At 39.7% G+C, this 144179-nt stretch overlaps 7 protein-coding genes and 1 pseudogene across 8 annotated transcripts; 3 read left to right on the plus strand and 5 right to left on the minus strand.

Moving 5' to 3' along the window:
• Positions 1-38503: 38503 nt before the first annotated feature.
• LOC133804704 (protein FAR1-RELATED SEQUENCE 5-like) lies at positions 38504-39961 on the plus strand. Its single transcript, XM_062242848.1, has one exon. The coding sequence runs from the start codon at positions 38504-38506 to the stop codon at positions 39959-39961; it is 1458 nt and encodes a 485-aa protein (XP_062098832.1).
• An 8514-nt stretch (positions 39962-48475) lies between these two features.
• On the plus strand, positions 48476-50767 carry LOC133804710 (uncharacterized). Its single transcript, XM_062242853.1, has one exon. The coding sequence runs from the start codon at positions 48476-48478 to the stop codon at positions 50765-50767; it is 2292 nt and encodes a 763-aa protein (XP_062098837.1).
• A 192-nt stretch (positions 50768-50959) lies between these two features.
• Positions 50960-54180, plus strand: LOC133804711 (uncharacterized). The gene is made up of 2 exons (XM_062242854.1): positions 50960-53878; positions 54151-54180. The coding sequence occupies exons 1-2, from the start codon at positions 50960-50962 to the stop codon at positions 54178-54180; spliced, it is 2949 nt and encodes a 982-aa protein (XP_062098838.1).
• Positions 54181-54571: 391 nt separating this feature from the next.
• On the minus strand, positions 54572-58060 carry LOC133804421 (uncharacterized). Of its 2 annotated transcripts, XR_009878462.1 has the most exons (4): positions 57078-58060; positions 56469-56990; positions 55611-56344; positions 54572-55538 (listed from the first exon to the last, which is right to left on the minus strand). XR_009878462.1 is itself a non-coding variant. In XM_062242588.1 (3 exons), exons 1-3 carry the CDS (start codon positions 58053-58055, stop codon positions 55916-55918), a joined length of 1929 nt encoding a protein of 642 aa, XP_062098572.1. In that variant the 5' UTR covers positions 58056-58060; the 3' UTR covers positions 54572-55915. The 2 variants fall into 2 exon arrangements, 1 of the variants encoding a protein (XP_062098572.1); XM_062242588.1 differs by having other exon boundaries at positions 54572-56344.
• A 19331-nt stretch (positions 58061-77391) lies between these two features.
• On the minus strand, positions 77392-79667 carry LOC133804719 (glutamate receptor 2.9-like). The gene is made up of 5 exons (XM_062242859.1): positions 79260-79667; positions 78580-78892; positions 78067-78473; positions 77881-77975; positions 77392-77785 (listed from the first exon to the last, which is right to left on the minus strand). Exons 1-5 carry the CDS (start codon positions 79665-79667, stop codon positions 77392-77394), a joined length of 1617 nt encoding a protein of 538 aa, XP_062098843.1.
• A 13258-nt stretch (positions 79668-92925) lies between these two features.
• LOC133804721 (glutamate receptor 2.1-like) lies at positions 92926-97297 on the minus strand. The gene is made up of 2 exons (XM_062242861.1): positions 97006-97297; positions 92926-93881 (listed from the first exon to the last, which is right to left on the minus strand). The coding sequence occupies exons 1-2, from the start codon at positions 97295-97297 to the stop codon at positions 92926-92928; spliced, it is 1248 nt and encodes a 415-aa protein (XP_062098845.1).
• A 5337-nt stretch (positions 97298-102634) lies between these two features.
• On the minus strand, positions 102635-106811 carry LOC133804722 (glutamate receptor 2.8-like; annotated as a pseudogene).
• A 9027-nt stretch (positions 106812-115838) lies between these two features.
• On the minus strand, positions 115839-130739 carry LOC133804352 (glutamate receptor 2.8-like). The gene is made up of 5 exons (XM_062242517.1): positions 130391-130739; positions 118830-120178; positions 118414-118726; positions 117452-117861; positions 115839-116546 (listed from the first exon to the last, which is right to left on the minus strand). Exons 1-5 carry the CDS (start codon positions 130659-130661, stop codon positions 116049-116051), a joined length of 2841 nt encoding a protein of 946 aa, XP_062098501.1. The 5' UTR covers positions 130662-130739; the 3' UTR covers positions 115839-116048.
• Between the last annotated feature and the right edge of the window lie 13440 nt (positions 130740-144179).

Below are 144179 nucleotides of genomic sequence, written 5' to 3' on the forward strand. Positions count from 1 at the left end.
AAGACCACTACAAAACTCCCTACGCTTAAGAAGGTCTACCACTCAACAATAATGACAACGCCGCAGGAGTACAACACTTTTATCACTATAACTTAAATTGGCAGATGCTAAGCATGGGCACACATATTTGCTCAATTTCTTTCTCAATAAACAAAAATGAATATTTGTACTATGCACGATCAGAAGGCAACGTATACTAAAAAATGGCAATAAATCAGAAGTTGTTATTTATAAATTATGTTACATTAACGACAATATTAATTCCTAATTTCATAGTTGATCTATTCTCAATGAACAACTATTTTCTTGCCCATAATTAATCCCATTCAATACGACGCATGTACTCTGCCATCGCACTCTCTAGCTTCGGATGGCCTAACCCATAGTGTTATCCCAAAAATTTGAAAAGAATGACGTGGCGGTGAAATGGACACGTGGCATGAGTTAGTAGGGTGATCTGGCTTAGTAATGGCCTAATACATCAGTTAAGGAATGGGACAGAGGGTCAAGCCAAATACGCCCAATCGAATAGAGTATTTAGACTGGGGGTTGCTTGGCTCAGACCTCAGTTTAAAGACCCATATAATTAAATTGGTGCCAAGACCAAGAAAGTGAAGGGGAGGTATGAATTTTGGTTCAAGATATAGAAACAGTAGGTCCGATCGGACCTAAGCTTAGGAGACCTCTTGTTAAGCTTGGCTCGAATAAGTTCAAAAAGAATAAGGCTCAAGTTTTACTCAAAGGGAAAGCCACATAGTGGCCGATCGGGTATGATGTGGAAGAGGTGAACTTGGGCTTGAATGAAGTGAGGAGTAGAAATGGTGGTGTCCGATCGGACATGATGCGTGTGGATACTTTGGACCATTTTGGTCCAAAGAGATGACTATGACCGATCGAGCATACACATAGGAGGTACCTTGGACCATTCAGGTCCAAGGAGAAGTAGATGGTGGCTCGGACCACCTTGGTCCGAGGAGAAAAGCCTAATGCCCGATCGAGCATTTGGTTGAGCGAAGAGGTTCGAACCTTGTTGGCCCAAGGAGAAGGATGTGTGCCCGATCGGAGGTGGTACTTGTGGGTACCTTGGACCATTTTGACCCAAGGAGAGGTGGTGGCTCAGATCACCTAGGTCCGAAGAGAGAGGACCAAGGTCCGATCGGACCTTGGTTAAACAAAGGAAGCTTGGACCATTTAGGTCCAAGTAAAGGGGCATTATGCCCGATCGCACAAGACCTCCCCCGATCGCGCAAGACGCCTGCAGGAGCGCTTGGACCATGTTGGTCCGAGGAGCAAAGTGTAAGGTCATATTGGACCTTGATTGAAGGAGTCAAATAAGGTGGTTTGAACCACCTTAAGCCAAAGAAGACAACCATTGTGTCCGATCGGACACAATGGAGGAGTATACCTCGAGTGTAGTTGACCTTTGGTCCAAGGAGAGCCATGCGTATGCCACCTTTGACCTACATAAAGCTTGAAGAATAGTCAACATGCATGAGAAGCTACGTCAAACTGCCCGAAACTACTTCAGTGAGAATTGGTCCAAGCATCCGGGAATCACTCAATCCTCACTCGAAATTAGGGATCAGTTATGTTTTGAATGTTTATTTTGTAATATAAATATTAGGTAAATAAGAGAATATCCCTATCAAAAGGGGATATCAGTTGAGAACCCAGGTCTATAAATAGGGACTTGGGAGGATCGTGAAAGGACTTTTGAAAAAATCGAGAGCGAATCGGTATTCTAGAGAGAGAAAGTGTGTTGTTCTTGAGAAAAACCCATTTTTGTATTCTGGAATATCTCACACTGAAGAAACTCAGTTGACACGGTTCATCTGATCTTGAGTGCGAATACAGTAATAAAATCTCTAAGTGGATTAGGCTATTACCGATCATCGGGGCTGAACCACTATAAAAACCTCGTGTTATTTACTTTCGTTCATAAAAAACTGTCTGTTGTCGTTTATAATTCTCTTGAAGGTTGTCGTAGTTGACGTTCTCACGTCGTTGGCTAAATTCACAGTCAACATTTTGGTGCTTTCATTGAGAGCCTGAAGAGAAAACAGATAGTCCCTAAAGCGATATGGCACCTAAGAACACCACCGCGGCCTCCAAGAGGGCAAGCACCTCCAGGGAGCATGCTAGATCGGAGAATCCCAACGTTCAAGATCGTGAGAATGAGCCTAGGGTCGTGCTTGAGGATGTAGCTCCTGAAGTTGAGGAGCTCCAGGAGACCATGAGCGCGTTCCAGGATGAGTTGGCCCAGTTCAATGCTAGGCAGGAGGCCTTTCCTGAGGAAATGGCCAAGCAGAGACAAGAGATGGACGCTAGGAGCGAGGAGATCCGTCGACAGCAGGAGGAGGCCGACAGGCAACACCGCGAAGCTGCACTTGCTCTGGAGGCAGCTGCGCAGTTTACCCGAGCCAATGCTCAAGCTGCGCCTGGGGTGATACCCACTCAAGAAGCAAGGACCACAGAGGCTGGTCATAAGAAAGCTGATAGACCAGCAAGAGGTGGTGGTAACCCGCCTGGTCATGAGGAGGAGGGAGTACGATCACGCACTGCCTCTACCCAAAGGGGGAATTCTAAGACCCCCTCAAGGAGCCACAGATTAGAGACTTCCAGGTCAGGAAGTCATAAGTCTGGCAGTAAGAAAACACCTTCTGAGCAGGGGCACAACAAAGCCCCTCGTGGCAAGGAAACTTCACACTTCAAAGATGGACATGGGCGTGATGAAGGTGACAGTTACCACACCAACCAGTCGAAGGAGAAGAATAATAACCGACGAGGAGGAGATGATCAACCAGCTCAAACGGGGAAGCCACCACGGCATCCCAACCAGCGTAATGGCAAGGAGCACGCTCCACCTAGTAGGGCCTCCGAAAAGACTCGGAGTACGGTGTTCGACCGGTTGGGAAAGAACACTGCTCAGAAGGACCTAAGGGACGTCATTGATGACAGAAGGAGGACCGCTCCGGTCGAAGGGCAGGAGCCAATCCGTCCTACTAGTCGAGTAGAAATACTTGACGTGGATACGCCAGATAGGAGTGCCCGACCAAGCGGTCCCGAAGGTGCATCCCCAGCAGTGGCCCCAGCCATCCAAGCCCAGCTTGATGCTTTGACGGCGGCAGTACAAAGTTTATCTAAACAACCAGTTATTGATCCAGTAGACCACAGAAGTGGTAGCCCTTTTTGTGCTAGAATAAGAGCAGCCCAACCACCAAGGAAATACAAAGCGCCGGTATTGCCAGTTTATACAGAAAAGGTAGACCCAGTGAGACACGTTGGAAAGTTTGAAGATTAGATGGAGCTGCTTGGGGTGAGTGACGATTACCGCTGTAGAGTCTTCCCCACCACCTTGTCAGACACTGCCCAAGAGTGGTACTGGAAGTTCAAACCCGACTCCATCACCTCTTGGGAGAGCTTTAGGAAGGAGTTCTGCAGGCAGTTCAGCACTGCCCGAACCCCTCCAGTTTATGCCAACCACTTGGTGGATATTAGGCAAGGCAAAGATGAATCTCTCAAGAACTACATACAGAGTTTTATGAGAGAAGCCAATCGGGCTACCGCTGTTGGAGATGAAGGGAAGATGGTTGCAATCTCCTCGGGTATTATTTATCGAAGTCCTTTGTGGGACAGCATTCACCGCCATCCAATCTCAACTTTACAACAGTTCTTGGACCGTGCAGATAAGTACATGAAGTTGGACGATGCCATTGAGAAAGGAGAGAACGGGTTGAACAACCCAAGTGGATCGGGGGATACTCCAAAGGATAGCGGAAATGATCAAGGCGGTAGTAAGAAACATGGGAATAACGGGTCTGACCGCCGCAGTGAGAAAAAAGCTAAGTCTGGGTCGAATGACAAACCTACGAAGTATGAACCTCGGTTCACCAACTACACTACTCTTTCGGCAACCCGAGCGGAGATCTATCTGGCCAGCCATCAGGAGGTCCCTTACCGAAGACCCCCTCCAATCAAGAAGGAAATGAATAAGAGGGATAAGAACAAGTTCTGTCGTTTCCATGGAGACTATGGTCATGACACGAACGAGTGTAATCACCTTAAGGATGAGATAGAGTTTCTCCTCCGTTCGGGGAAACTAAAGAAATATAAGGCAGAGAAGACCCAAGGGGAGGGAAGCAACAATAATCCTGGGTTCAAGCGACAACGGTCCCCACCTTTGCAACCTGAACCTGTGGACTTCACACTAGATACAATATGTGGAGGACCACATCTTGCGGGTGATAGCAGCAAGGCGAGGGAAAGATATGCTCGCACCCTTCGTCATGAGTTGGAGGCAGCGTCCACATCCGAGGTTATGACGGTGGAGGAGAGACCATCAAAGAACCCAAGGTATGAAAGTGAGTCCCTCACTTTCACTGAGGAGGATGCTAAACACGTGAGGTATCCTCACAATGACCCTCTTGTAGTGACAGTTCAAATAGCTAACATGAAGGTGAAAAGATGTCTGGTTGATACGGGAAGCTCCGTAAACATTATTTATAAGTCCTCTTTTGAAAAAATGAAGCTATCCATCAATGACTTGAAGCCATGCTCTCACGTCATTTACGGGTTTACTGGAGAGGGACTATCACCAGCTGGAACAATAAAGTTACCAGTCACCACGGGGGAAGCCCCCAAGCATGAAACCGTGATGACTGAATTTTTGATTGTTGACTGCCCGTCTGCCTACAATGTGGTTATTGGTCGACCACTACTCACCAACTTGCATGCGGTAGTTTCAATTTGGCACCTCTCTATGAAGTTCCCGACCAGCGCTGGCGTAGGCTGCATCCAAGGAGACCAAAGGGAAGCTAGAGAGTGTTATAATGCCTCCATAGCTAAGGCAAAGAAAGGTGCCAAGGAAAACAACATGATTGTGTGTGTTGAAGGAGGGGAAGTGGATGAGATGGACGTAGACCAGAGTCTTGTCGTAGTAAACGATGAAGAGGTGTTGGAGGAGTGTGTCCAGGAGAGCACTCCCAGTTTGAAAGAGCAGAAGACCCCATCAGGTGATGAAGTCACCAAATAGGGCGTTGCCCAAAGCGAGGGAAAAGATATTGATCCTCGCTTTGGGGATTATGAGAGTGATGTGGGACCGTCCGAGGAGTTAGAGGAGGTCCCTATAGATGAGAATGACCCGGCAGGAGGGGTCAAGATTGGGAAAAAGTTGAAAGCTGAGGTGAGAGCACAGCTGATAGAGTTCTTGCGAAGGAATCAGGATGTCTTCGCCTGGTCTCACAAGGATATGGTGGGTATCTCACCAACTGTGATCAGCCACGTGCTCAACGTGGATGAAAGGTCTCCAGCGGTACAGCAGAAGAGGAGGTTACTTGACAAGGATCGAGCAAAGGCTCTTAAGGAGGAAGTAGAGCGGTTGAAGGAGAACGGGTTTATTAGAGAGGCATACTACCCAGCTTGGGTTTCAAACCCAGTCTTGGTGCCTAAACCCAATGGAAAGTGGAGGACTTGTGTAGATTTTACTGATCTAAATAAAGCATGCCCGAAGGATTGTTTCCCTTTACCGAGAATAGACCAGTTGGTGGATGCAACCTCTGGTCACGAGACCTTGTCCTTCATGGACGCATATTCGGGATACAACCAAATCAGCATGCATCCTCCTGATGAAGAACATACCAGCTTCCGAACGGATATAGGGCTCTATTGCTATAGAGTGATGCCCTTCGGGTTAAAGAATGCAGGAGCTACCTACCAGCGCTTGGTGAATGGCATGTTTCGTGACTTAATCGGCAAAAGCATGGAGGTATACGTAGATGATATGCTGGTGAAGTCGAAGGAAGCTGCGGGGCACGTGGGAGACTTAGAGGAGTGCTTTGCAATCTTGAGGAAGTATAACATGAAATTAAACCCCCTCAAGTGTTCGTTTGGAGTGGGTTCTGGGAAATTCCTTGGGTTTATTGTCAACTCCCGAGGAATAGAAGCAAACCCTGAAAAGATCAAGGCTCTCATGGAAATGAAGTCTCCCACAAGAATAAAGGATGTGCAAAGCTTGACTGGGCGGATTGCGGCTTTAAGCAGGTTCGTCTCAAAATCAACGGACAAGTGCGTCCCGTTTTTTAACCTGCTTAAAGGAGGCAAGAAGTTCGAGTGGACCGCAGAGTGTGAACAAGCTTTCCAGGTGATAAAGGAACATTTGGCTCAACCTCCTGTTCTTTCTAAGCCAGTTGATGGAGAGGACCTACTTATATATCTAGCAGTCACGGAACACGCTGTTAGTGCTGCTTTAGTACGTGAGGAGGATAAGGTGCAGCACCCAGTGTATTACGTTAGCAAGCATTTGATAGGAGCAGAGTCCCGATACCCCATGATTGAGAAGTTGGCTTACTGCTTGGTACTTGCATCACGAAAATTGAGGCCGTATTTCCAAGCACACCCCATCAAGGTCCTCACTGACCAGCCTCTTCGCCAAGTTTTGCAAAAACCGGAGTCGTCTGGTCGGCTACTTAAATGGGCGGTCGAGCTAGGCCAGTTTGAAATCAAGTACCAACCAAGGACTGCTATTAAGGGTCAAGCCTTGGCGGATTTCATCGCTGAGTGTACCGGAATCATTGAGGTCCTTAACCAACAGGAGAGTGTTACTGGGTTAAAAGAAGAAGTTCCTGCTTGGCAACTTTTCGTTGATGGATCGTCGAACGAGCACCATTCAGGAGCTGGGATTATACTAGTCACACCAGAGAAGCACTGAATTCATTGTGCACTGAGGTTCGGATTCAATGCTTCTAATAACGAAGCGGAGTATGAGGCCCTCTTAGCAGGCTTGCGACTGGCTAGAGATGTACGTGCCCGGTCGGTGGAGATAAACAGTGATTCCCAATTGGTGGTTTATCAAGTATTAGGGGAGTACCAGGCGAGAGGCCTACGCATGGTGGCATACTTAAACAAAACTAAAGATTTACTAGCCCAGTTCGAGGAGTATACCATCAAGCTAGTACCAAGGGAGCAGAATTCCAATGCTGATGCTCTAGCAAAGCTTGCAAGTGCGAAAGATGCCGAAACACTGAATATAGTTCCAGTAGAGTACTTGGCAGAGCCAAGCATTGATAGAGAAGAGGCCATGCCGATTACGATAGTCGACACCTGGATGACTCCCATCATTGCTTACCTTGAACATGGGACACTCCCAGATGGTCGTAATGAAGCAAGGAAAGTTATGAGGCAATCTGCTAGGTACACCATGGTGGATGGAGTGTTATATAGGAGAGGATACTCCTTACCTCTCCTCAGGTGCATAACCCCCGACCAGTCAAAGAGCTTATTAGCTGAAGTGCATGAGGGGTTTTGTGGAGATCATGCTGGGGGGCAGAGTTTATCTAAAAAGATCTTGAGGCAAGGATTTTTCTGGCCTACTATGAACGAAGACTCTATGGAATATGTGAAAAGGTGTGACAAATGCCAAAGATTTTCTAAGGTACCCAGAGCACCCCCAAATCTTTTGAAGCAAATGCAAAGTCCGTGGCCTTTTGCAGTATGGGGCATTGATTTGATCGGGAAGTTACCCAAAGGAAAGGGAGGAGTGCAATTCGATGTGGTCGCGGTAGATTATTTTACTAAATGGACTGAGGCCAAACCATTAGCCACGATTACATCGAAGAAAGTGTTGGACTTTGTTGTTAAAAATATAATATGTCGCTATGGTCTACCTAAAAAGATAGTGTCTGACAATGGCACCCAGTTTGACAGCGACATATTTACCGATTTTTGCACTCGGCATGGCATCACCAAAAGTTTCTCCTCGGTGGCCCATCCTCAGGCCAATGGGCAGGTTGAAGCAGTGAACAAAACATTGAAGGACACTTTAAAGAAGCGCCTGGAACAAGCTAAGGGTGCTTGGGCAGATGAGTTACCAGAGGTCCTTTGGTTGTATAGGACTACCGCTCGGACGGCAACTGGCCATACCCCATTCTCTTTAGCATATGGGTATGAAGCCATGTTACCTGTGGAGATAGATCCAACCTCTCATAGAAGGACCGTTTACAACCAAGAGGAGAACCATCAGTTGTTGGCAGAATCATTGGACTTCCTCGAAGAGAGAAGAGAGGAGGCAAGCCTCAGAGTAGCAACTCATCAGCAAAAAGTGGCACGCTACTTCAATTCCAGAGTGCGAGATTGAAAGTTCCAGGTCGGAGATTTAGTCCTAAGGAAGGTGTTTGTTAGAGACCCAGCAGCTGGTGTGCTAGGACCGAACTGGGAAGGACCATATCAAATTGAACAAGTCTTACCGCCCGGCACTTACAAACTTGCTCGATTGAATGGGGAGCTGATCAGAAACTACTGGAATGGCGAGCACTTGAGAAAATATTATCAATAAATACTACTTGCAGAGTAGTAGCTTTGTATCAAGTGCTTAACTTGTTATTTAAGTTTTTTGTTTGTGAACTGGTTATTTGCTACCCAGTCGCATTATTTTGAACAATGTTATTTTGTTTGGAACTCGTTGTTAGACACGTTTTGTCATTTATTATTACGAGTAATAAAAGAGACCACACGCATTGTGGTCGTACCTTGCTACAAACTTTGCATATGTGTTGATTATTTTTGCTGGGCAGTGTTCAACTGTCATAATGATTTAAACAAAATAGGTCTTTTAAAAACTAAGTGTAAATATATACTGGACAGTGTTCAACTGGTCGGTATCATATATGGAGGACCAACGTTTAGATAATATTTATGTAGTGGTCAACTACTGATATATGTTCGTATATTTCATGTGTTTCACGAGTAGTAACTACTCGAAAAAATTCGATCAAGTAGTAAGTGATCAAGGATTTATCCACCCTCAATCACTTGGGGGGCACATAGGGTATACTGGTATGTATTTCAACACAGGCAATAAGAGCACGAGCAAATATGTTTGTTTTTGGGCTGACTTGTAAGTTTAGAAGTCTAAAATAGTCGTTAAGCTAACTGGTTTTACAAAGCTTAAGTAACTTAGAATTTTTCAAATTCTAAGTTAAAAACTGATATTCGTGTAATAAGACATTTGCGCTCATAAAAAGTTAGAGCAATAAGAGCATGAGGAAGTATATTTGGTGTGAACTTATGGAATGGTAAAAATTTCTAAGTTAAAAAACTAAATTCTCATGTGAAACTAAAGGCATCTAAAAACTTTGCTATGCACAATAAAAACTTAAAAGTTTGAAAATGTCAGCAAGGAAAGAGTAAAGTGCTAAATGTCAAAATAGCTCACTAGTTCGAGCAACAAAATACAAAGTAAAGTAGACTGTGATGAACTATGAGAGGGAGTCACAGGCGAGCTCCTCTAGAGGGTTGATCGACTCCCTCCTCTGCATCAGCTGCTCCTCTCGCTCGAAATGATATAGCAGAGCAGGTTGGGGCGAGTGCAGGAGGGTTGGCAGCTTCTTCAGCGGCTCTTGCTTCACATCTGGCAAGATCCTCTGCCTGGGCCTCCTTGGGGAAATAATCAAGATTAAGAGGCTTGTTCAGCTTCCAGACCTTATAGAAGCAGTTAAAACTGGCCTCCTCAAAGCGAATCAAGTCAAGCTCTTTTTCTTGCTTCAGCTCTTCGTTCTCGCTAATCAACCTCTCATTGTCTCGAACTAACTCTTTAATATCAAGGGATTGCTTCTCCAATTGAGTTGTCAAGGAAGCATTGTTTTGAGCCTGCTTTTTGAGAGACTCGTCCTGTTCAGCTATAGTTCTCTCTGCTTGCTCCAGCTTGGACCTGGCCTCCACCAGTTGATCGTCCTACACCTTGATCAACTCCTTGTAGTCTATGGCTCGAAGCTGAGCATGACCAATGGTGACAAGTGACTGCATGGAAGACAAAAGGTTAATACAAGTAAAAATACTAATAACAAAGTATCTCAAGGAAAAATGCTTACCTTCATCAATTGAGCGAGTCCTCTCTTCAAGACAACTTCGACACTAAGTCGAGGGTAGGAGTCTAGGCTCTGAAGCGTCGATGCATCACGGCCAATATCCTCAAGAAGCCCCTTGCCCAGGTCGCTAACAGCACGAAAAAGCTCACTCGAACTACCCTGGTGAGTAGGAGTTAGGCTCGCAGAAGGAGGAAGGGAAGAGGGGGTCAATGGCGGAAGTGTAGTCGGTCCCCCAGGTTGCCTCCCTTGACTTGGTGGTACTACCTTCTGAATCTTCTGTGGAGGCATAGAGCCACTTCCATCACCAGTTTTCCTCTTTGAAGCAACGCAATTTCTGAACATGTCTGAATCTGCCAAGGATAAAAAAAACAAGATTGTTAGAGAAATAAACATAATGAAACATGTACAAGTGTATGCTACAATTGTGATACTCTCTAATTACCAATTATCAAAAATATTCCTATTTTCACTAGGCATGTGTTACCTGCGTTGAAGATCTGATCAAGGAACTCATCCTCATCGTCCGAGGATGAGCTAAGTTCCCCTTCAACCTGGATAGCTTTTCCTTTCCCAGGTTGAGCGGGAATAGTAGATCTACGCTGGGGATCAGGCTCTCTAATGACTAGGTCGCCAGATCTGTGAGAAAACAGAGAAGGCCCAGGAGAGGGCCGACCAGTCACTGGCTCCAGGCCCCCAGTAGACTGATCAGGAGTGTCGTTCTCCCCGGTAGTACTGTCCACCGCCAGATCCTGGTCACATGGCACCAGACCTACCATCTGGAGAAGGTCCAGCGTGACCAACCTTTTTACATCCTTCTCCTTAAGACTCATGTTAGCCAACTTTTTGGCCCGCCTAAACATCTCTTCAGTAGGCAATGGTCGCTCAAATGGACCCGAGTGCGAAAAAGCCAAGTTGTTGGCCTCAATATCCAATGTGAGGAAGTATTCCTTATGATACTTCCCGGCGTTTGATTTGTGGGAGATGCTGTTGAGATATGTAATCCCCCTATGCCTGTGATAGAAGTGGAAGAAGCCTGAGTTGTTGTGGGAAGGATTGGTCCGAAGATCAAACAGGTAATGCACCTCATGAGGGGTAGGCTCGTCCCAGCCATTCAGAAAGTAAAGGATGTACAGCGCAGAGAGTGCCTGGATCCTGTTCGGTGTGATCTGAAATGGGGAGACGTTGAAGTAGTCTGCTACAGACCGGAAATAGATGTGCAGCGGGAGTGTTGCTCCAGCATGCACATGGTGCCTGGACCAAGCACAGTACCTTCCACCGGGCCTATTGGCTCTTTGGTGCGAGCCTGGACACGTCACGTTTGCCCCGCTCAATCCTAAAGCTTCAATGTGTTTTTGGAATAGCGCGGGAGTAAGTTTTGAGGTTTCGGCAACGAACCAGGAGGGTTCTTCTTCTCCCTCATCACGTGGCTTCTGGACAGCCAAGTCCTGAATCGCGGTAGCAAATTTCAGAGAAGGCTTTCTTGAGGCTGTGGTAGTGCGGGTTTGATTGCGCTGTACCACCTTCTGTACTGCTCTGCGGGCAACCTGCGGGTCGTGTTCCTGAGGGAGCCTGTTAGATTGCTTCACCCTCATCGTCGACTCAGAGACTTGTCGAAGAAACTGTTCCTCGTGGAGAAGATATAAGGCTGAGCGAGGGAGGATCTGTTTGAAGCGGTGAAGACGATCCTCTGGAGTGTAACTGATAGACGAGCCTGGTGAGGAATCGCTATTCAAGGGAGTCTCAATTGTTTGCGGGGCGGATGATTCGGAGTCGGTATGGTTGTCACCTCCCCTATAGTCAGAGCGATTCATCTACAAAAATGAATAAAAAATGGGGAGGTGAGTAACCATACATAAAAAATTCGTCAAAAATAAGAGTTATTGTTATACTTGGAAAATTTTGTCTAAGTTATAAAAATATAACGCATATGAAAAAATAATTTTAATGCTCAAAGGTGCCTAAAAAGTACTTAAAGTATTGAACTTGTTAAAGCTTATAGAATGAGGCATTTTTGGGGTTTTCCTATAAGACTAAGTTCCTTATGTGTGTAGTTAACATACAAAGGTTGGTTATACATTTGAAAGGAAAAGAAGCCAAGGTCTAAGAAATGTGGTCCGATAGGACCGTATGATTATTCTAAGGGACAACTTAGCATTCGATCGAATGCCAAGATAGGATGGGTACTCATGACCAAAAGAGGCGTTCAGAGCCCATGGGTCAAGGAACCGTGCATCCACGCGAGCCCAGAGAAAAATGCACTTGGTCCGATCGGACAAATTCTAGCCAGGAGACGTCCTGCCTCGCCACCGCTCGAGCCTCACGCGAAGTCCCCAAGACGTCCGATCGGACATAGCACGCCCGAGGAGAAGATGTTGAGGTCCGATCGGACGTGTGCCTCGTGCCTCCGAAAACTCCTGGCCAGCAGCTGCAACAATTCAGGACCGATCGGGCATGGGTGTCTAGGGAGGTTCGAAATTTGCTGTCAAGAGTTCGGGCACTTAAAAGCCAAGGGAAGTGTGGTCCGATCGGACCACACATTTGTCTGAAATTTTTCGAATCTCCGATCGGGTATGAAGAGAAAGGCAACCACTTCTAGCCTTGGACAAGAGCTCCGATCGAACCTAATGACTTAACCACAACTTAAGGAGGCGTCGTTGGCTAAGGTGTTTTGGCGTGGGCTCCGGTCGGACATAAGGTCCGATCGAACCAGATGGAACTTGCACGCCTCAAGAGACGCTTATGCCCAGAATTTCCGGGCAAAAAACTATGTAAAAAATGGCCCCTAATGGCATACTTTGCCTACCTTGAATCCGAACCAAATAGACAAAGCCCTAAAAATCCCTAGTCTCAAACACATTCCATCATTTACATAAACAAAAAACAAGATCAAAACATATAAATGAAAGGTTTTCTTCATGTTCTTAAAAACCCATTACACTATCAAAACCCTCAAAACCCATATTCATGTTTATGTCAAAATACCAAAAATGTCTTGAAATTCCTAAAAGCTTAAGGGAAAATTCGGGTTACCCATGCCACAAACCTCATCAAGACAACAAGCAAACACATTGAACAAGACATATTCAAGAACTTCAAGAACATCCAAGGCACAAGCATATTCGGCCATGGCATTTTTTTTTTTAGAAAAGAAAATGTAGCAATCTAAGAGGCATGGAGAAGAAGACTTACCCAAGGTTGGAGAGCTTTGATTTTGCTTGGAGGATGCTTGAAGATGAAGAGCTCCCCTTGAAGATTGTGAAGTCGGCAAGAGGAGGGAGTCCTTGAGAGGGTTTCGGCCAAGGGAGAAGATGAAGGATTTTTAGAATATTTTTTTTTGTATGTGTGAAGAAGAGAATGTAAAGTGGGGATATTTGAAGGGAAAAAAGTGGGTTTTTCATTTACTTTTGGACCTTTGATATTCTGGGACTATTTTTCTCTCCACGATCATGGGTGGATTTTTGCAGTGATCGTGGGTCTGCTGCATGAAGATGAACAGTTATTATTTTTCATAATGGCGTCAGCTGGAGAAAAAGTTTATTACGTGAATAAATCATATAATAAACTTGGGGGGCAAATGTTATCCCAAAAATTTGAAAAGAATGACGTGGCGGTGAAATGGACACGTGGCATGAGTTAGTAGGGTGATCTGGCTTAGTAATGGCCTAATACATCAGTTAAGGAATGGGACAGAGGGTCAAGCCAAATACGCCCAATCGAAGAGAGTATTTAGACTGGGGGTTGCTTGGCTCAGACCTCAGTTTAAAGACCCATATAATTAAATTGGTGCCAAGACCAAGAAAGTGAAGGGGAGGTATGAATTTTGGTTCAAGATATAGAAACAGTAGGTCCGATCGGACCTAAGCTTAGGAGACCTCTTGTTAAGCTTGGCTCGAATAAGTTCAAAAAGAATAAGGCTCAAGTTTTACTCAAAGGGAAAGCCACATAGTGGCCGATCGGGTATGATGTGGAAGAGGTGAACTTGGGCTTGAATGAAGTGAGGAGTAGAAATGGTGGTGTCCGATCGGACATGATGCGTGTGGATACTTTGGACCATTTTGGTCCAAAGAGATGACTATGACCGATCGAGCATACACATAGGAGGTACCTTGGACCATTCAGGTCCAAGGAGAAGTAGATGGTGGCTCGGACCACCTTGGTCCGAGGAGAAAAGCCTAATGCCAGATCGAGCATTTGGTTGAGCGAAGAGGTTCGAACCTTGTTGGCCCAAGGAGAAGGATGTGTGCCCGATCGGAGGTGGTACTTGTGGGTACCTTGGACCATTTTGACCCAAGGAGAGGTGGTGGCTCAGACCACCTAGGTCCGAAGAGAGAGGACCAAGGTCCGATCGGACCTTGGTTAAACAAAGGAAGCTTGGACCATTTAGGTCCAAGTAAAGGGGCATTATGCCCGATCGCACAAGACCTCCCCCGATCGCACATGACCTCCCCCGATCGCGCAAGACGCCTGCAGGAGCGCTTGGACCATGTTGGTCCGAGGAGAAAAGTGTAAGGTCATATTGGACCTTGATTGAAGGAGTCAAATAAGGTGGTTTGAACCACCTTAAGCCAAAGAAGACAACCATTGTGTCCGATCGGACACAATGGAGGAGTATACCTCGAGTGTAGTTGACCTTTGGTCCAAGGAGAGCCATGCGTATGCCACCTTTGACCTACATAAAGCTTGAAGAATAGTCAACATGCATGAGAAGCTACGTCAAACTGCCCGAAACTACTTCAGTGAGAATTGGTCCAAGCATCCGGGAATCACTCAATCCTCACTCGGAATTAGGGATCAGTTATGTTTTGAATGTTTATTTTGTAATATAAATATTAGGTAAATAAGAGAATATCCCTATCAAAAGGGGATATCAGTTGAGAACCCAGGTCTATAAATAGGGACTTGGGAGGATCGTGAAAGGACTTTTGAAAAAATCGAGAGTGAATCGGTATTCTAGAGAGAGAAAGTGTGTTGTTCTTGAGAAAAACCCATTTTTGTATTATGGAATATCTCACACTGAAGAAACTCAGTTGACACGGTTCATCTGATCTTGAGTGCGAATACAGTAATAAAATCTCTAAGTGGATTAGGCTATTACCGATCATCGGGGCTGAACCACTATAAAAACCTCGTGTTATTTACTTTCGTTCATAAAAAACTGTCTGTTGTCGTTTATAATTCTCTTGAAGGTTGTCGTAGTTGACGTTCTCACGTCGTTGGCTAAATTCACAGTCAACACATAGCGTTCACACGATATGTAGTACGGGATGCCACTTCTGATAAGCTCTTCCGTAGCCCACGTTGAGTAAAGCCACTGTGGGTTGTCAAAGATTCTCCTCAAAAAGGGAACCTTCGTCCACTCACGGTGCTCACCTGCAACAACAATGTTGTCAGCTCCAACCCATCACCAAAACACCAAGACGGATCATTCACACAACACTTAACTGGGCATTCTCTCCCACCATCTGTATAATCTTTCGCTGTATTTCGCACGCAATGGCCTGAAGGGTCTACGAAGCTTCTGATCCGAATAAACCATATGACTCTCACCTGTCATCACGCCTTCGATTAAGTCCTAAACGACAACGAACACATCCAATACACACACCAAGACAACCAACAGGAAACAAAGCTCTATTTGTATTGATAATTTGCTCTATTACAATCATCTACATACTAGTGGCCAAAAGAGCCCAAAGAATGCATATACAGAAATTAATTCAAAGCAAAACATGACAGAATTTAACAAAATGATAGTGTGTCGTTCATTCTACGGCACCTCTTTCACCATCTGGCTTGGCCTCTGCATCAGACACGGATTCTGCTGCCTTCTGATCAGATGCCACATTGACAACACTATCTTCAACAGCTTCCCCCTTGGCATTATACATCGACCCCAGCGCGTCGCCCCTCAACTTCAACTTCTCCAGATGACACGGCGGATAGAAAATCTGTAGATCCCCAAGTTCATTCAAATACTTGTCAACATCATACTCTCCTATTTTTACATCGACGCTTTTACAATACATCTCCAGTTTTGCCCATTTCTCCTCTGGGGTCTGCTTCTTATTGCGTAATGCCAGATCCAGATACTTCGCAGTATCTACCTCAGCCACCCTCACAAGTTTGCGTTCGGTGATCTCGCGATCTCGAATGCGCTGCCTTGTGGCTTCAATCGCCGCCTCTGCTGCCCTTTGCAAAACCAAAAACATTATGAAGTCAACACACGTGTTTTATGGGCCCATTAATTTTCTAATACATTAATAACAAAAGAAGAGTCGCATACCTCTGCCATCTCCTCCAACTGCTTCTTGGTTTCGGTCACCGCCTCTTCTGCTTCCTTCAACTCCTTCCCTAAATGAAGTTCAGCCTCCAACTTCTGCTTCCTGGCGTCCGCTGCGCTGGCCTTAAGATCATTTGACCTTAGCTCCATCTCTTTGTTCTCTTTTTCTAAGATCTCCTTATCAGTCTGCAACGACACTATATCCTCTTCAAGGTCGTTCATCATACTGCTAAGCTTCTCCATGCGGGCTTCATGCTGAACACAGACTTGATTTTTCTCCATCCACTTATTGGTCATATCCACCAAGTCAGCTTTCAGTTTGTCTTGCTCTATTTCGAGTCTGACAGTGCCTACCAGCTTCTCCTCTGTGGCAGTCACCCTCTTTTTTTCCTTTGCCAACTCTGCCTCTAATTTCTTGATGGCTTCCACAAGCACGTCCCGATTTGCCTCAGCCATCATTTTCCCCGCCCGCTCCTCTTCTAATTTCGCCATCTGCTTTGCCAGTTTAGAGCCATAATGGTATAGCCGCCGCATATTCTCGCCTTGCAGCAGAAGCGCATACATAGCTCTATGACAAATCAATTACGCCCATTAAAAATAACATTACACACATATCACGAAATATAAAAAGGACCTAATTTTTTAACCAACTTACCATCCAGATGTGGTCTGATACTTGTTGCAGCAAGTCACCTTGCCCGCTCAAGGATCCAATTGCTTCTATAGGTAGATGGGGTCTACTTATGCGTAGCATTTCCTCCATAACTTTAGTAGACGCAGAGGGGCCATATTTCAACATTACTCCTGTTCTATCACTTGCTTCTCCCCCTGCAGATGCAGCCGCAGAAGCAACGGGGGCAGCTGGCTTCTCACCTTCTGCTAACGTCGATACCATAATGCTATCAGACGCCAGCGCAATTGTCCTCACACCAAAAGAATACGTCTTCGAAGGGCGTGTAAACAAGCTATCATCTTCACCCAAATCACTTGGGAGGTACACCGGTGTCTGCACGGCAGAAGACGTTAGCTGCTCCAAGAAAGCGCTAGGAGATTCAAAAGTGCTAGTACCCTTCGGAGACACAACAATGACATTTCCCGGATGAGACTCAGAAGCAGTAGGAGATAATAAGGAAATGTCAACACTGAGAGGGTCAACACCTGTTACTTCGACAGCCCCTGATTCTTGACACCCAGGGGTAGTTTCAAATACAACGGTCTTACTTGGCTCAACTGGCAGAGGAGGGGTATCCGCAAAATCCTCTCTGAAGGCGTCCTCTAGAAGCTTGTTCTTACGAGAGGCAGAAGAAGGACGTCTCCCCTCTGAGCCACACTTATGACCTATGTCAGACCCTTCAGCCAAAGCAGAAGCAGAGGGTAATGCCTCTGACGGCTTCATACAGACAACAGGAGACTTCACCTCAACTGGTAAGCCACCCTGCACTCCATCTCCAGTCACCACGCCTGATAATTTGGACGGAGAAGAGGAAACACCCTCTGCGTGAGCCACCCCTTCTGAGCCTGCCGCCAAGGAAGACCCAATTGCGTGTGAAGTAGGAGACGCCCCAGGTAAATGTCCAACGGGGGCAGATCCTCGTGGCTTCTTGCACAATGAGAGAGCCTGGCCCGTTGGTAATTTACCTGGGGTAAGTTTGGGGATTACAAAGGGAGACCCTTAAGCAGTGGAGACAGAACCTTTCGGGATCTGAAGCTTGGACGAAATGCACTTCCCGTCATCCGAATCTTCGCCAGAGGATTCCTCACGCTCCTTTCTTTTTCCTAAAGCCTTTCCAGGCAAAGGCACTTGTTGGAGAGGCTGAATTGGGAGAGCACCAGAAGGCGTGGACGATCGCCCTTGAATGCGAGATGATCTGTGCGATAAGCTGGACTTATCAGAGGATGACTCTGTAGCAGAAGCTAGACCAAAACCCTCTTTCTTTTTGCCTTCTGGGACCCCTTGACGTTTGGTGCATGCGGCGTAAGTCTCAGAACACGCCCTTTCACACTCGGTCTTCGACAGAGACAGAGTTGAGGGAGTAGGAGGAGATTTCTTCATAAAATCCCCCAGCTGCTTCGCACATGTTGCTGTGATTTTGCTAAGGGTCATATCCCCCTTTTGCGATCTAACTCGCACAGCGCCAGGATCAACTCGATCCACGAAGCAAAGCCGAGTCATAATTTGCATGTAGTAGGGGTTCAGCACACCCCTGATACTAATGGCGTTCTCCTTAGATTCATGCCGAAGCCCCTTCTCTGTCAGTATGCTCTGCCGTTCAGGACTCATACTAACCTGAGGCCAAGAAAAATCTGATGCAAAGAACCAAAACAGCAATACACAGAGTTAAACTACCAGATAATCATCCAGATATGATTAGTTCACATTAAAGTCAATAAGGAACAGAATTAAAAATGTGACTCACCTTTTATAAACACCCTGGCCAAAGGAAAAATTTCTTGAGGCAGGAATTCAGGATACCACGCTCCTCCAACAGCAAAGAAGTATTTATCCCAATTTCGATGGGAGCTATCAAAATCGGTGAAGATTGTCCGATCCTTTTTGGGAGAGAGGTAGAAGGTTTTCCAAGGCTTTCCCTCTATCGCCTTGTTCGTAGACTTGGTGAAGCACGCGTAAATGTCATCCGATTGAATGTTGACATTCATGAGGCTCCCTATCATCTGAGCCCCGACTATAGACTGAATAGCATTTGGGAGAAATTGCGAAATGTGAGCCCCGGAGTTTGAAATTATCTGAACAAACAGAGCCGGGAGAGGGAAGCGGAGCCATTCGATATGTCTCAGACTCATGACGATCTCGGAAGGCTTTACTACGTCCTTAAATTTCCATTCTCGAAGCTCAGCATCCGAGAGCATCCTCACCGTGACATTGTCAGGAATGTCGAACGATTTGCGCATGCGTTCGAACACATTCTTGTATCCATCACGATCCAGAGGCTCGGGAGATGAACGAGAAGACATTATTACACAGAATGAGACGATTGTCGAAGGATTGAACTGAAGGAAATCTCTAGGGTTTCTTCAGAGCTTCTCTCTGGAAATTGGAATAAAGTTTGGAGATTTGAATGAAAATTATTTTAAAATAAAACTATTTAAATGAAAGGTAAAATTATGAACCAAATGCTTCACTCGATAACTGTGTTTGCATTAAGTGTAACTTGTCAGGTAATCAAATGATCATGCACCTACGGATTACCTCGGTTTACAGAGAATGACGGCTCTAGGCGAACTTTTTGGTGTTGAAGAGTCGGCCCAAGATTCTAACAGATTAGCACGCCTTGCCTGTCCGAAGCTTGGGCCAGGGGGCATCTGTTGGGCCCAAAATGTTCGGCCCAAAAACCCTTTCCTCATTTATCAAAAATTCAAAACGGAACGTTTTGGCATATAGAAGTTCCGAAGGCAGAAGCTGTGGGTCAGAGGCGATCTGCGCCTCTGACCCCTGAGCGAGACATTCAAAGTCGGTATTTTTGGAGGGAAATTCAGTTATTTCTTCCCCCCCCCCCCCCCATTCCAGGGTTCGCTTGAACGGACTAACTGCTTTGCATATTTTGTCCTATAAATATTAGATTCATAGAAGGGAAATGGGATCGAACTTTGAACTGACTAAGTATCGGAGTGTCTTTCTTGCAGGTGATCCCGACAAGTCAAAGGAAAATTTCATCACCAGAATAGTGACTGTGCATCGTCCATTATCGGGAGAAGCCTCCAGATATAGAAAGACAAATTGTGCTCCAACACTATGGCTCGCCCAAAAAGAATGAGATAGGTGGATGTCTATGTTATTTGCTAGGATACTCAATAACACTTTTAAATCTCAACATATGAGAGATTCTCATAATTTAGAGCGAACAAAGTTCTCTATTTTTCTCCGTTAGCAAAATAAAGTGAAATGCATTTGATGTCTTATGTCTTCTCACTTGATGTTATGTTCTATTAATATAACAATAGAAAGATGATCAATCTCTAATCTCATTGGGCCTATGCGTGGGCCACAATTCATTTGGACTGTGGTTGACATCAATTATAGGGCTATGGGCCATTGTCGTATTTTATCTCTATAAAATGCTATTTGTTGGGCTTTTCTCAAATTATTTTATGTGGTATACAATTATACCACAAAATGAAAACTGATTAAATTAATTTTCAATAAAATATTAATTTCACAAAATTATCAATATAATTTTATTTGCTTCATAAATAATATTTTAAATTTTATTTCACAAGTAATATTAATTTGTGAGATTAAAAATAATACTTTATTATTTTTAATTATTTCCTTTTAATACCAAAATTCTACCTCTGTGTTATCAAGCTAGTACGAGGACATTATGGACCTGTAGTTCTAAGCTCCAATAATTTAATTAATTTCACTAACTCTTAGTTCCATTAATTAATTCATTAAGTATGATTTATTCCACTAGAAATTCATATTTGAACTCTCAAAACTACAGTCTTGTATTATTAGAATGTAACGCCCTAAACTCCAGTGACCGTTACAGTGTGCCTTATAAAACAGTGCTAAACTCGCTAATCGAGTCATTTCGCCAAAATCGTGTATCTAAGTATGATTACCAGTTTAGGGATTAAATTTTTTGGTTAAGATGTAACGTTTCATTAGAACGTTTATTATATACATTGGGATCCTAAAAGTATAATTTAAAATTCTATTACATGAAAATATTTACAACAGGCCGATGTAAGGGGCAAAACAGGGTTTAACCCTAGTTCCTCTTTCAACCCTCGGCCGTGGCGGTCGAGCAGCCGCATATGTACACATCGTCACCTAAGCCCTCCAGCTCCAGGATGCTCCATCTTTCTTTTGCCTTTACCTGCACCACATAGCATCCGTGAGCCGAAGCCCAGCAAGAAAACTCAATATGCTCATGAACAGTAATAACATATCATTAAATCATAAGGCACACGCCTAGCAGATATAGCCCTAATCATGCAGGCAAACGAGTTCACGTAATGTTGAGTATAACACATCAACCGATGATCAGAATAATCATCCAGGGCTTTTAGCCCAAAATAGAAGAGTGACAGTTGTACAAGTCACTAAGGTGGGTTCCGTTCCTAATAACCATGTGACGATAGGGTCACCGGGGCTTTATAGATAAGTAATCATTTCACTAGCTTAAACAGGATAGGTGCATGATGACTAGTCACCAACATAACCTACATCATGACCATAGAGTCATAACCATGGGATTTCGCTCCCTAGCCATGTGACAAGAAGTCACCTAGGCCTTAGGCCCTGACTCTGAGTAACTAGCTTAGACTAGTCAAGCGCTTATAAGTTTCATCGACCTTAGGGTCGGTCCAGTATTAATGCCCTAGAGTCATTCAATGCTGATATCGATTAGATCTAATCTTTTATCGGCCATGCGTTCATGACGCTATGCTGTTCTCGGCTCGTACGTCCGTAATACGGGACCAATGCCGACCCTGACTAGTCAGTGCCATACATTATTATATAAATTTAATTATAGAATTTACTTTTTGTTCTCTAACAAAAATTGAGCGCTTTATGTTAAAGCCTGGCATGGAAAAAATGAAATGGTTGAAAATAACACAAACTTTAAACTATTTGTATTAAAGGTCTTTAAACTATACATGTGTTTGGCAAGTTGGTTCCCAAACTTTTTTTTCTTTTTTTTTGGTAAATTGGTTCTCAAACTTTTATTTTCTTCTCGTTTGTAACCCAATACTGTTAAATGTTACATTATGTTGTTAGGTTTTATTTTTTCTATTTTTTTTAACTTTTTATAACAAAGGGCATGATTATAATTTTTTTTAAATGGGGCATTATGTAATGCTCCAAAACTTTATTAAGATACCTCAATTTTTGTAGTGAATTATATATTTTTTAAATTATGCTCAATTTTTTTTCTATATATTTCTTTTTTTTTTCATATTTTAGAAAATATAAATAAGTAATATACATTTTAAATATTTACACACAAAAAGCAAAAAAAAAAAAAAAACTTGTCAAAGATTTAAAAAAAAAAAAGAAAAAATAATGAACTTAAATAAGATAAAATGAAATCGTTGAAAATAACACAAAAAGGAAATTAAAAAGTATAAAAAAAATTGAAAAAGAGTGTTAAAAATTTATTTTAAAAAAGCTAAATTAATTTAATTTTAATAAGTGGGGTGTATATATATTATTTCCATGTAAATATCATCCTAAAAAATAATGAATTAAGAACATGTCTGAATTATGTAGAGATTGGAATTATAAAAATATATGCTAAAATATCACCTAATGACAAAATTAACTTGTCATTTCTTAATAATATGATAAAAGATTATATTATGAATTTGAGCTAAAAAAAGTAAACTTCTATAACTCAACACCAAAAAAATATATTAATTGTATGTAATAAAACTCAACATAACTATTTTACATAATTTACACATTATATTAAAAATATATAATAAACTTTTAGCATCAACATATATTTTTCCAAAATAAAGCAACCAAAATAAAAAATTCTAATTTTATATGTGCTATAAATAATTGGGAAATGTATTACTTTTGTTTTTGTAAAAGAAAAATTAAATATTAAAAAAAATTTGCACAACCCACACACGGTTCCAGAATTTAAAAAAAACAAAGATTATATATATATATATATATAAAAGTTGTCATGGCAACTTTATTTAAAAAAAAAAAAGTCGTAGCTCCGTACACCCGCATAGTAGAAGTCACCTAAACACATATATTATTATGCAAAATTATATTTATTAGTAATAAACATAAGTATTAATGGTATTTTTTGTATTATTCGGTTACTGTTATATGAATAGCGTTGCTTTTATTCACTACAAGAAATATGGGCTACGACTTCGGTTTTTAAGGTGGAACTACTTCGGTTTCGCATAAATTCGCAACTGAAGTAGTTCGAGGCGAAGTAAAAGGTGGTGAAAAACTGAAGTGGAAAATGGACTTTCTACACTTTTTATGTATAAACCGAAGTAGAAAGTAAGGTTTTTACTTCAATTTTTATGTATAAACTGAAGTAGAAAGTAGGGTTTATACTGCGTGTTCGAGAATTTAGGGATAGAATAGACACGTGATGTCTGAGATATGCACGTTTATATTGCGTGGTTGACTTTACAAATAGTCGGGGGTGTCAGGCCTCTGATGCACTATGAGCTAAAAGTGGTGCTAGCTCGTGGCTCTCACCAAGTCGATACAATGGCTCCAAGGAACAGCTAAATGATTTAACCAGCTCGGGCTGGTTAAACTAGGGGATGGTAATAAACAGCTCCTGACGGATGGCTGATACGCGACAGATCGAGTTAGGCCCTTATCCAGCCCGCCAGAGTTAGGCCCTTGTCAACATCGATACACCATCGATATTACATCGAAAATAACATCTAAATTAGATGTTCACCTCAGCATCGGCATTCCATCGATGTACCATAGAAATGGCATCGATGTACCATTGAAATGCCATCGATGTACCATCGATTCTGGCATGGCTCCCACATAATCGCAGATCTGATGAACAGTTCAAAAATTGCAGAAAAAATCCAATCTCAACTGTGGGACAATAAGAGAAAGAGAAAGAGATAGAGAGAAAAATGTGTGAAGTGTTAAATTTAAGTGAGGAGGGTATTTTTGTCCAAAATAGGAGAGGGGGAACATTATGGGGAGAATTTTTATGATGGCATGTTAAAAAATTTTAATATGTTATGATGCATATAGTGTAAAATTTCCCTTTAAAAAAACATACTCAATGGTCTATATCATTCAAGTAAATGGAAGTGGACTTTAAATGTAGTTTGTTTACCTCTGTTATGTTAGGAAGATCACGTTAAATGAATTGTAAGCTTATATGATTCAAGATATGTTGTGTAGGTTATGCTTACCTTTCAGTTGAGTTGGGATGAAAACAGTGATCATATTTTTATAGAATGAATGATTTATCAAAATTACTCTTTATTTTAATTTATTATTATTTCTTCCATTTGGGTATAAGAAATGTTACACCTACAATATGGACACATTTTTGGGAACGGATTAATTAAATAAGAACATCATGTTTATCCCTATAATATGTATGAACTAGTAATAAAGGGCATGGAGCAGAGGTGACTTCGTTGAATTTAATAGTAGGGCATTGATATTGATGTAGTTTGTCCAAGTGGTATCTTCTTTCCATAGAATACATTCACATAGAACACATAATTTTGTTTTTGTAAGAAAGGGACATTTGAAACTAGATTATTGATGATTGGGATTGACAAAATATTAAAATAATATATAAATGCATTTCATCAGGGGCATTTGACAACCAAGTGATGGGACAATAAGGTCAATACTTGTTGTAGGAGGTAGATAAATTTAGTAAAAGTGTTATGATGAAACAACTCATCCATCTCAAGATGAAAAAACGTGGGTCAATAAACTGCACTGAAACCAATGTTGTTTTGCCATATCTTTAAGAAGATCATCTATATCTCTATCAAATTTTGGGAAAGGTGAGATAGGATTGAGTGACGTTTGTCATTGTGTCAGGAAGGCAGCATTACAAAGAATGGTAATTAATTGCTGGAGAGGAAGATTGATGAAATATTTTGATGGGCTCAATGGGATAATTATATTTAATGTCGAATCTAAATATTATTAAAAATGGTCCATTAATTGATCTTTAACTATTGAATAACATAACAAAACGTCGTTGGTTAAAACTGGATTGGAGGAGGCGGAGTGAGAGTTTTGTTTGTTGCTCATTCGGAAACTATTTTGTATGCACTACAAGATCGCCTATAGGAGGAGTACATTTCAATTATAGGTCACAGTTGAGGATGCACAATGGACTACCGGTAAATGAAAAAGACTATATGTTATGTTATTATACATGAATTAGTTGTTAAAGTTACTTAGGGTTTGATGAGTAATGTCAAATACGTGATGGCTTTATATTTAGGGTGGGTTCGACAGTAACTAATTTTATATCTGGTGAAATGTTGAGTGGGTGTAAAAATGCATCAGATTCATAGGACCTGTAAAGTTTTGGATTGGCCCTGTCTGAAAGCCTCATGGAGGCCTTCAGTTTGTCACGGATCAAGACTTGACCCTGTCCTGAACCTTATTAGAAGAAAAACGATAGTGAATGTAATATTGGGCCGACTAGTATTAAGTGTCAGTCCATTATTTGGCCCAGTACGACGATAGGCCTATACAAATGAAGTAGCACATAAGGTGTATAACGTGTTTGTTATCCAAAAATCTGACGTAGATGATGTGGCAAGTGATTCCGGGACACGTGGCTGACACTTGGAGGAACTCTGCTAGGATATCGACCATAAGACAAATTATAAGCAGCAGGCAGCCGAAACTCACCTGCGACCAGCGTGGTCGCGGGTTCCGCATGCAACATGATGTTTCTATAAAGATCTTTGTAAATCCCAAAATTGACTCCCAAAATCTCCTGAGTATCCGATTATTTAGGAGAGAATATCTGTAACAAATTCATGTAACCCCCCTTGAGCCTATAAATAGAGAAAGATAGCTCAAGGAAGGGACTTTTGGCTTTCGAATTATTTGAGACTAGAGAGATTCTATTTGAGATATTGTCTTGTTCTTCAGGGGTTGGTGAAACTCGTTGAACCCTAGTTCTTTGATCATACCTTTGATTTTATATCAATAACAATCTAAGTGGACGTAGATTATTACCAGATCCTGGGGCCGAACCACTATAAAATATCGTGTTCTTATTATTTTCGTCATCACATTCTTTTCAACGCATTCATCCACGTCAAGCGTATTTTGACTCCGCGTCAGTTGCCCAAAATCAGGGTCAACATTCTGGTGCTTTCATTGAGAGCTTGATATATCACCGTTGAGAAAACCAATGGCGAAAACTGCAAGGAAAACTGGACAGGCGACCGCTGCTGCACCATCAAACCCGCCTCCTCCTCCTCCTGCAAGCGTGGCTGAGGATGAGCCAAATTTGGACTTTGAGAAGGAAGAAATGGATGACACGACGTTAAAAAGCACTCTGGGGGCGTTGCATGAAGAATTGGCCAATCTGAGAGCCAGCCAAGAAAGTGCTGCCGAAATCATGGCGCGACAGCAACAAGAAATTGAAAGGCAGCGCGTGGAGTTAAGCGAGAGGCAGGCGGAGATGGACCGTCACCAGAGCAAAGCCATGGCAGCCCTCGAGGCAGCCTTGCAATTGGCTAGGAATCAGGCTGCACCTGCCTCGCAGCCTGATCAGCCTACGAATGGGCCAACGCAAAGGGCTCCTAATCCTAGCCCACCTATCCAACCCTTGAGTCCGCAAAGGCCTGAGCAGCCTCAGGTGCCCCATGACGATGTCCCACTGGACCCTGAAGCACAGCCTCCATCCCAAGCTGGTCGCGGCAATCCCCCGCAACAGAGGCAGAATAGGACCGAGCATCAGCCTCGCAGTCCTAGACGCCATAGGCGCAACGAGCCGAACCTTCCGAACAGAGGTCAGTATCCTCCTGGTAACAAGAGGAACTCGGAGTTAGGCTCTACGGTCCAAGGTCCCCCAAGGCATGAAAATGCACGGGGACATAACGACCAACGCAAGCCACCCTCTAACGCTCGGGACGCTTCAGCCCGGGATGGAAATCGAGGGAACAGTCGATCCCACCATAGCCAATCAAGATTCAGAGATGGCCATGGTTATAATGAGGCCGACTCAGGAAAAGGAAATGCCGGTCGAAGGAATGAAGAAAGAGGTGGAGGCAGGAGCCAGATACCTCAAGATGACCAGCCCAACAGACGAGAAGCTGGGGGCCAGCCCAAACAGAATAACGTCTTCAACCGACTTAAAGCTAGCGAGCAGCGGAGAAGAGACGAGGACTTGAGAGATGTGCTCAACGATTGCCGCGAGCGGCATGGCGAGAACATCCCCCCAGCAACAGAGGCTACAACGATTCCTGTCGCTGTGCAGGCCCAGATAGATGCCCTCAACCAGGCGGTGCAACAGCTGGTCGAGGGAAGAATATCTTACATCGACCACGACAGGAGAAAGGGCACTCCTTTCGTCCAGAGGATAGCTATGGCAGAGACTCCTGGCAAGTTTAAAATGCCTACGCTTTCGAACTTTGATGGGTACGGTGACCCGGTATCTCATGTCAATAAGTTTGAGATACAAATGGACATTCAGAAAGTGTCTGAAGATGCTCGGTGCAGGATCTTCCCTGCAACACTTTCTGATGCCGCGCATGAGTGGATTTTTAAGTTCCCTCCTGCAAGCATAGTTTCCTGGGAGATGTTCGTAAAGGAGTTTTACGGACAATTCTACGCAGGTCATGTGCATCCGACCGAGGCAAACCAGCTGGTTGAAATTCGCCAGCAGGATGGAGAATCGCTGAAGGACTACATCCAGCACTTTATGCGAGCAGCAGCTGGAGCAAAAATAGTGGGGGACGAGGGCAAAATGATGGCCATAACCGCAGGGGTTAGTGTTGCGATATTTTTTTACACGCAAGTGCATGTATCATACAAGTAGTAACTTACACAGGTGAGGTCGAACCCAAGGGAATTGTAGCTAAGTACTAACCAAATTGGATTTATATTTTTATTTGGCGACAATAAAATTTGGTTTTACAATAATAATGCAGAAAACAATACAAGCAAAACTACAATTAAAAAGGGGTTTAACAATGGATGTGAAATTAGGAATATGATTTCAATTGCTTTGATTACCCAATTGTTAATACTAGTCAACTATTCTTCTTCCTCCTATGTGATGACAGATTAAAAAATCACCTAAACGCTTTTCAGATCATAAAGGTACTAAATTCCATGTCAACTACTACATCTCTGAGATAGTAAAACAAACAATTCGTATTAAGCAATAATCTGAAAGTCACACAAGCTATGCAAATACTTTCGTTTCACATCAAAACCTATGTTTATTCATTTAGAACATTCCTAATATTCGCTTTTCAGATTTCATATTAGGATCATGAATCATGCTTAAGGTGATCAATCTCAAACATGTATTGAGCACAAAAATGAACAAATCACATAAACAAGGAAGAAGGAACAATCAAATAGCATTAATCCATGGAATAATCTCAGTCAATATCCATCAAATCCCTAAATAGGAGTTTAGCTCATATTCTCAATATTCATCTCCATAATCAAACTAAACATAAACAATAACATAGAAAATTAAAGAAAAAGAGAATGAAACTAGATTGGGAATTGTCACAGATCGCCCACGCTTGCTCCAAGCTTCTTCTTCTTCCTTTTTCCACTTGTTTTCTGTCTCCCCCTTCTAATTCATCTTTTTCTCCTCTTCCAATCGCATCAGAATTCGTAACCCTAAATTATCCCCCTTTGAATTAACCGAAATTCCCTTCATTTAAAAATCTGCCAAATTTCAATTTCTAGTAACCTAGCGTGGTCGCGCTCTACAGTAGCGAGGTCGTTCTACTATCTCAGAAAAGGCATTTTTGACAGCTTTACGAATTTTTGTGCTTTTTGGCATCTTTTTCATTCTAAATCATCCCAATCCTTCAAAACCTGAAAATAAACAAAAACAACACAAAACAAGCGTAAAATAGAACAAAACAACCCTAAACTTCTAAAATACTTCATAAGTAGACATACTAAAACAAGTCTAAAACTCGCTAATCAGTTAGGCGTCGCACCCCTCTCTGGAAAAGCCTCCGAAAAGATGGGGTCAGAACTACCCATGAGTTCTTGGACCGAGCTGATCGTTACATCAAGCTCGAAGATTCCATTGCCGACGACGGAAAGCCTTCAGGCAAGGATAAGAAGGCTGCCGAGCCCGCCAAAGCTGCCAATGGGTCTAAACCTAACGGCAACGGCCACACAATGAGCCTTCCACCGACAATAAACGAGCCAAGGGTAACCGTTATGAACCTCGATTCACTAACTACACTGCCCTAGTTGAGTCTCGGGGAGAGGTTTATCAGGCCACGAGTTCCAGTGTGCCTTATAAGAAGCCTGCCCTCATTCGAAAGGATATTTCGAAAAGAGACACTTCCAAGTTCTGTCGTTATCATAACGACTATGGACATGACACAAATGAATGCAACCAGTTGAAAGACGAGATCAAGTTCCTTATCAGACAAGGACACTTGAGAAGATATGTATGGGCCTCAGGAAATTCCCAACGAGAAGCTCCAGGTGGCAACGAGCAAGCGCCCACATGCCAACGCTCGCCACCTTTGCAGCCTGCCCCCATGACTGGCACACTGTTAACCATTTGTGGAGGCCCGCACCTCGCGGGAAACAGTGGAAAGGCCAGGGAACGATACGCTCGGACTCTGCGCCACGACCAGGACATCGAGATGATGACCGTGGAGGACCGCGCGCCAAAAAAGGCTCGATCAGAGGAGGGCAAGATAACCTTCTCTGATAGCGATGCCCAACATGTCCGGTTCCCACATTCCGATCCGCTGGTCGTGGATATCCAAATGGCCAACATGATGGTGAAGAGAGTGCTGGTCGATACAGGAAGTTCGGTGAATATCCTGTATAAGTCTTCGCTAGAACACATGAAATTGTCCGTTAAGGACCTAGAGCCTTGCAACCAAACAATATGGCTTCTCTAGAAAGGGACTCGCCCCCGCTGGATCAATCAGACTGCCAGTGACGATAGGTACAGAGCCTGCTACTAGGACATTACTCGCTACTTTTATAGTAGTCGATTGTCCTTCGGCGTACAATGCCGTCATTGGGAGGCCTATACTGGTTGATCTACGGGCCGTCACCTCTATGTGGCACTTAGCCATGAAGTTCCCGACAGACGCAGGGGTAGGACGCGTGTTGGGAAACCAGAGGGAAGCAAGAGAGTGCTATAACGCCTCAGTCACAAAGGCGAAAAAGGGAACGTCAAAGAGCACTACCTCAGATAAGTTGCAGATGGCGATCGATACACAATCCCAATTTGGTGATGAGGTCACCAAATAAGGTGTTGCCCAAAGTGAGGATAGAGATTTAGATCCTCGCTTTGGGGATTTTGAAGAGAACGTTGGATCCGTCGAGGACCTGGATGAGGTCCAACTCGACGAAAAAGACCCGACCAGAGTCGTAAAGGTCGGGAAGAATCTGGAACAAACCACAAAGCATACACTGGTGGAATTTTTGCGGAAAAACCAGGAAGTCTTTGCTTGGTCGCACAAAGACATGGCTGGAATAGATCCTGCAGTTATCAGCCATGTCCTGAACATAGATAAGACTTTTCCGCTCGTGCAACAAAAAAGAAGGCTGCTCGATAAAGATCGATTGAGAGCCTTAAAAGAAGAAGTGGAAAGGTTAAAGGAGAATGGGTTCATCAGGGTAGCGTTTTATCCGTCGTGGGTCTCCAATCCATTGCTGGTTCCCAAGCCTAACGGCAAGTGGCGAACCTGTGTGGATTTTACAGACCTCAATAAAGCCTGCCCAAAGGACTGCTTCCCACTCCCAAGAATCGACCAGTTGGTTGATGCTACTGCAGGACACGAGATCCTCTCCTTCATGGATGCATATTCAGGCTCCAACTAGATTAGCATGCATCCCCCTGACGAGGATAACACCAGCTTTCGGACCGATACGGGCTTATAGTGTTATAAAGTAATGACCTTCGTACTGAAAAACGCAGGTGCGACTTACCAGCGGTTAGTTAACCACATGTTTAAAGAATTGATCGGGATAAACATGGAGGTATACGTGGACGACATGCTGGAAAAGTCTAAAAAGGCAGAAGGACATGTGAAGGATTTACAAGAATGTTTTGATGTATTGAACGAATACCAGATGAAGTTAAATCCCCTCAAATGTTCCTTCGGAATTGGATCAGGGAAGTTTTTGGGGTTCATTGTAAATTCAAGAGGAATCGAGGCCAACCCCGACAAGATAAAAGCCCTGATCGACATGAAATCGCCAGAAAAGATCAAAGATGTACAAAGTTTAACCGGGAGAATCGCAGCCCTAAGTAGATTTATTTCGAAGTCAATAGACAAATGCGTCCCTTTTTTCAATCTACTTAGGGGCAATAAGAAGTTTGAATGGGCAGGAGACTGTGAGCAAGATTTCCAGGCCTTGAAAGCCCATATGGCACAGCCTCCCATTTTATCAAAGCCAATCGAAGGAGAAACTTTGTTCATTTACCTGGCGATCACGGAAGTTGCTACGAGTGCGGTACTGGTGCGAGAGGAGGAAGGCGTACAGAAAGCGGTGTACTATGTAAGCAAGAGACTGATCGGAGCAGAATTGAGATATCCTCCCATCGAAAGGTTAGCATATTGTTTAATCCTGGCCTCAAGGAAGCTACATCCTTACTTCCAAGCCCACCCTATCACAGTTTTAACTAACCAGCCCCTTCGGCAAGTCCTCCAAAAACCATAGGCGGCTGGGCGCTTATTAAAATGGGCAGTCGAACTAGGGCAGTTCGATATAACATATTCACCACGAGCAGCAACAAAGGGAAAAGTCTTGGCTGATCTTATTGCAGAGTTCACAGAACTCCCAGACAGCGAGCAATGCGAACAGCCTAATATGCCTAAGCCTCAAGATGAAGCTCTTTCGTGGAAGTTATTCACGGATGGATCGTCTAACGAATCTCACGCAGAAGCAGGAGTGATATTGATAACGCCAGAAGGGCATCGATTTCACTGCGCCATTAGGTTCGACTTCACCGCGTCAAATAATGAAGCAGAATACGAAGCACTCCTCGCTGGGTTGAGAATGGCGAAGGACATGAGCATAAAGACGCTTGATATCTACAGTGATTCACAGCTGGTAGTGAATCAAGTTCTGAGGGAATATCAGGCACGAGGTCTGAAAATGGTGGCCTACTTAAACAAAACCAAAGACCTGCTAGCCCAGTTCACAAAGTATACCCTCCAGCAAATACCGCGGGATCAGAATTCGAATGCAGACGCCTTAGCCAAACTCGCAAGCGCGAAAGATGCTGACACTTTGAACATTGTGCCAGTAGAAAGATTGAGTGAGCCAAGCATACAAGCAATTGAAGCCAGTATGGAAATTCGAATGGAGGATACATGGATGGCACCTTACTTGGAGTATCTGACAAATGGTGTGCTACCAACAGATAGAAACAAAGCCAGAACTCTACAAAGGCAGGCTGCTCAATACATACTGGTCGATGGTGTTATGTATAGGAAAGGATATTCAATGCCACTACTCAGATGCGTTACACCAGAAAAGGATAAGGAACTAATGAAAGAGGTGCATGAAGGCTTCTGTGGGGATCACGCTGGGGGGCAGAGTTTGTCAAAAAAGATTCTAAGGCAAGGATACTTCTGGCCGACTATGAACGAAGATTCAATGGAGTTTATACGAAAATGCGATAAATGTCAAAGGTTCTCCAAAATTCCACGAGCAGCTCCAAACGAGTTGAAACAGATGCAGAGTCCGTGGCCTTTTGCAGTATGGGGTATCGACTTAATTGGATCACTGCCCACGGGAAAAGACGAAGTAAAGTACGCAGTTGTGGCAGTTGACTACTTCACCAAATGGGCCGAAGCTGAACCAGTCGCTACCACAACGACCAAGAAAGTTCTTGACTTCGTCATCAAGAACATTGTTTGCCGGTATGGTTTACCCCAAAAGATTGTTTCAGACAACGGAACCCAATTTGACAGCGACTTATTCACCGACTTCTGTGAAAGGAACGGGATCATTAAAAGCTTTTCTTCAGTTGCGCATCCCCAAGCAAACGGACAGGTCGAGGCCGTTAATAAAACTCTTAAGGACACCCTAAAGAAGAGGCTTGAAGACGCTAAAGGAGCATGGCCAGAATAGCTGCATGAAGTCCTCTGGTCGTATAGAACTTCTCACTGAACAGCGACAGGGCATACCCCATTTTCCTTAGCCTACGGATATGAGGCTATGTTACCTGTCGAGTTAGATCCCCCCTCACATCGACGCAAAACATACGACCAGGACTAGAATAGCCAACTAATGATGGAGTCCCTAGACTCAATTGACGAAATACGGGAAAAAGCCCAACTCCGAGTTGCTACGTACCAGCAAAAAGTCGCCCGGTACTTAAACTCTAAGGTAAAGGAAAGAAAATTCAACGTCGGTGACCTAGTTCTACGATGAGTTTTCTTAAATACCCGCGACCCCACTGCTGGAGTACTCGGACCAAACTGGGAGGGACCTTACCAGATTGAAGAAGTCCTTCACCCAGGCACCTACAAACTTGCACGCCTAAACGGAGATCTCGTTCCACGCTATTGGAATGGAGAATACCTGCGCAAGTATTATCAGTGAACAGTCCTTTTTAAAGGACTGGCTTGTATTAAATTTTACTTTTTACAAGTTTTGAAAAAGGGATTAGCCACGTTGTATGGCTAATCGCTTATAAGTGTAAGATCTTTTTTAAGATCACTCGTAAAGACATGTTTAATCCATTTTAATACGAGATTATAAGGGACTGTGCGCAGCCAGTCTTTCTTGCCAACCTTTGTGAATTTATTTTTGCAAGTATTTGTTCATTACGTGTGTTGTTTTGCTGTATTATAAGTATTACATTTTCTACCGAGCAGAAATGTTCGAACAGGTCGTGGTCAAGGCAAGTAACCCAGGACCTAAAGCTCCTCGATCACTTGGGGGGCATATAAGGTACATCGATAGCAAAGCATACCAAAAGGTATGTAAACACATGAACAAAATAAGTGAAAGCATGCTACGGTACTTAGAGTATTTTTCAAATTTTATATTTTGTTAAATCAAACAAAAGTACTATGCTAAGTTCGGTCATACGGACAGATGTTATAGTAAATGAAAATATTATAACATTATAATGCAGTCTTTTACACCGCAAGCATCACTGCTTGGATGTAATTGTTCAAATAAAAGGAAAGTTTGCTGCCCATGCAGCAAATTTAAAAAATATAGTCTTTACATCACGACCCATAAGTCATGTAATTAAAGAAAGAAAAAAATAAAAGTTCAAGAAGCATTAGGAGTAGGAGGGTCTTTATCAACATTTTGATTGGTCGCATCCTCAACAACTCCTTCTTCCTCTGCGCCAGCGATGCTTGGGGAAGCAGGGATCCTTGCTCTTGAATCTTCTTCGGCCAATCGAGCAGTGCAGCGGGCCAGCTCAGCATTCCTGGCATCTTCTGGAAGGTAGTCAAAGTTGGCGCCCTGGTTGTGTTTCCAGAAGTCATAAAATCATCGCAGCATCGCATTTTTGTATCTTTCCAGATCTTTGGCATTGGTAAGCTTCAGCTGCTCTATTTGACTCTCAAGAACAACCATGGCCTTGTCCTTTGCGACGTGCTCCTCTTTGAGTCTCTTGCATTCGCGATATTGGACTCGGCTGGACTCCTGGTACTCCTCCCTCTGCTTCCTCAAATCTTCCTTGGAAGCTTCGGCCTCCGCCACCTTTGCCACCGCAGCATCCTTCTGCTGGGTGACCGCCTCCAACTCCCCCACATGCCTGGCTTCTGTAGCCTAAAGCTCCTCAGGAGCTTTCGCCTGGTACCTCTCGATGGCCTTTGCCTGAGCCTGGTAGATGGTAGCTTGGGCACAGGTACGAGCAGCAGTTTCAGTCAGCAAAGCCTGTGGACAAAGGATAAATTTAGAGTCTATTGCAATGAATAAAAGACGAAAGCCAAAGAGATAAGAAATGCTTACGCTGGCCATTTCGTTTAAGGCCCTATTCAGAATTTGGTCGACCCCCATATTCTCTGCCTCAGCCATCGCATCCTTGCAGCGGTCATACCTCACGATGGTGCAAGGCGGTCCTTGGCTGCTTGCAAGGCGCGATTCGATAGTTTGGCCTCAAGAGCTTCATCCCGCTGGATTTGTTCTTTAGCGGCTGCAGGTGGAGGGTTCGTCGTAGCAGGCGGGGTTTCCTTCTCAACAGGAACCGAAGGCTGGGCAGAAGTTTGCCTAGTTGGCACGTCCTTGGAAGGATCTTCTGTTCGACCCTTCTTGGCAGGAAGTCCTTGGCTCGATTCGCCGTTATGCCTCCTAGACGTCTTTCGCCAGACCAAAGGAACTTCTGCCTCCTCCTCAGTCTGATACAAGTCGAAGACGTTGGGAGCAGCCATATCTTCGTACAAATAAACATATGCAAATGATAAGATAAAGGCATATAAAAACTCTTGATAAAACAGGAAAGAGGTCACAAAGTTTAATACCCGAGCTACAACTACTGGTCACTATACTATTGACTCTATTAGTCATACACTCACTATCTAGCACGAAGAAGTCTGGCCCTAGATTTGGAGTATACGTAAAGTTGCCCTCCTCGTCAAACAAGTGACAGGGAATTGGCAAGCTATTTAAAAGCGAAATAACAGTACCATTTTCATCGGAGGATTCACCCAAGTCCACAACAGATTCTGTTGCCTTCTGTTTCCCCTTGCCTTGGGGTGCAGAAGGCCTTTCTGCGGAAGGATTGCCCGTGGGTTCCCTGATTGTAACCGCCGTCGGCCTCCTTCGGGGAGGGGACGCTGGGGGTTGCTGCTCGGGATCCCCCTCGGCCGTGGCATCTGCTACCACAGGTCCTCTTGTTTCATGGCGAGGAGCCAGGAGGACAGATAGCCTCAGATTTTCATCAGTGACCAGGGACTTGACGCTTTTTTCTGCGTCTGTCATCCTGGCCAGTGCGATGGACCTCAACACCATGTCTGGTGTTGGGGTCGGACGTAACCATGGGCCTGAAAGACAAAGTGTACTTTAAGAAAAATGAAGGGAAGTTCGCTGATGAAAAGTATCGACCAGTAAAAACAGCACTTGCCTCCTCGAGCGAAGGCCAGGTTGTTGGTGGTCATTTCCGGAGTGAGGAAGTACTCCTTGCTGTACTGCCCCACATTGGATATGTGCGTAGTGTCACTCAGGAACATCCGGCTTGTCTCCTGGTGACAAAGATGGAAGAAGCCCATCCCATACTGTTGAGGGTTGAACTTGAGGTTGAAGAGATAATTGACCTCATGGGGAGTAGGTTCTGGCCATTTTTTAAGTTTGTACAGGATATAGAGTGCAGTCAGCATTCTATATCCATTCGGAGTAATTTGGAAAGGGGCGACACCAAAATAGTTGGCCACCCCCTGATAAAAAGGATGTAGAGGGAGGATAGCCCCCGCCTCTATATGATACCTAGACCAAGCACTGTATACACCTCCGAGAAGGTTAGCCCTTTAGTCTGCAGCAGGAATTTTGAGATTAACCCCTGTAAGGGGATACTTCCTACGGTAGTTGGCAAGCATCCGAGGAGTCACTTGGCTGGTTGGGGAGAGATACCACTCGACATCAGGAAGGTTTTGATGACGAGGGCGGGCTCTGACTTGGATATTAGGGTCAGGGGCGGCATTTTCTCGACCACTGGTCGAAGGAACCCTAGCCTGTGAATCAGGCTGGGCAGGAGAGTTTGGGCTATCTTCGGAGTCAGGTCTTTTCTTGCCTAAAGATTTAGAACGGGCCATTTGAGGAGGTGATGGACGAGGTCTAGAAGAAGATCGTGAAAATGGGATTTCGGGAACTCGGTCGGACGGTTGTTCCTCGCCTTCGAGCACCTGGGCAAGAAGATCGTCGTCGATGGGCCGTTCACCTCCCCACAAATCTGGCATTAAAGTCTGCAAACAGAAGAATGGGGAGGTGAGGATAGAGAATTTTTAAGACTTTTTAGAATAACGCTGGTCGAGTATAAAAGTTAAGCTTTTATACAGCAGCATTCTAACAAAAGCTAAAATTTTCCACGCGAACAGTTTGAGAAACAGATCAAAGGGTGAAAGCAAAAAGTTTTTCATAAAATCTTTTTCAACTCTTCTTAGGGCGGGAAAAACCTATTTTTTCGGTTGGCCTAAAAATTGAATTTTTACTTCGGTTTTACGTCCTAAAAAGTATGATCTCGACTATCAAACTAACTCGTAACTTTTTTCACCCACAAGACATTCTACTGACAAGCATCTCAACCCAGAAATAGATGAACTCAACAGTCAACATACAGAAACATGCATTACAAAAATATGAAACATAAAGATTCAAAGACTTTCCAGAAAGAAGGTCGTGGAGGTCGGTAAGAGTTTTCAAAGGTCAGGGAACCCTCGGGCTGAGTCTTGAAAACGCAGAAGGATGGTCTCCAGAAGAAAATGGAAGCTTTGGTTTTAGGGTTTCTTGAAAGAGTAATGGCGTGCGTAAAAAGAAAAGAGAACTTCGGAGATGTTATATATAAATTTTGTCTGTGGCATTAAAAGGGATTAATCATCAGCTTCCCCTTTTTTGAAGTATGGGGAAGCGGGATAGTCGTCGAATTATTACTGGGGAGGCGAAAAGTCATGATTAGACAAGAGTAGGTTGTTTTTTCCAAGAACACACGAAGGGTTCTGACAGGTATGGCGGGGTCACCGAAGGGTCGTTTCCTCAAAAGTTTATTTATTGCTCGAATAAATAAACTTGGGGGGAAAATGTTATCCAAAAAACTAGCGTAGATGACGTGGCAAGTGATTCCTGGACACGTGGCTGACACTTGGAGGAACTCTGCTAGGATATCGACCAGAAGACAAATTATAAGCAGCAGGCAACCGAAACTTACATGCGACCAGCGTGGTCGCGGGTTCCGCATGCAACATGATGTTTCTATAAAGATCTTTGTAAATCCCAAAATTGACTCCCACAATCTCCTGAGTATTCGATTATTTAGGAGATAATATCTGTAACAAATTCATGTAACCCCCCTTGAGCCTATAAATAGAGAAAGATAGCTCAAGGAAGGGACTTTTGGCTTTTGAATTATTTGAGACTAGAGAGATTCTATTTGAGATATTGTCTTGTTCTTCAGGGGTTGGTGAAACTCATTGAACCCTAGTTCTTTGATCACTCCCTTTGATTTTCAATAACAATCTAAGTGGACGTAGGTTATTACCAGATCCTGGGGCCGAACCACTATAAAATATCGTGTTCTTATTATTTTCGTCATCACGTTCTTTTCAACGCATTCATCCACGTCAAGCGTATTTTGACTCCGCGTCAGTTGCCCAAAATCAGGGTCAACGGTGTTTCTATTTTCTTTTATGGGAGACCTTACACTTCTACAGTAATAGGGTCACTTGATTGAAACATTGTTACTGAAACAATATTATAACCGAATCTAAAGAACACATATTATATATTAAATATTTTAAATCCCTAAATCACTCACATATTATTTGCTCAATTAATATGTGAGTTATTTTATGAATTCGTTTTCAACTTGTCGAGTCATAATGAGACTGAAATTATGATTATGGGGAATGGAAAATATCATAGGAATTAACAGTTAATGAAGAGAAATGTGAAGAGTGGGATAGTTTGATTTTAATGTAGATTTGCATATGAAAATTTGGCTAAAAAATTCAATTTAATTTCTAACTGTCGAAGAATTTTATGTTTCACAGGTCCGAAACAGACATTATCGAAGAGAATGATTGGGATTGGTTTGGCTTACGTTTTTGTGAAGAATATAAGGAAGAAGAAGGTGGGGGAGATGACATGGGGGATACAGTTGATGAAGGTGGTGGAGATGCCATGGGGAATACAGTTGATGAAGGTGGGACATCAAGTCCGGAAAAGACGGAAATGGCAACTCACGAAATAAAGGATACCAACCAATTTTGTAAGTATGATTTATACGAAAACCCATTGTTGTTGAGTAGAGATGGCATGGTTGGCCATGTTTTTCAATCACTGGACATGGTTGAAGAATTCATTCATGAATATGCAAGATTCATTGGGTTCAGCCTGCGTAAAAGTATCATGCGAAAAAATACTACAGGTGATGTACGTCAACGTCAGTGGGTATGCTCCCGCGAGGGCTGGCAGTCTGAAATGCATGTGGGAAGGCTTGATAGAACTAGGGAGCCTAAGCCAATTAGTCGAGTGGGATGCAAGGTTTGCTTTCGATTGAACTTGGTGAAGGGTAGTAGGAATTGGATATGCAAAGAATTCATCCCAATTCTTTCTCACAACGTTGTAGCAGACAACCATAAACAATTCCTTCGGTCCAATCGGGTAATCTCAGAAGGAACCTTGACGACTGCACAAATAATGAAGGAGTCGGGCATAAGAACTTGCCACATCATGTCGTACATGGCAAAGCAAATGGGTGGTTATGAGAATATTCAATTCACATCAAAAGAACTTTACAATCGAATATCCCATGCTTCAAAAGTTGAGTTTATCGGTTCCAATGCAAGGCGGGCAATCGGATATTTGGAGCATAAAGCTGATGAGGACCCTGGTTTTTTTGGACAGTTTTCGTACAATGAGGATAATTGTCTTCTTAATTTATTTTGGGCAGATGGGAGATGTAGATCAGACTATGAAACATATGGCCATGCAGTAGCTTTTGATTCGACGTACAAGACTAATAGTTATGGGAAGTCGCTGCTGATATGGATAGGAATTAATAACCACTGTAGAATGTGCATTTTGGGCTTTACCGTTATTGACAATGAGTCTAGCAGCAGCTACAAGTGGGCGACAAGGGCTTTCCTGGAATGCATGGGAGGTGTTCTACCCAAAATAGTAGTGACAGATGGAGACGAAGCTATTGCTATCACGCTAGAGGAGTTGATGCCTGATGTACCCCACCGATTATGTTATTGGCATTTACACAACAAAGCTGTTTTAAAAGTGAAAGATCCATCTTTTGCGAGCAGGTTTACCAAATTGGTATTCCGGTACTACACAAAGGACGAGTTTGAAGATAAATGGTGCCACTTAGTGAAAGATTTTGGGATACAAGGCACTGAATATGCTGCAAAACTTTATGCAGACAAGGAGAAGTGGGCTAAAACATTTTTGAGAGGGAATTTCTTCTGTGGAATGACAACTACTCAATGAAGTGAAGGTATTAATGCAGTGTTGAAGAAAAAAGTGAATCAAAAGTTGAAGTTGTACGAGTTTGTGAGGGCGGTCAACATGGCCTTATCTTTAATTAGACAGCGTGAAGCAAAGGATGAGTACATTACACTTCACACTAGTCCCCAGCTCGGGAAGACAAATTTGCCACAGATAAAGGATGAATTAGAAAATCTTTACACACAGAACATGTTCTACAAGGTACGACACCAGATGTTGAAAGAAGGTAGGTACATGATGAAAACCCTAGTGGAAGAAGAGGATGCAGTAATTTTGAAGCTTCACAAGTATGCTGCTGAACAAGTGAAGAGGCATGTATATGTAACACCGGAGCGTGATCTCTTTGTTTGTGAATGCCAATATTTTTTTTCATATGGGATACCATGTCAGCATATATTTGCTTCAATAAAATGCCTACACATTACTTCAATGCCTCAAGCACTAATACTATCTCGGTGGATGGTTGAGACTAAACAGACTCACAATTTTCTAGTTGGAAATATGGACGCTACCTTAGACAAACGAGAGGTGGAGAGGGCAAGATTTGGTGCAATTAGTAGCCAGTTGGGTGAACTTGCCTATCTTGGATCGAGGAATCAGTCGACATACCATATTGCAAAATGTGAGATTGAAAGATTATGCGGTAAGCTTAAAGCAATTGTGGAGATTGGAGACAAGGAGATTTGCTATAACCTACCTCTACACAGGGAGTTTCAATTCCCAGTGTTGGATCCATACTTCACAAAAAGTAAGGGTACAGCAAAGGTACCTGGCTCGAAAAAAGGTACTCGCCGCAAGTGTAGTATCTGCCAGAAAAGTGGACACAACAAGTTGACTTGCCCGATAAAATGGAAGAAGGATCACCCGATTGGAGAGTCAGATGAATATGAAGATGCAGAAGAAGATGACCAATGCTATGGAATGGGATTGAATGATGAATGGGGCAGGCCAAAGCTCAATGGACTACACACAACATGAGAATGGGACAGAACATGATGTTGTTAAGGATTTAGGCAATGAACTACAGAATGATAAAGTGAATAAAGTGGGAACACAAGTTGAGGAGGGAAATAATTGGTGGCAAAGTCCTTTCTGATTTCGTTGGTGGTGATCAACCCAAGTAGTTGTGCCCGAAATTTGTTTTTTAAAATTGAATTGGATATACGATATTTTGTCTGGAGCTTTATTAAGTACTCTTCTATCTCATTTGGTTGCCAATTAAGTTATGAAACCCAGCAAAGTTTAATGACCCAACTAGTTCATTTTTCTAATGTTGTCTTGGATTGTTATCATGTACGAGGGAATGCTTGTAATTGCACTTACTAAATCAGGAGTAATGCCATTAATTTATAAATTTAAATTTACGAAAAAATGGTCATTAGTGTATAAAAGCTTTGGTTGAATATCATTACATCAGATTCATTAATTGGGCGTGCCTGTGACCTATGGAGTGGCATGAGTCTTTGTTTGTGGTCATTGTTAATGGGTTCCATCCATACTTGTTATATATACATGGTTGTTTGAATGTTCTATATGATGTAAGATACAAGTTTCAGATGAATAAATCGTTATGGTACTTTCTACATCGGTTTGTCAGGTCACAACACATGTTATATCTGAAAATGAGTTATATATATATATATCTTGTACAATGAAAACAATATTCTCTGTTAGTTATGGAAAGGCTCAATAATTATAATTTTCATATGCTATGTCTTAGCACAATCTATAAAATTGGTTTGCTCCTATTTGGTACCTTTAATGGTAGGTAGTACAAGTATAGTTTCCACCAACATAATAAAAAATATACATTATTTTGAAGACGTTACCTTCATATAGTTGCAGGTGTTATAAGGCAACTACAACTAGTAATTAAAGTGGGACATCATATACCATGATTTTCATAACAACTAACAACCACCACTGCTATGCTATACCATGATTCTTGTCTTCAGCTTATTTTGAAATAAGAGAGGGTGGTGTTTATAAATGTTTATTCTTAATTAAAGTGGGACAAATATATGAAGCTCTATAATAGAACATGCTTAATATACCATGTTAGTTTTTTTAATATATTTTATTTGTCTTCAATATATGAATGTAGGGGCTGATTCATCATTGTTCATTTTAATAATATATCACACTTATCTACACAGAATTCATCACCCCACACAATAAACACCCTGTCATTCACATATAGAGAGGGGCAACAAGATCAAATTTAAAGTATATGACAATACAAAAATTAGCTCAAAAGGATATGCGGAGCTCCTATGACAATAGACCCACAACCCATTAAACATATTTTTCATGACACACCTCACTCACAATTACTAATCATCAAACATATTTCCCTACACATCGAGCAGAATTTGTCTTTGTCCTCACTGAAGCCATTACATGATCCCTAACTTTGTTGTGTATAGATGTCACTAAACCAACAGCGACACGAGCCCTCTCATCATCCGAGTTATACTTTAACAAAAATTGTGATTTGTGAAAGAAATAAAAAAAAAAATTCAATTACTTAATATAAACATTATTCAACTACTAAGAAATCCGATAGTTTTAAAAATTAATACAGTACAACATAAAAACTTACACCCTTCGGTTTGAAGTCAGAAGGGTTGCATTGTGCCATCCAATTTATCACATGAATACCATAGTCATATCCATTTGATTGTTGGGCAACTTCATTATTAGTGAAAGCCTTGAAACATGTGAATGAATTCACAGGTCCCTTCCACCGTGATAACTCATCTCGGAGAACTAAATCAAGCTGCTGCAACTACAGTGTGGACAAAACAAGATAACATCAACTGTAATGATAGTCAAATACTACACCTTTAGTTTCGAAATAGAAAACCTTATCTAGTTAATTAACAACCCACCTCAGTTTTACTCCCAACAATAAAAAAGGTTAAAACAACCCCAAAAAATTTAAAAATTCACCACCACTGGAACAAGAGATTGTGATAATGATTCTTTGCGCCCTAGCAGCAACGAATCACATATTTCGACAACCCCATTACCTACATGAACTATAAAGAGAACCCAGTGTTGCATTTCCTCGTTGTGAACTGGAATCTTAATCTGCAAAATAATAAAATATTCAACTAATAAAAAAAACCCAAAAATACAAAAAAGACCACACATAAATAAAAATATACCTTCCCACATAAATTTAAATCTCCAATAAATAGTTACGAGCTGAATCAGATCGACCACTTTGAGGAAACAAGTTCTGAATACTAATTCCAGTACACTGTCACTCAAAAATATTCACAATTAATTCGATATCTCTTATATTGAGTTGAACTTTGCTACAGGAACAGTACTCACCGTCATTCTAGTATTCAAATACCATGAAGAACGACTCTCTGTTGAAACTTGATGCTCCCTACGTGTGTTCATCTCACATACTACATTCAACACCTACGATCAAAACAAGAAAAAAACATTGGAAACCTACCCTTACTGTCCATGAATATTAGTTTAGATGGGGAAATATAAATAAAGTGAATAATTCTAACTAAACAGTCCAACATTATCAATCTATACCTCTCCATTAATAAAAACACCAGGACACAATGTTTGAACCAAACCACGCGTGAGATGATTAAACCCCGTGTCTACCAGTGTCTCACTGTGCCACAATTATAAAACAAATTTATAATAATATTGGGAATGCAAAGAAAATTTTTATTGTTAATTAATGGAAAAAATATACTTACTCCAGATTCAAACTATCATCAAATATGTATTCTATTAATTTTCCTATATCATCGTCCATTATGGGCGTGCGGATTTTAAAGGGCTCTATTCTTTGGCTCTGCCCAATTGTAACATTAGAAACATAAACTCTACGTGGAGTTGTCTGTGATTTAGTCTTCACCTGATTAAATAAACTAGTAAATTATAAAACAAGGTACAATAACAAATAAATGTAAAACGTACTCAATTACACATTTACCGTTTTTTTCCTCCAATCAACAGGCCCACCAATGCTACTAGACACCGACTGGCTTCCTACTTTTACATCCGACAACTTTGAACATTTTTTATTAATCAGACAAACTCTAGGCTTCTACAATCTCAAAATTAACAACCAATTAGGTTCAACAAGTAAATTAAAAAAGACAAAAATACCAAAAAAAAATAATAATCAACTTTTAACCTACCAAAAGATACCATTACTTACTTTCATCGACATCTCACGCTGCAATAATGTTTCTCCAAATTGGGATGAAATCCTGAAAACAGTATCATCAAAGTTCTCGAAGTTTCCCCCCAAACATTTATCCTCTCCATTACCAACACCTGTCTTCCTTTTGCATTCTATATTAGTTGAGCTATCATCTAACCCCTGAATATCTCCTACAGACTTCTTTAACTCACCGTTACTTAAATCTTCCACTTTGCTACCAATCCCGCTACATTTAACGACACCATCTTTGTGTCTATCAAAATCATTTGCTTTGTCTTTACCTAAAGGATTTACAAAAGCAACATCTTCCTTCCTCCCAATTAATTTTTCAACCATTTTACGCTCAAAAATTTTTGCCTCACTATGTTTATGTTTCCCATGTTCAGTTATTGCACGTAATTCATCTTTAATTACTCTCAAATCATCTTTCAACCCATAATAATCATTACGCAGCCTTTGTATTGATTCCATTATAGAATTCAGAAATAAAACTTCCATCCTAAATCACCAAATCAACAGTAACATAAAATGGGGAAATATATTAACAATCATACAATAATCATTTTAATACAAATTTCATTCCTTCAATACTATAATTTGGGTTTGTATATTGCACATTCCAAGCATAAAAGTGTCGTCTATGTTACTAAAAAACCCATAGCAAAAAAAAGGGTTAGCGATATAGTAAAATTAAAGTCTCGTACAATAATATACCCAAATCAATAGGTTAAAATAGTAAGAGTTCATCCTTTTCACCAGCGTGTTACAACTCACATACAATTTATACTCATGCGGATTCAGAGACTTTGAAGAAAGTAAAAGATAAGTTAAAGGCAAGAAAATAATAATAGATTTTAACTTACCCATGTGTCGATGAGAGCTTCAGAACAACCAGAGAAATGGGAGAGAGACGGAGAGAAAAAGATACGGCTGTTTCGGAGAGAAAGTTATCTCATAGCCCTTGGGAAGAAAATGAGGCTTTCAAAAGGGCTTTTATCTCATAGCCATTGATAAGAAGATATCAAAAGCTTGGAGAGAATCAATGGGGAGAAATAGAGAGATAAAGCTTGTAGTGACCCATGGAGAAAGAGAAAGAGAATAGTTCTCTGAGCTGTAAGTTTTTAATGTGTCCAGACTTGTGAGGGAAAGAGAGAGAGAGAGAATAGTTCTGAGAGAAAGAGAAAGAGTTTTGAAAGATCACAGCCCTCCATCTGATCAAATGGTGCAAAAAAAAGGTCTCCACAGGTGCATACGTTTTAAGAGCTGCACAGGAGAAATTGCCTATATATATATGCCCACCATGCAGATTTAGGCCGCAGTCAAACAATTTATTATTTTAATCTAGTTTTTAATATATAAAATCATAGGTTACATATTAGTCAATTATTTTTATTTGTTAATGTAATATGAATTATGTGTATAAGAGTTACAGATGTATGTAGATGTGTCAAAATGGGGACAAACATGGTACATTTATACTAACAAAACAAATATACTATATATAATGTCTTATTAATAAATATATATATTTAGGACAATTCTCCTATAGGGGCTTCACTTTAAGCCCTATCGGTAGGGCTTTCACTGTTTCTCGACCCCTGAACAGTTTTCGGCGCGGTTTTTTTTTATGACCATGTATATTATTATAGCTATTTAGAGCATCCTGCAAATTTTCAGAAAATTCCGAATAGTTTACAGTACCGAAAACTAGGTTCAAACATGTTGCTTTCCACGTGTATAAAAAAAAATTAGTCACGCGTGCAACAATATGTTTGAACCTAGTTTTCGGTACTGTAAACTATTCGGAATTTTCTGAAAATTTACAGAATGCCCTAAATAGCTACAATATACACGGTCATAAAAAAAATTCGCGCTGAAAACTTCTCACGAGTCGAGAACACTGAGAGCCCCACCGGTAAAGCTTAAAGTGAAGACCCTATAGGAGAATTCCTCTATATATTTAAACAAAAAAAAAACAATTTAATTATTATTATATAAGTAAAAAAAATACCTTTATTAGAGTCGAGGCTATTATAGTAAAAATACAATAAGTCTCTCTTATGTTCAACTTTCAACTATTTCAGCACGTGTTAGTTAAGTAGCTAATCATTACACACGTTTGAATAATAATGCAAATAATTAACAAGTTAAAAGAAGTAGACAACACAAAACAAATATTTAAATATCAACTTATTAGTTGAGACCAAAACGAAAATCCAAAATTAAAACCGTTAGATTTAAAATAATAATAATAATAAGGTTGAGAATGGATCCAATTGATCCAATTGTACACTACTTGGTCTTTCTTCATTTTTTTCTTTGTTGATTTCCCAAAATTAAACCATCTATTATCTCCTATTATTTGGTCTTTCTTCTTTGCAGATTCCCCAAAATTCAACAATTTATTTTCTATTATTAGTATAATATTATAATTTTTTTTTACAGGGAGAGCAAAATATTTGTGAACTATTCTCCATCTTATCAATAAGCAATAATTTTAATGAGTTGTACTCAATACAAAAAAAAAAAAAAAAACCATAAGAATTCCATTCATGGTATTGGTTCACTAATAACTTAAAATTAAGAAAACAAATGATAATAAAGCCCCTTAATAAATTAAAACTAATAATATTTGCCCTCCAAATAATATTTTCTGGCTATGTCGCTGAGAATTAGTTATTCTATTATAATGCACAAATCAATAAAATTCTTGCACAAAGAAGTTATATTTTCCAAAATTATACCTAACGATGAGTGTTACAACTTTCTTGTTTATAATATTACAAACTCGAAGACGCCCATCTTCATAATAAGCGAGTGATATATGCTTGCATATCAGCAAACCCTAACACACCGCCAAAGTTTCTGCTACATGAGATTCAAGAGTCAAGCTGAGAATGATAATAAATTTCTGCGCGCATGGTGTCATTTTAACCAAATGCAAATAAGACAACACAATTTTTTTTGTCAATGTTTGGTCACAATAAACATATATATTTTAGTAACTATAACTCAATTTGTAAAGAGTTGATCCGAAGTTTATATCCCCTACTTAAAATGACTATGTCCACTTTTTTTTAGCAATTTGGGACAACATTAATGAATTTTACAGAAATTGTTTATAGTATTATTTCGAATCCCTTTGACTTATTAAGAAAATCTACACAATATATAATAAGCGATTATAAAATATTGAGGAAAACTACTTAATTTATTACTTATGAGAGAGATAAATATATATATATATTATTTATAGTTCAATCACTTTTAGTTAGACAAGAAAATCTCTGTAGTACATCATATATATATATATATATATTGATAGAATAAAAGATTACTATTTGGAAGTAGTCAATGAACGAACAACTTCACGTAATAATCAGCTAATTTGGATTTATTTACAAATTCTAAATTAATTAATTTGATGAATTTTCGTGGAAAGATTTTTAAGGTAACAGGTCAGCTATAATTCAAGAGATCTACAGTGTAATCCTGACTTCATGTTGTTATGTCTTCGATTTTATTTTTATTTTTTTCACTATTTTTTAAGGAATAAGGAATGATGCACATACATCATTGACGATCCAAAAATAAACAAAACTAATAATTGAAATAATATATAATTAGCAATTACTCAAAAGAAGTAACAAATAATTAATTCTTGGGGGAACAAGCCAACTTAAATAACGATTAATAGACGTAAAGGTGATTTTGAAATGTTATCAAAAAAAAAATTGGCTTATATTCTTTTCATCATGTTTTAGTAATTAAGACTGTTGGGCCCAAAATGTTCGGCCCGGAAATACTTGCCTCATTTATCAGATATTCAAAGCGGAGCGTTTAGACAAAGGGATATTCCGAAGGCAGAAGCTGTAGGTCAGAGGCTGTCCGCGCCTCTGACCTTTGAGCGAGACATTTTAAAAGTTGGTATTTTTGGAGGGAAATTCAGTTATTCTCCTCCCTCCTTTTCAGGACCTAACTGAACCAACTAACTGTTGGGTATACTATATCCTATAAATATGAGATTTTAAGAAGAAAAAAGGGATCGAATTGGTAACTGACTTAGGCATCGGAGTGTCTTTCTTGCAGGAAATCCCGACGAGTCCGAGACAGGTTTCATCACCGGAAAAGAAGCAAGACGTCAAAACATTGTCGGATCTTTACTTCCGTTTACAGAAAGACAAATTGTTGCCCCAACAATTGGCGCCGTCTGTGGGAATCGATAAACGTTTCGGCCTTAGCCACGTCGTCGAACCAAGAAATCAAGATCCACTGCAAATTCAGAAGTCATGCCACCCAAAGGCAACGGAGTTTCGGGCCCGGTTGTACAGAACGTCCCTCCGGCAGACATGAGCGACCAGATCGAGAGAATGTGTCGTCTACTGGAAGCAAGCCAGCAGCGGTCCGACGAGGCAATCAAGACATTAACCGAAGCCCAAGCCAAGCTCGAAGCAGAGATTGCTAAGCTCCGCAGGTCCACTGACACAACTCGCAACACCCAAGCCCGTGAGAATCTTGATTCCGACAGATCTGACGTTCTAGTCGACCGTGTCAATTCCCCACCTCACAACATGAACCCAGGTAACGGGCAGTCCCAAGCCATCCCCCCATCCTCTGGGACCGACGGGCAACAAGCCCCAACCTCTGGCGCCCATGGGCGGGCCGAGGCAGAACACACTGGACCCGCTCAGCCAACAACAGACGTCCGGCCTCAACGCACCATACCTCATGTCGCACACGATTCTCCCTCAGAAGGTTGTGTTCCCTCGATCTGTTTCTTGGACAGTTGGAAACAGGACATGATGAGGGAAATGATGCAGAAGTTCACAGATGGACGATCCGCCTACGCCACCGAACATCTGGATCTTGTATCAAGAACCACTGAAAAATCGCCTTTTTCGGAATGGATTCTGAATGAGCCAAAACCTCGGGACTTCGCCATCCCTTCCCTGCCTGCGTTCAACGGAAAGGGAGACCCATTAAACCACCTATTTCAATTTCAACAGAAGATGGCGTTAGAAGCTAATAACGAAGCCATACAATGCAAAGTCTTTTCCACGACTTTCTCCGGGCCGGCTCTACTATGGTTCCGACAATTAAAAGCCGGATCACTCAACAGCTTTAGTGATCTCCGACGATCCTTCTTACAGCAATACAGCGCGAACCGAGAGGCTCCCAGAACAATGGCCGATCTCTATCGAATCGAACAAGGGGAGAATGAACACCCAAAGGCATACTTACAGCGTTTCATTGACCTCGTGCATCAAATCCACGACGTCGACCCACTCACCGCAGCAAATCTCTTCGTCAAGAGCTTGCAAGTGGGGTCACTCTTGCATGAGAATCTCACTATGACACCACCATATGATATGGCAGACGTGCAGACCCGAGCCGAGGGCGTCTTCAGAGTATTAGAATTTCGAGAGCGCGCGCAGAAGAAGACTGCACTTATCTCTGCTCCCCCAGCGAATAACCCTCCACCACCTGTCAGGGATGACAAGAGGAAGCGGAACCAAACGGATCATACGAAGGAAGGCAAAAGGCCTAGGCAAGATCGTCAGCCATCGCGGTACCCATCCTTCGAATACACCGTCCCGCAAGAAGTCATTTATGAAGAGAATAAAGATAGGCCTATCTGGCGAGAGCCCTACAAAATTAACACTCCATCTGACAGAAGGGATAAAAGCAAATACTGTCTCTTCCACAAAGATCACGGTCATACGATCGCTGAATGCCACAATCTGAACAATCAGATCCAAGCCCTCATGAGGAGTGGGCGGCTTACCCAATACATCAAGGAGACAGACAGACCAGGCGCCTCGCGGCAGAACACAGCTTCTGCCCCCACTCCGCAGGCGTCAGACCCCGTACACACAGCCTCTGACAGCACCCTGGAGCCTCTTAAACAAGTCCCTATGATCCACGGAATTGTAGAATCCACCGATAATCAAGACCATGCAATTAAAATCCATAAAAGGATGGAAGAACGAGTGAAGCGGTACAAATCATTAGGCCACGTGGTCAATCTCGTCACTTCAGAAGAAAGAAGCTACACAGCCTCTGCTATTACCTTCACTAACGAAGACCTGAAGGGCGTCCACCTGCCTCATGACGATCCACTCGTCATTTCCTTACAAGTTGACCACTGCCAGCTGGGCAGAGTTCTGATCGATGGGGGCAGTGGGGTCGACATCCTCTTCTGGGAAGCCTACCAGAAAATGGGACTAGAGGAGAATCAGATCCGACCCTCCACCATGCCCGTTTTGGGTTTCAACAGCCAGAGAGTCTATCCAAAGGGCGTCGTTCGGTTAACTGTGGTAGCTGCAGAACGCACCTTGCCAGTAGACTTCCTTATTATAGACTCCGCCACGAGCTACAACGCCATCATGGGGAGGGGTTGGATCCACCGAATGCGGGGGGTAGTCTCCACGCTACATCAGGTGATGCGATGCCAATCGCTCAATGGCCGATACACCGTCGATATCAAAGGCTGCCAGAAGCAAGCCAAAAAGTGCTTCCTTACCTTAAAAGAAATAAGTAGCTCTGCCTCTGCCTCCCATGAGGACTCTCCTGACAAATAGCAATTACAGCAGTACCTACCCGCGTGCCTAAAAGGAATCAATCTAGCAGAAGACCAAGAAAAGCCCCAAGTTACGCTAGATACCTTAGAACAAGTGGTTCTGGATGACGCCGACCCTTCAAAAGCAGTCCTGGTCAGTGCCAAGCTCTCACAAGATGAGAGGCAGACCCTCGTACGGTTTCTCCAAACCAGAATGAGAACTTTTGCCTGGACGCCACACGACATACCCGGAATAGACCCTTCTGTTATGAGCCACAGCTTGAATATCTCCACCTACTTCCCACCCGTCAAGCAGAAGCAGAGGAGATTCGCTCCAGAGGTCAATCGAGTCATACAAGAGGAAGTCCAACGGCTCCTGAGCACGGGGGCAATCGAAGAATGTTTATACCCCAGTTGGCTTGCCAACCCCGTCGTGGTCCCAAAGAAGAATGGGAAAAAGAGAGTATGTATAGACTACACAAATCTAAACAAAGCCTGTCCCAAAGATAGCTACCCTCTACCAAAAATCGATCAGATGATAGACGCCACGGCAGGATATGAAAGAATGAGCTTCCTCGACGCCTACTCTGGCTACAACCAGATCCCCATGAAATCAGAGGATAGGATTCATACAGCATTCGTAACGGAAGATGGTTTATACTGCTACAAAGTTATGCCATTCGGTCTAAAGAATGCAGGCGCGACATATCAGAGGTTGATGCACAAGATATTTTCCTCATTGCTCGGGAGAAATATGGAGGTTTATATTGACGATATGGTCGTCAAGTCCAAACAAAGCTCTCCACATATAGACGACTTGACGGAATGTTTCGACATCCTTGATGCTTATAAAATGAAGTTAAACCCCACAAAATGTGTCTTCGGGGTATCCTCCGGACAGTTCTTGGGATACATCGTCAGTCAGAGGGGCATCGAGGCGAACCCAACTCAGATTGCGTCCCTCTCAGGAATTAAGGAACCCCGAACCATCAGAGACATACAGGCTCTAGCCGGCAAGATAGTAGCATTAAGTCGATTCATATCACGAATGTCAGACCGCTGCCAGCCCTTCTTGCAGTGCATAAAGAAGTCCACCAACACCTCCTGGGGACCAGAACAGCAAAAAGCATTGGGTGAATTGAAGACTTACTTGAGCTCTCCTCCTATATTGAGTTCACCTATTGCTGATGAAGATTTATTCTTATATTTGTCTGTCTCAAAATTCGCTGTAAGTTCCGTTCTTTTTCGAGAAGAAGCCAATCATCAGAGGCCAGTGTTCTACTGCAGCAAGATGTTGTTAGATGCTGAAACCCGATACAGCATGATGGAAAAATTGGCACTCGCACTCCTCACGGCCAAAAAGAAGCTACGACAATACTTTGAAAGCCACACAATCATCGTATATACGGACTATCCATTAAAGCAGGTGCTGAGCAAGCCCGACCTTTCCGGAAGGTTATCTAAATGGGCTATAGAGCTTGGGACATACGATATTCAGTTTTTACCGCGAAAAGCTAAAAAGGGGCAGGTACTCGCTGACTTCCTGGTTGAAATTCAGTCGTTCACTCCTGATGCCCTGCCAGAATTACTAGAATCAGAAGATCAATGGTTGTGGACAATGCACACTGACGGAGCATCCAATTCCCAAGGGGCTGGTATTGGCGTCGTATTAGAAGCTCCCTCGGGCCTAAAAATCGAAGAAGCCATTCGTTTAGAGCAACCCACGACGAACAATGAAGCAGAATATGAGGCACTGATCTATGGTTTGGAACTCGCACGCGAAATGGGAATCCAGCGTCTAAACGTCAGAGGCGACTCGCAGCTTATGATAGAGCAAGTGGCTGGGAATTTCGATACCAAAGCACCCCATCTGGCTAGCCTCCTACGGAAGGCAACCATTTTACGATCGCACTTTCGCCAGTTCGACCTCACACAAGTACCTCGGGAGCAAAATCAGAAGGCCGATGCCCTTGCCAAATTAGCTTCTGCGGGAGCGTGCACACGCCAATCCTCCATATCTTTTAGTCGATCAAGCAAAGATATGGAAGTCTGTTCCACCTCATCCGAACCCGAATGCTGGATAGATCCGATCATCAAGTACTTGACCACCTCCGAGCTCCCACCTAACCCGAAAGATGCAAAACTTCTGCGCCTTCGGGCACAACGCTATTCCATGATCCATGGCACGTTGTACCGAAAATCCTTCAATGGCCCGTATCTGCGATGTTTGTGCCCATCAGAAGCTAAAAAATTGTTAGAAGAAATACATGAGGGGGCATGCGGAAATCACACAGGGGGACGAAGCTTGGCACACAAAGCGCTTACAGCAGGATATTACTGGCCGTACATGATGACAGAGGCACGAGATTATGCTAAGAAATGTGACAAATGCCAACGATTTGCACCCACCATCCATCAACCTGCTCAAACCCTACACTCCATTGTTGCACCTTGGCCTTTTGCAAAATGGGGAATGGATGTAGTAGGTGAACTTCCTAAGGCCGTTGGTGGAAAACGATATGCTCTTGTAGCCACTGATTACTTCACAAAATGGGTTGTGGCAGAGGCGTACGTCACGGTCAACAAAACAGACACTATGTCCTTCATCTGGAAACATATTATATGTCAATTTGGAATACCCTGGGAGATAGTCGTCGACAACGGCACTCCATTCCAAAATGCAAGGGTACAGGAACTATGCGACACGTACAAGATCAAGCTAAGCTTCGCCTCTGTTACTTACCCGCAGGGTAATGGTCAAGCAGAAGCTTCCAACAAAGTCATCTTTGCCAACATTAAGAAGAATTTGGAAGACAAAAAAGGAGCATGGGTAGAAGAACTACCGAAAGTGTTATGGGCTTATAGAACAACAAAAAGATCCTCCACGGGGGAGTCTCCCTATGCCATGGTTTATGGAACAGAAGCTATCATCCCAACAGAAGTCGGTCTGCCTACACTTCGGACAGAGATTGCATCTGATCCAACAACGAACACCATTCAATTACTGCACAACCTAGACCTTCTAGAAGAAACACGTACAATGGCCCAAATGAGACTGGAAAATTATCAGAAGGTAGCAGAACGCTACTACAACAAAAGGGTCCAATTACGCACATTTCAAGAGGGAGATTGGGTTCTACGTAAGGCCACTGGCAACAAAAAGAAGCTAGAGCCTAACTGGGAAGGGCCTTTCCAAATCATCAAAGTATTAGGCAGAGGGTCTTACACTCTAAAGAATGTACGTAGTGGGAAAATCGTACCCCGTACTTGGAATTCAATGTCTTTAAAGCAATACTATTGCTAATAGCTGTACTGTGCAATTCAAAAAGTAATACAACAACTTTCCATTTTTTCACATGCTTTTAAATTTCTCTTGTGTATTCAATTCTTTGACGTTATTTTCAGCCACATTACACTAAGTCCGACACGTGGTAATTCACTTTTTTCTCAAGGGGGTTCCTCAATTATATCCTCACCTAACTTTGTAATGTTAATCACGTGTACTCAAAAACCACCTACCACAATGGCTATAAATAAACAGTCATCTAATGCATCAAATCGCCACCAAATACACCGCATGACTTGCATCTCAAAACACATGCCTACGCTTCAGTAAACAAAAAGCGATGATAAAAAATAGCAAGGTGCGCACCCTGCACGTTGGAACCAGACTGAATCTCAACAGTTCATGGCAACAAGGCCACTACACACAGCATATGTACAAGATCCTACCGCTTCTGCGTGCACGCTTCACTGGATTTTGTACCGCATTCTAATCTGACTTGACTAAGCTCACAGGGAACTACGGCCAGCCATTTTGCAGTCTAATCTGCCTTGACTATGCTGATTTGGCCGACCAACGGAGGCGCACTGCAAACCCTACCCTCTTACTCGCATAAGAGGAGCGCCTCCAGCCGTCTAATCTGCCCTGACTATCACAGCAGAACCACCTGCTGTCATGATTGGGATTCCTCTTCAATGTACACAAACTGGTTTGACAATCCAAGGCCGGGAGGAACTTGTCCCACAATCGCACCCATATCCTGCACAATGAGTGCCTCTGACAGGATGCACGGAAGCCTAAGCTCCCCCCCCACCACGCGACACGGTATGAGTGCACTGGAAAGATAACCGCCCCACAATCTTGACCCTTTTTGCATCTGCTTCGGTGCCCTACGCTATGACCTCCGCACTCGGTCCGGGTCATGTCAACCCCTTTGATCTAATGGGAAAGTTTCCATCCCTAGGGGCATGACCAGACCCGAACAAGACCACTACAACTACTACACATACGTAAGGAGGTGCACCCCCCAGCAATATTGCTCACATCGCGGGCGTAAGACACAACTATCACAGCAACCTAAATTAACAGATGCTAAGTGCGGGGACACAAACACACCTTTACTCAATTCCTCTCTCAATATTTGTGCAATAACTTCAATTGACAAATGCAAAGCGTGGAATCAAAAGTCGATATTTATAAGTTATTTATAAGAAATAGCAATACATCAGAAGTTGTTATTTATAAGTTATATTACATTAATGGCAATATCCACCCCTGACTTTATAATTGCTCTATTCTCTTGTCCATAATTAATCCCATTCGATACGTCGTATGTACTCTGACATCGCATTTTCTAGCTTCGGATAGCCTAGCCCGTAGCGTTCACAAGATATATAGTACGGGATGCCACTTCTGATAAGCTCTTCCAGAGCCCACGTTGAGTAAAGCCACTGTGGGTTGTCAAAGATTCTCCTTAAAAAGGGAACATTCGTCCACTCACGGTGCTCACCTGCAACGACATTGTTGTCAGACCCAACCCATCACCAAAACACAAAGATGGCACAATTATTCAATACTTAACTGGGCATCCTCTCCCACCATCTGTATAATCTTTCGCTGTATTTCGCACGCAAAGGCCTAAAAGATCTATGAAGCTCCTGATCCAAATACGTCATACAACATACACCTGTCAACACACGTTCAATTAAGCCCTAAATGACATCAAACCCATACAGTGCACACGCCAAAGCAACTAAAGGGAACAAAGTTCTACTTGTATTAACAATATGTTCTATTACAATCAATTCTAAACTAACGGCCTGAAGAGCCCAAAGAATTTGTATACAGAAGCTAATGACAAAAGTTCACAGAACGAAAGTGCGTCATTCATTCTATGGCACCTCTTTCACCCTCTGACTTGCCCTCAGCTACAGAGGTAGAACCTGATGCTTTTTCATCAAGAGCCAAGTTGGCAACAGTATCTTCAACGGCTTCCCCCTCGGCATTATACATCGATCCCAGCGCATCGCCCCTCAGCTTCAACTTCTCCAAATGACATGGCGGATAAGAAATCTGCAAATCCCCAAGTTCATTCAAATACTTGTCGACGTCATACTCTCCTATCTTTACATCGACGTTCTTGCAATACATCTCCAGCTTTGCCCATTTCTCCTCTGGGGTCTGCTTCTTGTTACGTAACGCCAAATCCAGATACTTGGCAGTGTCTACCTCTGCCATTCTCGCAAATTTGCGTTCAGTGATCTCTCGGTCTCGAATACGCTGCCTAGTGGCTTCAACAGCTGCCTCTACTGCCCTCTGCAAAAAAAAAAAAAAAAAATAATAAAAAAAAAAAAAAAAAAAAAAAACATCACGTAATCAACACACGTGTTTTAAGGGACCATTAATTTTCTACAACCATAGCAAAAGACGAGTCACGTACCTCTTCTGCTTCCTTCAACTTCTTCCCAAATAGAAGTTCAGTTTCTAACTTCTGCTTCTTGGCCTCCGCTGCGCAGGACTCAAGACTGTTCACCCTTTGCTCCAGCTCTTTTCTCTCCTTCTCTAAGGTCTCCTTATCAGTCTGTAACGATACAATCTCCTCGTCAAGGTCACTCATCATACTGCTAAGCTTTTCCATGCGAGCTTCATGCTGAACGCAGAATTGACTTTTCTCCATCCATTTATTGGTCATATCCACCAAATCAGCTTTCAGTTTGTCTCGCTCCACTTCAAGCCCAACAGTGCTTACCAGCTTCTCCTCCATCGCGGTCACCCTCTTTTTCGCCTCTGCCAACTCTGCTTCTAGCCTCTTGATGGCCTCTACCAGCACATCTCGATTCGCTTCAGCCATCTTTCTCCCTGACCGCTCCTCTTCTACTTTCGCCATCTGCTCTGCCAATTTGGTTCCATTCTGCATAGCCGCCGCATACTCTCGCCTTGCAGCCGAAGCACATACATAGCTCTGTGACAAATCAATCACGCCCATTACAAATAACATTACACACATATACCCCAATACGAAAAGAGCCTACTTCTGTAATTTACTCACCATCCAGATGTGGTCCGATACTTGCTGCAACAAATCGCCTTGTCCACTTAAAGACCCAACTGCTTCTGTAGGTAGATGGGGTCTGCTTATGCGTAGCATTTCCTCCATCACTTCGTTAGACGCAGAGGGGCCATATTCCGACATTACTCCTGTTCTGTCACTTGCTTCTCCCCCTGCAGATACAGCCGCAGAAGCAACGGGGGCAACTGGCTTCTCACCTTCTGCTAACGTCGATACCATAATGCTATCAGACGTCAACGCAACCGTTCCCATGCCGGAAGAGTACGCCTTCGAAGGGCGCGCAAACAAGCTGTCATCCTCACCCAAATCACTGGGGAAATACACTGGCGTCCGCACGGCAGAAGACGTGAGCTGTTCCAAGAAAGCACTAGGAGATTCAAAAGAGTCAATACCCTTCGGGGACACAGCAGCGACATCTCCTGGATGAAACTCAGAAGCGGTAGGTAGCAATGAAGGAACGTCAACACCAAGACTATCAACACTTGTTGCCATAACAGCCCCTGATTCCTGGCCCCCAGGGATAGATTCGGGCTCAACGACCTTACTTGCCTCAACTGGCAGTGAAATGGTATCCACATATTCAGAACCCTCCCCGAAAGCATCCTCTAGAAGCTTGTTTTTACGAGAAGCAGAGGAAGGGCGTCTCCCCTCTGAGCCACGTTTATGGCCAACAGCAGACCCTTCGGGTAAATCAGAAGCTGAGGTCAACGCCTCTGACGACTTCGCGCAGATTGCAGGCGACTTCACCTCCGACGGTAAGCCATCCGGAACTCCATCTCTAGTCGCCCCCGCTGGAAGTTTGGAAGGAGAAGAGGAAGCGCCCTCTACATGAACCATCCCTTCTGAGCCTGCTACCAAGGAAGATCCAATTGCAGGAGTAACAGAAGATGCCTCAGGTAAATGCCCAGCAGGGGCAAATCCACGTGGCCTTTTGCACAACGATAGGGCCTGACCCATTGGCAATTTACCGGGGGAAAATTTGGGGATTGCTAAAGCAGATCCTTGAGGAGTGGGGACAGAGCCTTTCGGGATCCGAAGCTTCGACGAAATGTACTTCCCGTCGTCCGAATCTTCGGAAGAGGACTCCTCACGATCCTTCCTTTTTCCCAAGGCATCTGTAGGCAAAGGTACTTGCTTAAGAGGCTTGATTTGCAGGGCGTCAGAAGGCGTGGACGACCGCCCTTGGATGCGAGAAGACCTGCGCGATAGGCCAGGCTTGTCAGGAGAAGACTCAGTAGCCAGTACATAATCCTCCTTCTTTTTACCCTCTGGGACCCCTTGACGCTTGGCACACGCGTTGAAGGTTTCAGTGCACGCCCTTTCAAATTCAGCTTTCGTCAGTGATAGAGTTGAAGGAGTAGGAGGAGATTTCTTCAGGAAAGCTCCCAGCTGCTTCGCGCATGCCGCAGTAATCTTACCTAGGGTCATGTCACCCTTCTGCGATCTAACCCGCACAGCTCCAGGGTCGACCCGATCCACGAAGCAGAGCCGAGTCATAATCTGCATACAGTAGGAGTTCAATACACCCCTGATACTAATGGCGTTCTCCTTGGATTCGTGAAGAAGCCCCTTCTCTGTCAGCATGCTCTGTCGCTCAGAACTCATGTTGACCTGAGGCCAAGAAAAATCTGGAACGAACAACCAAAGCAGCAGTACAAAGAGTTAAAATACTCGACAATCATCCAGACACAATTAATGCACATTAAAATTAATGGAAAACATGACTCACCTTTTATAAACACCCTGGCCAGAGGAAAAATTTCCTGAGGCACGTACTCAGGGTACCATGCTCCTCCAACAGCAAAGAAGTATTTATCCCAATTTCGATGAGAGCTGTCGAAATCAGTAAACATTGTCCGATCCTTTTTGGGAGAGAGGTAGAAAGTTTTCCAAGGCTTTCCCTCTATCACCTTGTTTGTAGACTTGGTGAAGCACGCGTAAATATCGTCCGATTGAATATTGACATTCCTAAGGCTCCCTATCATCTGGGCCCCGACTATTGATTGAATGGCGTTTGGAAGAAATTGCGAAATATGAGCCCCGGAGTTTGAAATTATCTGAACGAGCAACGCTGGAAGAGGGAAGCGGAGCCATTCAATATGCCTCAAGCTCATGACTATCTCAGTAGGCTTCACTACATCCTTGAATCGCCACTCTCGAAGCTCAGCCTCCGAGAGCATCCTCACCGACACGTTGTCTGGAATGTCGAACGATTTGCGCATGCGTTCGAAGGCATTTTTGTATCCATCACGATCCGCAGGGTCGGGAGATGAACGAGAAGACATTATCACACCGAGTGGGATGATTGACGAAGGTTTGAGCTGGAGGAAATCTCTAGGGTTTTCTTTCAAGCTTCTCTTTGGAAGATGGAACAAAGTTTGGAAATCTGAATGAGAAATATTTTGAAATAAAAACTATTTAAATGAGAGGTGAAATTTTGAACCAAACGTTTTACTTGGTAACTGTGTACGCATTAAGTATAACCTGTCAGGTAATCAAATGATCGTGCACCAACGGATCGCCTCGATTTACGGAGAATGACGGCTTTAGGCGAACCTTTTGGTGTTGAAGAGTCGGCCCAAGATTCTAACAGATTAACATACCACATCTGTTCAAAGCTTGGGCCAGGGGGCATCTGTTGGGCCCAAAATGTTCGGCCCGGAAATACTTGCCTCATTTATCAGATATTCAAAGCGGAGCGTTTAGACAAAGGGATATTCCGAAGGCAGAAGCTGTAGGTCAGAGGCTGTCCGCGCCTCTGACCTTTGAGCGAGACATTTTAAAAGTTGGTATTTTTGGAGGGAAATTCAGTTATTCTCCTCCCTCCTTTTCAGGACCTAACTGAACCAACTAACTGTTGGGTATACTATATCCTATAAATATGAGATTTTAAGAAGAAAAAAGGGATCGAATTGGTAACTGACTTAGGCATCGGAGTGTCTTTCTTGCAGGAAATCCCGACGAGTCCGAGACAGGTTTCATCACCGGAAAAGAAGCAAGACGTCAAAACATTGTCGGATCTTTACTTCCGTTTACAGAAAGACAAATTGTTGCCCCAACAAAGACTTAGAAAGCTCCATCGATCTTCACACTGAAATTTGAGTATTGATGCATTATAAGGGTCCTAAATAAAAAAATATCTCATGCTATGTACACATTATCATTTTATGTTAGTGTTCCCCTTAATTTTAAAAATGTCCCTAATATAATTTTTCTTTCTCTCTTTTTATAATATTGTCTTCTCAATCTATCTCTCTCTCACGATTTTCTCTAAGGAGTATTTGAATCCTATCAAGGCAAGCAACTTTCACTTTGGGTATTGGATCTAGGGACAAAAAATTTATGGGTAAGTATATTTTATTTATATTGCTTGAACTATTTCGAACAAATCTGCGTATGTATTTGTGTTTTGTTTTACTTTTTCATGGTTGGATTGGATCTATGTTTATCTGCTTTTTTCATGGTTTTTAATTTACCTCGATGAGTTTCGATGAAACTCGATATATCTCGATGGGTTTAGGGAATAGGAACCTCAATGTATTTTGATGTGCCTCGATGGACCTTGACTTGTCTCGATGCCTTTAGGATATAGGCACCTCGACAAGGCTCGATATACCTCGATAAGTCTTTATGCATTCACAAAGATAGGCCACCGCGACAGGATTCAATATACCTCGATGGACCTCGATAGGTCATTTTGCCTTGACGTAGAATTACCACCTTGACAGGTTTCAATATGACTCGATGGACCTCGATATGTCTTTCTGCCATTACTTAGATAGGCCACCTCGATAGGAATTGATGTACCTCGATAGGATTTGATAGATTTACCTCGGTGTACCTCGATTAAGCTCAATAGAACTCGCTATTTTTTATAATATTAATTTTTGGCTGATTTTTTTTTTCAATACAGATTCGTCTGTTTCCATATTTGTTGCATACAATGGTGTTTAGGAACTGGAAGATAGGGATTGGATTTTTAGAGATGCTAAAAATCAAGTGCTACCTTTGGAGAAGGGTATCACATACGAGCAATTGCTTGACATTTTTTACGAAGAGCTTGAACTGGATAAATGTGTGTACGACTTGAAACTTGAGGTCCCGTACACATGCCTCTCACAACCCTTCAAACCGACCGTTATGAAAAATAGTAGACATGTTCCTGTTGGATTAGCTTATACAGGATCTTTATTTATTTTCATGTATATCTAATATTAAACAAATTAATACGAGATAGCGTAAAACATGTTTCTAAAATTGAATTCAAAGAGAAACAAATAATAGAATACTTACAGTATACGCAGCGGAATTAAGAGTCATTCCTTCAGTTTCTCTAACTCTTGTATCCTTTCTGTCGCAGAGTATTATCAAGAAACTGAACCAATCTTCTATTTTCTTCACAATCTTCCAATGTATCCTTAGAACCACCTAGACTAGTGTGGGCAATTCTCAACACATGAGATAGATATAGAGAGAAGAAGAGAAAATAACAAAGAGGCTTAGAAAAGGACTTGTGTTTAGAGAGAATCTAAAACTATCAGAAAATCTGACTTGTGACTTATCAAACTTCTTGTTTTGACTTCTCTCTAAGCACTCCTTTTATAGACTCAATTATGCCATTTAATTTAATTAAAAAATCAATAAAATAATAGCTATTTTGAAGCCCTAGGTAGAAATTATCATGGGCTATAGGCCCGTGAAATTTTCCATTTGATTATAAGCTCATTGGACTTAAAATCAATGCATGTATTATTTTCTATTGATTTAATTAATTAAATAATTATTTAAATCCTTTATCAAATTAATTATTTATAATTTGAACTTTGATTTAAATTTATTTATTAATTTAGATAGCAATTTATCTTAATTAATAAATCTGCCATAATTTCTCTTTTCTTCTCAAAATTACACAACTCTGTGAAACTATCCAAAATTGACCTGGTCAACTTTGATAATTCTAATTGATAATTAAATCAATTAATTGAGACTATCTAGATGATTTTATCCAAGGTACAATGGGGACCATGGGCCTATGAAATCAAGCTCCAATAAGTTATCATAAATCTAACAAATAAATTTACTAACTTATTAATTCCTCGTGACTCCACTATAGACTCGGAATTACACTCTTAAATTCCTATGCTCTATAACAAATATAGATACACTATTAATTATCCATTGTTACAACCATAATTTTCACTCAATCCTCTATAGATGGTCTACAATGAGTTAGGACTAAAATATCGTTTTACCCCTCATTGTTTTTTATCCTTAAAACACTTAGTTCCTTGTAAATGATATTTCAGTAAACTAATTTAATTACTGAAATGAGATCTCTATCATTTAACACCTTGAACCAAACTAAAAGGAAACCATTGTTTCACTTCTTCTTCAGAAGCTATAGATGTTCATATTTATGATTAACACTCCCACTCAATTATACTATCGAGTTCCCAAGATGTAAGTATGGGCTAGTCCGTAGGGTAAGCTGGTAACGAACAAGTCAAAGAACTCAAATGATACAATCATTTAGAATACTAACCATTCAGAATTGAGATTGAATTGACCTATGGTCAACTATATGATATGACTAGAATAGATAATAACGGTATGTTTACTTATCTTATCAACTGTCAATATCGGTCCTGTCCGATGTAACAAATACATCCGATCTTATCTACTTTGCTAATGTTCTGGAAAGAACATAACGCTGTAATGTGTAAGTAGATCATATCGTAGATTGGCAAGTCAGTGTAAATCCAGTGCACTGACTAATCTTAGGACTAACTTATTTTGAACATATAATCATATTTATATTCCAATGTGATTACGTCACTATAAATAAGATTAGTTATATGCTCGGGATTTAATAGAAGTTTATATTAAACAAATAATCATGAAAATAAAATATGTGAGCAAAGTGATTGACCAAGTCAAAAAATGATTTCTATTCTTTTATTGATAATAAAATGAGATTACAAAGAATTTGGGTTTTAATTAGGGCATAAAACCCCAACAGTTCCTGCATTCATCGAGATAGCATTGAAATCTGTAGATAAAATGATTCATTTGTGTGTAACCTTGGTTAAGAAGAACTGTTTAGTAAATGTATTGGCCTCTCCTAGTGTTAATAAATAAGTTCAATTTGAGAAGAATATTTCTCCCCCATGTCCTGGTATCAGGGGAACTCGAAGTGAGGTTAGGACAATTGTTCCAGAGATAAATTCTCAGATTATTGTCCATGATGATATCCTTGTTAGAGATCCGCCCTATGTTCATGAGACAGCAGAGTACGATCCTATGGCTACGATCCTTATGTCAATGACGATCATGTTGCTGATGCAGTAGATGTTGATGGGCCAAATAAAAAGGAAGATTTGTCAATGCAAAATTCAGATATTATGCATGTACAAGTAGTAGAGGAAGAGCATGACACAAGACAAGGTAGACAAACACCTATCACCTATAGTAGACGTCCGGGTAGAACTGAAGATAACATAACCTTGTTACAACATTCCAATCTCTTTAGCCTGTAAAGGAAATCACATCAGCTGCTAGATCAGCACCTGCATTGGACATTCTTGATGACTCAGCAAATGACTCAAACACTCTAGAATATTCAGCCAAGACCACAAGATGAGCAAATCACCTTCTGTAACAAATTCTTGTTATTGAGAATATTTTCTGTTATAAGTATATAGCAACGTGTACAAAGTCTATTGGACTCTATTTGTAAGTATATATTCACAGAACAATATATATATTTACAACAACTACAGCAGTCTCATTTGTGATCTGCTTCTTTCCAGTCATTTTCAGTCTAAAAATACCATCTCTGCATATATTTTATCTTGGTATCAGAAGCCATAGGCCTACGCCAACATGTCTGAAGCTCCAATCGACTCCACCTCCGCCAGCGCCGTTGCTACGACTCCGGTGACTGCTGTCGTCGAGGTTCCTGTTGCCCCTGCCCCTGCTCCAGCTTCTCTCTTCACTCCAAACACCTTATCCCATCCTTTTGCTCTTAAGCTTGACCGCCACAATTTTTCTCTTTGGAAGATGATTGTTTTTACCATCATCTGCGGCCACCGACTCTCTGGGTATGTTGACGGCACCTTGCCTTGCCCACCTGCGACAATCCCCGACTCTGCTACTGTTTCCGCCACTACGCCAGCCCCACCTCGCCCTAATCCCAGCTTTGATACCTGGTGTAACTCCCTACTCCCTTAGAGTCTTTACTAAGTGAGTTTTAAAACGTGCTTTCAACTCGTTAATCGAGGTTTTAGGTCAAATAGTGTAATTAAGCCATAAACAGAGGAAAAATTTAGGAATAATAGTTCCATAGAAAATCATAAAAGTTTTACACTTGGGATCCCAAAATACAGTTTAGAAACATTTACAACGCATAAACTGAACCAAGTCAACTAAACGACAAAATCTAAGTTTATTTACAAGCATCTCCCAAAATCCTCTGGCTGTGGCAACCAGGCTGGCCCAACATGTACACGCCGCCTCACGCCTGCTACACTCATGGTTGGTTGGCCTTTTCTTTACCCTTACCTGCACCACAGAGCATCTGTGAGCCGAAGCCCAGAAAGAAAACCCACAAACAGATAACATATGCAACACAAATAGCAAGCATATAAACAGGCCACCAATGGGCTAAACACATACGGTCTAGCCGTCCCAGGCGTTTACCAAGCCCTGGGTTCGCGGACCACGCCGTGAGGATATCCCAGGTATCCTTTTAGGGACTCGCACTCCATGTGTTCAACGCTGCTCCCGACCCCTTGCCGTTCTCGGCCTTGCACTCAACGTGCCCAACGTCGTTCCCGGCCCTTCGCCGTTCCTGGCCCTTGCCTATCATTCACATGATAGCATACATAGCATAACAAGCAAGTACATAATTCTAGCAAACTCAGTTAAAGGGCTACGCCCCACAATTCTAACATACTGGGCTCAGCCCTGCATACTAGTTCTATTCTAACACATTGGGCTCAGCCCTACACACAAGCTCTATGGGAACAAGGGTTTTCTTACCTGAGTCCTGAGCTTTCCGAGCACCGATGTCCCGAGCACAGTCCTCTAACTTGAGCCTCGCCGAAACCCTAGTCACAACACATTAACAATATCCATCCACCAAGTTCTAATCCGATAAATAACTTTGAGCCATAACCCTAACCTCCGGGACCTTGAATTCTATCAATCTGGGTGATAGAATCCATCCCGAGCCTTAACCATTGAGTTACCAAGCCTAAACTCCCTTAAAAAAACAAACTGGCACTAAGAGCCGCGACCCCACCCTCAAGAGCCGCGACTAACCTCAAAACAGAGGCTAGAACACCCCTGCAACACACACGGGCCGCGTCGCGCATGAACTCCTCGGCCACACTCGGCCGCGCGCGCACACGGGCTGCGGCCCTCACCTCCGAACCCAGAACTTCCATCTTCTTCCCTGCATTTTCCTCAAGCTAACTCACTTAAAACTTATCTAACAAACCCAGATATTTAACACATACATTCCAGCTCAATATCAACATCAAAACCCCATTAAACTTGCTCCAAAACTCAACCAAAACACCCAAAAACAGATCAAGTTCTACCCACATGCATAACCCAAAAACACAGCTAAAATCCAAACACAATCCCCATAATTAGAGCTTACCTTTGCTGAATTCAAACTCTGAAGTTGAACCTTAATCCTCAAGCTCCAAACTCCCAAGATTTCTCAGCTGAAATCCTTCTAGTTTCCAGCCAATTCCTCCAAGTTCTCCCTAGGCTTCCAAAGAGAAGATATCCACTTCCTTAGAGAGAAAGAATGATTCGGTTCCTTAAGTGTTCTGTATAGTTCTAAAGTTTGTCTTATTCAACTTATGTTTATGTGGTTACCTCAAGGCTCGGGGTACCAAAACGTCCCCGAGGGCAAAATGGTAAATTTCCCCAATATTCCCCCTAGACATTCTATCCTCAAATATATCTCCAAATATTTATTTTCATGTCCCGATAACCCCATAACACCTAGTACCCAAATGACGCCTCGACTCGCCCCGAGTCCGAATCTCAACCTTGTTGTGACTTTCTGACTAACCGCTCACCAGGATTGTCTCGGACCATGCTGCACAGACATATCACATATATATAACTTTTATCACATTTATACCCCTAATATCCAGACGGGGTCCACATGCACATTTAACTCAACTAAACATGCATCATAATCATATATTCACATAAATCAACATATAAGCATATTAAATCATTTATTGCCCTCCAGGCACACTAATCAAGGTCTTAAGCTCGATTATAAAATTCGGGTCGTTACACCTGGATTGTTCATGACCAGCTCCTTATGGGTTGGCTTTATGGGTCCATGACGGAAGCTGTTTCTACGAACGTCATGGGATGCCGTTCTGTTGCTGATCTCTGGCGTTCTCTTGAGTTGCTCTACGATGCTCACTCTAAGGCTCAGGAAGATGATGTTCGCACCAAGATTCAAACCGCTCGCAAAGGCTCTCAGTCCATGGCTGATTATCTACGTCAGATGCGCGTGTGGGCAGACATTCTCGCCCTTGCCGGTTGTAATGCCCCGGATTCCCTATTATGGTCTAATGGCTGGATTAGTAGGCCGGGAGGGCCATAACTGTTTAATTATGCCATTAAATGTGTTTATGCATGTTTATGAGAATTATATTATAATATGATGTTAAATGCATGCATGTGAGTCCACATTTGTTTACAGGGGTGTTTTGGTAATTTGGCCCGTTGAGGGTATAATTGAATATTGTTTGCATGTTAATGATATGTTGAGAGACCACATTATAATGTGGATTGGTTCGAGTATTTCGACATGAGACGATCTTTAAACATGATTTATCGGTTTGGTCATAACAGGTTTGAGCTCGGGGCTCGGGGTGAGTCTCGGGGTGATATTAATGATTATAGCGTTACCGGGGATTTTAGGGTAACGGGATATGAATTATTGGAGTTTGAGATTTTTGAGTTTAGCGGGAATTGGGAAGCGTTAATTATGATTAACGGGATAAGTGGAAAGTACCAATTTTACCCTTGAAATGGTTTTAGAGGCTTTAGGTGGCTTAAGGGTATTTTGGTCATTTGAAGGGATTTATATTACCCTTTAGTTGGCTGTAGAAGGTTGTAGACTAAAATAGAACAAAAGCAGGGGTTGTCATCTTCCTTCCCGTATATCACCTTTCTCATTTTCCTTCATTGGAGTTTTGAGTTCTAAGTGGGGATTCAACTAAGGAATTCAAAGGGCTGAAGTTGTGGACTTGGTCTAGCTATAAAGGAAGGTTCAAAACAGGTTTCAAGGTGAGTTTTAGTCACTTGTTTCAGGTTATGCTCTGTTTTTTCATCTTTAGATTTTCAGCCTTTGATTCTTGATGGAAGTATGGATTTAAAGGGGTTTTGATTGATGGTTAGATTGGGTTTTGATGATGGGAGGTTATGGGTGATGTATGGAGGTTTAAATGAGTGTTTGGAGGAGGTTTTGAGTTGGTTTGTAGGGCTGGTTTGAGAGGAAAACACAGGGGAGAGTTGGCTGGTGTGTTCTGCCATTTTGGGAATTCTAGGTATTGAGCCGCGGCATGGCTGTGGTGCGCCGCGGCTCAAGGCGTCAGTCAGGGGGAGCCCTCTCTAGTTCAGGGGCGCAGCGCGGTGCGGCGCGACTAGGGCGGGCCACGGCCCTTAAGGCCATTTTGACCAAAATGATGTTTTTAGCTTGGGGATTCAAACCTTAGGCCTCGGGGTTGAACCTAGTACCTAGTTGAGTTATGTTTGATGTCCCGGAGGCTAGATTTTGGTTTGGGAACCCTCAGTTATCATTTTTATTGATGAATCCTATATTTTGGTTATGACCAGGTGACCATCAAGGAATTTAAAGGTTGATCGTTCTCAGGGGTCGTTCATATAATAATTCTCACTCGAACCAGAGGTAAGAAAACAGTGTATGAATACTGTAACGCCCTGGCTACCCCAGAACAGTTACGGTGAACGGTGGACTGGAAATTTGACTCACTACCTGAATCCTTTGGTCAAAAACGTGCTCTAAGTGTAATTAACAGGTTAAGGTATAAAACCAATAAAAAGGAAATGGAGATTTTTATTACAAACTTCTCTGCAGAGCTAAACAAAACATTTACAAGTGGTTCTCAGTACAAAATGGTCACTAGTGTTCGAAATTTACAATCCCGCCGACCTAAGCGGCAAAAATAGGGTAAACCCCCTAGTTCCTCTGAGAACTCCTTGGCCGTGATGGTCAAGCGGCCGCATATGTACACATCACCACTTCAGCTCTCCACTCAAGGCTAGGTGAGCTTTTCTTTCCCTTTACCTGCACCACATAGCACCCATGAGCCAAAGCCCAGCAAGAAAACATAATACTTTTCATAAACATTATCAAATGATTATCATTATAACCACACTGAATCATAAAGCTTTCAAACAAGCAAATGAACATCACATGATTTTAGCGGGAGAGTGGCTGCTAGGTAAGCCACTAGCCTCCAAGCTCTGTTTTCTAGCGGGAGAGTGGCTGCTAGGTAAGCCACTAGCCTCCAAGCTCTGTTTATTCATCGACCCTCAGGGTCGGTCAGGCATTAATCCTCCTTGAGTCATTCAATGCTAGTAGTCGATTAGATCTAATCCCTGTTGGCTTGCGTGAACCACGCTAAGTCCATCCTTGACTAATAAGTCAGCGCTAAGTGACCAGTGTCCAGTATCACCGCCGAACTTGACTAATAAGTCACAGCTTCACAGCTAACACTAACACCTTTGCCAATTCTGACTGACAAGTCAGTGCAACGTGACCAGTGCCCAGTACCACTGCCGAACCTGACTAATCAGTCACAGCTTCACAGTTGATACTAGCACCTTTGCCAAACCTGACTAATTAGTCAGTGCTATGCACAAGCGAACAACATATGCTAAGCATTCCACGTTCAATCCATGTCCATATTACACAATCAACATGCCTTACAAATATCCATGCATGTCACACTTGGGGTGCAGTTTTCTTACCTCCGGTTCGAGCTAGAATGAATTAAAGAATGACCCTGAGAACGATCGACCTTTTGGTCCTTTAGCGGTTACCTGGTCATAACCAAATTATGGAATTCCATCAATAAAATGAATAATAAAAGATTCCCAAACCAAAACCTAACCTCCGGGACATCAAACACTACTCAACCGGGTAGTAGGTTCAATCCCGAGGCCTTAGGTTTGAATTCCCATGCTGAAAAACACTTTTCTGGCCAAAATGCCCTGTTGGGCCGCAACCCTCCCCAGCTGCGCTGCGGCGCGCCTCCAAACAGAGGCGGCCACCCTCCTGACAGGCACCTTGGGCCGCGGCTCACCTATGCCAGGCCACGGCTCAATAAGCAAAAATGCCCAGCAAACATCCTCCTGTGTTTAACCTTAGAACCAGCCCTTCAAACCAACTCAAAACCTCTTCCAAACACCCATTTAAACCTCCAAACATCACCCATAACTGTCCCCCATCATAACCCAAGTAAAACACCACAAGAACTCCCCTTGATTCCAACTTTCCACACTTAAATCTAGAGCTGAAAACTTAAAACGGAAACAGAGTATAACCAGAAAAATAATGGATAAAACTCACCTCAAATTCAAAACCAAACCCTCTTCAATGGCTGAACCAAGTCTACAACCTTAGCCCCTTGATCTCCTAGCTTAATTCCACCCTTTGAGCTCAAAACCCCAAAGAAGAAAAGAGAGAAATGGATGCACGGGAAGGAGAAAATTCACTCTCTGTTTTTGCTCTGTTTTGTACGGTTTCTACAGCCTTCTAAAACCACATATATCCTAGCCAAATGACCTAAATGCCCCTAGGTCATTTAAAGCTTCTAAAACCACATCAAGGGTAATTTTGGAACTTTCCACCTACACCGTTAATCATAGTTAACACTTCCCAATTCCCGCTAATCTCAATATTCTCAAACACCAATAATTCACATCTCGTTATCCTTTAATGCCCGGTAACACTCTAATCATTAAAAGCACCTCGAGACTCACCCCGAGCCCCGAGCTTAAGCCCGTTATGACCAAACCGATATTTCACATTCCTTGATCGTCTCATGCCAAATGACTCGAACAAACCCACATCATAATGTGGTCTCAAGATATATCACCAACATGCGAACAAATAAACAATTTACCCTCAACGGGCCAAATTACCATCACACCCCTGTAATTAGAAATATGGACTCACATGCATGCATTTCACATCATATCATAATATAATCAACATATACATGCATTTTATCAATTAATAACATAATTAAGCAAGTATGGCCCTCCCGGCCTACTGTTCACGCCGTTACCACAACGGAGAATTCGGGGCATTACAAATACAGTTGCACCCTGTATAGGTATATGACATGCATGGTTTGATATTGAGGCATGTTGGTTGGACGTGGATTGCATATTAAATGCTAATGAACGCTGATTACCTATTTATGACACTGACTAGTCAGGGACCGACTCTAAAGTCGATGATCACGCATTGAATAGCTCTATAGCATTAGTGCGGGACCGACCCTAAGGTCGAAGAACTTATAAGCGCTTGCCTGGTCTAAAACCAGATGTATTTAGCCAAGGTATATGACCCTGGTGACTGTTTGTCACATGGCTAGGGGATGTTGTCCATAGTTACAACTCTAGAGTCGAGAGGAAGGTTATGTTGGTGACTGATCACCATGCACCTGTCTTGATCAAACTTATGAAAGAACCACTCGTCAGTTAAGCCCTGGTGACCCTATCGTCACATGGCTGGAGGGAGCTATGCTCATTATTGTGACTTTTGGCTATTGTCACCTATTTGTTTGGACCGATAGTCCTGAATGGTTATTATGATCGTTGTTGATATTATATCATGCTTTATTGTGTTTTCTTGCTGGGCCTTGGCTCATGGGTGCTTTGTGGTGCGGGTAAAGGGAAAGAGAAGCTCACCCAACCCTGAGTGGAGAGCTTGGGCGATGTTGTGTACATATAGGGCCGCTTGACCGCCACGGTCAAGGAGTTCTCAGAAGGACTAAGGGTTTACCCTATTTTTGCCGCTTAGGCCGGCGGGGACTGTAAATTTGAAACAATAGTGACTCTTTTGTATTACAAACTACTTGTAAATATTTTGAAAGGCTCATGAGCAGTTTATTTACTTAATGAAATGTATCCTTCCCTTTTTACTGGTGTTAACCGAGATTTTCGGCAACTATATTAATGAACAATATTTACTGATAATAATCATGAAAGTAGAAGATCGACACGAGGTTTTTACGTGGTTGGGGCGTTAACTAGCCTTAGTCCACGAGTCTATATATTAGAGCTATAAGAAGCTTTTACAATGGAGTTTTCTGACTCTATCTGAACAGAGTTTCTCCCCTTTTTTCTTTTTCTGTGCGTTGTTCGACAGCTTATATTTATAAGCTGAGGGGAACACCGGATCTGGGCTGGATCCGACCCGGGCCCCTCAGAGAAATGGGTACAAGGGGCCTTTCTAGTGGAGGCCCAATACAAAAAGGTATACAATACACGAAATTTAAACCAGCTAAGGCCCAACTGGTTGACCTGAGACACAAACCTTCGCCCGACAAAACGGCGCTTTGGCTCTGACCACTTCGAGTCACGAGGCTAATTCAGGAGACAAGACCGGTCAGGGTACTTGGCTGCACAGTCCTGACACACCAATGGGCAATCCCAAGGCGACCTTTTCTGCAGGCGAAAAGTGGGGGACAATGCCCACGCGAAATGAGGCGGTTTCAGGATCCTGGACGCCTGGCCCTTCAACTGGGGAGGAGGTGATCCAGGTCCGTTTACCACTGGCCCGCTCCATTTACCTCGGGCCCGGACCATACCAGGCTCCAGGATAGGGACGCGTAGGCCGCGACGGTCCGGGCGCTCTGGACATCGCCGGGACCGTTCAAGATGAAGACGAACCCGGAGGTACGTCCCGGACCCCTCCAGACGGGCCCAGTCTAGAGTCCCTGGTCCGCACCAATTCCCTTGGGCGACATTCAAACCAAGGGACCTTGGGCCAGACCCATATGCCGAGCTGGACCTCTGACCGTGGGCCAAGGTGAAGGCCCAAAGCCCTTCCAGGAAATGGGGATAACAACTGGCTTTTCACCTTAACCTAATAATAACACTTAGATCACGTTTTTAACCATAGGACTCGGGTAGCGGGTCAAATTTTCGGTTCACTGTTCACCGTAACTGTTCTGGGGTAACCAGGGCGTTACACCGGTAGTCCCTACCCTGAATCTCATTTGGTGACTAACGTTCTGAATGGCTTGGAATCCGATTACTTGTCGATTCTGGTTCAGATTGAGGCACGCCCGTCTATCAACTGGCAAGAGCTCCAGGATGTGCTTCTCCGCTTTGACAGTCGCCTTGAGTGCCTTCATGCCTTACCCACACCCAAGTTGCTCGGCTCCGTTACTGCCAACATGGCCACCAAGACTGACTCGTCGTCCTCGTCCAATCGGTCCCCGTCTTCCTATCGTGGTGGTGTCCCTGCCCGGGGTCGTCCCTTTTCCTCTGGTGGTCCTCGGTCTGTTCGTGGGTTCAGCCAACGCTCCCGAGGAAGGGGAGGCAGAGGTCACGGCTCTCGTCCCACTTGCCAAGTTTGTGGGAAACTTGGTCACACAGCTGCAGTGTGCTACAACCGATTCAATGAAGCATACATGGGTTCCGATCCCACTCACACTCCGATCCAACCAACCTCTTCTCACACTGCCCTTGTAGCCTCTCCTGAGATCATTGATAATGCTGATTGGTATGTTGATAGTCATTTGTAATGGTAAGGCACTACATATAGCAAATGTTGGTAGTCAGATCTAGCCAAACTCACCATGGCAACAGGATATTCTGGTAAGGAGTCGGTAGTCATTAGTAATGGTAAGGCACTACATATAGCAAATGTTGGTTCTGGCTCTTTGTACACTCATTCGCCTAACCCTCTTTTTCTTAAGCACTTACTTCATGTCCCACAAATCAACAAAAATCTTATAAGTGTTTCCAAATTAACCTCAGAAAATAATGTTCTCATTGAGTTGCATTCCGATTTTTGTTGTGTGAAGGACAAGGTGACAGGGGCGGTGCTACTTCAAGGGCGTCTTAAGGATGGTCTCTACAAGTTTGACACCCCAACTTCCACTTCCCAGCTGCACTCCTCCACTTCAACCAACCATGTTCCCAAGTGTCTACTTAGCTCAGCCCTTAAGAATAATGTAGATCAAACACCTCAGTCTGAACTGTTATGTATCTCCAAGAATGATGTATGGCATAGGAGACTAGGCCACCCCTCTTTTCGAGTTTTAAATCAAGTTTTACTGAAAATGAATGAAAAATCGATGCTCAATACCTCTGTACATTTCTGTGATGCTTGTCAAATGGGCAAATCTCATGCTCTTCCATTTAAAAACTCTGTTACTAGAGCCTCTCATGCACTAGATCTGATTCACACGGACCTTTGGGGTCCAACACCGATTTTGTCTCATACCAAATACAAATTTTATATTCACTTTATTGATGATTTTAGCCGCTTCACTTGGATTTATCCATTACGAGCAAAATCTGAGGCGCTTGCTGCCTTTATTGAATTCAAGAAACCCGTTGAAACCCAATTTGATAGGAAAATAAAAACAATCAGATCTAATTGGGGTGGGGAATACCTTTCTTCTCTCAATTCTTGCATGACCATGGTATTGTTTTTCAACACTCCTGTCCACATACTTCCGCTCAGAACGGAAGAGCTGAACGCAAGCATAGGCACATCGTGGAGATGGGTCTTACGTTACTCGCCCAAGCTGCAATGCCACTGAAATTTTGGGTTGATGCCTTCCAAGCTTCAGTCTATTTGATCAATAGACTTCCCACACCAGTCCTAGCAAACAAGTCACCCTTTGAAGTCCTACTGTCTAAACAGCCAGATTACAGCTTTCTTCGAGTGTTTGGCGCAGCCTGTTTCCCATGTCTACGCTCTTACAACACCCACAAGTTCCAATTTCATGCTCTCAAGTGTGTCAATCTGGGGTTTAGTGAAACCTTTAAGGGGTACAAGTGCCTTAGCTCCGCGGGGAGAGTGTATATTTCTCACCATGTCACTTTCAACGAGACTGATTTCCCTTTCCGAAATGGTTTTCTAAACACGCACAACTCAGAACTTCAGGCTGAAACATCATATACAGGGTGGTCTCACTTGCCATATGTTGCACCTGAACCCGTACATACCAGCAGTACCTTTACTGACGACGCCCCTGCAGTAGCACCACCTGTCGTCTCCTCTTCTAGTCACACTCAGGTATCATCTTCCTCATCTTCCTCACTTTCACCTTGTACACCTCACGCTACTTGCCCTGTTGCTTCATCTATTGGTTCTCAGCTATCTTCCAGCAGCTATCACTCACCTCAACCTCCAGCTCCGCCCAAACCAACTCACCCCATGGTCACTCAGTCCAAGCATGGCATCTACAAACCCAAAGTGTACCTTGGCCAAGCAAAATGGACTCCCAATAGTGATGAACCTGCCACTGTAGATGACGCCTTACAACATGAAGGTTGGCGAGCTGCTATGCAAGAGGAATTCCGTGCCTTGACAGACAACAAAACTTGGACTCTTGTCCCTCACCAAGATCATTACAATCTTGTCGGCAACAAGTGGGTTTTCAAAGTAAAAACCAATTCTGATGGTTCCTTTCAGCGGTTCAAAGCTCGCCTAGTTGCTAAGGGATTTCACCAACGGCCTGGCATTGATTTTGGTGAGACTTTCAGCCCTGTGGTAAAAGCCTCTACTGTTCGGATAGTGCTTACAATAGCTGTCTCTATGAATTGGGAGATTAGACAGCTCGATATCAATAATGCCTTCTTAAATGGCAGCCTTGAGGAAGATGTTTTTATGGCCCAGCCACAAGGTTTTGAAGATCAAAATAAGCCTCACCATGTGTGCAAACTCCACAAGTCATTATATGGACTGAAACAAGCACCTCGTGCATGCTTCGATAAACTCAAACAAACCTTGGTTTCATGGAACTTTATTAATTCGAAGGCAGATAACTCGTTGTTCTTCTATACTCACAACAAGATCAAGATATTAGTCCTCATATATGTGGACGATATTATCATCACAGGGAACAATTCAAAAGAAGTACAAGGGTTCATAGCTGCTCTCAATAAAGCCTCTCCCTTAAAGATCTTGGACCTCTAAACTTCTTCCTTGGTATAGAGGTTCATCGAGATGACACTGGGCTATATTTGACTCAGACCAAATACATTGAAGAACTTCTGACTAAGTTTGGCAAATAAGAATCTGAAACCAATCCCCACTCCTATGACTGTGGGAAGGCCAATATCTCGGACAGATGGAGAGCTCTTGCAAAATCCAACTCACTACCGAAGTCTTATAGGTGCCCTTCAATATCTCTGTCACACAAGACCGAACATAGCATACTCAGTAAACAAACTGAGTCAATTCCTTCAAGAACCAACCAGCACACATTGGAGTGCTGCAAAAAGAATTCTGCGATACCTGAAAGGCAGTGGTAATGTTGGTCTTTACATTGCTTACAGTGAGAGTTTGAATATAACAGGATATTCAGATGCCGATTGGGCTTGCTGCCCAGATGATAGACGTTCAGTGGCTGGGTATTGTGTCTATCTTGGCAACACATTGGTGTCATGATCCTCTAAGAAACAGGCTGTTGTGTCAAGGTCCAGTACTGAATCCGAATACAGAGCCTTGGCTCAAATTACTGCTGAGATTGCATGGATTGAGTCCTTGTTACGAGAGCTGAAGTTTCCTGTTATTCAGAAGCCAATCATCTAGTGTGATAATGTTAGTGCAGGTGCTTTAGCATCAAATCCAGTGTATCACGCAAGAACGAAACACATTGAGCTCGACGTACACTTTGTACGTGACAAAGTATTGAAGAAAGAACTTGAAGTTCGATACATTCCCTCTGCAGACCAAGTAGCCGACTGCCTTACCAAGAGTCTCTCCCACACTCGATTTCAGTTTCTGGTTTCCAAACATGGAGTGTTGTCATCACCCTTTCGTTTGAGGGGAGGTGTAAAGGAAATCACATCAGCTGCTAGATCAGCACCTGCATTGGACATTCTTGATGACTCAGCAAATGACTCAAACACTCTAGAATATTCAGCCAGGACCACAAGATGAGCAAATCACCTTCTGTAACAAATTCTGGTTATTGAGAATATTTTCTATTATAAGTATATAGCAACGTGTACAAAGTCTATTGGACTCTATTTGTAATTGTATATTCACATAAAAATATATATATATACAACAACTACAGCAGTCTCGTTTTTGAGCTGCTTCTTTCCATTCATTTTCAGTCTAAAAATACCATCTCTGCATATATTTTATCTTAGCCATGTTGAACAACCTTGATCCCTGGTCATATGATGTGTGAACAACCAAAACCCTAGTTTGCATTGTGCCTAGCTTGTAAAGATCGGTCTTGATTTGATCGTCATAGGCCGAGGGTGGAATGACACTCCAACATCTACTTCTCCTAAGGCATCAATCAAATAAGGAATGATCCCCTCTCCGTATTCATTGTTTAGGCAGAACAAAAATTAATAATTGAGCTCAAGTTAGGATCCAGATACAAGTGCTCGCACCACTTAATGTCACATTTTCTTTTCTTTCTTTGGTAGTTGGTTTCCAAAAATTTGAATTTTATGAAACTTTGTGTTAGATTGTTTGACATATTTAATTTCATGTAATTGTTTTCTCTACTTGTCTCTTAAATTGTAGTTTTTCTTTTTTATAATTTTATTATTCTTATCATCAGTTTATCCGAAAAAAAATTAAGACACTAGAAAAAGGAAGAACAAGCCACAATTACAATTAATATGTTCATCAAAATCTGCTTGTTTTATATTGTTATATATTATGTAAAAATATTGATTTCTGAATAATTCGGTTTAATATTTCTTCTTTAAATATCTCTAATGGTGCGACACTAAATTACTATAAAGTATCACAAATTAATACATTTTTTTCAGTTATCTTTTTTACAGATTATTTAAAAATTATTACAAGACATGTCAAATTTCTAATTGCACCAAACCCAAATCTTAAAGAATAACAATTAATCTCTTGTAATGTCATGGGAGTGTGAGAATTTGCATGTATATCAGAGTTATATCTACACGTAACACGATTATATACGAATAAAAAATCCTACCATTTTAAATTGAGGTAGAGTTCCATCATTACTAGCATAATATTCATAATCTAAGAGTTGTGATTCTCCCTCAAGTCTTGATCTGGGCAAGTAACCTCTACAGCTGAGACTACAACAGTCTCTTGATAAGTTGTTTGTGTACCATTTGGGTCTGGAGAAGACGATCCTGGCTCCCTAAACACAAAGCTTGAATTTGTATGGACTGAGAACCCTGAAGGACTTGGCGGGCAGTTGGTGTTCGGCGATGACAAGTCAATGACGCTTCTTTCTCCGACTTCATTCTTTCTAAAAGTGTGCGAGCTGAGGTCCTTTTCGTCAAATGTTCTAAAAATGACCGCAATTCTCCTCCAAACTGATGGTTCTGCATCGGAGTTCATCAAGAGATTCCTTTGCTCGTAGAGGAACATGACAGACATATGACAAGCGCCAACGATGAAGCCACACCTGCGACGAGGAAGAGTCCCCAAAAGCTTTCCAGCCCAAGACTGTTGGATGAGAACTTGTTGTTTGGGTCTACACAGTTGGTGTCTTTCTTGAACCACAATTCTTCTATAGCCTTCATTTTCTTTCCTTCAGTCACTTCCAATATTGCCCTCGAAATATCTTGAACAAGAGGCGAGCCTTTCAGAAAAGCCTGGGATATACATGTTGAGAATAATCATATATGAGTTTATATACGAGACAAATGAATACATATGTTGGTAATAAAGAAGTAGAGGTCTTACAAAAGCAAAGCCGTCAGCTTTGAATGTTGGTTCAACCATGGTAAACTTGGAGCAATATTTTTCCATAAAAAGTTTCATGTAAGGTGTTTCATCAAAAGCAGCAGCAATCCCATTGTTTTTACTCCCATTTGCAAAGAGTTGGTATAAGTCTTCTGGAGTGTCATAGATCACAAATTGGTGATCTTCAAACCCCATTTGTTTCAATATTCCTTCTATAAAAGAACCCCGTTGAAAGCCAACTTTCTCCTTGTTCTTGAGGAGCTGGTTCACATCAGTAATGGTTGGTTGGAGCTGTTGGACTGTTAAAAGCGAGGTCAAACTAGCTGTGTAACTTTGGGTGAGTATGAGTACTACAAAGCACCATATAATCACTACAAACCTTGCCAAGTTACTCACAACTCTTTCCTCTGTAAATTTATTTAAAAAAAACAAAGCACAACAAAAAGAACATGTTAAGTCCTTCGTAAAAAAAAGGTTATGTTCAACTTGTTCAAATAATCACAAGGAACTTACTATGTGCAAAAACCATGGTTGAAAAAGAGTACCAAAAGCTTGTTCCAATTTGATGATATGGAGGGCCACGAAAGTCCTCATTTATTCGGTGTTCAAGAACCCATACTACAAACCCAACAAAAATGAAAAAACAACAACTTGTTACCCAAAGATCCCAAGTCAAAGGCTTCAAGAATGCCCAAGCATTGCCACTTCTATCATCCTTGATTGGTACTATCATGTACACACCAGACTCAGTATATGGCAATGTAAAGTCCATGTACAAGGACCTATTTGCTCTAATGGTTATGTCCCCAACTGCAGCATCCAGTTTCTGCCAAATATGTGCCATTAAAATGCTGAGTAAAAACACTCCAAAAGGCAACAAAGAAGAAGCTATCTTTAAGGACAATTCTCAAAGAAGAAAACTCTCTCTAGACAAGTCTCTCTATTTCTCACTAAGAATGATTTCAAGTTTCAACAACCAACACGTGACTAAGAACATTTATTCTCCTTATATAACATCAAGAAAAAAAACAACCAGTCTTTAACTAACTTCAACCAACTTTATCCAAGAAAGAAAACTGTTAATTGAATCAACTTCCAACAAAAAAAAATCCGTACTTGTTTATATTTAACAGTAATGTATTAAGATAAAAAGGCAACAAAAGTAAGAAACATAAAAAGTTTAAAGCTTTTACCCCATCAAACACTTGGTAGACAAAGTCGTTGTATGTGCCAGCCCTACTGCCATTGGCATTAGCAAAGGGAACATACTCGTACGAAACAGAGTAAGGCAGTGCTTCCAAAACGGCCTTGAAAACATCGATACTGTAACCTGTAACAGAATCATTTGAGAAAGGAAATGTCACATCCATAAACTCCCTAAATCCATGTTTAACCGGGACCCCAATTCGCAACTTCTTCCTATTCGTCGGGATCTGCCACCCCTTAGGAGCTGAGGTAGAGTCACCAGGCCATATTATAGGCGCCAAACTGGTATTCAAAGCAGAGTATTTGGTCTTATCTCCTGAACCCAACATTCTCTCGAGTCCATTCTCAAGCGTCCAAAACCCAACCTTTCTTTCACCACTTCTGTTGATGCTCATAGTCTCATCAAGAGAAGCAGTAAGGCCACCACATGGGCGAGGCCAATTCTGGGCGAAGCCATCAAATGGGCGAGGCCATCCCTTCTCTCGAGGCCATCAAACGGGCGAGGCCGTCCCGTCTCGCGAGGCCAACATTCCGCGAGGCCACTAATCCGCGAAGCCCTCTCGTCTCGCGAGGCCACCAATCCGCGAAGCCTCTCGTCTCGCGAGGCCACCAATCCGCGAGGCCCTCTCGTCTCGCGAGGCCCCCTCGTCTCGCGAGGACACTAATCCGCGAGGCCCTCTCGTCTCGCGAGGCCACCAATCCGCGAGGCCCCCTCGTCTCGCGAGGCCACTAATCCGCGAAGCCCTCTCGTCTCGTGTGGCCACCAATCCGCGGGGCCCTCTCGTCTCGCGAGGCCAATAATCCGCGAAGCCTCTCGTCTCGCGAGGCCACCAATCCGCGAGGCCCTCTCGTCTCGCGAGGCCACCAATCCGCGAGGCCCTCTCGTCTCGCGAGGCCACTAATCCGCGAAGCCCTCTTGTCTCGCGTGGCCACCAATCCGCGAGGCCCTCTCATCTCACGAGGCCACTAATCCGCGAAGCCTCTCGTCTCGCGAGGCCACCCCGTCTCGCGAGGCCACCGTTCTGCGAGGCCCCTGGGCCACTCCCACCATGCCCATGCGCAAGGCCGAGGGAGGCTGCGAGGCCGTCTATGGCGCCCCATGCGCGAGGCCGAGGGAGACTACGAGGCCGTCTATGGCGCCCCATGCGCGAGGCCGAGGGAGACTACGAGGCTGTCTATGGTGCCCCATGCGCGAGGCCGCACAAGGTCCCACGCGCGCACACCCCGGGAGGTCCATCAGCCCACCATCTTCTCAAGAGGCCGGCACCCCGTCACTTGACACGTATGGGCCCAAAACCCCTACTCAACGCCACGGCCAGCACAGGCACCAAGGATCCCCTTCCTCACACCTTGAAGTCCCTATGCTTAGGAGATCCAGGGCGAGTCGAATGAGACATATTTGTACGACCAAATACTAAGTACGGATACCAGTGCCAGTGAGATTGCTGGGGTAAGGATCATGGTCCGTACGTCTACGGCCATAGGACAGAGCCGACACCACGACCTCCTGCGCCACTATGCCTGCCGCCACGTATCAAACATGGGCACAGAAAAGTGGAGGAAACGTCTCCCTGACACCTGCTCATGTACGAGATGTACGTCCACGACCTCTGAAGCCACTCCCCTGACACAGTACGAATGTACCACTTGGTCCCCTGGACCACTATGTACCTAAGGCCATTAGAGCCTACTATAAAAGGAATTCTAAGACCACCTGAAAGGGGGTTGGAAATTTCACTGTAGCAGAGCCTTAAGTGTGAATGAAAGTTTAATTTCTCCATTGTTGTGATATCTCAGTTCTTGAGTTATTACTCAAGTTTTGATAGCTTTCCCATTAGCGATTTTGATTTGATAATTTGTCCAATCTAACTTCGTTGACGAGTTCTGACCGTCAACAGTTTGGCACCGTCTGTGGGAACGTTAGTTTTAAGCTACTGTTCCACCATTGTTTCCGACAAGAAGAAGATGCCGAGACGCTCGAAGCGACTGAGGGAGACGCGGGAGGTCGAAGTTCACCTGAACGGAGTCCAGCTGAAGGCCTCCATGAGGGACGCTCCTCCGCCCAGAGACGTAGATCTCCCACAAGACCCTGAGGTTCACGGGGGTGATAGGGTGGCCTCATCGCCAGCCGCTCCACCTGGAGGGAGTCCTCCAAGAGCACCGCCGGTAAACGCTGATGCGTTCCCTCCTCCAAAACCGCCGCAGGCACCGAACTCCGGCCGGCAAGACTCGGGCCCTTCTACCCGTAGGCATGACAAGCGCCCCCGGGTCCACTCCGTGAGCTCAAGTTCGAAGTCCCGGTTTTACGAAGAGGAGATACGTGAACTCCACTGCAAAAACCAAAGATTAGAAACCACCTTAGAAAACATGCAAGAGGTCCTTAACGGCCTATTGCAGGGTAAGTCTAGCGTGACCTTGCCTAAGGGGAAGGAGAAGGGCAAAGATAAGGTGGAGACCACAGTGCCGGTAGATGATGGGAGAACCCGACATTCAACTAGCAACACCCCTCGCACAAAGCAAAATGATCACCCCGAACCGCCTAAGCAGGCCCAAAAGCCAGCGCCAAGGGCCAACACTGCCCCTCGCCATGAGGATGAGGTCACCTCCAAAAGAGCACCCCCAGACTTGCGGGAGGAACTCAATAAGAAGAGGGCGGGCCAAGGGACCACGCCCCCTGTGGCGCCTCGAGAAGGCAAGGGAAAGGCAGGTCCTAGCCCGTCCACTTTGAGAGATACTCTCAGCAAGAGGAGGCAGGATCTAGACACGGAGATGTGAAGCTTGCGTAGCAAGATCGGCACCGCATCAGGTGGCCAGGTCTTTGAGGAGGACTTCGACCATGAGTCACCCTTCGTGAGAGAAATCTAGGCGATCCGACTCCCCACCAAGTTTAAGGAGCCCAATATGACCCCTTACGAAGGGAACACAGATCCAAAATACCACCTGGATGCGTTTAATGATCTGATGAAACTAAGGGGAATCGGGAGTGGTGCCAGGTGCCATTTCTTCGCTGTTACTCTGAAGGGACCCGCCTATAAATGGTTCAAAAGACTAAGGCCAGGGTCCATCAGGTCCTGGCAGTAGTTCTCTGATGAGTTCCTCCAACAGCACCATGCCGTGCGGGACTACACAATGCCAGGTACCAGTCTGGCCAACGTGAAGCAAGGGGAGAAGGAGAGCCTAAAAAGCTACATTCACCGGTTCAATATGGAGGCCGCAAAAGTGGGGAGCCTAACGCGCCGGGAGTTAAAAATGGCCATTACTGCTGGGGTGCTCCCAGGGAGCAAGTTGTGGGACAACATGCTAAAGAGGGAAGTCACCGACTTGGATGACTTCTATGAAAGAGCACAGAAGTACATCCGTGTGGAGGATGGCCACACAAACCTGAAGGCCGGAAAGGAGGAGCCCCACGCAAAGCCCCCAATTAACGACGGGCCGAATGTAGCTAAGAAGAAGAGGACGTATGAGGGGTCGAGAGATGACCAGCAGAGGAAGACCAAACGAGGGGGTGATAATAGGCCAACAGCCTATACTTACTACACGAACCTCACTGACACCAGGGAGCATATTTACGTCACCAACGAAGATCGAGTGCCCTTCAAAAAGCCCCCACCAATGAGAAAGGGTCGGTCCAAGAGGGACCCCAGTAAATACTGCCAATATCACAAGGACATTGGACACACCACGGCAGAGTGTATCCACTTGAAGGAGGAAATTGAGGAGCTTATCCGCCGGGGGCACTTAGGCCGCTATGTCAAGAGAGAAAGGCAAAGGCCAGAAAACGAGCCCACAGCGCCCCAGGCACAGGAGCGAGCCCCAGAAATACAGGGGGAGGTTCGCACCATTTTTGGAGGCCCAGGATTTGGGGGAGATTCTAGGAAGGGACGAGATAAATATGCAAGAGAGGCTCGACGAAGTCCGCCTCCCTGCGTCATGAGTTTAGAACAACGACCCCCGAAGAGTTTCAAAGGGGAAAACGACTCGATAACGTTCACTGAGGAAGATGCACGAGGGGTACACTTCCCCCACAATGATCCGCTGGTGCTGACAGTCCAGTTGGCAAATATGCATGTGCATCGAGTCTTGGTGGACAACGGGAGCTCAGTGGATATCCTATACCGCCCTGCTTTGGAAAAGATGGGATTGGGTATGCGTCACCTGAAGCCCTGCCAGTCGTCCCTATACGGATTCACAGGGGATTCAGTGCAACCCCTTGGGATGATCGAATTGGCACTTACCGTGGGGGAGCAACCCCGCCAGACTACAGTCATGTCTAACTTTGTCGTAGTAGATTGTGCATCAGCTTTCAACGCGGTATTGGGGAGGCCCTCCCTGAGAGAATTGAAAGCCATAACTTCAATATATCACTTGGTTGTCAAGTTCCCGACTCCAGGAGGGGTCGCAAGTATGAAAGGAGAACCGAAAGAAGCGAGGGAGTGTTACAACACCTCACTCCGCACGCCTGCAAAGCCACGTGAGCCAATGGCCATGGTGGTACATGAGGCGATAAGCATGCCCACGGGGGGTCCGCAGGAGTTGGACCCTCGGGTCATGGATGAGGCAAGAGCAGAACCGGTAGAAGAAGTAGAGGAGGCTACGGTGACGGAGGAACCCTTAAGGAAATTGAAGATAGGGAGAAGCCTACAAGGTGACGTGAAGGAGGAATTGATAAGATTTTTGAGGGATAATCTAAACGTATTTGCATGGAGTCATGAGGACATGGTGGGCATAGACCCCAGCGTAATGTGCCACCACCTGAACATCTCCCCAGGAGCAAGGCCCGTCAGGCAGAAGAGGCGGGCACTAGATCCAACAAGATACGCAGCGTTAAAGGAAGAGGTTGATAAGTTGAAGGCCAACGGTTTCATCCGTGAGTCCTTCTACCCTGTGTGGGTATCAAACCCAGTACTCGTGCCGAAGCCAAACGGGAAGTGGAGAACTTGCGTTGATTTCACGAATTTGAATAAAGCTTGTCCTAAGGACAGCTTCCCACTCCCCAGGATAGATCAGTTAGTAGATGCAACAGCGGGACATGAGTTACTAAGTTTTATGGACGCCTACTCAGGGTACAACCAAATCCCAATGAACCCTGCAGATGAAGAACACACGTCATTCATTACAGACAAAGGGCTCTACTGTTATAAGGTGATGCCCTTCGGGCTCAAAAACGCGGGAGCCACCTATCAAAGGCTGGTGAATAAAATGTTCGCCGATCAGATTGGAAGGAATATGGAAGTGTATGTGGATGACATGCTAGTGAAGACTAAAGTAGCAGCAGAGCTCAACAAATACCTTGGTGAGATGTTTGACACGCTCAGAAAATACCGGATGAAGCTGAACCCAGCCAAGTGCACCTTCGGGGTATCCTCAGGAAAATTCTTGGGCTTCATGGTCAATTCCAGAGGTATCGAAGCCAACCCCGACAAGATAAAGGCACTCATAGAAATGAGCCCGCCAAAGAATAAGAAGGAGGTGCAATGCCTAACAGGAAGGGTGGCGGCCCTTAATAGGTTCATCTCAAGGTCCACCGATAAATGCCTCCCATTCTTTGACATCCTCAAAGGGAGCAAAAAGTTCGCTTGGGATGAAAGATGTGAGGAAGCATTTGTCAGGTTGAAAGAGCACCTGGGGAGGCCGCCCCTGTTAGCAAAGCCAGAGAAGGGCGAGAAGTTGTACCTGTACTTGGCAGTGTCTGAGCATGCCATCAGCGCAGCCCTGGTTAAGGGAGAGAAGAAGCAACAACAGCCCGTATACTATATCAGCAAGCGTCTGGTGGACGCGGAGAGCCGGTATCCAGAGATCGAAAAATTGTCTTATGCGCTAGTAGTGGTGTCGAGGAAGTTGAAGCCTTACTTCCATGCGCATACAATCGATGTCTTAACAGATAGTCCTTTAAGACAAGTCTTACATAAGCCAGAGACTTCAGGGAGCCTAATGAAATGGTCGATTGAGCTAAGTCAGTTTGATATTGTCTACACCCCAAGGGCCTCCATCAATGGACAGGTGCTGGCAGATTTTATAGTAGAGTTCACCCATCAGCCGAATGAAGGATAGAGTGAAGGAGGGGAGCAGCCTGTTATGGAGGATGAACTAGGAGGTGTAGAGGAGTGGAGTTTGCATGTTGATGGGGCGTCGAATGAAGGAGGATCGGGAGCGGGCATCATGATGACCGGGCCCGAGGGACACAGAATGTACTGCGCAATCCGATTTGGGTTTGAGGCCTCCAATAATGAGGCAGAGTACGAGGCGCTCTTAGCTGGCCTGCGTCTGGCCCAGGAATTGAAAGTAACGCGCCTTCATATTTTCAGTGACTCGCAATTGGTGGTATGCCAAGTAAAGGGGGAGTACCAGGCAAGGGGACCCAAGATGGCAGCATATTTGGAGAAGGTGAAGGGCTATCTGGGACGAATGGTGGCATATACTATAGAGCAAATCCCCAGAGAAAAGAACACCCATGCCGATGCACTCGCAAAGCTAGCATCTACCAAGGATGGTGATGTCTTGGAATCAATACCCGTGGAGTACTTACCAAAGCCCAGCATCGAAGGCGCAGATGTGCACATGATCAGTGTCCCAAAGAAATCATGGACCAAGCCAATCAAGAGGTACCTGGAGGAAGGAGCCTTGCCTGCGGATAAAAACGAATCTCGGAGGTTGGTGTACAAGGTACGCCTTGATAGATGGGATCCTTTACAAAAGAGGATTCTCCATGCCACTCCTACGGTGTGTAGAAGAAGAGGAGGCGTTGAAGGTGTTACAAGAGATCCACGAGGGAGAGTGCGGCAACCACGAAAGTGGACCCTCCACGGCTAGGAAGGCCATGAGACAAGGATACTACTGGCCTTCCATGGAGAAAGACGCGCATGACTTTGCCACGAAATGCGACAAGTGCCAGAGGCACTCCAATTACCCTCGAAGACCCCCAAGCGAATTGACCAGCATGCCCAGCCCCTGGCCTTTCGCTATCTGGGGGATAGACTTAATCGGCACTCTTCCTACAGGCAGGGGTGGAGCGAAGTACGCGGTGGTGGCAGTGGATTATTTCACTAAGTGGGTAGAAGCGGAACCCCTTGTGAAGATAACCGCTAAGCACATCACCTCTTTCGTCAACAAATTCATTGTGTGTCGATATGGGGTACCCTACAAGATTATTTCCGACAATGGTACCCAATTCGAAGGAGGAGCCTTCGATGAATACTGTAAGGAAAGAGGTATAAGGAGGAGCTTCTCCGCGGTGGTGCACCCCTAGGCCAATGGGCAAGTGGAGGCCATCAACAAGGTCCTAAAGAAGAACCTAAAGACAAAGCTGGAAAAGATGAAGGGAGCCTGGGCAGATGAGCTACCAAATGTGTTGTGGGCTTACAGAACCACCCCACGCACGACTACTGGGGAGTCCCCATTCTCCTTGGCCTATGGGTGCGAGGCTGTGCTCCCAGTCGAGATGCGAGTCATGTCCCACAGGGTACAGGCATATGGAGACGAAGCCAACCACGTAGCCCTGACCGAAAGCTTAGACATGCTGGAGGAAAAGAGAGAAAAAGCCCAAATGAGGGTTGCGGTATACCAGCAACGCGCCGCAAGGTACTACAATTCGAGGGTGCGAGAGAGAACTTTCAGAGTCGGCGACCTGGTACTGAGGAAGGTGCTCCCAAACACACGAGACCCAGGTGCAGGAGTGCTGGGGGCAAATTGGGAGGGGCCCTACCAAGTTGCTCAGTGCATCCCCCCGAACACTTACAAGCTGGCTCGCCTGGACGACACCATCATACCCTGGGCATGGAACGCAGAACACCTGAGGAAGTACTAACAGTAAGGCGCCCATGCCCGCGGGTAAAAGCACAAGTGTGGCACACTGCCTTGATAGGATAGGAAGAAATCAAAGAGGTTACCTAGATAGCCTCCTAAGTAGATGTGAGTCTTTTTATGTTTTGCTTCATATGACAACCACCTATGTACCGTTGTAACTACGTGTACGAGACCATTATGTTATGAATATGATGAATGGAACCACATATTATAAGTAAAACTGTTAGCCACTTCGTGTGTTATTTTTTCTTCGATACTCGGGCATCAGCCAAAGTGTCCGCCGAAATAAATTTCACCAAACACTTGGGGGGCAGGACAAGGGGAGATAACACAGCTAGCAAGGGGAACCTAAAAATGGCCCTCTAATGGAGGATCTTGGAAAGGACCCCTCGCCCTCCTAAAAAAGAGGCTCCTAAAAAAGACCCTCTGATAAGGGATCTTGAAAAGGGCCCTCAATTAGAAGTAGCCTAAAAACGACCTCCTATGCATTAGGAAGACCCGAGAGGGACCATGGCCCTGAAAAGGACCGTTCAATGGGAGGTCCTAGAAGGACCCCTTATACCGGGGCCCTAGACGAAGTCCCTAGACACAGAAAATAGTAAAAAGACCTTTCAAGGCCTCCCCTGAGTTTGCAAGGATTAGCTACCCTTGTGAACATCAAGGAGGCCAAAAGGCCTTACGAAAGAAAAATATATATATATATAGTGACAACACTAATAAGTCTAGAGCGGCCACCAAGCCGTCTAGCCAAAAAGGGTCCCAAAAGAGACCCTTGCAGAAATAGTACTATGCAAAATGACGAGAGGGACGCTTCTCGCAAAGAAATAATAAGCGCGCGCAAGAAAAACTTAAAATGATAGCTAAGACCCAAGGGGTCAAAATATCCTTATAGAAACCACCAAGAGGCACCAAAAGAGGTCCCAATGAACCCTCTCACATGGGTTCCAAAGGACCTCCAGCCTGACAAATAAAAGAAGGGAACCAACCAAACCCCGTCATACAGGCATAAAAGGGCCTCAAATGCAGTAGAACAAGAAATAAACAACAACATCATATGTATTCATACATTAGGAAAAAAAAAGAGTTCTCAAGATAATACAAGGGTTACTAACAGAAAAGTAGCACTGATGATGACGTTACAAAACAAAAAACAAAAAAGGAGCGAGACTATTTCAAGGCCTCCTGTAGTGGGCACTCGACCAGGCCGCTCGGGCAACAGCTTGCTCGCCAAAAGAGGAGAAGTCGAAGTTGGGATCCTGCTTCCACACATTGTAAAGAGCCCGGTCTATAGACTTGCGCTCGGTTATGACCCTCTCCGCTTCCAAGGAAGCTCTCGCCGCCTCCCAGGAAGCCTTCTCCGCCTCCAAGGAAGCGACCTTCTCCTGAGCCAACTGTAGTTCAGCCCTAAGGGCCTCAACTTCAGTCCCCATTCGAATAACCATCTCATGCGACCCGGACGCAGCGGCCTTGGCCCCCTTGAGCTCGCGCTCCAAGCATTTAGCCTTGCCCTTCAGCTCCTTGATCTTAGTCTTCAGCTTATCATTCCTCGAGTCCAACTTGGCATACTTAGTACGGGCCTTTGACAATTGGACCTTGGTTGCGCTAAGCTCATTTTTGAGCTCCTGGACCTAGACTATGAGGCCGTCCCTCTCAGTGGTAGATGCGGAAAGGACGCCAGACGAGTCAGCATGTCGAAGAGACACGATATAGACCTGCACAAGAAAATCAATGGCATCAGCAATAAGTAACAAAAAGAAAAACACAGGTGCATCTATGCATAATGCTAATCAGCGCAAGGTGCAAAGCCTCACCCAGGCCGCGGCACGCCTTAGCATCTCCCCGAGGTCTGATTGAGTCACGTTCCCCAGGCCCCTCCAGTCGGAGATAGGGAGACTCGCAGCTATTGGAACGAAACGCTGCCCATAAACTGAGGCCATCCTGGTCACCCAAGGCTCTGCCTCCACGCTAGGAACATCTGGTTGGACAGGAACAGACGACCCACTCGCCGAGGCAGGAGGAGGAGCAGCAAAAGAGAAGAATTGAGACTCTGGTGCATCAGCAGGGAGCTCCGCGAGCCCGACGTAATCAGCATCCGGTACGCCGAGGTCATGAGGGATCGGAGGGAAGCCATCACCGCCATCTCGACCAGGAGGGGCGTAACATCCTGCCGCGGCCTGCGGGTCCAGAGGGTGAAAGGCCGTGTCCCGGTCATGGGAGTCATAAGGAGGACATCCCCCTGGGGACAGGGGGGCATCTTCCATCTCCACCTCAGCCTCACCATCGTGTAATGATGGCCCAGCCGGCACAGCCATAGCCTTCTTAGCCCCAGTAATTGACCACAGGAACTTGGGGTTAGAGACCGGGGACAATTGGTGGCGGTTAAGATTCGCCATGGTAAATAGGACTGCTGCCTTCTTCAGGGCGGGGTCTGCATCAATGAGTCTGTTTATAGCCTCCGCCTCCGACCCGATGACCGAGGGATCAGCAAATTGCCCTGCAAGAACCGCGCCAATATCAGTACAAGCAAGAGTGCAAAACAGTGAATTTCAATAAGAAAAAGAAAAAGACCCGGATACTTACTAGGTCCAGCGCGAAAGCCTTCACGAACTGAAAGAGGCCCCTGTACCCAGAAAAACTCTTGTTTCCAGGGCCCCGTGTTGGACACCGAGCCATCTATTAAGGGAAGCTCACTGTTGGCCTTCTACAAGTAGTAGAAGCCCTTGGAATTGTGCACTCCAATAAGGTTATACAAGGAATGCACCTCTTGTGCCGTCGGGGCGCGTTGCTCATTATCCTTGAACCAAATGAAGAGGCAACTTAAAGTCAACCAACTGTTGGGCGACAGTTGGAGAGGGGCCAAATCAAAGTAGTTGAGAACCGCCACGAAGAACGGGTGCAGAGGAATGGTGCCACCCGCCTTCATAATCTGCTCACTCAAAGCCACGAAGCCCTTCTCAGGGCGGTCGGCCCGACAGGTCTCCTGAGGAACATGCAGGGCATATTCTGGAGGAGTTCAGTAGCGCCTCACGATGGCCTTCAGTTTGTTCGAAGACATGTGGGACACTAGGCTGGACGCCAGTAGGGGGGCGTCGTCCTCTTCCTGGACGGACACCTGTCTGCATGCTTTCGACATATCTGCAAAATCAAAAGAAATATGTGAGGAAGAGGCAGAGCACTTAACCCTCCATTTTCTCTTCCTAGCAAGGGTTTTCCATCGAGGGAGCGATGGCGGAAGTGCTAAGCCAGGATCAACTGAGACTAGGGGCTGAGGAGATGAGCTAATAGCCCCGTGACCGTCATCAGGCGAAGGGGGAGTGGGAGGTTCTGGTGGAATGTGTCCCTCCATAAATTCTAACTCCCACCGCAATTCAAAAAGGGCCATCCTAAGACGCACTATATGGTCACTAAGGCCCGGGGGTGAAGGTCCTCCGTCTCCCCTCGACACCGAGTCAATTTCGCTCTCTACCACCCAAATTTTATGTCTAATATCAGCCATGCACTCGAGGTGGCGAATGCGGGCCTGCCTCAAAGAATCATAGTCCTGGTAAGGGTTGCCCTCAGGGGACTCGGGGTCCGAAGACAGGTCGATAAACTCAGCCCTCGAGGGTATGTCGGACGGGCCCTCACTGGCCATGAAACCACGTCCCAACAGCAAAAAGGGGCTCACGTATAAACGAGGGGAAGGCTACACAAAACACAAAGGAATAGGCTTAATACCTCTAGGTGCAAACGCCCTAAATGGACTACTACAGGGTATATATAAAAAAAAGGAGGGAGGAGGGGCGTGCATATGGTCAAAATCACTACAAGCTCAGACTAACGTACCCCATCCCAAGTGCTGCTAGTTTGGACCCGATGTTAAAAAAAAATAATAAATAATTAAAGAGTAAGAGAAAAAAGAATATACCTCAAGCGATTAAAAGAACAAGGTCGGGGTCCAAAGGAGGTCAGGAAGCAAAAAACGCTGAAGCGTCGAAAATGCGCGTCTGCAAGAATTGACCAGAATGTATGTTAGTCCTAGAATATACACACCAAGAAACTAGCTCAAATGTAAAAAAGAAAAAAAAATGAATGATGATGAAAAAATGAAAAAAGGATGAAACTATGGAAAAAGTGAGGTTGTGGGGGATTGAACCCTTTACCTCTTGAAAGGAGCAAGGGTCTAACTACCACTAGGCCAAGGAGGTAAGGTGTAAATATTAAGCCATGCATGAAGGCCTATTTATAGGAACCAAGATGAATAGTCTACAAGAGCACATAAAGACCCTCTCCTAGACTAGGGGGGTAAGTGTTGATGCTCATAGTCTCATCAAGAGAAGCAGTAAGGCCACCACATGGGCGAGGCCAATTCTGGGCGAAGCCATCAAATGGGCGAGGCCATCCCTTCTCGCGAGGCCATCAAACGGGCGAGGCCGTCATATGGGCGAGGTCGTCCCTTCTCGCGAGGCCATCCCTTCTCGCGAGGCCATCAAACGGGCGAGGCCGTCCCATCTCGCGAGGCCAACATTCCGCGAGGCCACTAATCCGCGAAGCCCTCCCGTCTCGCGAGGCCACCAATCCGCGAAGCCTCTCGTCTCGCGAGGCCACCAATCCGCGAGGCCCTCTCGTCTCGCGAGGCCACCAATCCGCGAGGCCCCCTCGTCTCGCGAGGCCACTAATCCACGAGGCCCTCTCGTCTCGCGAGGCCACCAATCCGCGAGGCCCCCTCATCTCGCGAGGCCACAAATCCGCGAATCCCTCTCGTCTCGCGTGGCCACCAATCCGCGGGGCCCTCTCGTCTAGCGAGGCCACCAATCCGCGAAGCCTCTCGTCTCGCGAGGCCACCAATCCGCGAGGCCCTCTCGTCTCGCGAGGCCACTAATCCGCGAAGCCCTCTCGTCTCGCGTGGCCACCAATCCGCGAGGCCCTCTCGTCTCGCGAGGCCACTAATCCGCGAAGCCTCTCGTCTCGCGAGGCCACCCCGTCTCGCGAGGCCACCGTTCTGCGAGGCCCCTGGGCCACTCCCACCATGCCCATGCGCAAGGCCGAGGGAGGCTGCGAGGCCGTCTATGGCGCCCCATGCGCGAGGCCGAGGGAGACTACGAGGCCGTCTATGGCGCCCCATGCGCGAGGCCGAGGGAGACTACGAGGTTGTCTATGGCGCCCCATGCGCGAGGCCGCGCAAGGTCCCACGCGCGCACACCCCGGGAGGTCCATCAGCCCACCATCTTCTCAGGAGGCCGACACCCCGTCACTTGACACGTATGGGCCCAAAACCCCTACTCAACGCCACGGCCAGCACAGGCACCAAGGATCCCCTTCCTCACACCTCGAAGTCCCTATGCTTAGGAGATCCAGGGCGAGTCGAATGAGACATATTTGTACGACCAAGTACTAAGTACGGATACCCGTGCCAGTGAGATTGCTGGGGTAAGGATCATGGTCCGTACGTCTACGGCCATAGGACAGAGCCGACACCACGACCTCCTGCGCCACTATGCCTGCCGCCACGTATCAGACATGGGCACAGAAAAGTGGAGGAAACGTCTCCCTGACACCTGCTCATGTACGAGATGTACGTCCACGACCTCTGAAGCCACTCCCCTGACACAGTACGAATGTACCACTTGGTCCCCTGGACCACTATGTACCTAAGGCCATTAGAGCCTACTATAAAAGGAATTCTAAGACCACCTGAAAGGGGGTTGGAAATTTCACTGTAACAGAGCCTTAAGTGTGAATGAAAGTTTAATTTCTCCATTGTTGTGATATCTCAGTTCTTGAGTTATTACTCAAGTTTTGATAGCTTTCCCATTAGCGATTTTGATTTGATAATTTGTCCAATCTAACTTCGTTGACGAGTTCTGACCGTCAACAACTTCCATTCACGTTGATGATCTCAATAGTCGAAGTTTGCAGCTGCCCATTAACGAGTTTAAACTCACCCAAAAGCCCTTTAAACGTCATCTTCGATAACGCTTGAACAAGTTCCGGACCAGTCTGAGACACCCCAAACGATCCCAAATCAGTAGAGTTGTTATCACTCGAAACATTCACCCTTTTGAAGCTAAAGTTCGATGCTTTCCCAATCTCCTCAACTGCCTTGGCCAATCCGAAAACGGCGTCGTAAGCCCAAAGCCCAAAAGTCACCAAAGGAGGGTTAACAATGGTGGGATTTTCACGTTGAAATTTTTTTCTCCAGCGAACCGCAAAATTCTGAAGCTCCTTCGTTTTAGGGACATGGGTTTTCAACCCCAAAACTCCTTGCATCGAATCGAGAACAGTTGAATTGGCTGAGCCCAGAAAATCAGCAACCCCATCAGTCATTATCCAAACATAACCATCAGCCATCATACCAATCTTCTCGGCCATGGCAAAGATTCGGTACCCAAGAGCCGGCAACATATGAAGGACGAAGACCCTTGTCTGCATTGTCATGAGCTTGTAGAGCTCGGCGGAAATGTGGTCGTCTGTGGCGGTCGGAGGGATCACACTCCGGTACGGTACTTGGGCATCGACGTCTTGTAAAGCATCGGTCAAGTAAGGAATGATTCCCTCGCCGTACTCGTTGTCGACGTAGATGGGCACTACTTCTCTCCATCCGAAAGCTTTGACGACGGCAGCTATGGCTTCCACCTGAGACGAGTCGTTTGCGGCTACTCGGAAGAAGTATGAGCTTCGGAGAGAAGTGAGAGATGGGCTTTTCGCGGAGAATGTTATGATGGGCACTTGGGCTTTGTCACCGAGTTCAATTACGAAGTGGGCCTGCATTGATGTTTCTGGGCCTAGAATGGCTTCGACTTTAACATTTTTTATTAGATCCAAAGCTGTTTCAATAAAAAAAAATAATTAATACGAAGAATTTAAAATTTCACGTAAAATTTCATATATGATAAATGATATATGAATTTAAAATTTCAAGTAAAATAGTTTCAATAGGAAAATGATATGAAAAAAAAAATTAACTTATTAAATCCAAAGCTGTTTTGAGAAAATAATAATAATAAGAATATAATTAAACTATTTTAATTAATAAATGCGTTTATTTATTTAATTTTTTTTTTCTCTTCTTGGTTTGAGAATCGTGACCGTTGACTTTGTGTATATAATTATATGTATATATATATATATTACTTAAATAATCTACAATATCTTAAGTAGTTATATGTGGTTAAGTGCATGTTGGCTTTTATAAGGTTTTTTTTACAACTTTTGTCAATATTTGGATAAGTTTTAAAAGTGATTTATTGGAGGGTTGTTAAGAAAGCATATATCCACCAACTTCTCTATATAAAAATTAGAAAGAAAAAAATATATATTTTAAAATATATTTCAAATCTTACTCATGTATTATCAAAGCAAAATCAATTATAATTTTATTTTATAATGTTGTAATATATGATTTTTCTCGTATGAGATGGCCATACCTTTTTAAACCTTGTGTTTTTTCTCATTATCTGTTTGGACCCTGTATTTTGATAAATTATTTTTTGAACCCTATGTTTTGTAAAATGGTTAAAATAGAACCTTAAACCTGATTTTGGTCAATATTTTTTCAACTAAAATCACAAATAATTTACCAAACTAACAATTCAAAACAAAAATGAAATCATTCTGCTTAAAAATTGTGTTGTTATATTCAATTTTTTCTTCATCAAAATTGAGTTTAGGGTTCTATTTTAACTATTTTACAAAACATAGAGTCCAAAAAGTAATTTGTCAAAACACAGAGTCCAACACAAGTAATGAAAAAAACACAAGGTCCAAAAAGATTTAAACCCATATTATTATTAGAAAATAGTCAAACAATTTTACATACTAATTAATGAGAACTTCAAATTACACAAAAAAAATAATCTTCTACAAATTTAATGTAACTTTATTACATTTAGACTATATATAAATATATCTAAAATTAAAATCCAAAAGAGAAAATAATATTTCAAAAAAAAATATAATCTAATTTTAGAAAAAAATTATCCTATCAAATTTTATACTTTTTTTGAATGGACAAGGAATAATCGTGAAAAGCCAAACATATCTTTGAATTGCTTATATAATGTTTTGAAGTATTCAAATTTCTTTAATCTTCTTAGCATATTTTTAATAAATAAGAAAATCACAAAGACAGGTGGACTTAATTCAGGACTTTATATTATAGAAAAATCAAGATATTAATTATTTCAAATAAATATCAATATTTATTTTCTAACATACATCATTTTCAGTAAAAACATAAATAAAAATATTAGATGTGGATATAATATTTTTATATATTGTTCAAAAGTCAAAGTCAATGTAACGTGATACTATTGTAACCGTGTAGATATAAGTAAGCCAGATCGATTCTTCCATCCTGGCATGGAATATGAAGTCCATATTCTTAGTCCAATAATAAGTACATTCTCATCCTCTATTACGGCTAAGTAAGAGTATAAGTATAACAGGTGTGTTATTCAAATTTGACTTCTAAATTTTAATTTATATTATATATATAGACACATTTATATACTTGGATATTTATACACGATTTGGCTATATATATATATATATATATATATATATATATATACAAGTTGGGAGAGTTAAGAATCAATTTAAGATATGAGTGTTGATAGGATCACATCTCATGTTTTTAAATCTATCCGATGTGATCAAATTATCAATAGGATGTTGAGTTTTTATAATCAATCTAATCTAATTAATTTGTCTCAAGAGATCTAGTCTGATCAAATTATTTATTGAATTAAATTGGTTTTATTCATTTAATGTGTCTCCTTACTTATTTTTTATTAGATTGGATCCATCTAATATTTTTTATCATTTATTTAGCTTAATTTGTTCAAATAATTTATAATATTACAAATAGAAAGAATAATTTGTTCAAAATTATACAATACCATACAAAAATAGAACATAAATTATAAGCACAATCTTAAATAAATAAATAAATATATTTTAAAAATATACATAAAATTGGATCGATTATTCGATTTTATTAGATTTTTGTATATATCATATAACAATCAATCTGATTTAATTTGGATCTTCAAAATTCGATCCAATCTAATCATAATTGGATATCAAATTTTTGGCAGTTGCTTGTATTCTTATAGAATTTGATGATTTTTGCACACTCATAATCTACCTAATCTTATTAAAAAGAAATACTAAGAGATACCTCTAGTGTCTAACACCATATGAAAGTGACATGCCGCTTATCCAATATGAGGGGACCACACAATTTAATTTATTAATTAATATTAAATATTATTAATCAATCGTGAGAAGTTACCTTATGTGGTGTTAGATAACTCACCATAAGGTGACAAGGTGACAAATAACAATATCTCTTATCTAAGCGAAAAAATGCAATAAAAATAATACTAATAATTAGTTAAACTACAATATTTTATAGGGTGGGTGGTATGTACATGAGTATATATAATTGTTTATTTAAACTTTTTATATTCATTATTTTTATAGAATGAAGCATTATGTATTTTTTTAGTTGAATTATTTACCATATTCCATGCTTCTAGAAATTAATAATTAGTATGTTTTTGAATCTCTACTCACTTACACAAACACCCATATATATATATATATATATATTAATAAATACATAGACATAAGAATAACACATACAGAAAAACACTTTTTGGGTAATATCTACACTTTTTGTGTAAAAAGATGACGAAGTAGTTGTTTCATTCATATATATATATATATATATATATAATTAGATAACCGATATACCGCTATATACAATTTATTATCAGAGAGAAAAAGCATATACACAATTTAATTTGACAGAATCGAATGCCTTAACTCAGTCGAATTTACTATGCAAGAAAACTAGGTCTTTATTATATATATATAAATATATATATATATATATATAATATGTATGAAAAGACAAAAAGGGTATTGATGAGAGAAGTGAGTGACCTGAAGCAGCAGCTTCAACGACGTCGGATTTGGAGTTCCTGGTATGGAGGAGAAGCCTGGTTGTGAAGGCAGGATTGGAGGTGTAGAAATCAGAAAGAGCCATATTGATGCAGCTCAGCCCCATCTTCCCAAAATCAGTCTCCAAGTTCAGAATCACCCCAACTTTCACTCCTATTATTTTCCCACCATTACTACTTTTCTGGGCCAATAACATACTCGGACAATTACAAAGCAAGAACATCAAAGACACAGAAAAAACGACAATCGCTGGGATGTCGTTCTTCCTCGTCATCTTCTTTGTTTGGAATACTGTTTTGAGTTTTTGAGTACTTGAAAAAATAAAGTAGGTTTTGGTTTGATTGGGAAATGAGAATCAGACAACTCTAAACTTATTCATACATATATATTGCTTATATTTATAGTAATAATATTAATTGTTTCTGAAGATTCTATAGGCTGCCATGTTTGATATATATAATATTTAGTGCTGACACTATTATTCTCTCTAATACGCGACCCAGACTTGAATACGTACGTAGCTATTATATATATATATATTGTAGTTATTTGTATATGTATTTATGAGTTTTGATCGTTTACCTTGACCAAATCAAAGTAAATTTGTTTGTATCGATATATTGAAATATGCCAATTTCTTAACAGACTAAAGACAGTGAGGATCTGGACCATATATGTGTATAAATATATATATATATCACAATTTTTTATTTATGTTGTTTTCCATCGGTTGATCTCTTAGTATTTTTTTTTTCGTGAATAGATTTTGGCGCGATTTTTTATTATGACTATGTATATTATAGCTATTTAGGACATCCTGCAAATTTTCAAAAAATTCTGTATAATTTACGTTACTGAAAATTAGGTTCAAATATGTTGTTTTCCACGCAAATAAAAAAAAAATTAATCACACATGCAATAACATGTTTGAATTTAGTTTTCGGTACTGTAAACTATTCGAAATTTTCTGAAAATTTGCAAGATGCTCTAAATAACTACAATATATACGGTCATAAAAAAATCGCACAAAAAACTATTTACAAGTCAAAATAGTGAGAGCTAGTAAAGTCCAAAAATTCTCATATATATAATTCCACAATGCAAATTTCGGCTGCATTGAAGTCTAGTCTTGATTTCTCTTTCTACTATTCAAGTGTTGAACATTAATCACAAGTTAGACAGTTTATATTTTATATGGATGTTTTTTTAATATAAATTATTAAAATTTAGTTTTTTACTTTTATTACTTTCGTCTTTTTCAATGGTTCATAAAAAATAAAAAAATATATTCTATTAGCTGTGTTCCATTTTAGTTAAATATTTATGATAGTTATAATAATTTTTCTTGCTATGTTTTTTATTTTCCTAATAGTTATAAATATAGTTGTGTAAGAATCGGTATAAATGACATACTTGACAACTATGATCTATTTCTTAACTCAATATCCTTCTACACTAGAATAAATGAAGTAGTCTTCCTAACATTTTCGAGGGGCGTAGGCCCCCATATATGATCATACCAAATATATATACTATTACTAATATAATAATAGGGAGACACTCAACGTATCCAATTTTTTTGCAATATCGATATATCTTTTTTTTTATTTTTAGTACCTGGATAGATATATTCTCAAAAAGTTTTATATGACGATGTACATTATACTTATCTAGAACATCCTACAAATTTTCAAGAAATTCCGAATAAATTATGGTACCGAAAACAAGGTCTAAACTATATGTTGCACTCGTACATATTTTTTTGTATACGCGTGTAAACTTTGACAGTTTAAACCCTATTTTCGACTTTGTAAATTATTCAGAATTTCTTGAAAATTTGCAAGATATTCTAAATACACCGTCATATAAATTTTTTTTTGGATTATATTTATCAATGTACTGAAAATAGAAAAATAATGCACAAATGTCGCAAAAATAAATATGTGTTGAAGTCACTGCCTATAATAATATTACTAATTAATAAGTAAAATAAAAGGTTTTTTAATCAATCTACAAAAGAAAATCAAAGGGCAATAAGAAAAAAATATTATTATCAGAGCCCGAGGCAATTATAGTTAAATAACTATTTCATCATGTGTTAATTAATTAGCTAATCATTACACAAGTTTGAATAATAATACAAATAATAACCTATTAAAAAAAAGAGCAAATAACACAAAGTAAATATTGAAATATCTTAGCAGAAACCATTACGAAAATCAAAGATTAAAACCATTACATTCACAGAAAAAGAAAGAAAGAAATAAATAAGGTTGAGAATAGATTACTTGCTAAGCAAGTGGTATCGATATTATTGATCCAATTGTACACTACTTGGTTTTTCTTCATTTTTCTTTGTTGGTTTCCCAAAATTCAACAATCTAGCATCTTCTATAATTCGTAGTCTTCCTTGTTGATTTCCCAAAATTCAACCATTTTTTTTACACGTCGAGCAACAAATTAACTTGTGAACTATTCTCCATCTCATCACATGATTAAGCAATAATAATTTTATTGAGTTGAACTCAATACAAAATTAAGCAATAATTTTATCGAGATACAAAAGTCTATGTATGGGTTTATGACGACAAAATTAAATTTTGTGTTAATGTGTGTGGTCATAATAAGCATATATATTTTAGTAACTACTCTTAGAAAAGGGGTGGTCCCAATATATTTCTTACTTAGAAAAACTAAGTCAATCTTTTCTTACACATTTTTTTAGCAATTTGGGACGACATTAGTGAATAAACCTATAACTTGTTTATAATAATACTATTTCGAATCCCTTTGACATAAGAAATTCTGTTTATGAAATATTAAGGGAAACTACTTAATTTATTACTTAAGAAGGTGATAATGACACATCAATTTTTTTTTAATTATATATAGGGTACGAATACGGTATTGCCATATTTTTTTATCAATAACGGTGTTGACATAAGTTGGTTTCAGCATTTGAATAATTATAAATTCTAATTTTTTATTATGACAGTATACATCCCACATAGTTTTAAAAAATTTCGAATAATTTATAGTGTCGAAAATAAAATATAAATACTTTGTTTCACTCGTGCACTCAAAAACAGATGTGGCTGGAAAATTCAACTGTTTGAACCTTATTTTTTGCATTCAAATTATTTAGAATTTCTTAAAAATTTGCGAAATATTCTAAATTACTACATACATTGTGATTATAGTGAAAAATTAGAATTTATAACTATTCACGTGCCGAAACTAACTTTATAAATCACTGTTAACACCGAAATTTTACCTATTATAAATATTTATAGATCATTCTCTTTGAGATTGACAAGAAAATTATGTAGTGCATCATATATATTCCAAATAAAGATTACTATTGGGAATTAGTCAATAAACGAACATTCACGTAATAATCAGCTAGACTAGTGGAGCCAAATTTCTTATTATCAAGAACAAATAAGAGAAAACTTTTCAAAGAGTATTTACACCAAATTAATTTAGATGATCGAATTTTCGAGGAACGATCTTTTAATGTGACAAGTCAACTATAATTCAAGAGACTACAGTGTAATCCTGACTTCATCTCTATTTGTCTTCGATTATATTTTTATTTTTTTCACTATTTTCTTAAGTAATAAGGAATAATATATATTTTTATATATTACTGACGCAACCTAATAAAATAAACAAACTACTAATTGAAATAATATATAGTTAGCAATTACTCAAAAGAAGTAACAAATTATTAATTCTTGGGGGAACAAGCTAACTTAAATAACGATTAATAGACGTATAAAGATGATTTTGAAATGTTACCTAAAAAATTTGGAATATATTCTTTTCGTCATGCTTTAATTAGTAAGATTTAGAAAGCTTGATCTTCACACTATTCTGTTATTATTGTATTTTCTTATATGTTGGAATGGTACTGAGTCTAATTAAGTTTTCTTTAAACTGGATTATTTTAAAAACCACAAACACGAAATAATATAATAAGATTATACTATTTTTGTCTCAAATAATAATAAGAAAGTTTCATGACTACATAGCTAATAGTTTCATAAATAAATAACTTATACATTAAAGTAATAGAGGGCTTTGGAGGACACTTGTTGGTATTATGTGGAGATAGTTTCTCCAACTCCTAACTTACATCTGTTATCTGTTATAACAGATTAAACCAACTCAGCAACCAATGTCTAGTCATCTTAAGTCTTATAAATATTCAGACTTGGTTCTCACTTGATATACATAAAGAAGCTCAAGAAATCTGAGAGTCAGAGAAAGAAAGGAAGAGAGTACGAGAGAGAAGAAAGTTGGGATTCTGGGATATTGTATCTGAGTTTTTCACCACTGTTTTGAACGTGAAAACTCAGGGGAGTGTGAGAGAGAAATACACTTGATTTGTGAGAGATATCTTATCAAGATTCAGCTTTGTGGATGTACTCTTTTGTTTCAGATTTGATCTAATAAAGGAGAGAGAGAAGTGTTCCTAAAACTGGATTAGGAACAAGCTCATTACTGATCTTGTTCTGAACCAGTATTACTTACTGTGTAGTTTCTTCTTTATTTAGTTTTCTGTTCTTGCATTAGTTTGATTTGTTTCTGTTATTACCACCCTATTCTACTGCTTAGTTCATGTTCTAACAAGAGTTGGGCTTGTTGAGTTTCAGTTTGATAAATTGGACTAACTTGCTGTTATGTTATTGGGATCTTGAAGCTGAAGTTATACAAATTTTCTACATTTTAGTATACTACTCTTTTTAAAATGCTGTGAGCTGAGGTATTTTTCGTGGAAGTTTTTGAAAATGACTCCAATTCATCTCTTAAATGTATAGTTGGAATATGATGGGATTTATTTGAATTATTTTACAAAATATAAAGTTTAAAAAATAATTTATTAAAATATAAGATCTAAATAGATAATCATAGTCCAGTATAATTCCATTATTATTTCCTTTTGAATATTTTCTATATATTCACTAACGTTCGACTGTAGTCATTGTACTTTAGTTCTGTACATGCAAAATCTGCATGATTTATTTTTTCTAAAATCCTATTGTGGAAGAGCGCTGTAGTTGATAAATATATTAATAAAAATATTTTACTTTTAGGAGGGTTTATACTTTTTTAGACCTTGTGTTTTTTTCTCATTATTTGTTTGGACTCTGTGTTTTGACAAATTATTTTTTGGACCTTATGTTTTGTAAAATTGTTAAAATAGAACCTTAAACTCAATTTTGATGAAGAAAAATTGAATATAACAACACAGTTTTTAAGCAGAATAATTTTATTTTTGTTCTGAATTGTTAGTTTGGTAAATTATTTGTGATTTTAGTTGAGAAAACATTGACCAAAATCGGGTTTAGGGTTCTATTTTAATCATTTTACAAAATATAAGGTCCAAAATATAATTTGTCAAAACACAGGATCCAAACAGATAATGAAAAAAAAATACAGGATCTAAAAAAGTACAAACCCCTAAATAAATAACATACATCGGAAAACTGTAAAAAAAAAAAAATCAGCGATATATATATTATAATTACACATTAGGAAAAACATAAGTAATTTTTAATTAGTTGTGACTAGTAGTTAATAACTTAGTAATCTAATCTTAATCTATTTAGACAATATGCTGAGCACTAGAAAATTGCATTGTTCCTTGTTCTCCCATCGAGATTGGGGAGTTTGAGGCTGTATAATTAGTAGTAGTTGGACTTGGAGGACAGTTGGTATTATTATTAGCTGTTAAGTCCATGATGTCTGTACCATATCCACCATTATTGATCAGTTGATTACTATTACTCTTGTTAAAAGTATGGAAGGAGAGGTCTTTTTGGTCAAAGCTTTTGAAAATGGCTCCAATTCTTCTTCCAACCGAATCATGGGAATCCAATAAGATTTGCTTGTGCTCATGAAGGAACGTAATTGCAAAGATTATGAGTGCAAATAATGAAGAAACGCCGGCTATTAAGAATAGGCCCCAAAAGCTACCAAGGCTAAGACTGTTGGATGAGATTTTGGGGTCATAGTCTAAACAAGCTTTTTGGTCTCTCTCGAACCATTTGTTCTCAGTTTTCTTCATTTCCTCTGTTTCGGTAACTTTGAGAATGGCCCTTGAAACATCACATACCAGAGGAGACCCTTTTGGGAACACCTAAACAAAAAAATACAACACACCCACAATAGTTATTAATTGGTATTATGATATACTAACGATGCTAATAGAAAAACTCGCTTCACTTTAAACTCTACCGGTGGGCTCTCAGTATTCTCGACTCGTGAACAGTTTTCGGTACGATTTTTTTTATGGCCATGTATATTGTAACTATTTAGAATATATCCTGCAAATTTTTAGAAAATTCCGAATAGTTTACAGTACTGAAAACTAAGTTCAAACATGTTACTTTCCATACGCATAAAAAAATTAATCAGCGTACAATAACATATTGAAATTTAGTTTTCCGTACTGTAAACTATTCAGAATTTTCTGAAAATTTGCAGAATGCTCTAAATAGCTACAATATACACGGCCATACAAAAATCGCATCGAAAAATTGGTCACAGGTCAAGAATACTGAGAATCCACCAATAGAGCTTAAAGTGAAGTCACTGTTGAAGAATTTCCCTGCATATAAACATATATATATATATTATAAGAAAATTACTAGGGTTTGTAATTAGAAAGTGAGTACTTACGAATCCATAGCCAGCAGTATTGAATATGGGGCCAATTAAGGTATATTTGGAATAGTATTGGGCAAGAAAAATCCTTGTATTTGGGGTTTCGTCAACATAAGCAGAAATACCACCTTTGGCGCTCCCAATAGACAAGAAATGGTCACATTGATCTGTGGAGTTAAGAGGTACGATTTGCCAAGAGGGAAAACCTGTTTGTTGTAACAGCCCGTACACAAAAGAGTTGCGAAAACACCCAACTCTTTCTCCATTTCTTAAGAGTTGGTTTATATCTGTAATAGTTGGTTGAAGTTTTTCCACTGTTAAAAGTGAAGCTAAACTAGCCGTGTAACTTTGAGTCAATATTAACAGCACAAACACCCATATGATCACCACGAACCGAGCCAAGTTACTCACCACTCTCTCCTCTGTAAACAAATTCGATCTAATTGTCATTCAAAAAGAAAAATGAAACAACAACTATATATGTATGTATGTTAAAACAAAGAAAGAGAGAATAATTTATTACTATTTGCAAAAACCATGGTTGAAAAGGAGAACCAAAAGCTTGTGCCGATTTGATGTGAAGGTGGCCCACGAAAATCTTCATTCACTCGGTGCTCCAGAACCCAAACGACAAAACCAATGAAGAGAAAGAAACAAAAGGTGGTTACCCATAAATCCCACGTCAAAGGCTTCAAGAAAATCCATGCACTTTTTGTCTTATTGTCTCTCATTGGAACCACCATTGCCACGCCTAATTCTGTGTATGGCAATGTGAAATCCACGTGTTGGGATTGGTTTGCTCTAATCGTCGTGTCTGCTACCACTGCATCGTAGTTCTGTCAAGCATTATAGTACAATATATTATTATATGCACATATACAAGACCAATCAAATATATATATATATATATCTATGTGAGTTAGTAAAAAAATTACCCCAAGATATACTTCGTATACCAAGTCATCATAGGAACCATTAGGCTTTTGATAAGGAAAAAAATCATAAGAAAGAGCGTATGGCAAGGCTTTAATTGCTGCTTTAAATACGTCAATGCTGAAGCCTATGGCATTTGATGTATTAGTACTTGGATCATAGTTTGTCACATCTACAAACTCTTTATAGGCAGTTATGACCGGAATTCCAATCCTCAACTTCCTCCCATTATTAGTCGGAATCACCCAACCTTTTGGAGGAATAATAGACTCTCCTGGCCATATAATATGTTTTAGATTTGATTTTGAAGTCGAATATTCAGCTCTCAAATCCACCAAAGTTCTCACCAGTCCATTTTTTTGTGTCCAAAACCCAACTTTTCTCCCTGCTCTACCACCATTCACAACATTCACTATCTGAAATGTCGAGGTTTGTAGTGTTCCATTATCTAAGATGAAATCTCCACCCAGGCCCCTGAATCTTGTACCTGATAAGGTTTCCAATAATTTTGGACCAATTGGTGACACCTTGTAACTAAAAAGATCATTAGTAGTCGAGCCACCACTTGTAACATTGTTGAACACGCCACTACTACCGTGTTTCTCAATGGCTAAGGCTAGTGCATGGACCGAATCATATGCCCATAAACCCATTACATTGAGTTGGGAATTGTAGAACTTGGATTTCCACCCAACTTTAAAACTATCAAGCTCTTTCGATGGTGGCACAAAAGTCTTGATTCCTAAAACCCCTTGCATTGAGTCGATGACTGAGAAACTTAAGGAGTCTAAGAGATTGGTGAAATCTTCTGTTATGATCCAAACATAACCCTGTCCCAACATTCCAATCTTCTCAGCTATGGTAAACAACCTTGACCCAAGGTCATACCACATGTGAACAACGAAAACCCTAGTTTGCATGGAGTCTAGTTTGTAAAGCTCGTTCTTGATCTGATCATCAGTGGCTGAGGGTGGAATGGCACTTCGATAGGGAACTCTGGCATCGACTTCTATTAGGGCATCGACCAAATAGGGAATGATTCCTTCTCCGTATTCATTGGCTGTGTAGATGGGCACTACATTTCACCATCCAAAAGCTTTGACTATGGAACTAATGGCTGTGACTTGAGATGAGTCACTCGTCGCTGTTTGGAAAAAGTATGAGCTTTGACTTGGAATTTTGAGAGAAGGACTTGTTGCTGAAAATGATATTATTGGCACTTGAGCCTTTTGCCCTAATTCAATGATGAATTTGGCTTGACTCGATCTTTGTGGCCCTAATATTGCTTGCACTTGTACATTTTTTAGAAGATCCAGAGCTGTAGTTTTGTGTATTTGTTACAATTAAAATAAAATAATAAATCAATCTCAAATAAATAAATTATTATTATTAAAATAATAGTGCATATAAATTTATATATATATGTATTAATTAAAGATACTAGCTAGATATATATTAAAAAAAAGCAATCGATCCATAAAAATCTTGTGAAAAACCATAATGTATACTAGTGATCTACATTATACCAAATCTTATAATATTTTAATTCATTAATAAAAACTTTTGATGTCAACTAATGAAATTTACAAAGAATATCATAAGATTATTGGAAATACATATATATATATATATATATATAATATTCTAAATATAAATATATATATAAACAATTATTGGTAAAAAAATGTTAATCATTGATTGAGCATTGATGAGTTTAAAGTTCTAGGGGAACATATTATTAAATTCAATCATTAATTAATAAATTACTAAACATTAACTACTTAAAATTTAAGACTATAATAACCAAACAGATTTCGCTAAACCAAGCTGTTGCTCTTTGTTTATTCTTCTCTCATGTTCTAATTAAGGAAAAGTCAGAAATGGAAGATATGCATGCAACTACTAAAAAATAGAAGTAAACAAAGAAAAAGTCACTAAATAAATAATGTTCATAGAAATTAAAGAAACTTAAGCTAATTATATATATTACCTGCGGAGGCTGCAGAGACGATATCTTTGTTGGAGTCTCTGATATTGAGAACCAATCTAGTCTTGAAGTGGGCATGGGAGGCATAGAAGTCTGAGAGAGCCAATTCTATGCAACTTAACCAAATCTTAGCAACTGGAGTTTCAAGGTCCAAAACGACACCAACTTTCACTGGAATCTTGTCGTTTTGGGCCATTCCTCTGACCACATGTCGAACATATTACAATGAACAAGAAAAACAAAGCATTCTTCCTCGTCATTTTTTAATCTTTTCGATTATTATGCTATTTTCCATTCACTCCTCTCTCTATATATGTATATTGAGTATATATATTTATAGAGGACCAATCAAATGGTCCTCAGGGAGTGAAATTTTTATTAAAAAAAAATAAAACGAGTAGAGAATCCGTCCACTACGTTTGAACAACTTAATTATTAACTAGAGAAATCGTACGTACGATAATTATTAATATCATTTTTTTTTGTTGGATAGATATTCATTCTTCTGCGTTTGATATTTTTCTTTTATGGTCAAAGCCGTTTACTTTGACTAACTGAAACTATATATTTAAGTTAGAATTATTGTCACTATATATACATCATATTAAATATATAAAAATAAAACATTCCAAAAAAAAACTGAAAAAACATGCTATTAACGATTTTTTTTTTTTGGGTAAGTCAGATATGTGTATTACTGTACTAATCAACATTTACAACCTAAGCAGAACCAATAAAATAGGCCTGCAGTAGCTCTATTACAACTTCTCAAACCATTCATTATCTACAGATTTCACTTTTTTTGGCATCACACCATGAATTCTATTTTTCACATCAATTTGTATTCTTTTAGTAAGTGCCATTACTGTACTGACCCGCTGTTTCCATACGGCATCGTTCCGGCAGGACCATATTTGATATACAATTGCAGCTAGTGCCACTGCCCACACCTGTTTCCTGAATTGGGAGGATTTTGCTCGAGCTATTCACCTTAATAAATTTGGGATTGTTGTTGCCGACACCTTCCAATCCAGCTATTTCTTTATACTGAATAAACAGAGATTACTCAAATGGCAATCAAAGAATAAGTGATCTCTTGTTTCCTTACTCATTCCACACAGTACACATTTGTCATCTTGAGCTATCTTGAATCTGCTCAACCTCTCTTTCACTTGTAATCTATCAAGTACCACAAGCCATAGAATAAGTCTATGTTTTGGTATGGCAAGTCTATTCCAAACCTCCTTATCCCAGTGAACTTTTGATTGAGATGAGCAAAGAAGAGCATATCCTTCATTGATTCTGTATGTACCTGCTATGAGTGCTTGAACCTGGTTAATTTGCTTATAAGCTTCTTTCACCCGAACAATTTGTCGCCAGTACCAACTACTAGCACTAGGGGCCTCATAAGCCCACCAATCTCTACCTCCTATGTATACTACATGCACCCATTGAACCCAAAGAGTATCTTGTTTTGAGGAGATTGCCCAAACATACTTGCCTATGGCAGCTTCATTCCACTTAGTAATCCTCCTGAAACCCAAGCCACCTTCCCTCTTAGGACGACACATATCCTCCCATGCCACCTGTCCTGGGCTAGTTGAATCTACCGTACCTTTCCAAAAGTAGTTCCTACATATTGCATTAACTCTATGTAAGATCTTCTTAGGAATGATCATAACTTGCGCCCAATAAGAATGGATAGCCATAAGAACTGAATTCACCAAGGTAGCTCTTCCAGCATAAGAGAGATTCCTCGAACTCCATACTCTAATTCTCTGAACCATTCTTTCGAGAATCACCTCACATTCCGCAGCTGGTATTTTTTTTGCGCAAATAGGAATCCCCAAGTAAGTGAAAGGAAGAGAGTTTCTATGGAAACATGAAACTTGCATTACTCGTTGTACCTCATTTTCATTCATGTTGCTGCAATAAATGGACGTTTTTTCCTTACTTGGCAGCAAGCCTGATGATTGGGAGAAGAGCTTCAAGCCTTGTAGCATTCGATAAATAGACTTAAAATCTCCATGACAGAAAAGCAGGACATCATCAGCAAAACACAAGTGATTCAGTTTAAGTTTCTCACATCTATCATAAAACTGAAAGTCCTCCTTCAAGCCTATTTTCCTCAGAATACGAGACAAATATTCCATCCCTAGTACAAATAATAGGGGAGACATCGGATCTCCTTGTCTCAGCCCTCTTTTGGCTTCAAAAAATCCATGTAACGAACCATTGAACATTAGACTGAACCGTGGAGTTCTCACACAAGTCATAATCAGTTGTATAAAGTTACTTGGGAAACCAAATGCGTGTAGCATTTCTTCAATAAAGTCCCACTCTATGGTGTCATAAGCTTTCCTCAGATCTAATTTTATCATACATTTCGGATTGCCCTTCCTTCTCCCATAATGACGAACCAAGTTCTGACACACCATGATGTTGTAGGCAATATATCTACCTTGAACAAACCCGCTTTGATTTTGAGCTACTATGTCAAGCAACACCTTCCTCAGCCAAGAACAAATCAGTTTTGTAGCTATTTTATAAATGACATTGTAGCAAGCTATGGGTCTGAATTCCGTAACTGACTGCGGACATTTACTCTTGGGAATTAAGGTCAAGGTAGTAGAATTTATTTCTTTGAGTAGCTTACCAGTATGTAGAAATGATTTCACAGCTTTGCTCACATCCCCTCCTACCATCTCCCAATTATCTTGGAAAAAGAAGCTGCTATATCCGTCCGGCCCAGGTGACTTGTTCCCCGAAATTGCAAATGTAGCATCTTTAACTTCTTCATCTGTGTAAGGGCAGAGCAAAATTCGAACATGAGATTCAATAATCAATGGGCCTAGTGTGATCACCTCTGTCACTACTCTCATGCGGTTAACCATAGTAGATCCCAAAAGATCAACATAGTAGTTTAAGAATGCTGCTGTAATCTGTTGAGGATCATGCACCTGAACACCGTTCTTATCCTTTATGGAATACACTCGGCTGGAGGTTCTTCTTGCTCGGATGCTTGCATGAAACATGGTTGTGTTCTCATCACCCTCCTTAAGCCAATGTAACTTTGCTTTTTGTCTCAAAAAAGAAATGAGATTTGAATGGGTCTCATCATACCTCTCCTGAGCCTTCTTCTCTTTGATGATGAGCTCCTTATCTGTCGGATTAAGTTGAAGATCTGATTGACAAGAGAGTAGCTCCTGTAATGTTAAAGAGTCAGCCAAATGAATATCTCCAACTTGCAAACGATTTAACTCTTTCAGTTTAATTTTGAAACTCTTCAGTTTCTGGACTAGTTGATGCATTGGTGCACCAGAAAGTTGCTCCTGCCACACCTCTTGTAGTTTTTCATGAAATCCTGGAATTTTTTGCCACATTCGAAAATATCGAAATGGTTTTTTCCCTGACTTCACTTCCGGATAGACTTGTAAAAGGGCTGGACAATGATCAAAACTTCCTTCATTCATAAACTTCACCTCTGCATTCTGATATCTATTTAACCATGCTTGGTTTCCCATGACTCTATCAATCTTGGAATACACTCTTGTATCAGGACCTTGTTTATTATTCCATGTAAAGAAGGCACCTGAAAACTTAATATCTTCCATTTGACAAAAGTCCATACATTCTTTGAAAGCCCCTGAACAATGTGGAGTCCCACCCCCTATTCTTTCTTCAACACTCAGTATATCATTGAAGTCTCCTAGTAAAAGCCATGGATACCTCATTGTTGCTACCAAGTCTTTCAAATCAGCCCATAATACACTCCTGCCACTTTCCTCATTAAAAGCATAAACAAATGTAACTAGAAAACTTTCCTTGTCGGACACAGTAGTAACTCCCAAGTGCATCAATTGACTAGTACATTGGATTATATTAACCAAGAACATACTCGGGTTCCAACTGACCATAATTCTCCCTCCTTTATACTATGCATTATTCGAAGTAAAACACCACCCTGAAAACATGTTTAGATATACAGACCCTAGATTCTTGGTCTGTACTCTAGTTTCAAGGAGACCAACTAAACCCACTTTCATTATGCTAATTAAACGCTTAACCTCCTCCTGCTTGTGGCGTTTATTGATCCCCCTGACGTTCCAACTTAGGATACTATCCATTCCCAATGGGAAGTCCTCCCCCTCCCACTGTAAGTTCTTCTTCCTGTATAGTATTGGAACTGTCACCAATTTCCCCTAACACCTGAAAGTTGTTCAAAATCCTGGTCTGTCCAGTTAGGTAAGGCACCACTTTTCCCTTCTTCTTTACCGGAGCAAAACCTTCTTCATCAGCAACCATTTCCTTCGTTGGTGCCTTTTCTTTCTCATCAGTTTTTTTGGGTACCCAAATCTGCTTCCCTTCCTTTCGTTGCTCTTCCTTTCCCTCAATCTTCTTCCTACACACCTCAGAAGTATGCCCCATTCTGTGACAGACACCACAAGTTATTGGGAGCCATTCATATTTGATTGGTAGAGTAATCTCCTGATCAAGCTCATTGATGAAAGAAACCTCTCCTAGGAATTCTTGGTGTATCTGAACTTCTACCAAAACTCGAGCAAAATTTAGTCGTTCCTTATTCTTTATTACACTATCTAGCTGAATTGGATTACCCAATTGATCCACAATCTTGAATAAGGATCGCTCCCCCCAATATCTAATGTCCAGTCCCGGAAGTTGTATCCAAGTCTGCACTGAAGATATATCCTCCTTTGAGTAATCAGTATATGGCTCCCAAGGTTTCATTACCACTGGTTTCTTATCAAAAAATAAGAAACCACCTTCCAACACTGAGTTATGTTTTTCCACTGTTAGGAATCTAATAATGAAGACACCAGGGGAAAGCATACCAACTTTGTCCACATCCTCTTTCCACAGTCTGCGGCAGAATCCATCCAGAACATTAACAGGAGGGTTTGCCCCTAAAACATAGCAAACAATTGAAGGTTTCCAGTATTCAATTTCCTCCTGAACATCTTCAATGTCAATTTTCACCCCCTGTTTTGGCTTCATCTTTCCCCCGTTATCAACATCCCCAAATCTATTACTCAAATTCTGAACAATACGGGAGGAATGCAGAATAGGAGGAAAAGCTACCTTCCCTGATTGCAGATGAGACTTACATTTCTTAGTTGCTTCAAGATAGCTCGCCCCAGCCATGCTAACCGTACCTCCCTGTTGAGCCCTCTGCAACAGATCCCTAGGAGCAGGAGGACCTAGGAGCTCCATTTCTGAACTCGTCAGACAGACCTGGTGCACCTCGCCTAGATCTGGACCCATAGCCGCCTCCAGATCTCCTTCTTCTTCCATCGTTTCACAGTCGTCGTCCCCTGCATCCGAGAAAACAATGGCGGAAACCCCAGTCACTTCATCGACCGTTTTAGTTTTCTGAACATCCGCAGATGACGGACCTCTTCGCCTCGCCGCCCGAACCACCGGAGAGATCTCCACCTTCTTCTTCTTCGCCTTCCCCCTCTTCCCTGTTCCCCTTGCCATAGCTCCAGCGCCTGCTGAGAGGAAAAATCGAGGAGAGAGAAAATTTGCTATTAACGAATTTGTTCTCGTCATTATTAGATGATGTAGTTACTCTATTTAATAGGTTGGTTATTATTGAAACAAGTTAGTCTCTAGTAATAAATTTTTTGTATTAAGCAGTTGTTTTATTAAGTTTAACTAAATATTCTAAATATTTAATAGAATATATCTTTAAAATTATCTAAAATTAGATATTTAATTATATTAATATAAATTCGTTTAGGAAAAAAATCATTAATATATGTTATTAATTAAAGACTGGTTCAAATGGGACACTTGACAATTTATTGTTTGATCTTGAAAATCTAGAATATATATAATATTCACTGTCAGTTTCTCTAAATATAGACTTCAAAGCTATATGTATAGCTTGGAGGTACGCAATATTTAATGACTTGATCAACTTGTATATTCGTGTTAGCAAGACTTGAATCGTTTTAGTATGAACATGTGAATGCCAAGTCGAGACTTGACTCGTTTTAGTATCAACATGCGAATGTGAAGTCGAGCTAATCACTATAAACTAATAAATATTAATTATTTATAATTATATATTTAGAGTATATTTGAAAGTTATTGTGTAATTACTAAGTCGTGTAAGTAGAACAACCGAGTAATACTGTAATTAAAAATATCAGGTGTGTCTGGATATCAAGCAATAATTACTTCCCATTGTCATGTTTGGTGAAACAATAAATAATTACACAGAAAAATAATATTATGTAACAAATACTATTTGAAATTAATAGTAAGTAGTAATTAAATAGTATAATTACACATAATTCTCGTGGAAGCTATGAGAATTGGAGAATTTAATTGAGATCCATTAGTAATTACTCTGAATTATATCAAATTTCAATTACAAAATGACTTTCTAAACACACCCTTAATTTTGTGAATTACTCAAAACTGCTCCAACTCACTCTGAATTAATCAATACTACTACTTGCAGCAAAAGAAACTAGACTAAATAATTGGGTGTGTGAGTGCATGTACATGTGATTCAATATTAAATTTTTTGTATTTTATTTTGCTATAATTCAGAAAAAGAGATGCTATTTTAGTACATTGGTTTTTCTTTTCAAACTAATTTATTATCCTATTGTTTAATTAATATCATTTTAATATTTTTGTATATATATGACAAGTTTATTTAATTAATTTTTTTCAGATTTAAAATATATTTATGCACTTTTTATTAAACAAATTAATTATATATATTATTCATAAAAAAAATTGAAAGCCAAAATATTATATAAAAATAAAAAAAAGTATTAAAAAATTAAATGGGATTTTTGTTGAGGCAAGAAGTGTTGAACTCATTTACGTTTAACATTCAAGGACGAAAAATCAACCCATTCCCATCGTACTTTGTTAATTTAGATGGAGAAGTTATGTCCCATTCTCATTTTTATTTTCTTGCGAGAGAAATTGATATTATTATGTGTATAGATTTTAATAAATTTTTTTATATTAATTTTTATTCTATTAATTTTATTTTTATTTCTTTTCCTATTTTTATTTATATTCATAAATTTTTACTACCTCTAATCAAACATCACCATGTATTTTCTCAAAAGATGAAAATTATCTATAATGTATGAGTTATTAGAATACCCTTTTCATATGCCACAACATTAATAAGTTAAAAAAAAAACCCATTTGTCAAACCAAATCAGAATACATCTTTTACCTTTCAAATATATCTTTTCGTTTTATTAATGGTCAACGTGGGCACTAACTAAAACATGCACTTGGTGAATGAAGTTGTAGTGGCCAAAGATTGAACCAGGCCCAAATTAATTATGCCATCGGCCCAATCAAAAACTATAGTCCATTAAACACTAAAGAGACCATCAAGTTAAGTCCGTAAGAACCTACTCTGAACAACCAGGCCTAGTCTTTGCCCCAAACAAACCGGCCCACTCATCAAGAGTAGTATTGGACTTTGAGTAGTATAGCAACAAAACAAGTCAAAAACATGGGCAGGGGAGTCGGGTCAATCTATAACTCACTCAAGAGAATAGGTCTTCCTCCTTTTCAGGAGGAAGATCGCTTCTCACGCTCACTTCTGAGTGGCTAAGCAACATACTATTGAAAACTCTATAAAAGCAAGTTTCTGGACCTGAAACAAGGGGGGGCATTTTTTATTAAAAAAAACTCAATCTCTCTCGAATATTGTCAGACCGATAAGTTGGATCATCTCTCACCACCACTTTACAGTGGACTTATTCACTTGTTGTTTATTTTCTTTATTCTATACTTGAATTGCTTACTGACTTGATCGTCGGAGTCCCTTCGGCTGGCACCACCCCGGTGTCCTAAGGCTTTTACGGTCTTTCTTCCTTTGTTCTGCAAGTTGTCAGTGCCCGCAATCCATCCTTTCCGGTCATTGTTGATTTCAGCTTCTACAAAAGTCAGTCAAGATTAATCTTGGGATATAATATATTGAAGTTAAAGAAAAATATATAATAATAATAATAATAATAATAATATAACAGGAAGTAGAACAACTAATTAAGAATATTGAATGTTATTATCATTTGTTCGTAAAAATTAAATGAGGGGTAATGTAAGTGTCATATTCACTTGAAATCAATCGTAGTTCTGTCTAGAGAAGTCAAATTAGAATGGTCAGCACAGACTAACCCTAGAGCCCACACCACATTAGGAGTTAGCTTAAGAAGCCTTTCAATATTCCCTTAGACTATTAATATATAATAGCCAAGGCTATAAGTATATTTATATATATATTGTATAATACATGTATAAATAACGAAAATTTATAATTTTAATAGTGTTTTATTTTTTTTGTTAACTTAAATAAAATATTCTTCTATATAATAGAATATTTTTATATTTAATGATGGATTGTAAATATGATTTAAACTTAAATCAAGTTAAATAAATAACTAATTAAACATATTAAAATATTATATTTTTAAAATATTTTATAATGACAATTATTTAAAATTAATAAAATCATATCTTTTATAACTTAAATAAAATTTAATTAAACTTAAACTTCACGTATTAGAATAATTCCATATTAAACATATAACATAATATAATCTACTATCTTTAATATATTATATTAATTAATTAAAATAAGATATTTTAAAAATATTTTATGATAATTTAAATAATTAAAAGTCCTTATAATCTACTACAAAATATATTAAGAAATATATAAAATAAATAAAAAGTAATAAAAAAATTAAATGAGATCTTGTTGAGACAGGGATTCACTTTCTTCCTGATATTCAAGGACAAAAAATTATTCTTATTCTTGTCTTGTTCCTTGTTAATTTAGATGTAGAATATTCGTTCCATTTGGGTTGGGCAGGACTTGTGAGACCTATAATTCTCATGACAGAAATTGACATTATTTGTATTATTATATACTGTGATTAATTATAACTTTTCGTTCCATTTGTATTTTTGCCATTCAAATATAACTTTTCCAAGAATGGTAGTCAGAATCTTGGGAATGAAGTTAAAGAATATTAAATATATAATGTAACATAACAGAAGTAGAACAAACTAATTAATAAGCTAAAATATTGAATATTATTCTTTCTTCTTAAAATTAAATGAGGGGTAAGTGTCATATTCACTTGAAATCAATAATCGTTCTAGAGAAGTCTAATTATATAAATATATATATATGCTTTGTCCATATGTGTCATATATTCGTTGTTCTGCAAATCTCTATTAGAATATAGTCAGCACTGACTAAATTATTCATTTACAAAGTTATTACTTAAAAAAAATAAACTAATATATAATTAAATCTAAAATATTTTTTATATTTTTTCTTGGCATGTACATAGAAATATATATATATATATGTATACAATAAGATCACGACTAGCTATAGTAGTAACTTGGTAAGCTATTGTTCATTGATTTGGATAATATTCTCATTGCTGCTGGGCCTTACAACTTCCGGAGAGGCCATTGAGAGTGGCGAGTTTGAGCCTGAAAAAGTAGTACTTGTTGGACTTGGAGGACAGTTGGTATTATTATTATTACTCTTTCGAAAAGTGTGGGAGCTGAGGTCTTTTTGGTCAAAGCTTTTGAAAATGACTCTCATTTTCCTCCGAATTGAATCATTGGAATTCAACAAGATTTTCCAGTGCTTATGAAGGAACATAATTGCAAAGACTGTGAGTGCAAATAATGAAGAAATGCCGGCTATTAGAAATAGACCCCAAAAGCTATCGAGGCTAAGTCTGTTGGATGAGATTTTAGGGTCGATTTCTAAACAAGTGTTTTCCTTCGAATTCCTCTCCAACCATTTGCTTTCGAGTCTCTTCATTTCCTCTCCCTCTGTCACATTAAGAATGGCCCTTGAAACATCATGTACAAGAGGAGACCCTTTTGCGAATGCCTAAAAAAATGGAACACATGCACAACAATTATTAATTGGTATACTTCATCACTAATTATACAATCATATATATAATTATAAAAACCTCCATATATATATGCCAATTTTTTTTATAGGAGCTTCACTTTAAGTCTTATTGGTGGGACTCTTAGTATTTCTCGACTCGTGAATAGTTTTCAGCATGATTTTTTTTATGATCGTGTATATTGTAGCTATTTAGAGCTTCCTGCAAATTTTTAGAAAATTCCGAATAGTTTACAGTACCGAAAACTAGGCTCAAACATGTTGTTTTCTACGCACATAAAAAAAATTAGTCACGCGTGCAACAACATGTTTGAAGTTAGTTTTTGATACTGTAAACTATTCGGAATTTTCTGAAAATTTACAGGATGCTCTAAATAGCTACAATATACACGGTCATAAAAAAATCACGCCGAAAATTGTTCATGGGTTGAGAACACTGATCAGTCCCACCAATAAAGCTTAAAATGAAGCCCCTATAGAAAAATTCCCCTATATATTTTGCACAAACTATTTGACCCTACTTACAAGGCAATTTTTTTTCTGTTTTGAATATAATGAGCAAGGCAAAAATCTCCTCAACTAATATATAACTCAAAAAATAATAAGTACACCTAAAATATGCACCTAAATATTACACACAATGGCGTAGTACACTAGTTTAGTCAATCACATTTATTAAAACTGAAACTCACTATTTTAAAAACCACTATCACGTCACTGTGTGTAATTAATTTTTTTTTTTCTCTTTTGAATATAATCAGCAAGGTAAAAATCCCCTCATCTCCTCAACTAATATATAACTCAAAAAATGAAAATCACAACAAGAATTAAAAAAAATATCATCAAATAAGGAAAAGCTTGAATAGAAAGTTAGTACTTACGAAACCAAAGCCAGCAGTTTTGAATAAGAGGATAATCATGGTATATTTTGAACAGTAGTATGTTGCAAGAAAAAGCCTAATATAAGGGGTTTCATCGACATAGGCAGCAATACCACCCTTTGCGCTCCCCGTGGACAAGAGTTGGTCACCATGTTCGGCGTTTTCAATAGATACAATTTTACAAGCTGGAAAACCTGTTTGTCTTAATAGCTCATACACAAAAGAACTTTGTTGACACCCCACTGGTTTTCCACTCTTTAAGAGTTGTATCAAATCGGTACTAGTTGGTTGAAGTTGTTCCACTGTTAAAAGTGATGTTAAACTAGCCGTATAGCTTTGAGTCAACACTAACACCACAAACACCCATATAATCGTCACGAACCGAGCCAAGTTGCTCACCACTCTCTCCTCTGTAAACAAATTATAAAACATTTCATTATTAGAAAGGAAAAATCAAACAACTAAATCTTTACTAATAGTAAAAAATGATATATATATATATATATAGCACAATTCTCAATATAGGGACTTCACTTTAAGTCCTACCGATGAGGCTCTTCAGTATTCTTGACCCGTGAACTGTTTTCGGTACGATTTTTTTTTAATAACCGTGTATATTGTAATTGTTTAGAACATTGTACAAGTTTTTAAAAAATTCAAAATAGTTTACAGTACCAAAAACTAGCTTCAAACATGTTGCTTTCTACGTGCATAAAAAAAATTAGTCACACGTGCAACAATACAACAATATGTTTTAACTTAATTTTCAGAACTGCAAACTATTCAGAATTTTATGAAAATTTGTCAAATACTCTAAATAGTTACAATATATATACACGTTCATAACAAAAATAACTATGAAAACTATTCACGGACCAAAAAGTTCTACCAGTAGTTAAGGTGAAGGACGATAATTATCATATATATATATATATATATATATAGTGAGAGGGAATAGTTACTATGTGCAAAAACCATGGTTGAAAAGGAGAACCAAAAGCTTGTGCCGATTTGATGTGAAGGTGGTCCTCGAAAATCTTCGTTTATCCGGTGCTCTAGAACCCAAACGACAAAACCAATGAAGAGGAAGAAACAAAGAATGGTGACCCATAAATCCCACGTCAAAGGCTTCAAGAAAATCCATGCACTTTTTGTCTTGTGATCTTTCATTGGCACCACCATTGCCACGCCTGACTCTGTGTACGGCAATGTGAAATCTACGTATTGGGTTCGCTTCGCTCTAATTGTCGTGTCTGCCACCACAGCATCATAGTTCTGTATGTATGTATGAATTGTATAGTTAAACTTATGCACATGATTATGTTAATATATATATATATATTAGACCAAGTCAAATAAAAATGCTTATTATTATTACCTCAAGATACACTTGGCGGACCAATTCATCGTAAGTGCCAGCGCTTGTATCATCAGGCTTGGCATAAGCAAAGAAATCATAAGAAAGAGCATATGGCAATACTTCAAGCGCAGCCTTAAATACATCAATGGAAAAGCCTGTGGCTTCTGATATGTTAGTACTTGGATCATGGTGTGTCACTTTAACAAACTCAGTAAACATAGTTTTGACTGGAATTCCAATCCTCAACCTCTTCCCACCATTTGTCGGAATTTCCCAACCTCTGGGAGGCAATAAAGACTCTCCTGGCCAAATAATAGGTCCCAGATTCGATTTTGAAGTCGAACATAATTCATTGTTGGAATCCAAGAATCTTACCAGTCCATTTTTTTGTGTCCAAAAACCAATCTCTCTTCCTCTACCACCATTCACTATTTGAAACGCTGACATTTCCAGTTGCCCATTATCTAAGTTGAAATTTCCAGCTATGCCTTTAAATCTTGTGCCTGATAAGGTTTCCAATAATTTTGGACCAATTGGTGATACCCCAAAACTATCAAGATCAGTAGTCGAGCCACCATTATTTAATATGGTTGTATTTATAGCACTACTCCTACTGATATTCTCAACTGCTAAGGCCAATGCTTGGGCTGAATCATAAGCCCACAAGCCTATGACATTGATTTTGGCATCAAGAAAAGTGGGATTATTCTTATTATCCTTGTAGAACTTGGCTTTCCACCGAACTTTAAACTTGTCAAGCTCTTTTGATTGTGGCACAAAATTCTTAATTCCCAAAACTCCTTCCATTGAACTAATAATCGAGGAGTCTAAGGAGCCTAAGAGATTGGTCATACCTTGAGTTATGATCCAAACATAGCCTTGCCCAAACATTCCAATCTTTTTTGCTATGATTAACAACCTTGACCCTAGGTCGTACGACATGTGAACATCGAAAACCCTAGTTTGCATTGTGTTGAGTTTGTAAAGCTCAGCCTTGATTTGATCGTCGGTGGCCGAGGGTGGAATGGGACTTCGATAAGGGACTCCGCAATCGACTTTCTCTAAGGCATCAACCAAATAAGGAATGATTCCTTCTCCATATTCGTTGGTAACGTAGATGGGCACAACTTTTCGCCATCCGAAGGCTTTGACTATGGAGCTAATGGCTGTGACTTGAGATGAGTCACTTATGGCTGTTTGGAAAAAGTATGAGCTTTGACTTGGAGTTTTGAGAGAAGGGCTTGTTGCTGAAAACGATATTATTGGCACTTGAGCTTTTTGCCCTAAATCGATGATAAATTTCGCTTGAGTTGAACGTTGTGGACCTATTATTGCTTCCACTTGTACGTTTTTTATAAGATCGAGAGCTGTTTCATAGAAAAGAAACAGATAATTCTCAATCAATCTCAATAGATAATTCTCGAATATTAATAATTAGATTTAGTTATCATGTCATAAAAATCTAGTGAAATATAATAAGTTATATATATATCACAATTCTTCTACAAGATATTCACTTTAAACCTTACCGGTGGGGCTCTCAGTGTTTCTCGACCTATTAATAGTTTTCGATGTGATTTTTTTTATGACCATGTATATTGTAGTTATTTAAAGCATCCTGCAACTTTTTATAAAATTCTGAATAGTTTACAGTACCGAAAACTAGGTTTAAACATGTTGATTTCCACGCACATAAAAAAAATTAGTCACGCGTGCAACAACATGCACTACAAAAAAGGAGACTTTTGCCGGCGCAAATTTGCGCCGGCAAAAGTATGGTTTTGCGCCGGCAAAAACCATGGAGTTTTTGCCGACGCAATTTTGCGCCGGCAAATAATCGCGTCGTATCTCCGTCGCTAATGTCACTTTTCCCGACGCAAATATAATGCGCCGGCAATGGCCTTTTTTGGCGACGAAAAAATATGCCGGTGAAAATATGGATGCGCCGGTAAAAAAATCTGTCACGATATTGTGGAAAACACTTTTAGCGGCGCAATAATGCGCCGGCAATAGTTTAATTTTTTAGTGGCGCATTTTTGCGCCGGTAAAAGTGTATATGTGAAGGTAAGATTGAAACTTTTTGCCGACGTAATTTTGCGTCGGTAAAAGTATTTTTAAAATAATAATTTTTATTAAATTATTAATATTATTTTCAATATATTAATATTAATTAATAATTTTCAATTTTAATATATTAATAATTATTTAATTTTTTAGTAATATTATTTAATTAGAAATAAAATTAAAATTAAAATTTTATAAATAAATAAAAAATTACAACTATTAATATTTATTGTCTCCACCAAACATGAAAATATAAAAGTAATTTAGTAAAATAAATGTCTCATAAATTAAATTTTAAATAAATAGAAAAAAAGTTCTACAAATGAGTACTGGCCGCCTCATCATTCCCGCCCCCGTCAGCATCATCGTCCTCGTCCGAATCCTGGTCTGGTAAGTCAACAGTAAAACCAGGAGCCAATTGACCAACCTGCTTCAACAAAGCACTGAGCAGGAGATCTTGACGCCATTGACGACTCTCAAGTTTAGTCGTATGCTTCTTTAAGTTCTGATTTTCTAGCATAATGTCCTGATTTTGCTGCAAAATGGTGTCCACTTCAGGTGGCAATTGCCCGGACATTTGAGAAGTTGACGAAGATGCTGCCCTCTTTGCGCCAATTGCCTTCAACCTAGGCAACCCCCCAAACCCTTTCTTATAACGCGAGCGGGGTCCAAGGACATCCGTGACAATATTAATATCAAGCGGGAAATGACCGTCGACATTATCGCCGACACAAGAAGCAGCAGATGATGCAGGGGCCGTACTTTGCGATGCTCGACGTTCGGTCATCTCATTCTGCACAATAAAAAGCACGTATTTCAAATTCCATTATAACATTATTTGAAAACCTAACTTATAAATTTTTAATATAACAACATATAAAATATAACTTTATTATCTATCTGCCAACATCCTATCATTAATGACTGCAGACCAGTGATTGAAAAATAATGTAATTAATTTTGTTCCCGTATCAGGGAGCAAGTGGGCTAAAGTAAATTTGGTCATGAAAATCCATATCTGAATGAAAATCATGAAGATATTATTGATATATACGGTAGGTGCAGTTAATTCCATTAATGGGGAATTTACGTCTCCAAACATATACATCAACTACATTTGCATGTTTTTCATTCAGATATGGATTTTCATGACCAAATTTACTTTAGCCCGCAAGCTCCCTGATACGGGGTCAACATTAGTTACATTCTTTTTTTATCTTAGTCCACAATCATTAATCATAAAAATATTGGCACATAGATTATAAAGATTTCATTGTTAAAAATTTAATTAATAAATAATTACTAATTGACAACAACCAATTAATAATTAATATTTATTAATTATTTACTAAATTTTTTTAAAGTTAAATGATCATAAATTAGTTAAGGTTATGCAACTTACATGTTTTGTCGCCGCTGCATCACTAATCCACTTATCCTTCTTCTTGTGCAGGTGCTCGAATGTGTCGATCATGCTCGGGAGCTGGCCAGTAGATGGGTCCATCTAAAAAAGCAAATTATTTAAACATTGTGACATTTATAATATTTTCGTAAACGTAAGGATATAAGTTATTATAATTTACGTGATCATAAACATGGGCAACGATGGATTTGGAACCGTGTCCTCCTGGTATGGTCATTTTAGCTCGAGCTTCTTTATTTTTCTTCGATATACGCTTCAAAAAGAAAACAGTACTCATTAATCTAAATTGTAATTTTATAATTAAAAATTAATGTAAAATGTACGGCATACTTGGTGAGAATCAGAAGCCCAAAAATCACACAGAACTGCCCAATAAGAAGAAGTGATCGACACAAAAGGTTTTGACTTCGCTCTCTCATTGTCCACCTCTCCTCCAACATCTACCCAGTGTTTCTTCATCGTGTGGCGCCAATCAGTCAGATGTTTTTGCATTTGTCTTACCATGGCATCGTTGATTACTGGATTGTCTTCTGGATAAATGATTTTTTCCTAAAATCACAATTAAAATTGGAATTTGTTAAAATATTATGAAGATAGACAAAATATTTAATAATGAGTTATTAAAGGTTTAAAGAATGCTTACAGATAGTCTCTTTCGAATAACTTCGATATCAGCTGGTTTTACTTGTTCCCAAGCTAGTGTAGTTGGGGGTACGGTGCTACGCAAATAACGAGCCATAGAATTGTTGAACCACTTGCCGTACTTTTGAATAGCTTTTCCAGTTTCTTTATCAAACTCTACTTTCAAATGAGTAACTTTTTTGATGGCCAGCTCCTTCTCGATATTGGCACCGTAATAAGCTCCCCTGCCTCTCTTGGAGCCACCACCTGTGACATTACTTGTTTCGGCCATTCTACATTAAAATATTCATTAATTAACTAATTCAAATTATGTATGTCTGTTGTTTTTTGTTATAAAATTAACATTTATTCATTATGGTATTTCCAAACCTACCCTATTCCGACCATTACACCGCAATTTTGTGTTTTAAGCTTCATATCACGACCACGAGTCACAAATTTCACACCATTCACTATCATCCCTGGATATGAATACACGGTGCCGCTTGATTTGTTTGCGAGAGCATACAATTCATTATTCACTTCAGTAGGTGTTGACTCATGCAAACCGTTCACCTATCAACATTAACATTGAAAGTTAGTTTTGGATTGATTAAGTGGGGTTTCAGAAAAGAATTGACTAATACACATACTCTTTCTTTGAACCACTGAGGAAAATCAGTTTCTTGTTGAACTTCAAGATTCGAGCCCTCCCGTCTTCTTAATTCATCCATATGCTCACTACAAATGAACAACAATATTATGATTTTGGCATTTACTCGGTATATAAACCAAACATCATTATTGAAAAAATACTAGAAAACACACCTAAGGTACTCCTTAATTTCGGCACAATTGTTCAAGATATATCACTCAGCCTTTTGCTTTAACTGCGGATTGAGGAGCATACTTGATTTCTTACCAAATGGACGACCAACAGCCTTATAAATAGAATATTCCCGATTTGGTTGGGATTCAACGCGATCGTCATTCCTCTCAGGTCGATTGAATCGAGTCTCAACCCCCCGCAGGTACATTGAGCAAAAGGTTAAAGCCTCGTTCACCACGTAAGCTTCTGCGATTGAACCTTCCGGACATGCACGATTTCTTACATACTGTTTATAAACTCCCATCGAACGTTCAATGGGATACATCCACCTAAAGTGCACGGGACCGCCAAGAATTGCCTCTTTTGGAAGGTGCAAAACCAAATGCACCATAATGTCGAAAAATGTTGGAGGAAATATCATTTCCAACTTGCATAAAATGGTGATAATGTCTGTCTCCATCTTCTCAAGGTCTTTCACATTCAAAGTCCGTGCACAAAGTTTTTTGAAAAAACCGCACAACTCAATAATTGGCTTCCGAACTTCCGGAACCAAAAACGACCTAATTGCGGCGGGCAACAACTGCTGAAACAACACGTGGCAATCGTGTGATTTCAACCCAGTTATCTTGCCATCATTGACATTGACATTCTTCGAAAGGTTTGCAGCAAAACCGTCCAGGAATTCAACTGACTTCACAAATTCACAGAAAACTCGACGCTCCGGGACACTGAGGGTGTAACTGGCGTGCGGTTTCTTCCACTTGTTTCCCTCTTTGCGGAGGTGGAGTTTTTCCCTAATTTTCATGTCTGCTAGATCAAGTCTTGCCTTGTCAGTGTCTTTAGATTTTCCCTCTAAGTTCAACAAAGTTCCCAAGACACTGTCGCAAACATTCTTCTCAATGTGCATTACGTCCAAATTATGCCTCAACAATAACTCCTTCCAATAATCAAGCTCGAAAAATATGCTCTTCTTCGACCAATTAAGTTCAATCGGAGCCCTTTTGCGTTTCACACCACCAAATTCTTTGTGTTTCCCAGGATGTCTAATCAGCAAATTCTCTAATTGCTTCAACACATCATCACCGGAGTAATCTTTCGGTGGTGGCCTGAGTTCCTTGTTACCGTCGAATAGTGCTCGTTTGCTCCTCCATTCATGATCCATATCAAGAAACCTCCTATGGCCAATGTATGCAATTTTACTTCTAATCCCTACAGAGGGAGTTTCTTCATTGCATGTCGGACACGCCTTGTACCCTTTTGTGCTCCACCTAGACATCATAGCATAAGCTGGGTAGTCGTTAATGGTCCAGAAGATTGCTGCACGCATATTGAACAAGGTACTATTGTATGCATCTCGTGTCTCGACACCATTCACCCATAACTCCTTCAACTCGTCAACCAAAGGTCTCATATAGACATCGATATCTTTTCCAGGTGAAGAAGGACCTGGAATTAGAATAGACAACATTAATGACTGTGGTTTCATGCACTTCCACGGCGGCAAGTTGTATGGGACAAGTATCACAGGCCACATGCTGTAAGAGTTGCTCATGTTCCCAAAAGGATTGAAACCATCTGTAGCCAACCCAAGCCTAACATTTCGAGGTTCGGCTGCAAAAGATGGGTACAACTCATCAAGGTGCTTCCACGCCTTACTGTCAGCGGGGTGCCTCATCACACCATCTTCCCTTGGCCTTTTAGAATAGTGCCATCTCATATCCTCTGCAGTATATCTGGAACTGTACAGCCTTTTTAATCTCGGCGTCAACGGAAAGTACCGCATGACCTTATGGGCCACTTTCTTCTCGTTCCCACGATTATCTTGCCAACGACACTCACCACAAACCGGACAGAATTCCAAATTCGCATTCTCCTTCCAAAACAGTGCACAGTCATGCTTGCAAGCATCGATGGACTCATATCCCAATCCAATACTCCGCAACTTTGCCTTCGCCTCATAGTTAGACTTAGGTAAAATTGTTCCGTCAGGCATAGCGTCGACTAACAATTCCAGCAAACCATCAAAGTAATGATTGCTGCACTTGTTAATTACTTTAAGATGCATCAGCTTCACCAAGAAGTTCAACGCGGAATACTTTCGGCAACCCGGGTACAGTTCACTTGACATCTCCTTAAATAAATTGACATACTTGTCGCGATGTTGAGGATCATCTTGGGGAGGATCATTATAGTTTCCAGCGGGAACGTCATCTTCGGCGTAAACATCCTCCAGGATATCCGCTATCTCATCTCTATCATGATCTCGTACCACAGCTGGTGGCGACGGCAGCGCCTCTCCATGGTAATGCCACACTTTGTAGGACTGTACGATGCCATTGTTGAATAAATGCATCGAAATTGCATTTATAGGCTGGAACTTAACATTCCCACATTTCTTGCACGGACAGCGAACCAAACCCCGATCGTTCAACTGATTTTTGGCGATATCGAAGAACTCCTTAACACCATTTCTATACTCCAGAGACCAACGATTCCTCGCACTCATCCAGCTCCTGTCGCTCGCCATCTTTAAGCGAAATAATTAAGAAAATATTAATAATTGTCTTAAAATGAGGGAAGTGATAGTCAGAGTATTTCATGACTGTTTGTCTCCCTAATTATCACTAACTGATAATAATATCCTATCTCTGGCAAATGACACGTGGCACCACATGATTGGTACACATTATTATTATTATTATTTTAAATAATTTTTCATAAAAAAAATCATTTTATATTTTTCATTTTTTAAAAAAAATCCAATTTATTGTTTTTCGATTTAAAAGTAACAAAAAATAAAATTTTCTCATTTTAAAAAAAAAATATATCAAATTTGTTGCTTTTAATCAATTATTTAAGATTAAGTAAAAAAAAATATTTAATCTTAAATTATTGCTTGGATTTTAAACAAAATTACTTAATCTTTAATTGAAAAAAAGTAGACAAAATGATAAATAGGAAGATTTTAATAATAATAATAATAATAATAATAATAATAAATTAAAAAATTTGAGGATATTAACAATAAAAAATTAAAATTTAAAAAAAATGTATTTTTCATACTTAATCTTAAATTGAAAAAAAGTTTGATTTTTTTATTAAAAAAATGTAAATTTTATTTTTTGTTAAATTGAAAATTATTTTAAGAATAATAACAATGTGGACAAATCATGTAGTGTCACGTGTCCTTTGACTAGTCAACTTTAACATTTACTTATTTATTACTTTTATTTTAAAATTAATTTAATTATACATTAATTTCATTTTGTAATTTTTTATTAAATTCTTCAATTTGTATTGGATTATTTACTTAATCAATAACAATTTTATTATATTTATATTTTACTTAATTATATTTTATTAAATCATTTATATTTTTAACTTTTTTCAATTACAAAACATCTAATATTAATGTTAAAACCAATTATTATGATTGGTAATTTTATTTTATTTAAATTATAGTTAAAAATTATTTTTTTGATGAATTTTTAATTATACTTAAATTTTTATTTAATTAATTATTAAACTTTTATTAATTTTACTAACTCTAACAAAATTTGGGCAACAAAACGACAATATTTCTAACTATCCCAAAAATTGAAAAACCTACAAATTAAACACATATATACCCAGAATATTCCCAGATCATACAAAACATATATATGCATTAACAAATACATCAATTTACATATATACAAATATTTAACCACAAAAAAACATATACCAAAACTAATTTTTTTTATTAATACAAAAAAAATTATTAAATACATATTTACAAAAATATCACATTTAATATAAAACAATTTAAAAATATGAACATACATTATTAATCTGGTTTTTTTAAGTTCATACTTTAACTAAAATACATATATCGCAAAATACAATATAATAACTATTAACAAGCAAAATTAAACAAATACATATAACACATTAAAATAAATAAAAAATTCATATTCAAATCTGATTTTTAAATTTTACAAAAAAAATTAATAAATACAAAAAACATATATTATAAAAGTAACTTAAATATAGTTGTTATTAAGATAAACAAATACATACAAAACATTAAAATAAAAATTAATGTTAACGACTATATTTTTTGTAATTAATGTTAATTTTCCTAAGACTAACAAAATTTGGGCAGCATAACAACTATATTTTAAACTATCCCAAAATTTTATAAAACCTGCAAACTACACACAAAAATATACATAATATTACTAGATCAATATACATAATATTCCCAGAGCATGCACAACATAAACGTATATTTACTTAAAATTTCTAAAATATGATTTTTAATTGCTAAAATTTAATCTTATTATAATACCAAATCTAATATCATAATCTTAATATTAATCGAATACTAATTAAATTAATTTCTAATTATGAGATTATATTAGATCATCTAATGTAATTATTTTTACTATACTATCATGCACAATATAAAATTTGATTTTTTTCTTGTACCTCTTTTTTTTAAATTTAAAACAGAAAATAAAAATAAAAAAAACAAAAAACAAAAATTAAATCATATATAAACAGAAATACATAAATAAAAAATACAAAACAGAAGAAAAAAAAACATAAATATAAATATAACCATATACATTTTTCGGTTTAAATATATATTAGTTTATATATAATATATATTAATTTAAATATATAATATATATATCAAATTATATATAATATAATATATATCAGTTTATATATAATATATAATATATATATATCGGTATATAATATATATAAGTTTATATATCAGTATATTATAATATATAATATAACATATATATATAATATAACATATATAAATATATATATCGGTATACCTCGGTTCGGTATACCTCGGTTCAGTCGGCGTGGTGGTTCGGTCGGCGTACTAAAACAGAGAAACAAAAAATGAAATGAGTAGAAAATTTAGGGGCAAAACAAACAAAAAAATAAAACAACTTACACTTGAGAGAGATGGAGCCGTTGAAGAAGATAGTGTTTGAAAAAAAAAGAAGAGAAAGTGGGTCGGAGAAATTAACAGAGGAGAGAGAGAGAGAGAGAGTTTTTTTTGAAAAACTTTGAGACTGAAATGGGGAAGAAGAAGGCTTGCGGCTGACATAAATCGTTATGGCTTTTGCCGGCGCGTTTCGTTGCACCGGCAAAAGTCACAAAATGCACCGGCAAAGATACTCAGTAAACCCAACCACAAAACGACGTCGTTTTACGAATGCCCTCTTTTTCCGGCGCATTTTTTGACTTTTGCTGGCGCAACTAAACGCGCCGGCAAAAGTATACCCACCTACTTTTTCTAAACGTGCAAAATTCAAAAAACACGTTGACTTTTGCCGGCGCAATTCGGGGTTGCGCCGGCAAAGGTACTCCATTTTTTAAAATCGATCACTTTTCCCGGCGCAACCCCGAATTGCGCCGGTAAAAGTCACATTTGCCGGCGCAAATTTGCGCCGGCAAAGGTTCTTGTTTTTGCCGGCGCAATTCGCCAGTTGCGCCGGTGAAAGTTGCTTTTACCGGCGCAATTACGAATTGCGCCGGCAAAAAGCCCATTTTTTGTAGTGATGTTTGAACCTAGTTTTCGGTACTATAAACAATTCAGAATTTTCTGAAAATTTGCAAGATGTTCTAAACAGCTACAATATACACGGTCATAAAAAAAATCGCGTCGAAAACTGTTCACGGATTGAGATTACTAAAAGCTTCACCAGTAGAGCTTAAAATAAAGCTCTTATAGGAGCTTCTAGATTATGTATTCTACTTTACAATATATTATAATATTAATATTTTAATTTATTAATAAAGAAATTGATGTCAACTAAATTATTACTAATAATGATACAAAAAGTGTTAAAAGAGAATTATCATAAGAGTATAATCATTAAAGTACTATACGTACTAACTCCAATTTATTATGCATGCACGCACATTATATATATACAAGACAATTTTTCTACAGGAGCTTAAGCCTTAATGTTTTCAGTGTTCTCAATCCGTTAATAGTTTTCGGTGCGATTTTTTTTTATGATTGTGTATATTGTAGCTATTTAGAGCATCCTGTAGATTTTCAAAAAATTCCGAATAATTTACAGTACCGAAAATTAGGTTCAAACATGTTGTTGCATGCGTGGCTAATTTTTTTTTATGTGAGTGGAAAACAACATGTTTGAACCTAGTTTTCGGTAGTGTAAACTATTTAGAATTTTCTGAAAATTTGCAAGATACTCTAAATAGCTACAATATACATGGTCATAAAAAAAACCGCACTGAAAACTGTTCATGGGTCAAGAAACAATGAAAGCCTTACCGGTAGGGCTTAAAGTAAAACCCTAGAGAAAAATTGTCCTATATATATATAGTTTATAATATATTATTCTAATCATATCAATAAATCACTCGACATGAAGTAATGAAAATTTAAAACTATAATCCAACAAAATTAAGCTAAACGAATTAGCTGTTCTTTTTACTTCCTTTTCTTCTCCTGTCTAACGAAAAGTCAGAAATATGGAAGAAGGTGTGTGTTTCTACTTATTAAATTTAAGTAATTAATAAATAAATTAACTTTTTCTCTAAATATTAAGCTAATATTATATATATATATATATGATATAATTATAGAGACAAGAAAGGTACCTGCGGAGGCTGCAGAGACGATATCTTTGTTGGAGTCTCTGATATTGAGAACCAATCTAGTCTTGAAGTGGGCATGGGAGGCATAGAAATCTGAGAGAGCCAATTCGATGCAACTTAACCAAATCTTAGCCTGCAGAGTTTCGAGGTCCAAAACGACACCAACTTTCACCGGAATCGTGTCGTTATGGGCCATGCATACCAGCATCCATGTTGAACATCTCACCATTAACAAGAATAGTATAGCATAATTATTATTCTTGCTCGTCGTCATACTTGAATCTTTTCAATAATACTGCTAATTTTCATTCACTCTCTGTATATGATGCCTTATTCAACTAATAATCTTCGTTTGTAGTTGCATATACATATATATATATATATATGTATATGTATATAGAGAGAGAGAGAGGAAGGGAGAATCGGTCCACTACGTTAGAACAAAATAACTGGAGGAGGAGAATTATTAATATTATATCTTATTAGAATTTTTTTTATCATTCTTATAAATAAATAACTAATTAATAAAAAAAAAGTATATATGGCATTGAATTGAGATTTTTCTCCAAATTTCTCATCATGACCTTGATTTGACAAAGCTTTTTCTCTGATTCATTCTCCGCCTGTAATTTCTTGTACGATCACGGCCTATATAATGTAGAAATTAGATCATGAACCTATTTTAAATGATACACTTTAATTTTTATCCACTAATTTTAACTTTTATTTTAGTACCCAAATTTTTAATTGATGTACTCATTATACCCCTTCAATTACATGTTTTTTTTTTCTCCTTAAACACACTACAATTAGAATGTATTTCCAATTTAACTATAATATGACACATATAATACACATTACAACAACATTTAAAATCATGTACTCAAATAAGGGTAATTTGGGAAATCTCATGATAATAATGAGTAAAGTTCAACTAAATATATTTAGTGTCTAATTTTAATTAACTAATCTTAAAAATGAGTAGTTATCAACTTTTCCCTTATATAATTATACAATTAACATATATATATATGGGGTTTCTTTGGTAGGGCTTTCAAAAAGAGCCCTACCGTAGGACTCTTTTGTGTTTTTCCACTTTTGAACAGTTTTTGGCGCGATTTTTTTTTAGAACCATGTATATTATAGTTATTTAGAGCATACTGCAAATTTTCATAAAATTCTGAATAATTTACAGTGCCGAAACACAAAAGAGCCCTACGGTAAGGCTCTTTTGTGTTTCGGCATGCAATAATCTATTTTCGGCAATGTAAATTATTCGGAATTTTATGAAAATTTGCAGATGCTCTAAATAACTATAATATACACGATCATAAAAAAAAATCGCGCCGAAAACTGTTCACGGGTTGAAAAACACAAAAAAAGCCCTACAGTAGGGCTCTTTTTGAAAGCCCTACCAAAGAATTACCCCATATATATATATATTATATCAGTATATATAGAAATAAATTTATAAAAATAAGACAATCCAAAATGGTAAATAGTAACTTTTATAAAGAAGTGTACGTTATATTATTTCACTGATCAGTTTTTTTTTTTTTTTTTTTATAATGTTGTGTTATGAGTTGTGTATATTAATAATTTTTATATACACATCCCACCTGATGTGATATTTAAATTTTTCAGTATATATTTGGAACTGTTTTATTATTATTATTATTATTATTATTATTATACCAAAAGACCGGTTCAATTAAATATAGGACACTTGACCAAATATAGTTTTATCTAGAAAATCAAGAAATATATAATCACTTTCAGGCTTCTCCAAATAATAAAGACTTTTGGACTCATGAATGCCTTGTCTATGCTATATATGATTTTATTTTAGTATATACATTGTGAATAATATAATAACTTAGAATAAGTGAAATTAATGGCTTTGGTAAAATATATTAACTAATTAATTGTGAGTAAAAAGCTATTAAATTGTATAACTAGAGTAGATTATTTAAAATAGCTAATTTAGCTAAACTAAAAGTCTAAAATACACCTCCATCAGATGAGGTATTATTGTTTTTTATTTTACATGATGAATAAAGCATTCTCAAGAGATTCGTCTCTACTCTACAACATTTAAATATTATAGAGAAAGAATAAGAATAGTAAAAAAAAATAATTAAATAAGTTTATAGAATGAATAATATATGTAGCTAAATCTCGAGATTATATGTTACTATGACTTAGCTAAGTGTCTTAGCTATTATACATCATTTGCTATAAGCATTACAAGAAACGGGACTTTTGCCGGTGCTTTTCGGAATTACGCCGGTAAAAGTGTCTTTTGTCGGCGCGTTTCATGAATTGCGCCGACAAAAAACTTCACTATCATCGGCGGCAATTTTCGCTGGCCAAAGTGGTTTTTACCGGCGCAATTACGAAATGCGTCGGCAAAAGTTTGCACACTTTTTACGACCTACTTTTTGCTGGCACACTAGGCATTATTGCGCTAGCAAAAGTGATTTTTATACGAACATTCATTTCACGGTGGTATTTTTATCGGCGCATTACGACGTTGCGCTGGCAAAAATCTTTTAAACACGCCAATAAATGTCATAAACGCACTAAAATGTGCCGATAAAAGTATTAAGGAATTTAAATACACAATTCTTTTTAATTTTTATAAGTGATTATAGTTTTAGATAGTATCATTCATTGATTAATAATTATTTAACATCTAATCAATAGTATAAAGTTGTTAGATTGATCTAAGATCATCAATAATACTAATTAATTTTGTAATTATGAACTAAGATTGTTGTGATCATTGTCGATTATGCTTTTCTAACCATACGATTATCATTTATATTTTAAAATGGCAATTATAGGTCTAATAAATTTTTGTATTACACATAAGTTTATGAATATATACAATCTTGGTCTTACTCAACATTATTAGTGTTACTGGTCATATGATCGATTATTGTTCTTTTGTTAATATATATATATATCCATGTTTCATTATTGATAATTTCTTGAAACGTTAAATAATTATTCATGTTTTGAGGAACAAATAAATAGTCGATTATACCACTGATTTTTTATTATCATTAACAAGAATTAATAGTAATTTTATTGAATGTGTAAATAGATAAACTCTTGTGATATATATAGGGTAGGTTGTATGTAATCAAATTTCTATCAATTTTTAGATATATTTAGCATTTTATTATTAATTATGAACATTATAAATAGTTCGATTAAATCCTAAGTGTTAAAATATTCAAGATGTTAAGCAGTATTGCTAGTTAACATAGTTTGTTGGTAGTGCCTATTTCGATCTCGTTCAATATAACACCCGAAAAATACGTTAACACTACTACAAAAAATGTCATTTGCGTCAGTTTTATATGTGACGTGAAATCCCATGACGCAAAACAGGCTGACATTTGTGTCAGTGGGGAACTGTCACAAATTTGGCATTTGTGGCAGTTCCCCACTGACGCAAATGCTATATTAACAAAATTTTAAAAAAAACGCTATGAACCCTGACCAGTGTACCCAGCCCCCATCCACCCCATGCGACCCCAGCCCCCTTGTACCCAGTCCCCAGCCAGCCACCCCTCAACTCCCGCGACCCCAGCCACCCCCCACAACACCCACGACCCCAGCCACATACATGACCCCTGCGAACCCAGTCAGAGAAAAAATCAAGAAGAGGGTTTTGGGGTTTTGGGTTTTCAAACAATATAATCTTCAAAATCAGAAATTTATACAAAAATATATATATGTATAAGATTCATAAACATATTATATTCATCAATTTAACCTTAAAATTAAAAAGAAATGAAAAAAAAACTCACCAAAATGGGTGTAGGAAGTCGTAGGCGCCGCTGGTTCTTGGGAGAAAACCTAAGTTTTGAATTTGGGAGAATGAGGGGATCGAGGTCGATGGCTGGGATTTAATACTGACAGTTTGCGTCAGTGCCCCACTGACGCAAACATGTCGTTAGCGTCAATTGCCCACTGACGCAAACAATACGTTAACAGCGTCAGTTGGCCACTGACGCAAACTTCGCCAATTAACAGCGTCAGTGTTATCAATGACGCAAATTCCCTTGCATTTGTGGCAGTGATCAACTGCCACAAATGTTGATTCTCGGCCAACGGCGTCAGTCAACCGCGTTGGCTGACGCATTTGACTGACACAAAAGGGGTATTTTTGTGTAGTGTAAGCATATCAATTTTTAGATATATTATTAATTATGGACATTATAAATAGTTCGTTTAAACTGTAAGTGTTAAAATATTGGAAATGTTAAGCAGTACTAATAATTAACCTAGTTTGTTGGTAGTGGATGACTTTTTCGATCTCCTTCGATATAACACCTAAAATTAGTATTACGTTAAGCATTTGCACTATTATTTTGTTGTTTAGGCAATAAAATGTTTCAATTATTGTGTGCGGATAATTGAAATAATTTTATTAATTAAACGAGAAAAAGAAAGAAAAAAATATGTCGGCGCAAAACCACTTTTGTCGGTGCAATATTGCGTCAATGAAAGTACTTTTATCGGTGCATTTGAAGAAACGCATCAACAAAAGTAAAGCAGGAAAATTCTCGCCTTCACATTTTAAAACGTGCGTGGTAGGTGAAAACTTTTACTAGCGCATTTCGTTGCACCGACAAAAGTCAACTTAAATGAAACAACATTGTTTTGTATTCAGGCAACATGGATGACTTTTGCCGACAAAATTTTTTACTTTTTCCGGCGCAACGAAACGCTCCGGCAAATGTTTAAGGATATTTCACACCTGCCCCCTCCCTTCTTCCCCATTCTGCTAATAACACACTCTCTCTTTCTCTCTCTCTCTCTCTCTCTCTCTCTCTCTCTCTCTCTCTCTATCTATCTATCTCTATTCACCACCGTCCACCCCCACCCCACCCCACTGCGACACCGCACCACCCCACCCCGACGCCACCCTGAGCCCCTTCTCGATGCCACCACCACCGTCAACAATTTATTTAAAGTTTAATTGATTAGAGATTTAATTTACTAAACTACTTTTATATTTTCAAGTTTGTAAACATTAATAGTTATAAAATATTATTTATTTATTTATAAAATCTTAATTTTTATTTTATTTCTAATTAAATAATATTACTTAAAAATTAAATAATTATTAATATATGAAAATCAAAATTTATTAATTAATATTCATATATTGAAAATAAAATTACTAATAATATAAAAAAAATTATTTAAAATATACTTTTACCAGCGCAAAATTACGTCGACAAACGTCTCTACCTTTACCGGCGCCAAAACGTGCCACTAAAAAACCTACTATTACCGGCGCAAAAAAGTGTCGCTAAAGATATCCACCTTTTCCGGCACAATATTGCGCCACTAAAAGCAACAAATTTTGCTGGTGCAACTTTGCGCTGCTAAAACTGTTTTTCACAATCCCGTGGCAAATATTTTCGTCAGCGCATTAGTATTTTTCCCAGCGCAGTTTTGTATCGCTAAAAGATACATTTACCAGCGCAGTACGTTTCGTGTCGGCAAATGTCCCATTATCGACGGATGTACACCATCACTTTTCGCCGACGCAAAAGCGCGTCGGGAAAGCCTTGAGGGCTTTTGCCAGTGCAAAACGTGACTTTTGCCGATGCAAAAAAGCGCTGGCAGAAGTCTCGTTTTTTGTAGTTAAGAGTCATTTTGTAGATTTTGAGCTAAATTTTACATATCTAGTGATTATATATAATCTATTGGGAGTGCAGTGGGTACTCTGCTCTATCTATCAAAATACCTCATTAAAATCTCAATTTTTTATATACCTCACACTTTTACATTACATCATACATTAACTATTCTATATTTTCTTTTACATCATTTAAATATTATATTAATAAATATTATTTAATAGTTAAAGTCAAAGAAAAAATGTAACGCCCTGGATAGCCAAGACCGTTACACTGTGTGTTTACAAATGTGCGAGACTTGTTTATCAAGTCATTTGGTTAGAAACGTGTTATAATAACTAAAGTTGTACTAGGGTTAAAAGATTTCAGTCTCAAAAGTTTTATTTCTTATAATCAAATATTTTACATGGGATCCCAAAAGTACTAAAGATAAAAGACAGTTTACAAAATTCAGAACAAATGTACTGCTACTAGCCACTCTAAGGGCAAAATAGACATTTAGGTTCTCCCCGTCCTGTATCACTCCTCGGCCGTGGCGGCCGATCAGCTGACTATGTACATTCAACCCCAAAGCTCTCCAACTCAGGCCTGGTCCACTTTTCTCTTGCCTTTACCTGCACCACGTAGCACTCGTGAGCCAAGGCCCAGCAAGAAAACACAATAACAGAGCATAATCATCAAATAGGCAACCAGATAACTCATATAGTATACTCATATACCCAACATTCCAGATATTCACATTAATCAAGTATTCAACATACTAAGTGCATCATTTCATATCAATAATCAAACCACATATGATAACCAGGGTTAACGCCCTTAGGCTGCACCCTCTGTTTATCCCACTGACTCCGGCCCGCTCAAACCAAGCTCGGTGAATATTAAGCTGTCCTTAGCTATCAGTGGTTGAGCCACGCCCTGTGCGCAAGTATTATTTACGACACCCTTAGGCCGTTTATCACATGTCCCATGGCATAATACCATCTATGACATTATACATATATAGGGAGCTCTTAGTCCCATCACAAACACATAACCGGGTGCAGTTTTCTTGAGAACAACCCTCAAGCACGATCCCTTAAGCCCCCGGGCGAAAACCTTCAAGCACGATTCGGCTAGCTTTATTCATTGAGAACAACCCTCAAGCACGATCCCTTCCGAGCCCTAGCATTCACCTAGTCACAGCCACAAATTAGAATCATCACCAAACCTCAATTTCAAAACCCAACCTTGGGACCCATCCCGAGCCCTCGGGAAGCCCTAATTCCACCAAACGGGGTGGTGGAATCAAACCCCGAGCCCCCGGGCGAAAACCCTAAGAAATAACCCAAAAACTCATTTATGGAAATAGGGTAGCGCTACAGCGCTACAAACAGAGCCTAAAACGCCCCATACCACATAGCCTAGCACTACAGCGCCCAGTGACTAGCGTTGTAGCGCTAGTCACAGCACAGCCCTGCACAGCATTTTCTCCTTCAAATTTTCCCGAGCCAAACCTACTCAAAACTCAACCAAACTTCAAAGCAAGCCTCCCAACATCCTCCACTCATCCCATAAGTCCTAACCACACAAAACTCAATCACATGCACTCCAAATCACAAAATTCACCATGGCTGAACCTAAGGCTCAAAATCTCAGCAAAACCACAGAAATCACAAAGCTTGAAACTAGAGTTTCTTACCTTTGATGGATGAGTTCAACTTAGGTTATCCTCCACACTAGCTTGGCCTTCACCTCCTCAAAGCTTCAGCCTTAACTCCCTAGAATTCCCCATCAAAATCCAACTCAAAATCCATGCTTACATAAAACCAGAAACTGAAGAAAAACAACCTTAGACCTTACCTCAAGTGGATGGATTAGTCTTGCTAATTCCTCAAACTAGACCAAAGACCTTAGCCTCAAGCTCCTGCCTAGACTCCCTCTGAGTTTTAGCTCCAAGAAACCTCAAGAAATGGAGAAGAGAGCTCCAACCGAATGAGAGAGAGAGAGAGACTTCCAATTCCCTTTTTTTTTTCCTTTTCTTCCTTTTCCTTCAGACTTCTAGCTCTTTCTACACAATCCACTAAGTATAAAGCTTAATAATACTTATCCCTTATAAACCAAATGACCACAATACCCTCCCATTAAAATTTAAGCCCTTAACCCATCCAAGGGCATTCTGGTCATTTATTCCCAATTCCCGCTAATTCCTCGAGTGTCTCTAATATTTACCGCTTACTTCCTGATACATAGCTAATCACCAATTATATTTTTCAATATCAAATAGTCTTCAATATATTCTCCAAATCCTCAGATATATCCCTAGGCTCACCCCAAGCCGGGTATAAATCCCCGCTGTGACTTTCCTGCTAAACTGCTTGCTAGGATCGCCTCGAGTCACAAGCTACAAATATATCCTCATAATAATGTGGTCTCAACATTTTATCATAAATATTTACATGTATGCCCTCAACGGGCCAAAATTACGAATATGTCATTATAACCTAATCAGGGCCTACATGCATACTATAATACACATAGTCATGCATCACATTATCTAAATAATCATATAAGCATGCATTTGCACCATAGATTCACATAACCTCCAATTGTGCCCTCCCGGCACACTAATCAAGACCCTTAAGTCTTATTAGTAATTTTTGGGTCGTTACAAAAAAATAAAAATAAAAAATTATTAATGGGGAGAGAGAAAAGAAAAAAAATAATGTGATACATTTAGAAAAGAAATTATTAGTTTTAGTAAATAATATTATAGAATCTCTAAATTTTAACAAAATATTTTGTGAGATTTTATGCTGTTTTTAAACGAATATATATAACTAACTTTAATACTATACCATAAACATAATCTTTTTATTTGTCAGTAATTAATGTTCTTGATTATATTGTCATTCTAGTATTGATTTTGATATGATTTTCAAAAACAAAATAATTTTGTTATTATATCATCTCAAAAAAAATTGTTATTATTTTAGGTTATTAAATAAATATAGAAAAAAAAATTAAAATAAAAGAAAGAGAGTTGTCTAGTAGTGTCGTGTCAAGTGTGTGTGTGGACACATAATAAAAAGACGTCAAAGGTTCCCAGTGTTGACTTGGTCTTTGGATATTTTACAAGAAAGTCAAATATTAAACTGCTAATATGCAACCTCTCATGCCCTAGTATTGAACAAGTATTTAAATATATTTATTAATATCGTGGTCGTGAAAATAAAAAAATATTCGTACGATAAATGCAAAAATGATGTTCTTATCTAAGAAAATTACTACCGTTTTTGCTCCTAGTAGAAGTATTTTTTTACTTTTTTCACTTAAAAAAGTTATAATTCAATTTTTTTTTGCATGATGTCGTATATTATAGTTATAACAAGTATTCTGCCAGTTTTTAAGAAGTTATGATGAATTTACAGTGTCGAAATCAGAGTTCAAATAGTTTATTTTTTACGCGTGTAAAAAAAATCAAGCATGCGTGCAACTGATTGTGTTGAATTCTGATTTCAGTACCGTAAATTATTCAAAATTTCTAAAAAATTGACAGGATGCCTATAATAACTACAACGTACGTCAACATACAAAAAAAATAAAATTATAATTTTTTCAAGTACCGAAAATAAAAAATACTCTTACGGACATGGCCAGAATCAATGACCCTATCTTAAAAATTTTATATATATATATATATGCATTTATACACATTCACTTCTCCAACTGCTTCCTCCTCTACTAACACTCCTCAAACAAACATAACTTGTAATTTAAAAAATATATATTATATTTTTTTTCTATATTATATATATATATATATGCATTTATACACATTCACTTCTCCAACTGCTTCCTCCTCTACTAACACTCCTCAAACAAACATAACTTGTAATTTCAAAAATATATATTATATTTTTTTGAAATTTTTATTATCATTATTTTAACTTGTAATTTTGGTCACCTAAATATATTGTAAAGAAATTAACAACTCAAAAAGATAAAATTTAGAACATATATTAAAAAACAAAAGTGTGTTGTTTCTAGTAATGTTATTGAAGAAAAAAATAATTGTTTCAACCAATATAGGCAAATTCTAACATCCCTCACAGGATTTAGTCCTTCAAAGGTGGGCCCTAGCTTCAGGCCATGTGTCATATTAAGAGAGATGGAGCAATACTTTGGTAACAGGCTCTAATCGGTTATGGAAACCGGTTGACTAAAAGTCTTTGATGCAGCTTTAAAATGTGAGGCCATATGTGTCATTTTATGTCCAAAAATGTGTTTTGTTGAGGGTTGTATGGTAAATCTATTATGAAGTTTGATATATTTACAATACTAGTTACGTAAACATATGTCTAGGGCTATGTAATTTAAATCTTGTGTTTGCGTAACGCAAAACAAGAAGAATGTAATAAAAATTGATATGTATTATGATTGTTTTGTGTATGAGTTTTATATTAATTTTTTTTTTTGGACAAATTTTTTTTGTCAGTCTTATTTTTTAATTTTGAGAAGATTGAATTACCATTAATTAGGTTGGAAAATATAATATAGTGTAGAGCCATATAAATTGTGTATTTTAATTATTTTAAGTGTTCTTTTTATAAAATAAAAAAAATTGTAGATGGTAGAATGTTTTGTAGATGATAGAATGTTTAACATCAATTATTTTTATTAATGTATTTAACAATAAAATTAATTAGATGTATTTTTAACATAAAAATTAATAAATGAGAAAATGATTATCATTAATATTTTTTATTTGTAAAATTAAATATTTATAAATTTAAAACCATTTAAACTAGTTTTATTATTTTTAATTATTACCATTATATATGTATATAATTTAATAGATTTTAAAATTAATCAGTAAAGCAAATAAGATTAATAAAAAAACAAATTACTTGCCCTCCACCCAAAGAAAAAAAATGGCAAATGAGTTAAGCTTATTTAGGACATGATTGGTTCGCGAGTATTAAATTGTATTTATAAAAGTGTGATTATGAATTAAAAATCTTAATTTAATATGTGAAAGCCTGTTTATTAAAATATGATTGATTGCATTGTGTGTTAATTTTTTTACAAAACATGTGATTGGTTGATCAAAATTTCAAAACGATTTTCATTTATTAGAAATTTTGTTAGTCAATTTTCATTAAGATTAATTTTCTAATTTAACTACAAATTTTAGTTAATTAAATTCTGTAATGATAAATTAAATTTAATTCATATTTTTTAAAAATAATCTCATAAATAGTTGTATTAATAATATAAAACTGTATTAAAAAATTTATATGAGTGAAAATATCCAAAATAAAAAAGCTAACAAGTATTAGGTTGCTATGGGTCAGTTGGGTATTTTACCAACTTTTGAACAGTAAATGATCATCCAACTATCCATTATGATTAAAAGAGAATCCAACGGTTGACATCAAATGAGGGATTTGGTCCTTCAATTTGAAGTGAGGGATTGAATAAATGCCCATTTAATATTAGTTATTTATAAAGTTTGTTTAGAAAAATCCAAAACGTACTAATTTATTATTTAAAAAAAAATAATAATAGGACATATACCAAACCCTAGAACATAACTAAAAAAATAAAGTCTTATCATTGATATTGTAATAATATTCGATTTATTGCGAAATTCAATAGTGATTTACAACAAATAACAGTATAATTTATTTTTGTTTGTTAGTTTATTTATTTTTATTTTTAATAATAAGTTGTCTATCAATATCAAACTAATAATTAAATAGTTTTTTCCCAAGATTATGTAACCCATCTTAAATGAAATCAAGTTGACACACAACCCTTAATCAATTCTATAATAACAAGCCAACATAAGCAATAAATCATAAACCAAGACTTCAAAATTGGCAATCATAATTATGATTAAATTAAAAAAAAAAAAAGACTTTGAAACAATAGAACTTTATTTGAAACATCTAACAGTTTACCAAGTAATTATGTTTGATTTGTCTAACTTATAATAATTTCTAAAATAGTTTTTTGGGTTTATACCATTTTACCTTTCAGTATTTGTAAAGATACGGAGCTTTAGCTTGAATTTTTTTAATTAAAATCTTAAATTAATTTTTAATCGAACTATAATTAAATGATATTATGTATTTATATATTAAAATTTTAATTAATTCATAACTTTTTAAAAGTTATTTCTGGTATATTTTAGTAATCATAGGTGTTGTTTGGTAACACTTAAAAAAATAGTTTTTTATTTAATTAATTAAAATTTTGAAAATTAAACATAAAATGTGTTTGGTAACTCTATTTTTATTTATTATTTTTTTAAACTTTAATTAAAATTTATTAAATTTTGAAAATAGAATTTTTTCACTTTCAAATTTTTTTTTAAACAGTTTTCAATTTTTCCTTTTTTTTTCTTCTCTTCTTCAAATCAATACCTTATGTTGTTAAACAAAAAATAAAAATAAAAGTTATCAACCACGTTTATTATTTTTTATTTTTAAAAATAAAAATAGTTACTGAACATATTTTTATTTTCTAAAAATAAAGAAACAAAAATAAAATAATATTTTTATTTTTATTTTTGTGTTTAAAAAATTTTAAAACAAAAATTTTACCAAACGGGCACATAAGGTATTAAGAACATAAAATTAAGGTGTACGCCCTGATTTTCCAACAGGCTACTAGCGAGCTAAAATATGGCCTAATTATATCAGCCACGTGGATACCCCATGACCGGAGCTGCTGTCGTCAGGTCCTACCTCTTTAGCTCGAGGTAGCCAAAGGTTCGCCAAGATTACTCAAGGGTCGAGTCAGGACTATGAAGGTCGCAGGTCGAGAAGGCGTCCAGCTCGGGATACGAGCTAGAGTTGGAAGCTATGACCTTTTATAAAGTCAACCACGCAATGTAAACGTGCATATATTAGACATCACGTGTCTGATATATCCCTGAATTCTCGGACACGCAGCATGAACGTGCATATTCAGGCACCCACGACTGGGTTGGGCCGTGCGGCCCATTATCCCCCTTACCTGTTGATTAGACCACACTTCATTTGTCAGGTTTTAGGAATTAATCATGAATGTCACAGAAGTGACATGATGGGTAAGAGGGTCACGAGATGACCCCCCTTACCAACTCCCAGGTGCCATCTCCTATAAATATGGAGACCCTGGGAGTTAGAAAGGGTGAGATTCTATTGTGTAACAAAATATCCTGTAAAGAATACCAGAAATATAGCAATAATATTGGCTAGTGGAGTAGAATGATTTTAACCTTTGAACCACCTAAAAACGTAATTGTGTCATCAATCCATTTAAAGATCATTCATCTGTTTCGGTTCATTATTAAGCACTAATCTCTTTCTCTTATTTTCTTAATTACCTGTTGGCGAAGAATCGCGTCAACATAAGGGTATAAAATGGTATAAACTTTAGTTTTTTTTTTCAAATGGAAATACACAAGAAAATAAGGAATTTTGTTTTAATATATGAATGAGTATTGTACCAGTATATACCTGAACTAATTCGAACTAATTCTAAAGTAGTAAGTAAGAATATTTCAAAAGCAGTACATATTAATTAAACAATAAAAAAACTATCAAGAAAGACTTTGACTTGACTAAAATAATAATTATTATTTATTTATTTTTATTGGTGATAATATTTTTTATTATTTACTATGAGCTAGGTGTGGAAACAGAACTTATCTATGCTAAAATCATCTATGAGACAAGAAGGCAAGTACTCAAGATTTGCAAAAGTTGATCTCATATGAGATTGATCATTTATTTATATGGGTTGAGTATACAAGATTAGTTAGTCTTTAACTAACAGATTAGCCGTATAACAACTTGGCTAACTAATGTTTACAACAGAAAGTAAACTAACTAATTTGTGAAAGATGTTGCTTATCATCCCCCCTCAAGCGAAAGGGTGTGGTGACAACCTTGAGCTTGGACTTGAGATACACAAACCTTTCTGTAGAAACCGGTTTGGTGAGAACATCAGCGACTTGATCATAGGATGGTACATAATGAACATCAAGTTGGCATGCTAAAATCTGATCTCGAACAAAATGGAGATCAATTTCGATGTGCTTGGACCACTGATGAAAAACAGGATTAGCAGCAAGCGATGTCGCACCCTGATTA

This window comes from Humulus lupulus, chromosome X, assembly GCF_963169125.1.
Source record: "Humulus lupulus chromosome X, drHumLupu1.1, whole genome shotgun sequence".
NCBI classification, from domain to species: Eukaryota; Viridiplantae; Streptophyta; class Magnoliopsida; order Rosales; family Cannabaceae; genus Humulus; species Humulus lupulus.

Bases quoted from the DNA above. Each gene is read 5' to 3' on its own strand.
- LOC133804719 (XM_062242859.1), bottom strand. From the start codon at position 79,667: ATGAGCATCAACAGAAGTGGTGAAAGAAAGGTTGGGTTTTGGACGCTT. The intron at 78,893-79,259 runs GTAAAAGCTTTA...CATATTTGGCAG, and splicing joins TCTACCAAGTGTTTGATGGG to AAACTGGATGCTGCAGTTGG. The intron at 77,786-77,880 runs GTTCAAGAAAGA...TCCTCGTCGCAG, and splicing joins AAGGCTATAGAAGAATTGTG to GTGTGGCTTCATCGTTGGCG.
- LOC133804704 (XM_062242848.1), top strand. From the start codon at position 38,504: ATGTTTCACAGGTCCGAAACAGACATTATCGAAGAGAATGATTGGGAT.
- LOC133804421 (XM_062242588.1), bottom strand. From the start codon at position 58,055: ATGGGTCAGGCCCTATCGTTGTGCAAAAGGCCACGTGGATTTGCCCCT. The intron at 56,991-57,077 runs GTGAGTAAATTA...GATTTGTCACAG, and splicing joins TATCGGACCACATCTGGATG to AGCTATGTATGTGCTTCGGC. The intron at 56,345-56,468 runs GTACGTGACTCG...TTTTTTTTGCAG, and splicing joins AGTTGAAGGAAGCAGAAGAG to AGGGCAGTAGAGGCAGCTGT.
- LOC133804710 (XM_062242853.1), top strand. From the start codon at position 48,476: ATGCCACCCAAAGGCAACGGAGTTTCGGGCCCGGTTGTACAGAACGTC.
- LOC133804721 (XM_062242861.1), bottom strand. From the start codon at position 97,297: ATGACGAGGAAGAACGACATCCCAGCGATTGTCGTTTTTTCTGTGTCT. The intron at 93,882-97,005 runs GTCACTCACTTC...TTATTGAAACAG, and splicing joins CGTTGAAGCTGCTGCTTCAG to CTTTGGATCTAATAAAAAAT.
- LOC133804711 (XM_062242854.1), top strand. From the start codon at position 50,960: ATGAGAACTTTTGCCTGGACGCCACACGACATACCCGGAATAGACCCT. The intron at 53,879-54,150 runs GTTCTACGTAAG...CGTTATTTTCAG, and splicing joins CATTTCAAGAGGGAGATTGG to CCACATTACACTAAGTCCGA.
- LOC133804352 (XM_062242517.1), bottom strand. From the start codon at position 130,661: ATGACGACGAGCAAGAATAATAATTATGCTATACTATTCTTGTTAATG. The intron at 120,179-130,390 runs GTACCTTTCTTG...TCTATGAAACAG, and splicing joins CGTCTCTGCAGCCTCCGCAG to CTCTCGATCTTATAAAAAAC. The intron at 117,862-118,413 runs GTAACTATTCCC...ATTTGTTTACAG, and splicing joins AACCATGGTTTTTGCACATA to AGGAGAGAGTGGTGAGCAAC.